This window comes from Pipra filicauda, unplaced genomic scaffold, assembly GCF_003945595.2.
Source record: "Pipra filicauda isolate LSUMZ 115617 unplaced genomic scaffold, ASM394559v2 scaffold3_size10097308_pilon, whole genome shotgun sequence".
Classification (NCBI taxonomy): domain Eukaryota; kingdom Metazoa; phylum Chordata; class Aves; order Passeriformes; family Pipridae; genus Pipra; species Pipra filicauda.
The window spans coordinates 4,871,238-4,982,629 of record NW_024104532.1 but is presented as its reverse complement, the minus strand read 5'-3'; the positions used below and the strand labels follow the sequence as shown (position 1 = coordinate 4,982,629).

Below are 111,392 nucleotides of genomic sequence, written 5' to 3'. Positions count from 1 at the left end.
AAATCCTTCGGTACTAATTTATGGTCTTGTTTGAGAAAGAATCCTTCTCCTACAACAATGGTATTTTTTTGAGAGGTTTGGTTTTCTCTGGTCAGTGCCTTCACATTTAAGTCTTTGTGACCTACATACAGACATGATCCAAATAAAAAATTAAAGAGAAAGAGAGCTCTATGTGACATTGCTTGGCTGAGCCAGCCCTGGAGCTGCTGTGGCCTCTGTATTATTTTCTCACACAGGGTCATCAAAGAGTTTTTACAAATTTTGTTTGGTTGTTTTGTTTTCTTCATTATCATATAAATGTTTAAATATCTATCTTCAAGAAAAAACATAGAGTTTACCCACTGAAGGTGGCAGTGATGGATTCACCCTTGCTAGTGCTGTTATCTTGATACTATAAAGAAAAAAAAGTCTGGAGTTATATCTCTTAATAAAACACAGGACTGAGCACAAAGTGAAGGTCCTGGGAGTTAACACGTTCCCACTGAGCCCCAGTGACTGAGACACAGCTTCCTGTGCCAACATAGAACAGGTGAGTTTAAATAATTTTCACCAAGACACTTCAATGAGGTTTGGATGGCACAAGAAATTACTCTGGGGATATGAAATCCAACCCCTGCTATAAGTTACATTTGAATCAAGTTTGGTGGGACCATGACTGCCTGGTGACTACTTGTAAAGCCTGGATAAGATAAATTTGGTATCAGTTCGACTCCCATGGCTGGAAACTTGCTGCAAACTGACTTCATAGCATATGTTCCATTTAGAATAATCCAGGCTCTGGGTCGATGTCTGCCTGCAAGTGAAGTTGTACCATTTGGACAAACAAAAAAAATAACTAAGGACTGAAGTGTCCTGAAGGTTCCTCTGCTTTGTGGCTTGTCCCTGCAGGTCAGGGCTCTGAAATACCTGCACAAAGAAGTGCAACTCCCACAGTCTGGCACCTTCCAGGAGCCCCACATTGCTCAGCAGTTTGAGAGAACAACAGGCATTTCAGCACAGAGAAGGAGAAGCAGCTGGTGAGGGGATGAAGGAAGAGAGAGAAGCAATTATACTCTTATGGGTATCAAACAAGCCCACATCACTCTTACTTGTGCTTGGGGGTGCAAGGCCAGCTTGTATCACCTTTGCTGCTGATTGTTTTTTTGACAGGAATTGCTCCCTGAACAGTCATGTTCAGTGATTATTTGTCTCCTTCCTGCTTCCTCTGATTACAGCCAGACTGGGATATCCCTGATCCGCATAAAAATGAATATTTTAAAAGCCAGTGCTGTCCTCCAAGGGGCTTGTGCACCATTAGGTCTCCAGATTTACAGCACTAACAAAGAGCAATGTAGTAATGAGGTAGATGCAAGAGGCCACGAATGAGGAGAAAAGAGCTAAAAGAAAAGGATTTTGTTTATGATACCTATCTGACTGTAAATTATCATTGAGGTCCTGCCTTTATATAGGGAATTTTCACCAAATTTTGTAACCCCACTCTGTATGATAACAGCTCCTCTTGACTCTTGACTCAGCACATGCACTGGGTTTTGCCTGTGATGATGAACAGCCAGGAGGCACCACCATCCAAAACTAAAGCGTATTTGAACATGACCTTTGATGTGTCACTGTGCTGTATCAAGTTCTCCTGTTTCCTGGGTCTCTGCATGAGAGGTTTTCCCACAGTGTAACAGCCGTTGGTGCTAAATAGCAGCTATTCCCTGTGGTCCATGACAGGAGCACAGATTTCCCCAGAACTACTGAGGAAGCACAGTTATTAATTGCAATATGTGCACCCAGGCTGATACAGCTGGTGACAGAAATGCTAATGAATGCAAGGAACTGTGTCCTCACTGTGTAAAACATGTCACAGGCTCATCTCCTGCCTTCACAGTTCTAACTCCTCTGCCTATTTCCATGTTGTTAATTTTCCTGGTTTCTCCTCAAAAGAAGGTACAAGTCCAAGCCATGGCTCAAATCTATTCCCTTCTGGGTATATTGCTTTGCATTAATCCCAAACCAGTTGTGTAACTGAAATATTGGTCCATTTTCCCTCCCCATCCATTGCTGTCATTCCTCTCCTCCAGCCATTCACCAGCTCTGCTGATACAAGGGCCCTGAAATCCAGAATATCCAGCCTTGGCTCACTGTGGGGGACCCTCTCTCCCACCATGTAAAGCTTTGTGGGTGCTTTATGCCTATGAAGACTGTCTCTATGTGCTTAACCCTCTGAATTGACTCATATTTTCCACCATTTGGGAATGATTCAAGAACTTCCTTTGGCCTGACCAGATCTGACTCATTCTGGGCAATTTCAGGAATTAGAATCAAATTGAGATTGGTGTAGAAAAAACACAATTATAGTCAAATTGTAACTACAGCCTCTCTGCTGATGTGACAAGGAATTCCTGGCCTCCAGTCTGTAGGCAGAGGCAGGATTTATCTGCTCTATCACTGGTCCAAGTCTGCACCAGCCAGCCAATTTGATTTTATTCTGAGGGAAAAACATCCTGAGTACCATGAATCCCTTTTATATTAAATTTATGCCATAGAGGAAAACCCTCTTACAATTACAAAAAATCCACTCATATATGAAAACATGATGAAAAACCAGAGAAATAATATCACATTTCCACAATTACAATGTATTAGAGAACAGTGTTTTGAACTCTAAAATACACTTTGTTTTGAGTGGTTTACACAAGCATTTAAGCCCTTCAAATTTCATACAGGAGGCAGCTGCAAAGTCTGTTCTGTGCCTGCAAGCACAGATGAGGTATAGAGGATGCTTTGTGATGACTGATTATATTACATTTATCAAATGTACTGACTTTTACATCTTTCATTCTTCATCTCAGAGAGGATAAGACATTTTCTCCTTTCTCCTTCTGTTCCTTCCCCTGCACTGGGGAGATGTTTGGCTGCTTCAGCTTTTATGCAGAATCCCAACTGCATTCTCATTAAGAGATAACATGATTGAATTCTGTTAATTCTTTTGGGACCCAGACCCTTACACTGTACGACTCACCATACTCATTTACTACAGAAATGTGTCACTTGACAGGCACATCATGAAATTCCAGATTTCAGAACATTTTTGTCATTCCAGTGGATGCCAAAACAGAACAAACTGACCACCCCCAGATATGTACTAGACCAAAGTACAGAACTGGTGATGGAACATTCAGTAAACATCCAACTGACACTGTAATCAATGACAAGGGGGTGAAAGCAATTCCAGGTGCCAGTGATGCTCTGACATGAATTATCCAAAGTGCAGACCTCAAAACCACAAGGAACAAATCCTGTATGATGGGCAGATTGCTTGGAAGCAGTTTTAAATAATTCTCAATCTTTTCCCCATAATAAATGCAATTACATGGTACAGTTCATTTGTTTTTCTAACAGTTTTCCGCCTCTTTTTACTCCAGAAGTTAGGTTGAGCCTAATAGAGGAACCCTATAATCTAGCAACAAAGCAGTCATTACTGGGTCCTTCCTTTTCAGCATGAAGTATCTCTGTTGTAGTTTAATTTCTGTATTTTTAAACTAGTATGAACTATTCCTGGAAAATGCATTTTTAAAGCATTTCTCGATTTTTTTTAGAAGCCTAAAAATGCCTACTACAAGCCCGAAGAGAAACAACCACACACTTCTAACCAATTGTTCCAGTGAACAGAAATATATTTAAACTGGCAAAGTTGTCTTTTCCCAGTAGAGTTTGTGCTGCTCAGCATGGTGGTTTCAGCTGCAGTGGGGAAAGAACTCCATCTGTTAAAAAATAAAGTGCTGCCCAGCTACATCAGCATATCCTTGGTGCTGCAGGCTTGGCCCTTGTTCTGTGATAAGCCCCATATGGGGAATTAGATTAGTAGAGCTATAGAGAAATGCAACGTAGGTACACCAACATATTTCCTCAAAAGGCTGGTGAAACAGTCGTGGAAGGCTGGCATTTTTCTTTTTATTATTTGCTGAGGGGTGAGTGGGGAGAGTTTCAGTTGGACAGTTCTAGAAAGAACAGAATTTGTGTTATGAAAGACACTGATACTGCATCGTCCTTCACATGCAATTCAAGATCAGACATTACTGCTGTTACACCAGTGAAATAACAGTGTTTAAACATTCTGAACTATTTTCATGCATTTTACCTTTTAAGAATCTGCAGTACCTGCTGAGCACCACTATTCAAGTTCCCTTCCCTGAGGCAGACATATTACTTTACTTCACAACCTATTCTCTAGTATTTAAATTAGTTGGTAGCAAAACAAATAAAGTGTGTGGTGACATTGAGCATTTGCCTAGAAAATACATTCTATATTTTAATAACAGCATTGAAACTCCTGGCCTACAGATAACACAAGATGCTTTGTAGAAAATACTGTACAGCCTCAGTAGGTTCAACAGTTTCGTAGAATCATAGAATATCCTGAGCTGGAAGGGACCAACAGGGATCATCCAGTCCAACTGCTGGCCCTGCACAGGACACCCCAACACTCCCACCAAGTCCCTGAGAGCGTTGTCCAAACGCTCCTTGAGCTCTGTCAGCCTTGGGGCCGTGACCACTGCCCTGGGGAGCCTGTTCAGTGCCCAACCACCCTCTGGGGGAATAACTTTTTCCTAATATCCAACCTAACCCTCCCCTGACACAGCTCCAGCTGTTCCCTGGGGTCCTGTCACTGGTCACACAGAGCAGAGATCAGAGCTGCCCCTCCACTGCCCCTCGGGAGGAAGCTGCAGATCCCCGTGAGGTCTGACCTCAGTCTCCTCCAACTCAACAAGCCAAGTGCCCTCAGCTGCTCCTCCTACAACTTCCCCTCCAGACCCTTCACCATCCCCATGTCACTCCTTTGGACACTCTCTAAGAGCTTTAGATCTTTCTTATATTGTGGCACCCAAAACTGATATAACTGTTGATACTAACCAGATAGAAAAAGTCAGGACCCTGGTATGTGACAAATCTGCGAGCATTCCTGCTAACCTCAGTAATATAAAAACTGGGCTTTTGCAGCTTCAGAAGTCACTTGACAAATGGAAGAATTGCAAAAATCTGAACCACCCCATTCCAGCTTTCTGACAGAGGCACATTCACAAAGTCCTGGGTTCAGCCAGACTCCACGGGCCGTGCAGTTGTGACGTGGGTAAAAACATTCTGTGAGACAGCACTGCCTTCCTGCTCAGGGCTTTGAACAGTCCACCCCTGTAACACAACAGTTCAAATTGCATTGAAATGCTCTAAACCCCTGCTCCATGTCTCAAAATCGCCTGTTAAAGCTCTTCATGGCTTCCTGGTAACAAAGCAACGCTCTGAATATAAACAAGCATCCAGTGCTCCACATTGTGCTGTGGCAAAACTTGCATGGACTTCAACTGGCAGGTGGGTCACAGCCAATGATCGTGACAAACAAAAAATGCAGGAGCAAAAAGGCAAGATCCAGCCACTCTGATCCCAGGGAATGCAGTTAAAAGGCACAATGTTTTTCAAATTATCAAGATTAGTTTTAATTACATTAGTCTCCTGCCTTTAGAGTCGCTAATAGACAGATATGCAGAAGTCACAGGCTGAGTGACACCGTGACAGAGCTGTTATTGTACCTTGGCACTTGTCACTTTATGGACTTGTCTGTGACAGGACCAAGGAAAAGGATTTCTTAGCATTCTGACTGCATCGCTCCAACTCTACACTCCCCAAAACTTTCGGACAAGCAACATTTACCAACTTTTTTCTCAGATCCCCACGTGTCCTCATCAAATGTCTCATGTCAATCATCTCTAATATGGTTTAGTGAACCAGCTGCTGCTGATCAACCCTTGCAAAACAAACAGAGGAGTTTATTGATTACAGTATCAGGGCCACAGCCTGTTTTGTTCTGGAGATGGTGGAATGTTTTTTACATGGCTGTAAGTCTTGAGTTAAAGAGTCTCTGAATGAAGGCCACACAATTTCCCAGCCACTGCCAATCAAGCACATACTTGAAAGGTACGAGAGCAAGTTTTTAACATGATGGATTATTTCTCTTAATGTGCAAACCCATTCCAAACAGTGTTTCCCCAGAGCCAGAAGTTACAAGATTATATGGTAAGAGTAATTAAGAAGTGATCTAACTCTGTCAAATGAATTGTATTGCAAAGGACCATGCTGGGTATTGCTGATGAGCTCTGACAGGAATATAAACCTGATGACTACATAAGTTGATCCTACCTGGAATTAGATTAGGTAAGGGTAAGAAAACATGCCTGACAGATATGCATAGAACACAGGGATACACTTTTCCTTGTTTTGAAATACACTTGGGACAGCAGGTTCCACAACTGAAAGTCCACAAGAAATCACAACATGAGACACCGAGAAGAACAAAAATCTATAAGAGGTGTGGTGGAAGGACCTTAAAGAGCTAAAAATTTGTACTGTCCTTTAAAGTAGGGACATAAGGAGACAACCACTCTTCCCTCTCCCACCCCCCTCTGCCCCGCCAAAAAAAAAAGGCTGATTGAGGGCAACCTCTGCAGTTTATTTCCTTATATATTCCTCCTCGACACCTGCGATCTTTTAAAATGAATAATAACTTTCCATTTTTATTACACATGAGGGTTCATTCGTTATTTTTATCAAGAATGGAAAAATACACAAAGCAGACAGGGACAGACGCAGTCCAAGATTTACTTTCAAAATCAGAAGAGCTGAAAATACTTGTCTGTGATGACAGCAGCTCTTGAGTTGGTAAACTGAGCACGTCAGATGTGGCCTGAGGAAGTAAGAGGGTGGATAAAAGGGAACCCTGTGGAAAGACAGAAAGAAAAATGAAACAGATAGACAAAGCAGGAATGGGAACCAATCATCCAGCAAAATGTTACCAAAAAAATGTCAGAGAAAGAAAAAAAGTCTGGCATTGAAAATTGCTAACTGCAAGTTTTTATTCTAATTTTGTCAGAGAACAGAGCATCTGATAAAGAGATGAAATGTGCTCATCAGGCACAGAGACATTAACATACACAAATGGGCCATGACCTCTCCAACTGTTGTTAGTGCCTTTGTGTGTGTGTGTTTGCAGCCATCAGGAGGGACAAATTAATCCTCAGTGTAATTGGATTAAAAAGTCAGAGGAATTACATCAGAAATTATTATTACCCCAAATATCTTTATATTGATGTGATTATATGGTGTGGGAAGTTACCAGCTCAGTGTGGCTTTCCTCCCACTGCTCACAGGAGAGTTGCAGAGCTCAGGGCAAGCTGGGATTTATTTTTGGGTTTGGTTAGGTTTGTTTTGTTTGTTTTTTTACTGAGAATTCAACTGCATGGCAAGGGTAAGCTTTCAATACCTTTGTTTGGCCTTTTCAAGCACGGAGAAAGGCTTGAAAAACTTGAATGCATTGTCATTTATGCCCCACCCCTCCCTTTTGAACATTTCAAAACTATCACAAGAGAGGCAGAAGGAATCACGTTAGTGTGGAATCCCAGGCTCCAAAGTGTCTCTATTTTATGACTTTCAAAACACTGGAGAGAGTGAACTCAAAGGAAGATCCAGTTACAAAACATACCAGCTATGAATGACGTGTGGAAATTCCTGCAAGGATGTGAGACGAGAGTTACTTGGTCTTATTCAGGTAAAGCAGGAAGGCAAGTTGGCTTCAGGAGGCACAGCCTTTGGAAATCTACCCAGAAAATCCCAGTATTTGTTCTATTTTGGTGACCACACTGCAGTGCCTAGCTCTGATTTGCAGCCAATCCATATATAATTGTTGCATGTAAGACAATGTCTAGATGGGAAACACATTTGTCTCCACCAGACACTTTACTGAAATACATCCAACTGGTTAAGTAAAACAATTAGCAAGAAAGATGAATGTATCAGTAACTCTTCATTGAAGGAGATAAATTAATTTGTAATTTATGGAATAACTAGATGCATCTGAAATACTAATGATCTGGTTGCTGTGTCAAGGATGACATTTAGCACTCACACAACACTTCATCCTCAAGTTGTTTTTAAACATTCACTATAATTAAACCACATTAGACTTCTGTGAGTGAAAAGTTATTGTTCATTTTTCACAGCCAGCAAAGCTGAGGCTACAAATAAGTGACAAAGAGAAGGACACAGTGTCACAGACACGCTGGCAGCTGCTTCAGCTCGGGAAGTACAATGGATCCAAATGATTACCAGTCAATTCTGTTTCCTCTATTGTCCCATCTCCTTGGGCTCTGTCAGCACAAAACCTAAATGAGAACAGACTATGTAGGATTCCCACTTCTGTAAGTAACTAAGGTCAGTATTTTACAGTCCCTCTTTTTCCTATTTGACATAAGATTTATCTGCAGGGACCACAGGTAAGGAAAAGCCACAGCTCCACAGTTGTACGTTCTCTTGATGTGAACAGAACTTGTCTGCAGATGTAGAATAACCCCAGAAACACTACAAAGAACAAAAAAGTTCCTTTGACATATTATTTATGGCTAGAGAGACTTCTGTAATTTGCTCAGAGGAGTTCTGTGAGAAATTGTGAATTAATCACCATGCTGCCTTACCTACAGTTGAGTTAGGTCCCCAATTTATTCTAGTTTCAGTGATAATGCCAAACCAAGTAATTCTTGAACAAAATAGCCAGGAATTTGAGATGAGTACTTTCACAGCAGGCAGGCAGGGATCAGGACAGGAACAACATAGCAGTTATAATATGGGCTGGGAATAAATGCAACACACTTCAATGGGATACAAATAGTCCTCGTGGTACTGCAGGAAAAGCTGCAGAGTTATTTATATTGGGGTGGCAGGTAAAAGTTACAGCCAGGGTTGGACCCAATTGTTTTGAGGTGGTGGTGGTGGGTGTTTTACCCAATTGTTTTGTGCTCTATACAAACACACAGAGACCTCCATGCAACTTGAAATCTACCTTTTGAAAGAACTTTAATCAGAAGAAAAACAAAAAAATAAAATAAATGATGACAACAACAAAAAAACCCAAACCACAAAAACTCCAACTTGGACAATGCACTGCCCAAAAAAGTATTTCCATCATGTAATTCCTACACAAGTACATAGAAAATACTGCAGAAAACACTTAGGAACAAGTTTACAGATAAAAGAAAGGCTGGAGCACACGTTTCTTCTCCTTCAGTCATTGGTGATATTAACCAGCACGCACCTAGAAATAATGGGATGAGGAAACAGGTCAGGAAAAAACCAAACAAAGTTGGGAAATAGTCAGAAACCCCAAAAGGCTCTTTTACTCCAAATTCCAGTCCTGCCTTAGGCATATTTTTTATCCTTTCAACTTTTGAATCACTACAGAAGTTACTTATAACGATGCTGCAGTAACCAGGATATTTCTTGACTTGAATCAATTAAGAAATAACTTTCCAAATTAAGTTTTTCAATGAAAGATATTTCATTATTTCAGTAAAAGACAGTTACATTGTATGTGTGGAAAACTAGATATAAGGTGATACTGTTTCAAAATATGAAACAGTAGCTGTATTAGGAATTTTGCATCTTCAAAGTTGTTTTATTTAATGGAAAAATCCATGGAGATACAATTGGATATCACCAGTACCTGAGGCTGCTCAGATTGCAGAAGAAAGCAGAAACCAGTCAGACTATGAGGTAAGACAGGAAGTAGCTTCAGATTCACATTTAAAATTATAGAGTCTGAAACATGTCAGCAATGAGCCAGTGCCAGCACTTCACCCCAAAGGCTCACTTAGAGCACCCCAGCTATGGAAATGCATTTAAATCAACTCTCCATATGGACATCGGGTAAAGCCCCAGTCTTTGACTTCATCTAGTGTTGGCAAGAAATTAAGCACATAATTAACTTTTCAAATTGCAGGGTAGACTTCTGGGTCATGTGAGATTTCACAAATCCTTTAACAGTCATTCATAAGCCCAACAGAGTGAGCTTTATGTCTACAGAAATCAGTTATCAAACATTACAGGAATGACTGATTTTTTTTTCACCCCATATGAATTTTCTGTAATAAGTCACTAACAAAGTTTCAAACCTGCTTAATTATACTTAACAATTCTTTTAAGAGCATTCTATAGAAGCAGCAAGTTTGCTGCATACAATCAAGACCTAGTCTTTGCTTTCAATTTATTTGCCTGTATTCCTCTGCATTGTTTACACACATTGCTTTCCTTGTTTTTAAGTAGGAAAGCCTTGAAAATTTCACAACAGCAGATCGTGCCTTGCAAACGCTGAATAATGGATTTATTAACACTGCATAAAACTGTGAACACTAAACTCGGTGGAGCTTTTTGTGAGAGCCTCAGGCCTTCCCCAGGGTCACAGGAAATTGCTGTCACTGTCACAGCCACAGGAAGCCATTGTCACTGTAATTCAGACTGAGCAGGGGAGCAAAGCACGATGCTTCCTGTGGCACAGTGTTTCTGTGTTTGCAAAGAGCCAGCAAAGACTGCAGCTACTGCACTTACATAAACCACAACCTCTTGAATGTGTGCAGTCCCAAAGTCTCAGCAAGGCTCTTGTTTGAAAACCTCCTCTCTAAAATTCTTACACCCCAACCTAGATATTAGGAGAGGTATCTCCTGTCCTACCTGCCATAAAGTCTCCCTACACATCCACACACACCTTTAGAGCTGTTGTGTGCTCACACTGAGATCAGCTGCAGCAAGAGCAGGCATAAGGAATTTATACATATCCAGCTACCTTGGATACCAGTAACACCACAGATTCCAGGGTGCAGCTCCTTCTGGAGACTAACACAGCTTTACTGCTGCGGCAACTAAATCAGCTCCAAGGAAGCTGAGGGAAGCCGCATTTTGGCTTCACTGTAACCCTGATTATTCTTCATTTATGAATATTGTTCCTTAAAACCTTGCATTTTGTGTTGGCTCTTTGCTGGCAGTGCACGTCCAGGGAATGTGATGTTCAGAGAATGATGGGCATCTGAATCTATGCAGCATCTTAAAACTACACCCATCCCACCTATTGCACTTAATTAACAGACATGCTGTGACTCTTCACAGACCTCCAGATCTCAGTTTCAAGACAGAACAAATCAATATCACTAATACTAAGCACACAGGTCTTTAAACTGTCAAGTTTAAAGATTTCTGTGTCCCAGATCCTCATCACATCCCATCTTGCCCACACAAACCATTCTTTCCCCGTGCAGAGAGATCCACTCAGACCTGCTGCTTACAGGCCTCATGCCTGTAACCACATCACATCCCTTCACTCTCTCCACCCAAAATTACACCTTCCTCAGCTTCCCATCCTGCCAATTTGCTGTAACACATCTTTGTAGAGCTTTACATTTTTCCTGCATTCATTTTGTTTTATTCCCTCCAATTGTCTCAGTTCCTCTCTCTAATTTATAGTTTCTTCTTTCCACTTCTGTCCTTCCTGCCACTTGCTGAACACAGATTTGTTTTAATTTACAGGGAGTGTGTTAGTGCAATCTGTTTCATTAATTTAATTCGTTGTATTTTGGCAGTTTCTAAAGGTTCCAGGATAGAAACAAGACTCCAGCTATGCCAATCACTATGCAGACCAGCCACTGTAAGACAAATCCCATCCTAAGGAGATTACAGGTTAGATTTAAAATAAATAGAAATCAAATGGTGGTCAAAGGAATTTGGGATGGGAAAAAAAATTATATAGTGACGGCTTTTTTGTTAAATTTACAAGTTTCACCCTGCATCCACATGACTACTGTTAGCATGCTTGGATTTAAGGGTTGCCTATGGTATCATATTTCTGTGGGCCATTAGACTGGTACATAAATGTCCTTATTCACCTCTTTTGAAAAGCACATATAGTACCTTCCAATATTCAAATGAGCTGTTTGTGTTGTATTTTAAGACCCCACAGTAGGGTCGAGCACATAATCTCCTCTGTTACTGCAATGGAGCAGCGTGAACAAGCCATACATCCACATTTGTTTCCTACGTGGAGCATGGGGGTTGCTGGGGACTCCAGTAGGTGTAAAAAGACATCAGTTTGCATTTTAATGGCCCGTGTCTGCCGCAAGCAACACCTGCTGAAAAGGTGGAATCCAGTAGGACTTGCAAGAGCAAATCTTCCATTTTATGCCCATCCTTTACATAAATCTGAGCTTAACATAACAAAGAGCCTGCTGGGCTGAGCTGTTGGATCTGAAAGTCCAATCAGCTCAAGGGCTGAGTAGTTTCTTTGTGTTAGTTGGTAATTTCTTGTAGGCTCAGGATTTATTGCCCCTGTTCTCTGGCGGGCTCAGCAGCCCCAGCTGTCTGCAGTTAAACGCCAAAGGTACAGAATATCCACAAGAGATAAAACCTTTGTGGTTTGTAGCAGGGACCGTGACCCTTCCGGCCTCCCCTGCCTCAAAGGTGTCTGGCAACTTTGTTTCTGCGAACTTCTGAGTGCGACTGTTTGCAATCTTTTGAAACAGAATCAGAGAGCAGCTGTGGCTGCTCCACCCCTGGAAGTGTCCAAGGCCAGGTTGGACGGGGCTTGGAGCAACCTGGGACAGTGGAAGGTGTCCCTGCCCATGGCAGGGGGTTGGAACGAAGTGGGCTTTAAGGTCCTTTCCCATCCAACCATTCCAAGACCTTAAGGGAAAACACTAACTCCTTTCCTCCCCTTTTCAAGACTGCATTTTCCACTTTACCCGATGTTCCTAAGTCATGCAGCACCTTAAAGTGCTGATTTATTATCCCTCGAAAGGCAGCAGACTGGATCCCCCTGAGGGGCGAGCTAACCCCTTTAAGCGGCGAACTGGACACCCCGAGGGGCGAGTTCACCCCCCTGAGGAGCGAAGTGACGCCCGTAAAGGGCGCTCGGACGCCCCTGAGGGGCGCGCTCCACCCCTCATGGCCGCCCGCCCTCCCGCCCTCGCCATCTTCCCCCGCGCGCTCCCCAGTTCCCGCCCCGCGACAGACACCTGGCGCCGCCAATCACCGCCCTCCCTCGGGAGCGGCGCCTCCCTCCGCCAATGAGATGTCGCAGCAGCCCCTCAAGCCCCGCCCCCTCACTCCGCGGCGGCCTATAAAGGGCTAAGCCACGCCCCCTCTTCCCCTTCCCGACTCGGCTCTGAATGAAGCCCCCGCTGGCCAACGGGAAGTTCCAGCGGGGTTTGACGGACCGCTGCGCCGTCCAGTAGAAGAGCAGCGTTGCGGCGCGCCCGCCAATCGGACGCCGCCTGCGGACGCGGGGGGCGGGCCCTCCCTCCCCGCGGGCCGTGGCCGTCGCTCCCGCGGCTGGAGGGAGGCGGCGGAGAAAATGGCGGCCATGGCTGCGGAGGCGGCGGCGACTGCGGCGGTGCCGGGCGACGGCGGTGCCGGCGAGGCTGAGCCCGAGATGGAGCCGATCCCGGGCAGCGAGGCCGGCGCGGACCCTCCGCCTGCCGTCAGCGAGGCCGTGGAGTCGGCGGTGCCGGATGGCGAGGAGGCCGACGGCGGCAAGGCCGAGGAGCCGCCGCCGGTGCAGCGCGCCCGGAGCCCCGGCGGGACGCGGGAGCCGGACGCGGGGAGGACGGAGGAGCCGCCGCCGTCGCCCCGCAGCCCCGCAGTGGAATCGCCGCGGTCCGAGCCCCGCGCGGCGCCCAGCCCGGGGTGCTCGGAGCCGCCGCAGCCCTGCCCGCCGCCCGAGCCCGCCCGGGAGCCGCCGCAGCCCTGCCCGCCGGCTGCCGGGGGCTCCGCGGGGCCCGGGGAGGAGCCGTCCCGGCCGGAGGAGGAGGAGCCGGATGCTGCCGCCGCCGTGGAGCCCGATCCGCCGGTGCCCGCGACCCCGGGCGCGGGGGAGGCGGAGGCGCCGGCGCTGCTGCCCGGCTCCGAGGTGCGGGTCACCCTGGACCACATCATCGAGGACGCCCTGGTGGTCTCGTTCCGGCTGGGAGAGAAGCTTTTTTCCGGGGTCCTCATGGACCTCTCGAAAAGGTGAGAGCTCGGGGGGGAGCCGGCGGAGCCCCCCACCCAGCGCCGGGGCCGGGAGCCCGCCCGGAGCCCCCCGGGGCGGGATGGGGCGCGGCCCCGGGACCCTCGGGGGCGCTGCCCGGGCAGGGGCGGAGGGGCACGGCGGCTGCAGCCCCCCCTGCACTGCACTCCCTTCCCCTCCCATCCCATTCCCTCCTTGGCCCCGGTCCGCCTGGGACCGAGTGGCTGCTATTCCCCGGGGAGCGGAGCATCAGCTCCCGAGCATCCTCCTCCTCCTCCTCGACCCTTCCAGCCGAGGGTGGGAAGGGCCCGGGGAATGGGAATGGGACGATGGGAGAGGCGCGAGCACATGGGCACAGCCTTTGGGCTTGGCTGGGTTTCCACGGCGCCTGCAGCATCATCCCTGTGTGCCTGGGAAAAGGACCCGAGGTACAGATGTACGAAACATACCCAGAGATCTCTTTTCCCTGTTCGTTCTGGCTTACATTGCCTCGGTAACCTTATTTTTCAGTACTTACTTTTTTCAGAATAATGGTTTTCAAGCCAGGCTGTTGCAGTTATCAGTGCAGTTATTAATTAGTACTAATTGCTCCTTGTATGCAAGGAATGAGTTGACGTTTATTGGTTCTTAAATATCCTTTTGGATGGGGGAGATTGTTATGTATCACCAAATAACTTATCAGACAGCCTTATCAGACTGTGAGCTTTAGGGTTTGCTTCTTTTCATTGCCTTCCTATAGCAAGGGATTCTTGGGAGACTAGAAATCGTTGTATCTTATAAACAATTTAACTACTGTTTACAGGTGAAAATACCTTTTCATCTTAGTGTTTGTTTTGTAGACTTATAAGGACTATACAAATACATGACAGAAGAGTGAAATTTGACCAAGGTTATTATTTAAAATAATCGGTATGCAAAACATGCAGTGCTTTTCTCCCCCAAATTTAAGCTGCATGTGTGGGCATATGTATTTTTACACTCCTTTTACATGTTTAATAACTTCCTATAATATCAAAATTGTCATTACTTCCTAGAAGGAAAGTGTTTGAGACCAGCAGTTTTGGCCTGGGCCTTGCTGTATGGTTGGGTCTTGTCACACAAGGCCTTTTCTGTAACCCGGGTTTTGGATAATACCATGGAATTAAGTTTTAAATTTGTCAGTTGTTGAGGTATAAAATGCTAAGCTACCAATTTGTCTTTTGAAGCCAAGTACTAAAATCTGGTCTGCTAACTGCACTCACTTGGAGCGTGAAATAGCGTGTCAAGGCGGGGCAGAAGGTGATGAAAATTAAGTCGTAATCCTGGGTAACATTGATTCTTTTTTAGGTTTGAAGTTGTAGCAGCAAAATGACATTGTTGCCTTGGTCAGGAGGGTGAGGCACTTGGTTCTGTGCTTCCAGGGGTGAAGGGAAATACCAGCTTCTCCCTTACTCCTGAGAGGGATTGGACCTTCCTAAACACACGTTGACCACAAACATCCTCTTGTTTTTCTGAGGTTCTTGTGCACTGAGGGTCCTTCTGTCATGCAGTAGATCTGCAACTCTTTGCAGCAAAAGTCAGTTTGCAGGGTGGCTGCTGCTCTTGTGCCTCGGTGAAAGCATCTCCATTCTCCTTGGTGCCAAACACAGCCCCGGGACAAACCTTTGCAGTGGGAACTGTGTAAAAGCCATGAGGAAAGGCTTGGGCTATTCTTCCCAGATTCTCTTTGCAGTGGAACCACTTATTCCTTCCTCTCCATTCATATGATCTTCCCATGTAACAGAGGTGCATGTTACATGGGAATTCAGGAGGTGAAACATAAACTCTAAAGGCCAAGCTCTGCAGAGGGACTGGACAAGAAGAACTGAGTTTTGAGACGTAAGGTCTGTAGTGTTAGGCTGGTGACAAGTAAATATTGGTAGATAACAGGAGTCTCTGTTCAGATGCCTCAGAGCAGGAAATGCAGTGGAAAACGAGCTCTGTTTCTACTGGACTGTTTCTATGGTCCAAGAACTTGCTGCCTGTAATAAGTTGAAACATTATGAAAAACAAAGGTGTACATGAATGGCCAAATTTCAGTCTTACCACGTCAGTGGTAACTAAAGGGTATTACTGTTTAGGTCAGCTTTTTGTTATATCTCTTTAGTTTTGTTTTGTGTATCAGCACCTGGACTTGTAGAACATGAACATATTCCAGGAATGTCCTTCTGTATCTGTGGCAGGTCCTGGAAGTCTTGTAACAAGTTTTTCCCCTGGACCAAAAACTAAAAAGAAGGCCAGAGTTAAATGAAAACCACCTAAATTCCAGCATGCATTTACCTGACAGCACTGGGAGTTCCAGCAGGGAAGATGGGTGGTTCCTGAAATCCATCTCATTCAAATGCTTGGGAATAATCTTACAAACTTTCCTAATATCAAAGAGATTGATATTTTAAGATCGACAGCTCTTATTAAGTAAAAGTGAAAATTTGTATTAGAATTTACTCATTCAGTAGCTTGAAAAAGTGGCTGATGTGTTCACTGCACATGCTAATAATGTTTGTATACTCAGAAGAAAATAATTCCTACTCCTTTTTGGATCTTACTTTCTCCTTCCCCTCCAGAGCAGTGAAGGTGCTACTTCCATACAGTACTAAGAAGAGCAAGTTTTAATGACTGTTTTATAAACCTGTTCACTGGACTCTTTTTAGTCTTTTCTGGTCATGTTCTGAATTACTTGAACTTCACAATGAAAGGAAAGCAAAATTATCCCCATATATTTCTGGTTTTAAAGTTTTTTGGCTGTTTGTGGGTTTTGTTGGTTTTTTTCTCCTTAATTCCTTTTCCATTGTTGAGATGATGCATTGACTTTGCATTTCATTCTTGTGGACTTTGATATGAAGTCAGTGATATTTGTATCAAAGGCCTGATTTTCCTCCTACCCCCTATAAATAGGATGTCCATTTAGGAGTTTATAACACAAGCACCTTGGTGTTCAGTGGACTTTATTCCTACATTTATTTGAATTAAGGAGGTATCTTCTCTGCCTGTACTAATGGCAGTCTTGTGAACCTGGTGCACAGGAAGTTTTGAAAATCAGCAGAAAGGAAGAGAAGGTTGAGTAGAGACCTCACAGCCCCTTCCAGTATCTGAAGGGGCTACAAGGAAGCTGGAGAGGGATCCTTCATCAGGAACTGGAGTGACAGGACAAGGGGGAATGGCTTCAAACTGAAAGAGTGGTTTTAGATGGGATACTGGGAGGAAATTCTTGGCTGTGAGGGTGGTGAGGCCCTGGCACAGGTTGCCCAGAGAAGCTGTGGCTGCCCCATCCCTGGAAGTGTTCAAGGCCAGGTTGGATGGGGCTGGGAGCAACCTGGTCTGCTGGAAGGTGTTCAAGTTGGAACAAGATGATCTTTAAGGTCCCTTCCAACCCAAATCATTCCATGTTTTTATGGGATTTAAAAGTCCTTGTAACCTGCCTGTATCTGGCATTTGCCTGACACTGTTTGCTTAGGGGACAGGAGATGTTCATCCCACCTGCTGGCTCGGAATTAGTGCAAATCCTGCTCTGCACCTGGAGGAAGTAGGTGGTATGAAAATACCTGATGAGCGTAGCATTTGTAAATCTTAAAATGTAGGATTTAGTTTTGGTTTTGTTTGTTTTTCTGGAGAGAAGATAATTGTTTCTGCATTTTTTTTTTCCCTTCCTAAAGATTAGGGGAGGAGGGGGATTAAATTTATATTCTGTTGCTTTGGCAACAGTCAGGATTTGGACTTTTTATTGCTTTATCATTTGACTAAAATATTCCTTCTAATTCTAAAGAGGTGATGGACAAGTTTCTTGCCTTTTTCTTTAAGCAAGTTCCCATCTGACTTTTGTGTGCTCATAATAGCTCTTGAGGGAGAAAGAAAGAGCAAAAAGTTGTTTTGTGACCTAAAAGTCTTAGATATCTAAAAGATGTCCAGTGTATTCCTAGTAGGCAGGTGTTTGAAATTATGTTTATTGGGGTTTGGTTGTGGAAGATAAGGAAAGATTTCCTGCAGCAAGGTGTGCATGAACTGTTTGATGAAAATAAACTTTTATAGGCAGCTTCCAATTCTTAAAGTCCTAGAAGCAGTTTTCAGTTACAGCATTCTTTCTTGATGACTCTTGAATCCTGTTTGCAAAGTGTTCCTACAACTCACCACCTGCTCTCTTTTGTAGCTTCTCAGAAGCCTAAAGGAGCTGGGTGAAATTCTGGCATTTAAGGAACATCCATAGCACTTCTTTGACATTTGTTTTCATTATCCCCAGGGCACCAGAAGCATAGGTGTGATGTGAGTGTGTGTGTGGGGGGTTAACAGAGTGATTTACATGTATTTTGCTTGTGACTGACAGAGGTTTTATTGAATGACAAAGGTAGCCTCACTTAGAGGATGGTGTTAGAGTGAATCATAGAATGGTTGGGGTTGGAAGAGATCTTAAAGGGATCTTTAAGCTCATCCAGTTCCAACCCCCTGCCATGGGCAAGGACACCTTCCACTCGACCACGTTGCTTCAAGCCCTGTCCAGCCTGGCCTTGAACACTTTCAGGGATGGGGCAGCCACAGCTTCTCTGGGCAATCTGTGCCAGTTCTCTACCACCCTCCCAGTAAAGAATTTCTTCCCAATATCCCATCTAAACCTCTCTGTCAGTTTGAAGCCATTTCCCCCTGTCCTGTCACTCCAGTTCCTGATGAACAGTCCCTCTCCAGCTTCCCTGTAGCCCCTTCAGACATTGGAAGGGGCTCTGAGGTCTCTACACAACCCTCTCCTCTCCAGCTGAACAGCCCCAACTTTCCCAGCCTGTCTCCATAGGGGAGGAGATCCAGCCCCTCAGCAACTTCATGGCTCCATGAAGTGTTGGATCAGAAGACTTTGTGACATGTCTTTCATCCTATCATTTTCTATGATTTTGTAGCTTTTCAGCTTCTCTATGAAAACAGTGTCTCTATCAACATCCAAAACTTAAAGTGTTATTTGTGGTGTCTTATCAAGTGCTTTTTGAAAGGCTTTCTCATTTTCAAGTTTCCTCTTGGGAAGTGGAAATAGCTGACAAAACTGGCCTAGCTTGTAGTATTTTGCTAATATAGTTATAAAGCACATTAATGCTGCAAACACTTGCCAATCTGATTCTGATTTTGAGCCAGTACAAGGAGTGTGACTTTTCCCTTTCTCAAACCAGGAAGCTCTTACTGGTAAATTGGGTGTCTGGATTGTGTCTCAGACTTCTTTCCTGAAGTATCATCTGTAGTCTACAGCTGTTCTTTGTTGGACTGGGATGTAATACAGTGTTCCTCTCTGTATTTCAGCAGCATGGCTTATCCTGGCTTTCTAAGGGTTCCTTGATTGACTTGGCTCAAAGTGTTGAGAGACAGGTCAGAGATGAAATTTTCAATCTGCTTTCATTTTTATTTTCTTTTGTGGGACTGATGAATCTTGGCACTGAATTGGCTTGAAGTTCATCCATTAGTCACTGGTGTCATTCTCTTCCATGTGTCTTGGATCTGACTGGTATGTGGATGAGGTGTGTATTCAAGGTGTATATTGAAGTATATATTCAAGGTATTTTCTCTCACTAATAATGTTTTGCAATTGTGTAACACTTTAAAATATATCAGCAAATTTCTCAGCAAAGTGTCTACTCTAAAGTGCAGTAGATGTTAAAAGATACTCTCAGTTTAAACAGACCTTCACCTTTATAGAGATGCCAGTAAAATTGCAGTAGTTAGTGGAAAGCCTAAACTCGAAGCATTTTATCTTCTGAAGTTTACTTTTACGTCCTTGATAGAACTCTGGGTTACAAGAAACTGAAGGAAGTTCTGTGAATGCACTCGTAAATCCTTTCTGATTTGTGTTTGTGTTGCCTCCCCACTCTGTGAGGATCACCTCTGTTATCTTCAGCCTTATCAACTCAGAGCTTCTGTCTCCACATTGGATAATTCTTCAGAGCCTGCATCAGCATCCTGACTCCGGGGGCTTCTGGGAGTCACTTCCTTGGAAGCTGAAGTCTTTCAAAGGGCTTCTAACTCCATGGAGAGGTGCACTGTGAGCTAATGCAGCTCTGAGGCTGTTTGCACATTGGTGGCCATTATTAGGTTTCTGCTTGGGCAGGGGTTGCAGCAGAGACCCAGGTTACAGCAATCAGGAGTAATTCAAGTCACCTGCTGCCTTAGCTACTTCTCACCAGCTTTCTTGGGATACTTCTCAAACTCAAGTTCTGTGCATGCCCTGCTCTTGTCTTTCCTTTGTCCTGAAAAGTGCCAGAAACAAGAGCTTGGATTTCAGGCCAGAGCACCTGCTTGAAAAACACCTGTTTTTCCATAGGTGAGCTTCCCACTGGTGTGTTTAGATGTGGATTGTCACACATCACGTAATTTGAACTGTCATATCTTTGACCAAATTTTCCTTGGTGCTGAGGCAACATCTTAATGTTTTGCTGTTTCTGAGAGTCCCTCATCCCTTTGCCGTGTTTTTAGAGCTCTAAGTGAAATATACATTTTCTAATCTATTTAATCCGGTGTTACAGTGCTCAGGAGGTGAGTAAAATGTGGGGTTGATTGTTTGGCTTGTGGGAGTGGTTTTTTTCAGGAAACTGCCACTTAAAGCAATGTGTTCCATTGTTGTGCTTCATCACACCAAGTAGATCCTTCGTTAAAAATTGTTGGATAATCTGTGGTTTGGATACAGATTACTTTGAGGAGTTCTGCAATACTCGGTGTTCAAAGAGCTATGATCTAACTGTATATTACATTGAATATTACAATTTAAACCCTCAGTTTAGATACCTGAAATATATATCCTTAGCTCTACGTTACTTCAGCATATTATTGTACTCCCACCATTCAGGGTCTTAGAACTTTGATCCATGCAATAAAAATGGCCTCGGTTGTTGCTTGTCTTGGCTTTTGCAGAACACTAAGGATGATACTGAGTACAAGAGCAATGCAGAAATAGGCAATAGGAGATTGCTGCAGTTCTGACTTAGTGGTGAAGATGAGTTTTGATCATAGTCATTTACAACAGACTTCATTTAGCACTTGAACACTGGAAGTTACTGTGCTTTGTTGGCCTTAATTCAGTGTGTCCACAGACAAATGGGAAATAGTTCTGAACTGGTTCAGTGGGTTCTCTCCTTTGGCTCTTCTTGGCAGAACAAGGTGCTTTTTCGTTTCTGTTTCTTTTAATAGAGAAGTAAAAGACATTGGAGGCTAAAGATGAGAACTTAAGACTTACACGTAGTAATGTAAAAACACTTTGCCCCAGGGTGTACTGTTTGGATGTTTATGTACATACAGATTTAGATGGAATTTGTTCCTTATGTCATGTTTATTTCTCAAAAAATACTGTTTAACTGTGCTGTTTTGCATACAAATTGAGTAATAATGTGTATTCATTGTAGTAATTTTGTAGGATTTAGATTTGAAAAAAGTAGTTTTACTTTCCTTGAAGTACTTAAGTTTTAATGCCTGTAACACAAAACTGTATGATTTCTAGTTTTGGTACCCGAACTGGCTTTTAGATGCCATGGCTACCTGTTAATTAACTTGCACTTGGTAAGCTGTGGAAATAAAGCCTCATTTTATTGTATTTCTGTCTCTGCACATCCCAATCAGTTGAAAGCTCTTTTCATTGTAAATATCTTAGAACTGCCAGAATGGATCTTGTCTACCCCATTAGTCTCTTACTTAAATATCGGTCCTGGTATTCCTGTTGCTATTTATGTCTTTAATGAATATGTATATTAAAGGGATATCTATAGCAGAAATATGATTAGATCCTACTGATTGCCCTGGTTACCTGAAAAACCTCTTAGAGATAAGTTTCTTTTACACCATCCTCTCTTAAGAGGTGCATTTTCAAAGCAAAAAAGAGCCAGGACCCTTGTACAGGAGAGGAACTGGCAACAGAGAAAACTGGTTCTGATTTTGCACAGGTACAAGGCAGCAGTGCACTGCTTTCCACAACTGCCTTGAATCAGGTTGAAATACCTATTTCTTAGTTTGTTTTTTCTTTTAACACTTCAGTTTTAGATCCCCTGTCAATGAATCCTTCCCTCAAGTGTGATGCTCTGAGGTAGAAGTGAGTTAGTCAGGAGTGGGGCTGTTCAGGGGGCAGCTGGAACCTGAGCACTGAGGGATTTTTTTTTTTTTTTTAAGCAAACAGTAATTAAGTATATGTTTCCAAGAGTAGCTTTTCTGGATGAAAATAGTATTATGGGAACAGATGAGACTTGGGATCAATATATTAAAAAAAATTAGTTTGTTTTAGAATAAAGACAAGGCAATTCTTTACAGTACTTAAACGTGCAACAGGTGACAAACAAAATATGTGGGTCATCTCAGTGATGTAATAACGGAAATGATTTCTCTTCAGAGGTGATCTACAGCCCAGTCATTGACTGATGTGAAGTTATGGCACAACTGAGTTGTGTGGCTTGGATTTTTTTTAACATTTTTTTTTTATACAGTAGCTTTTTAGTCATTTTTCATCTCTGTAGCAGATGAGCCAAATACTTTTGCAGTTTTGTGTCTAACCTGCCTACACGTGTCACTACTGACTATTTCAACCTTGTAGCTGGTGTAGCAAAATTTATTATTGTGGTTGTATGAGAAGCATTTGTCTTCAAGGTCTACGTACTAGACATGTGAAAATAGGACTTGAAATCCTAGTACATGCAATAAATACTTTTGCTTGCTGTTGGAGTAGTTAGGTGCTGTGTCATGCTTTGTCTTGAGTAGGTTTAAGATCATGTCTTCATTCTGCTGTTTCTCTTAAGAAAAACAAATTCTTCTTTTCTTGCCTTGTTCTTTGTCTTCATTCTCCCCTGTATCATTTACTGTTTCATTTGTAAGTTTTTCTGCCATTGTTTTCTCTTCTTAGTTTTCGTGTCATTCTTCCAAGTTGCATAACTGGAGAACTTGATTCTCCTAGAAGGAAACAGAGATAATCTAGAAACTGCATGTTTATAGATGCAGTCTGCTGTTGGATGAGGCAAAGAGAGGGCACCACACACTGAGCTGTTGGAAATAATACTCAGTCTCTTGGCTTTTGCCACATTTGTCTTGTACTGCAGGTGGACTGTCTTGACTAGTCATGTCTGTATGTACTGACACACCCTTTACAGGAATAGGGCTGTGTGCATAACTGGCACTAAACAAGATCCATTAATGGTCTCGAATTCCCCAATTCATTCATTTTTAGGTAGACAAAGGTGGGAGATTAGAGTTCATCTGTTAAAACAGTACCTTTTGTGAGGCAGACTCTGCCTTCAGAGATTCAGTCTGGATTGGTTTTGTGTCTGACTAAAGCAGCTTTGCATCTTAGGTAGAAATTCCACTTTGGCTGTCCTGTTCTTCAGCTTTGGCCTGTGTATTGTGCAGGTGCTTGAAGGAAAGGAGAGTCTACAGTGCAGTATTAATCTTTGACTTCATAGTATCAGTCATATGCTGAGCTTTCCATCAGGCTTTTTTATGCCTCTGGAGTGGTAATCGTGCTGACTTGGCTTGTGAGGCAGTAGAACAAAAACTTGGGAAAAGAGAGATGAAGTACTTAAATGGGATCCTTCTGGAGAACTTGCAGCCCTTGTCATCCACTTCTTCCTAGTCACTGCTAATAATGCTTAATTTCCTAAGTCAGAGTCAGCATAAATGTCCTCTGGGAGAAAGGCTTGTGCACTGGACTCTGGAAATGTCTTGTGAGGGCTTGGAAATGCAGTTCCTGAGGCAGTGACAAGAGTTGTAAGGGATGTTTCTCTGCGTGGGGTTTGCACATTTGATGTCCCACTCCTGTCTAGTTCTACTCTTGAGATGTTTGTCTGGGCACAGCAGAGGTCTTTCCCTACCTTGTTTTCAACTCTTATCATAGATTAACTTTTTCCCAAATCCTGTAATCTTTATCAGGTGATGAAAGATAGGATCTGGATCTGATCTTATTTCCTCTTGGAAGCTGAAGGTCTTGATGCAAGGAACACTGAAAATATTGCTAATCTAATTATTGTCAGCTGATAGTTTCTTTTAAATCCCTACTTGGAACTGAATAACTTGCTCACAATCCTTAGTGGAAGGAAAAGTGTTTGTGGAAAAGCAACTTCTTTACACTTGATGGACTTGTGGGACTTTAGGGAACTTAAAACTTAGTTATGAGTGAGTCCCTGGTGGTTTAATGCCAGACTTAAGGCTGGAAAAATGTCTGTATGAGCTGCTGAATGTTTATAAGTCACTGTAACCCTCACTACTGCAGTGGACTGTGTTTAGTTCTGCTGCTCCTTTCTGGGAGACGTGTGGAATTCAACTCAGAAATGAAGTGTTGAGGTAAAGAGCACTACTCAGCCCACAGGCCAGGACAGAGCTGCTCTATCTATCCCCTGGGCTCCTGCTTCTGTCTCCAGGGTTCAAAGGTGGGAATGTAACATGGAAAAGCATGGGCATGTAAATTGTCACGTGTTGAACCTTCTTTCTCTTGATGACAACTTTGTTTGGGTGTCCTTTGCTTAGGACTCTGCTATTTCTGTTCTCCTTCTGTAATGAAGTGCAAACTGGGTGGATAATTCAACCTTTGGTGAGTTGTTCGTTTCAGTTACAACTTTTTGATATAAAAAGAGGCTTAACAGTTAAGCAGAAGGACAAACAAGTGATGGCTTTGGTTAGGGACAGTGTAAATAACCTTCTAACACATATGATGACTTTTTTCAAAACCAGTTTTGAGGGAGGCAACTTGGACAGAAAAGATTTTAAATAAACTTCAACTCAATCAGTTGCAGTTGAGCAGCCACAGTGCAACACGAAGTAGTGTGAACCTGAGGACAGATCTTGGGGAATAACTTTATTCTCCTGTCACGTGGGGTGGGATAAACATTATGGTGTTTTAGTGATTTTTAAAATGGAAGATTTGGCATTTGAATTGCAATTCCTTGTCCACCATGTTACTGCACTAAGCTCAAAGTATTAAAATACCAACTAATAGGAGCCACACACCAGTGTGTGAGTGGGAGTAAGAGTCAGGCAGTGCTCGGAGCAGCCCAGGGACAGCTCTGTGTGAGGCTGGGACCTCACTGGAGGATGTGGAGTGGAACACAAGGGAGGTGAAATAACCTTTTATAATCCCCCCTGCCCGGTTCTGTGGATTGTAAGTTACAATGCTGCAAAAGGAATGTATTTTTGGTTTCCTCTCAGGAGAAGACCAGCATGATGCCAGGCAAATGGATGAAATGCATTGGCTTCCCCTGGAATTTCTCCCCTGGCACAGCCCTTTGCAGAAGGGTTGGCACCTGTTGGGCCATGTGCTGCCTTTGTCACTAGAGGAAAGTTTAACCAATGCCTAATTCCTGCTGGGATTTTTTATTCTCCTCAGATCAGGGTGGAGACAAGTTCTGTGTTAGTCAAATGAGGCAGGAGAGATCTGGATCAGGAGTGATTCTAGTCTGGAGAAAAACAGGGAAAGGTTTAAAATCTTGTTTGCTCACAGAACAGAGAGGAATGGTTTGTACTGAGTTGCAATAAGGATGCTTTTGCTGGGAAAAACTCAAAACTGGTAGGCTGGCGAGTTTTGAGCTGTTATGCATCAGATGATCAAGTGCTGAGCTTTTGTGGATGAAGAGTGATGGCACTCTGTTCAGTGCAAGGATTTATGCAGTGCAGATTTGTCTCAGTTAAATCTGAAACATTCATCCTTTTCTGATATGCTAAAAATGGAAGGATTTTGTAAAAGTCACTGAAGATGCCTTCACATAAAATTGACTTTGTATGGAAAATAATCTTGGGTAGATTTGGAGTTGATGGGATGAGTTTGTATGTTTGTAAGTGTTTTCCAAAGGTATAAAGTTAATTCTTTTACTACTGTCAAGGGGATATTTTTGTTACATTTTCAGGGCATCTCGTTGATGCAAGAGGAACTGATGATGAGTGAAGTTGTGTATTTCTAGTTCTCTACTGACTTTGCTTTGGTGTCCTGTTTTTTCAAAGCTTCCCATAAGGCTGGATATGAAGCTTTTAATTTTCCTGGGATTCATGTCTTTCAAATGCTGGCTTACCTAATGCAGACAGGTTTTCAAATACTTTGTAACAAATGCAGCCAAAGTTCCCTCAAAACATTCAATTTTATTTTTTTCCTCTCTTTAAGGTTTGGACCCCACGGAATCCCTGTGACCATATTTCCTAAAAGGGAATACAAGGATAAACCTGAAGCCATGCAGCTCCAAAGTAAACCATTCCAAGACGAGGCACAGGTGAAGTGTGAGTCTGACGCTGCAGTCCCTGATGACTCTCCCCTCACACAGCCATCAGAGCCCAGCATAGCTAAAAGCCTATGGACTTCTAAACCACCTCCTCTCTTTCACGAGGGAGCACCGTACCCTCCTCCTTTGTTTATCAGGGACACGTATAACCAGTCAATACCTCAACCTCCACCCCGGAAAATCAAGCGGCCCAAGCGTAAAATGTACAGGGAGGAACCCACTTCGATCATGAACGCGATCAAACTACGGCCCCGGCAGGTCTTGTGTGACAAGTGCAAAAACAGTGTTGTTGCAGAAAAAAAGGAAATCAAAAAAGGTGGCAATGCAAGTGACTCTTCAAAATACGAGGATAGTAAAAAGCGAAGAAATGAGAGTGTGACTACTGTGAATAAAAAACTTAAGACTGACCATAAGGTGGATGGAAAAAGCCAAAATGAAAGCCAGAAAAGGAACGCTGTGGTCAAGGTTTCAAATATTGCCCACGGCAGAAGCAGAGTAGTTAAAGTTTCCGCACAAGCAAATACTTCAAAAGCGCAGTTAAATACAAAAAAAGTTCTCCAGAGCAAAAACATGGATCATGCAAAAGCTCGGGAAGTCTTGAAAATGGCCAAAGAAAAGGCACAAAAGAAGCAGAGTGCAACCTCCTCTTCCAAAAATGCACATTCTAAGGTCCACTTCACACGGCGTCTCCAGAACACCAGCTCAGGTTCCCTCCCGCCCCGATTGCGTTTAAAGCCACAAAGGTATCGGAATGAAGAAAATGACTCTTCTCTCAAGACAGGACTTGAGAAAATACGGAGTGGCAAGATGGCAACTAAGCCCCAGTCTCGCTGCTCCTCCACCCGCTCAGCAGGTGAGGCCCCTTCAGAAAATCAGAGCCCCTCAGAAGGCCCCGAAGAGGCCAGCAGTGAGGTTCAGGACACGAGTGAAGTGCATGTAACTGTTGATCAGGATGAACACCAGACACTGGGCAAGAGAGGCAGCAAAAGCAATATAACGGTTTACATGACCCTTAATCAAAAGAAATCTGACTCTTCCAGTGCATCAGTTTGTAGTAGTGATAGCACAGATGATTTGAAATCCACCAACTCTGAGTGTAGCTCTACTGAAAGCTTTGATTTTCCTCCAGGCAGCATGCATGCACCTTCCTCCTCCTCCTCCTCTTCGAAGGAAGAGAAAAAGCTCAGTAATTCCTTGAAAACGGAAGTCTTTTCCAAAAACGTCTCTAAATGTGTCACACCAGATGGCAGGACCGTATGTGTAGGGGACATTGTTTGGGCCAAGATTTATGGCTTCCCTTGGTGGCCAGCCCGTATCCTTACCATAACTGTGAGCCGGAAAGATAACGGCCTTTTAGTTCGGCAGGAGGCTCGTATCTCGTGGTTCGGCTCCACTACAACATCTTTCCTTGCTCTTGCACAGCTCTCCCCCTTTTTAGAAAGCTTCCAGTTGCGCTTTAATAAGAAGAGAAAGGGTCTGTACCGCAAGGCCGTCACAGAGGCAGCCAAGGCTGCTAAGCAGCTCACCCCCGAGGTTCGGGCCCTGCTGACGCAGTTTGAAACGTGAACATGGAAAGTAAGGTAGGCAAGAAACCTGGAGGCTCCACAAAATCCATAGCCTAGTTAGAGAACTACCATGAAGGACTTGGCGAGTCAGAAGTTGCACTCGGTTGACTGTGCTCTTTTTATACTAAACTCGTTCCATTTGTAGCGGTTTCTTGACAGTTAAACAAATTGAACATGCAATCAAAATTAGCCTAAAGTGAGGACTTCAGTATTTTTCAAGTGAGAATTTTTTTTAAAGAATGAAAAAAAAAAAAACCCACCTCCTCAACCACCCGATGCATAGGAGCCATAGCCTCAGCTGAAAGGCAGCTGATTTGCAGGGAATTTTTTAGTAGTTTCTACCCAGTATATAACTAGTTGCTTTGTGGCAAAGGGTTGACACAAGGGATGAAAGTAGTAGCTGTGACTTTTTTGTTTTATTAGGTGGCCCATCAGGGAAGTGTAGAAATGTAAGCCTTGTCTAAATGGTCTTTAAAGATTATTTTAACTAGTCTCTAATGGATTTAGTCTGGCCACTCCAAAGGGGTTCAAAGCCTGCTTAAACATCCGGAGGCGTGTCCTGATCCGCACAGGCCGGGTTAAATGGCGTTAGAGATGTGCAGAAATTTTTAAGGAAGAAGAATTCATGTGACTTAAAGACCAGATTAAATGGGGTTTTATCGTAGTGACCACTTAAACACTCAACCTTTCTATGCACATGGGGGCACAACTATATCGCTTCAGGGTCTGAGAAGTCGAGGGATGCCTGTAGCTCTAAGACAAAGCTGAGGAGTCGCTCAGTGTTTGGGATCAAGGGCTGTTAATGCTGCATAGGTGTGAATCATACTGGTCTTTCTTCCTGAAGAAATCTTTCAGGCCATTTGCCTGGAGGTTTAGCTTAAGAGAGGCTTTGTTTTGAATGTGTAAATAATCAATTGCTGAAATTGGTCAGATTTTCTCCTGACTGGTTGTTCCTAAATTCTTAGGATACGTCCTAGTAAATTACACTTTGTGAATTGTCAGATGTGTAATTGTTGCATTTTGGATGTATCTAACTTCATTTTTTTTTTTTTTTTAATATTTCCGTTTAAGGTATCTGTTTGCAGGTCAGAAAATGAGAATATGTAATTGTGTAATGCTCTGAAATGTAAAAAAACAAACTGTAAATAAAATTGACTAAATCTCAATTATTTGTGTGTGTTTCTCAAAAAGCTTTGAAACAAATCCAGGATGTCAGAGTACTTTATCTGTATGCCGGATTTAGAGGACACTCTTAAAAAAGTAAATTGTCCTTTTTCATGCATTCTTAAAGATAACTGCTTGATGTAAATACTATTGGTATACTTCAGTCTTAATTTGGAGATTGAGCAATTATCTGTCCCTATTGTTTCAGAACCAGCTCTGTAGAGGGCTTTCTGTAAAGTTTATCAAATTTCTCCCTTAATTAGCTTTTGGTCCGTTTGTTTGGACAGAGACTTTGGATAAGGTCACTCATACAGTGGGGAAATGTTTTCAGTTTTCCATCTTTCCAGCCCAGTCAGACCCACTCTCCACGGCCATCTCAGCTTTTCTTGCATGTTTTTTGCTCGATATTGGGGCATTTTCATGCAACTGACTTGACTTTTTTTTTTCTTTGAGTTCTGGTCCTTATCTGACCATGTGAATTCCTGTCTCTCCTCCAACCCACTCCTGCCTCAGCCTCCTGAAGAATCTCCCACCCTTCATCCCAAAGCAGTTTTCATCCTGGTTTTTCCATAACTGCCCATGTAGGCAATCATGACAGATGTAAAAATTTAAGCTTAGGCTGAAATTAGATTTCAAATGGACATGAAAATGGGGGTAAGGATTTAATCATCAAACCCTTAAACATTTTTAATTTCATATGTTAATGATACTGTCTGGTCTTCCCAAATTATTCATTTTCTTTTTACCTTTTTTAATTATTCTTTTGTGCCCATAGAACTATTGGAAGTCTAAAGTGTTAAACTCATGACTGTTCAAATTTTCCTCAAGTTGACAGTCATTAGGTACTAATTAAGCTTCCAAATCTACCTTGGCATTCTAACAGTTCCCAAAAAACCCCACTGGTCAATGCTTTTTGAATGTGATAAACACACAATAAATTTCATAATGTCAAAAAAAAAATTGGAAAAAAAAAGATCTGTTTCACTTTTATGTATTCTCTCCTGCAAACAGAAACAGTTTATTTAAGTAAAGAAGCCGTATTTTGTTTTTAAAGCAAACTGCTTTTTGGATCAAGAGCCCATGCAAGGTGGGTCAGATGTCTACACCAGTTCCTTGAGGTTTAGAAGCTCAAGTGAACTGGTTATAATTTAGCTGTTCTGAGCCAAGTAGTGGTGAAATCAATATTGATATTGTTATTTTTTTCTTTAGAAGACCTGGAAGCTTTGTACTCTTACCTCTTAATTTATATAAAATTAGAATAGCGCTAAGAGCTTACGTAGGCAAAGTTTGCTCAGGTGTTCACTGGGGTAGCAATAGGCATGAGAGGGCTTTCTTTAGATTGTTTCGTGTTCAAAAGAACTGTTTATGAAAGGCATTTAAAGAGTCAGCTTTGATTTGTGCTTGATCAGTTTTAAGTAGTCTTTCTTAAGTTTTATAGGGAATGTACTGTGTCACTTCAGACTTAACAGGTATCAAAAAAAATAGATTTGTTTTGTTGAAAAAAATTACCTTTTTTTACGACATCATGTTACGTTAGGTTGAAAATATCCTCTTCATACTCATCCATGATTTTCCTCTCACTCCGAATTAGCAAATCCTGTGAGGTAACAGAGTTTCCAGGGGATGAGGTGTTGGGTTTAATGTAAAGCCTGGTTGCAGTTTGTGACTGTGGTTGTGGCAGGTGAGATGGAGCCTTGAAGGCTTAGACAAAACATGCTGGTTTAGCTACAAACTGTGGAAAAAACCCCCCTGCTTTTATGTGCCTGTGTGCTCAAAGCAGTGCCCAGTGTGGAATGCTGCTCCTGGAGCTGGGACACAGTTCTGAGTTGGAGTGATGCTTTAAGTGACTTAGCAATAATTTATCCATAATTCCTGCCAGGAGCTGCCCTGTGCTGGGATAGGGCATCTGTGTGAGGAAGCAAAGGGTACAAACAGCCTCAAGCTCTGCCAGGGGAGGTTCAGGCTGAACATCAGGAAGAATTTCCTCATGGAAAAGGTGGTCAGGCATTGGAAGGGGCTGCCCAGGAAGGTGGTGAAGTCCCCATCCCTGGAGGTGTTCAGGGAACAACTGGATGTGGCACTCAGTGCTCTGCTCTGGTTGACAAGGTGGGGATCAGTCACAGGTTGGACTTGATGATCTTGGAGATCTTTTCCAATCCAAATGATTCCATGATTCTGCCTTCAGAAGGCAAACAGCAGTAGAAAGGGCGACTGTTACTTTTCTAGCAGCTTAATAGAATAAATTGCACATGATGCCTTTTTGACTTAATGAATTCCTCAGTGGAGCTGTTGAATATGTATGGCCTTTGAATTTAGGGGGAAAATATGACAGGGGGTGATGAGTTCCTAGTACAAGAGTTCTGTTCTTCTGAAGATCTTTAGCTTCAGTTAAAATGCTTTGGGAGAGAGTAGTTATTTTGAAACTTAGACAGATTTCCTTTCCCAGGAGTGTTTGAAGGTGTGAGTGCTTCAGGAGTGAAGCTGGAAGCAATGGGAGATGTTTGTCTGTCTCTGGAGTCATACAGGAAATCGAACAAATATTTGTTATTTTTCTAATTGGAGTTGTAATTTTATGTCAACACTTCAGTGAGATAATCATCTCTGATGATGTTTAGTTTGAAACCTACAGAACCACCAACTCCCTCCCTGGGAGGGAGGTTTATTGGGGGTGATTTAGGTCTGTGCAAGGCTGAAAAGGCTTTTCTTTTTTTCAGAGTATGTTGTAAAATATTTTTTTCCAAGTAGTTTCTAAATGTGATTAGGATTAAGAACAGCACAACCGAGGAAGAGGTAAGGGTTGCTTTTTTGCATTGCTAGCCTTAGGCTTGGTTCTAGTTAACTCTCTTAAATCCTGCAACTGATTTCCATTCGTGTCCTCTAAGCTGTCAGAGCAGAATAAGAACATGAATTTTGGAAAATAAGTCTCAGTACCTGCTTCTCAATATTATCATCTGTCCTTATGCCTGTTCTGTGAAGTACTGTGAAAAAATAGAGCTGCCTCCTTGGCTGAGGACTTCTGGAAAGGGAGAGACTGATAATCAGAGAAAGGCTATTTCAGTCCATCTTTTTCATATAATTGTATTCCAATAAATGCCTACAGGAATGATCAAATTCAGTCAGTGCAGTGGGATCACTACACTGATCTGTAGGTACAGACTGAGCTGGAAGGTAAGTGGAGTGAGCTCATGGTTAAAGGGATGGCAGTGTGTTGTGTCATAATCCATTTGGTAAAATGGCTATGACCACTGAAAAAAGGAAAGTTTTACATAACTAACAAAGCTTCTGAAATGGCTGGAGTGGTCAGGGATCACAGGCCTTTAACATCAGGACAGGCCTGTAACACTGGGAACTTCTGTAGCTGCAAGTCACCTAAAGATCCATGAGATCCAGGCTTGTGAGATGGGAACATAATACCCACCTTCAAATTATTCTTAATCCCTAAAGGAAAGAACCTCTGTTATGATCCATGTCCTTAACAATTATGGTGGCAAATTCCTAGTGAATATTTAAACCCCCTCAGCTGCTGTTCCTTGTTACAGCTTTGTATTTTAGTTTAAATAGATCCCTCCCGCAGTGTCACCCTGTCAGTGCATTTATAGTGTGGCTGTTTAGATAAATAAGATCCCTCTGTAAAGTGGCTTTTCCCTGCTCATCCTCCTGGCATTTCTAGGCACTTGTTCTAGTCTGAACTCAGCTGTTTCTGACCTCAGTGGCAAGAACTGTTCATGGTATTGTAAATAAGTTTTACTAAACAGAAGCAATTCCTCCCTTAGTCAGAAATATCTCTAAATATTGGGTTTTAATTGTTAGATCCTGATAGCAGGTTATAGTTTCCTATGATGTACTCATACATTTCAGTCTCCTGTATTACCTGGGATGTGGATACCAATCCAGACTGTAATTTAAATTAATTTATGATTTTTTTTCCTTAAATTTAACTGTGACAAAACTGCCCCTGTGTGAACACAAGGCAAAATAGCAGTTCCCGGGCACGGCTGTGGTGACAGTGAATTGATGACTGGCTTGTTGTGCTTTTTCCCTGCACAGCTTTGTTGTTGCTCCCAGATTGGGCAGTTTGGGATAACTCCCTGGAGCAGCACTGGCACCTTAGTGTCAGGTACTAATTACTGAAGGGAACTCGGATCCACAGCTCCATGTCTTCCCCAAGAAAAAGCAATTGGTGTTCTTGGTTTGGGGTAGGAATAGCAGGAGCTGGAAAATGGATGTTTTTTGATAGCTCAGGGCTTTCATACTTAGAAGACCTGAGCACATCCAAGAGAGAGGAAATGGGAGCAAGAGACGGTCGTGAGTATGGAATAACCTACCCAGAGCTGGGAACTGACTTCTGTGCTTGTGCTGATGGGATGTGTCATCTTTGATCTTCACTTCCTGCCATGGCCCGAGGGGATAATGTTAACAGCAGTCTGCAGGTAGGAGTTGGCTCAGGGAACAAATCAGGATCCCCTGGAGCAAGTTTAAATTCGGGCTTTGCTCGTTCAGTGCGTGAAGACAAACGGATCCGTGGGATTTATTTGGGCTGTGTTTGACAAGTTATTTCCCAAATCAGGACCAAACATATTTTGAACAACTGTAACTCAATTTCTATACCAGTGATTTCATTTCTCAGTCCAGAGGAGGAAGAGGGGACGCTGGGAACTGAGAATATTCCAGGTGTGTAAATACCTGTGGGATCAGTGCAGAGGGAAAACACACTTCTGGTGAGTCGCAGCTGGAACGGGAAATATTACTAAAAATAAGACAGGGAGCTAAAATTAAGCACTGAATATTTATTGCATTTGTTGTAGTGAAACCCTGAGTGCTGTTTCTGTAATTCCAGATTTTCAAAAACAATGGATCAGGCTAAGCTCTGTCAGGAACAGGCTAAATGCAGCCAGCATCTCGGAATGGGAGAAAACAAACTATCTGTGTGACCATGTCATTTTGTTATTAGCAATCCTGGTTTTGGAAAACCAGAATCTTTGTAGAATTATGCCTGTAATGAAGGATTGTGCCCTGTCCTGATCACAGTCCTGCAGGAATCACACTTGGTGTAATGTAAATTGGAGTCTGAGCTTCCCCGTGCAGGGAACGTGCACTGCACCTCCTGCCAGGGGCCTCTGTGCAAACTCCTGCTTGGATGATGGAATTTACATAACAGAGCAACTTTAAATTAGGTTGTTTTTTTAAAGAAATAGATCTAAGTCAGTTTTCATATTTGTTTAGTGATGGTTTTGATGTCAAATATACAATATGAATAGGAAATATCCTCATACATGCCAGGCTTGTGCTGTGGATCTGTGATTTGGAAGGCAAACTAGTGCTCACGAGCTTGTTACCAGTACTAAGAGATTCTGTAATAAAGCACAGCACAATTCAGGTGACAGAATTGTCCTTGCCTTCTTTTAACATGTGCAAAAAAGGGAAAGAGGGTACTGGCTTTGTCAGCAAAGTGAGGAGATACAATTCTGAGCAAATATTTACTTAAGTGCTAATTTTGCATCATTTTTTATTTAGCAACATGTAGGAGGTTTGTTTGGCTTTAGGAAACACTCTTCTTTAATTGTACCTCTGCAGTGGTTCAGGACTTTAAAGCATGTGGTGCCAGTTTTGGTAATTAGTAGCTCTGGTGAAAAAGAACTAAATCCATGAAAACTGGATTTTTCAAAGAATTTTAGTTAGTTTAGTTAGAAGTTTAGTTAATGAAAAAAAACCCCAAATTTTTTTCCTTGAGATTTCTCTAGTGTTGAGGAATTTAGGGATAATCTCTTCTGATACATTTATATGAAAAAAACCCTGGGTTTGGCCACATTTTAGAAATTCTTGATGCTGTGTTATATATTTATATTTCAGGGAATTGGGCATGTACACAGAAGAATGTGTTGCTGCTCTTGGTTTTCCTTGTAGTTGAGGCTGTTGAAGGTTGTCTGGGGCTGTAAAAGAATGCAACAGTTCTGGTTGCTTTTAGTAGCTCATTATCTGAAAGAGAAGCCTGGTTTAACTCCTCTCCACTGGTTACAAATGGAATCTGTAGCACTGAAAAAGCAGTTGGTGCTTCTTCTGTTCCATAGTTTTGATGCAAACACAGCATTAGTCCCATAGAAAGATACATAGGTGTTACTGTAACTATTTAAATTGGGCTCATGGCTGTCAGCTCTGTTTTCCTCACAGGATGTGATGGGGTCGTGCTGCTATTTTTGCTTCCCTTGTCCCTCTGGGCTGTGCTTTCTCCCTCTTCAGGACTGCCTGTTGTCCTTCTGCTTTTCCTTTGGAGAGAAAAGCTAATACTTTCAAAGACAGTTCTTCTCTTTGGACAGCAGTAGATACACAGGATTGAGAAAATTTTCACATTAAAAAATCAGAATCCCAGTTCCAGTGCTGGCTCCCAGGGAGGTGGCTGTGAAATGAGTTCAGTGGGACATCGCCGGGGAAAGGCTGTAAGTCATGTCGGGGCTTGTCCTGACACACATATTTTTGCCTCTATTCCTGAAGGTTGTTCTTATGATGATTCCATAGGGAAGGGTCTGGAGAGTCAGTCCTATGAGGGAGCTGAGGGGGCTCAGCCTGGAGAAAAGGAGGCTCAGGAGGGGCATTCTCATTCTTTCCAACCCCCTGACAGGAGGGTGGAGCCAGATGAGGGTCGAGCTCTGCTCCCAGGGAACAAGGAACTGGACAAGAGGAAATGACCTCAAGCTGTGACAGGGCAGGTTCAGGTTGGACATCAGGAAGAATTTCTTCATGGAAAGGGTTGTCAGGCATTGGAAGTGGCTGCCCAGGGAGGTGGTGGAGTCTCCATCCCTGCAGGTGTTCAAGGAACGACTGGACATGGCACTCAGTGCTCTGATCTGGTTGAAAAGGTGGGGATCAGGCACAGGTTAGACTCTGATCTTGGAGGTCTTTTCCAACGTAAATGATTCTGTGATTCTGTCTCCAGCAATTGAATGACACTGCTTCAAACCAGGGTCCAGACTGCTGTGAGCTCATTGTACATCACAGCAGAGCTGTGCCCTCAGAGTCAGGCTTAGCTGTCACTGCCCTACAAACCCAGGATTACACGATGGAGAGTGAATGACCCCATGGATTGATTGATAAAACAATGTGCTGCATTCACAAGGGTCAGGGAATTTAGTGACACAGATCCTGAGCTGACACCAGCAGCTTTGCAAATGCAGCAGCACAGTCTGTGAGGACTCAGGGACTCTCCAGCTTTTGTGGCAATTCTGCTCTTTGTACCTATTGGTCTCTGGGTTGCCAGTCCCTGCTCCATGTGGTTCCCACCAGAAATATCTGCAGGGTAAGAAATGTCCCTCCACAATACCAGGAGAACAAGACACAAAACTGCACACGGGCAGCTTGGTTTTTAGTTATTATATCTGAGGAGTATAATCTTCATAAAATCAGAATGGTTTGGATTGGGAAGGACCTTAAAGCCCATCTTGCTCCACCCCCCTACCATGACCAGGGACACCTTCCACTATCCCAGGTTGCTCCAAGCCCCACCCAACCTGGCCTTGGACACTTCCAGGGATGGGGCAGCCACAGCTTCTCTGGGCAACCTGTGCCAGGGGCTCACCACTCTCCCAGTAAGAAGTGATGGCTGACTGGTGGTGGTCTCATGCAGTACATGATAATTGGACTGTTCCCATCTGCTTTGTCATCATTTATTCCAGTTCTGTGGAGTAAATGGGAAAACATAAGCAATCATGGAAAAGAAACACTGTTATCAGGTTTATACTTCAGTGTTCCCACACACACTTGGGTCTGGCAGGGCACTGCAGAGTCAGGTTTAGCTTTGTGTTGTGAACTAAACATCAATGTATAGATTTGGTGAATTAATCTCCTTCCCTCCTGAGCTGTCTTTAAATGTCTTTACAATTGGAATTCTCTCTGGATGCTGAAACGGGGTGAGATTTAACACAGATTGGTACGGTCGCTCCCCCCAAACTCCGGCCAACGGAGGAGTTTGTTCACTTGTGTATGTCTGGTGATAATGTAAATCTATTTTTTTGTCTTCTGCACACAATGCACAAAGCAGGTGAACCAGTAGCTTTTCTGGCCACCTCAGATTTTGCTTTACCTACTTTTGCAATATGTACTGGAAGACATTTAACCATTTTCCCTTTCTCTCCCCTTTTCAGCTCAGAGACACTAATCATCCGCTGTTTTTATGGAACCTCACTACACTGCCACGAAGAGCACCAGCTCATCAGGACTGAAAGAAATCTGAGACTGAGTTGTCCTATTTTTCCTCTGAAATCTTCACCAAGTAGTAAACATTTTTTGAAGGGGAAAGGGGGTAAAGATGTTAAAGCTCCCCCTCACACCCTGTTAGGGCACCTGTACCTAATGTACATTTTCCTTAAAGTTTAAAAAGATGTTAGGAAATATTTTATAAAACTTTTTTGCAATAAATGACGCATGAAATTATTAAAGACTATATGACACTTACATGCAAGGAACCACTTGAATTCTTAGTATGAAGACTCACTGCAGATAACTGGGTTTTTTGTAATGTGACAGTCACGTTTGTATGTTTTGAGAGGTGCCAGTGACGGAGCCAATTGCCTGGGAAGTTGACTGTAACTTTTGAACTTTTTTCTTTTAATTCTTGACTTTAGCATTGCAATTTTCCATTCTCTGAGGCTTAGTTAGTATTTAGTGCAGGTGTTAGCAGAGCTGTGATCTGTGATCAAAGCATGTCCAAACCCAGTTGTATTGTGAAATATGAACAGTCCTGCTATTTGAGACCAACATTTCCCATAGAGCTGATGGAAAGGACAGTGACCACAAACTCCATGGATCTCTGTTTTATGGGAAAGCTCCTTCTGTGTGAATATGGTTGCATTTTATTTATGCTATTTTAACACTTAGGGAATTGAGGATTGTGGAATAATGTTGAGAGGGGCTACGAGGCAGAGAGCAGCCTATAATCCTAAAACAGGATGGGAAAAATGAATGGAGAGTGATTAAATGGGATGGCATTTCTATTTCAGATCATGGGTTATTTTTTCCTTTTGACATAAATATTTTTCAGATAGGTAACTAGTAGAGAGCAAAGGTTTTATTAGTGTTTCTGATGGTTGTTGATCTGAGTTGCGTTGACTTCTTTGAAAAGCTGTAAATCAAAAAAAAGAAACCCAGTGGGTTTTATCCATTTTATTCCCCTCCCCCAAATGTCTTTGGTAAGGCTTACTTCAGTGGAGCTTGGGAATGCTGGACACGCTGCTGAAATCTTGAGTTATTAAATATTAATTTATTTGTCACTAATTATTTCCATTGTGTGCACACTGTCTCGGCAGAATCATTTCTTTAAAGTTCTTAGCAGGGGGTTTATTGTGTAACCTGGGAAAATATTTGTTTTGAAGAAATGAAAATGTGCACATAATCTACTAAAAGTCAAATTTTTGTTTCTATAGAGATGAAAAGACTTGTAGTAAACTCTTTTCCTCCTTACTAATATCCTGATTCAATTGGAGAAAATAAAGTGTCTTTGTCTTGATCGTTTGAAACCAGAGAGACCTTTTTGAGAGGCCTCTGGGTCAGCACAAAGACAGTTTCTTTGTGTCTGGAGCCTGAATTAATCACATGGAATTTGAAGTTAGGATAACTCTATCATTGGCAACAGGTTTATACTTGTTAAACAATCAGAGAGGGGGAAGTGAGAGGCTGGGACAGGCACCCAAATCCCCGGCAGGCCCAGCAGGGATCCACACACTGAGTGTGTGTCAGCTCTTGCCTCAAGCTGGTTCAGTTTCTGCTTTTCAGAGGTAAATTCTTTATTTACAAATCCAGAAATTGGGTACTCACTACCTACTTCTTAAAAACTGGCTACATAGTGCTGTACAGTAGGTTCAAAGTGTACCATTTTTCATAATAATTTCATCATAAACCATAAATTTGTTTTTTTAATTTGAGGTGAATGTTTCTCCTACAGTACTTTTCCTTTTTACCAGTTGAAGAGGATCAGGTTCTGTTCCTGTTCAAGGCCTGAGATTTGGCTACAGCCGAAAAAATAAGACATGTGACATGAGGAAACGGGAGATTTGGTGCCAGGTATGTGCCAGCCTTTCACCTCCAGAGACCCAACCCCGATTGGATTGACAAGGAAAGGGGGCCTTGGCCTAATCAAGTACATTTTTACCCACCCCCACAAAAACCAAACAGAAAAGAAGCCACCAAACATGGCACAAACCAGTTTCTGCTCAGGAAAAAGGCCCAGGACTGTCCCAGCAGGGGTATTGCACATTGGACGGAGAAGTGATTGGTGTTGTAAGTGGAAGCCAGTAGTGCCTGTCTGTGTGACACCTGATCTCACCAGGGCTCTCGTTTCCTCCCCTCCGGGAGCACTTGGGCACAGCAGCTGAAATAGAAGAAATTCACTTGAGAGAGATGCAGGTCTGCATTGGAGAATATGGGTATATAGAAATAGCATCAAATAGACAAGGTAGCTGATGTGTCTGCGTTGGTTTTCACAGCAAAAATCGCAGCCATTGCGTTTGAAACCAGATTTTCATTTGGAAATGAAATTGTCAGGGATATTCTAATGATAGAGAATTACAGTAATGTATTGCTTTTCACTTTTTTGCTTTAGTTGCTTAATATTTAAGCTTTGCTCCGTGCTACCTTCTTGTCTGTATATTGAATGGTCACTATGCCTCTTTCATTTTGTAGACTTGAATGAGGAAAATATGATTCACCCTTTAAGGTTTGCTGAGAAGTAAATGATAAAGAATGTTGTGTAACATTTATTCAAATAAAGCCTTGATTTTTTTCAGTGCTCTTTTAAAGGGAAATAATGTTTTGATGTTTTAACTTTCTTGCTTTATTAGTCATTGACCGTAAAGCCTTTGATTTATGTTAAAAGTGGTTTTTCTGGATTAAATGATGATTAAACTGAGGTTGCTGGTCCATGCTGAAAGTCCATCATGTGGACAAGTCTCCTTTGACCACAGTGGCTAAAAGATTCCAAGTCATGCTCAGCCAATTGGAAGATTCCCACAAGCCATAGAAAAAATTGTACTTAGCAAGAAAAGACGATTGTATGTGGTAAAGACAGATCCAAAGAAACCCTGCTGGCTGTGTTCCATGGCTGTGACCAAGGTGCACCCCAGGTCATGTCCCAGGTGGAGGAGGAGGGGGATGCCATGAGAAGGGGTTCCTGCCCTGGCACACGCGGTCCTTGGGCTGATTTTTATGGATTACTCTCAGTTTCAGACAAGTCTGGCCTTCTGAGGTAAGTGTAACAGGGTATTTCTCCATCCAGGGAGGAATTGCCTTGCCCTGAGCTGTGTTTCTCTGCCGTGCTGCCCTGGAGCAGGTGGTGCTGGAGCAGGTAATTCCTGTTCCAGAGCTCCATCTCGGCACTGCGGCCAAAGGAGGGACACACCGGCAAGTATTTCTTCAAAATATCTGATAGTGTTGGGTTGATGGTTGGACTTGATGATCCTAAAGGTCTTTTCCAGTTGTAGTGATTCCATGATTCTATTAAATGTCAGACTTTGTAGAATTCTACCCTCCCATTAAATAGAAGGCAGCATTTATACACATTTTTTCCACTTGCATTTTTGTTACTGTAAAGAAAGACAATATAATTTGAGTTGAGCTCCTGGGTTAAACAAAAAATACATTACTTGAGTAGACTTTGTTTTTAGGCTGTTCTTATTTCAAGGAAGCAATTTTTTCTGGCACAGCCTGCCAGGAGCTGTGGGTGACACAGAGCACTGACCCTGCTGGGAGGTGTTTTGTTACAGTGACCTGTTGTCAATAGTCAGAAGTTTTCCCCCCAAATCGAATTAACTTCTGGAGTGAAGTGCTGGTGTAGGAGGACAGTGCCTGTAGGGACTTGGCTTGGCTCTGGGCCTCTGGGATGCATTTGAAACCCACTGGTGCTTCCTGTCACTGTGAAAAACACCCACATCTGGCCGTAGCTCGGAGCAGAGCTCCAGCATATGTTTTTCTTTTCCTTCACAGGGTTGTTTCTTATTCTGTTGGGGTTACAGAAACTCCCATCCCTTTTCTCTCATTATTCATTCATCCTTGCAGCAGTTCCTCTTGAATTGGTGATCCTCATTAGGCTGTGGTGGAGGGGAAATCCTGCTGCAGTGTAATTGCTCACTAATGGCTTTTCCTTTGTGACTGGTGTTGGCAGCAGTGGAGGCTGCTGGGTTTGCTGGGGAGCCCAGGAGAGGTTGGCCAGGCAGATTTCAGAGCTCTGCAATTACTCCCTGGATTAATCTTCACTCCAGTGGTTCGGTGGCAAAAGGATAAAGGTGACCCAGCCTTCAGTGGTGAAGCCAAGCCCACACAATGCCCCGCTAATGGTGTTCGCTGCTGCCCTGGAGCATCAAAAGGGTGACACTTAATGAGGGCAAAAGTGCCTGGAGCAGCTCTGGCGTGGGAGGTTTGGAGAGATTCCCAGCTGAAGTGTGAGGGATGGGTATGGAGAGTTTAGATCTTTTGGGGGGAGACCAACAGGCCCATTTCTGAAGGAAATTGTGGGTCAGTGACAGAGATGTGAATTCAGGCACTGTCACACTTGTTATTCTGAGGCATTATGTGTGAGGCTGCTGGGCCTGAGGCCTCAGCTGTGGTTGAGGGAATCACAGAAGGGACTCCCCCATTCCCTCTGTGCTCCCTGGGATCATCTCCCGCCTCACGTGTCCTCCAGGACTGCCGAAAGTGTCAGGGGCTGCTGAGGTTTGCATGGAGAGGCCCTTCTCCTGCTTTAGCACTTAATGGAAAGCTGGGAATGCCCCTGCCTGGGATGGTTCTTCGATGTGTGAGCTGTGTTTGAGCCCTGTGAGGAGCACCCGTGTGCTCAGAGACCCTGTGGGCAGAAACAAACCCTGTGCATGTGGCCTTGGCATCAACCACCACTCGCTGCCATAATTTCTTTTCTCTTCCTCACTCGTCCTTGGTCCTTGCTCAGGTTGTTGCAGTGGATTTGTCGTTCTCCCTGTCGGTGCCGGGAACGCGGAGGCCACGTGTTCTGCAGGGAGTGCAGGGTGGCAGTAGGAAAAGGATCTTGTTGTTTGCTGGTTCATACAGTGGGTTTTATTCATATTCTGTACCTGGTTTTCATGGTTCTGCTTTTCTTCTGTGCTCTTCGTTCTTCCTGCCTCGTTGGGTTTGGAGCACAAGCTGTGGGTGCTCCATGCGGGGCAGATTGGACACCCCTGCAGATATTTTTGGCTTGTGCTGAATTTGGGGTAAATATTTCATGCCCCAGGAGGGGTAGTTCTAATTTTGAAATCCAGATTTTCAGCTGAGCTTAGGGAATGGAATTTGCAACTGTGGTTGTCTTGGTCATTAAATATTAAAGTGAGGCTGTGCCTGCTGGAGGGCTCAGCCAAACACTGAAGACTCTCAGCTGTCAGAGGAAGGGGCTGGGGGCTCCAGTGTGTACAGGGATGATACTGGACCATGCTAAGGATGAGATCCCAGAAATACTAGTACTACTCAGATTGATGTGGATAATCCTTCTGTGATATACTCACTTTGCTCTGTTTGCCTTTAAAAAGACAATACTAGAGGTGGGCTGTGAGAGTAGGACTGGGGTGGCCAGACCTCATCCACCTCTGCATTAACACTGCAAAATCAAATCAGGAGCCATCAGCTGCATCTTGGCTTAGAAAACCTGCTGCTGGCTGCAGGTTCCATGGCCCCAGCTGTATTCCAGCTTGGAGCAGGGACATGTGCTTTGGGCCACAGCAAGAACTGTCACTTCAAGCACAGGTCAGGGCTGAAGCCATAAGCAGTAAATCTGTGAGCTTCTAGCCTCCTCCTTTCCCAAAGTTCCCAAATACTGCAATGCTTCCTTCCTCAGACAGAGAACAGCCCCACGATGGAGGGTCACAGCCAAACGAGCTCATGGAAATACGACAAATGCAATTAGGTGAGCTGAGCTCCCAGCCCCCCCACCTCTCCAGGGACCTGCTGCATGGCTGGGCACTTGCCAGCAGCACTCAGGAATACATTTAGGAAGCTATTCCAGCAGCCACCGCTCAGACTAGATAACAACACTTCCCCCCTCTTCCTGACATCTGTCTTCCTGACCTCGCTCTTCCCTGATGTGTCTGCAGGGAGGGTGTTGTCCAGGAGCACCAGCCACTCTCGGGGCTCTGCCAGGAACAGGCTGCAGTTCACACACCAGAGGTAGAAACAGAAAATCCTGTGGCCAGTGTGTGCTTATCCCAGAGGAACAGGCACAGCTCATGCCTGGATCCTGCCAGGCTCCTGTGCTGTGACTGGGGGGGGGTCAGGTTCCTGGGCCCCTGTGGGGACTCCACTTGTGCTCCCAGAGACCAGCACCCACTCAATCACTGCCCAGAGCCAATGGATGCCAGGAAGGCAGTCCTGGGAGCCAGGACCAGAGCACTGCTCTCAGCCAGGCTGGGAAAGGCAAATCCATTTCTGCTGTGTCTGCTCAGGGAATGCTGGATTTGTAAATTGTCCTCTTCAGAACTGGCGGGTGAGAAACACACAGTTCTGGGGACTCCAGGCTGGAGCTGGAGCTGCAGATGGTTTCCACCTGGGAGATTCCTACTGAACATGCAGAATCAGGACAAAGGTGGTTTATTTTAGTTTTCAGATGATTTAGGACCTTTAGTCTTTGTCAGGGTAGGTGGTGATGACTCTGCCTTAATGCCACAACTCCCAGTGCCTCAGCAGCCAAGGGCTGCCCGGGGCCCCCTGACAGCAGGGACTCCCCAGCAGTTACAGCCTTGCACAGGTTTGAAAGAATGAAGTTGCTGAACAAGAAAATGCTGGGATTCTTCCAAACAGGGAAAGCTTGTGAAAGAGCAACGTATTAATGCTGCACATTAAATGTGCCCCGACGCATCTTTACCCCCTGTTAAAGAGAGGAGGCACTTGGATATAATTGGTTCTTGGCTGCAGCAGAGCTTGGCTGGTACAGTAATCCCTTGGGAATAACACAGCTAATTAAAGCCTAGGAACTGGTGACCAGCAGCTTCTCCTTTCTCCCCGGCTGTGTCTGTGCTAATCAGAGGTAGGGAGATCTCCTGGACATTTTGTGCTGAAATGTGCTAATCAAGGAGGGAAGGATTCAGCTTCAGAGCTTGGTGCTCTGTCAAATCCTAAATATCCCAATGGGATGAGCTGAGGGGGATTTTGGATCCTGGTGGGCGGGAGGGGATCAGCAGTGTCAGTCCCAGGCCTCTTCCCAAGTGCTGGATTGTGGTCTCCTGCTGCCTCACTTGGGGCTGGTGTTTTGGGAGACAGACTGTAAGATGTGAACTGGAGAGAGGCCTTTTTTTTAATTCTTTAAGAGATGTTAAATCCCCCAAATCTTTGGTGAGACTGGGGGAACTGCAGGTGTTCAGCTCCTCTGAGGGCCAGGTCTTGGGACTCTCAGAGAGTCCAGAATTAGCTGTTCTTGGCCAGGTTGAACAGGGCTTGGAGCAACCTGGTCTAGTGTCCCTGCCCATGGCAGGGCATGGGACTGGATGATCTCAATGTCCCTTCCAACCCAAATCATTCTGGGATTCTGTGAGGTCTAAACCCCAGCCCATCTGCAGCCAAAAGTGTTAAGCCAGTCTCTGAGGGTACAAACAGAGGAATAAGAACCTCTGCACAGGGCAGAAGGGAGACAAATCCCAGTGTCAGTTCTGCTGTCAAAAATGGAGGGTCTGAGCCACAAGTATTATGGAAATCCTGGAGAAAATTTTTTATAGGGAGAGACAACCCAGCCCTGTCTCTTCAGCTCATGGACAAGACCAACAGGTTTCTTTTTTTCTATGCAACCATGTTCAGGGGGAAGAGCCTGGGTACTAAAAGGTTTTGTATTTGGCAGGCAAAGGAAGAAGGAACAAAAGCGGGAGCTGAGCACGGACAACTCCAAGTGGAAAAGAGGCACATGCTGGTTACAATGAGGGTGAGTAACTATTGGAACAAATTAGCAAGGGACTTGTTGGTTTAAGAGCGCTTATATTTAAAAGATTACATTTTGTAAAACACTTTTTTCCTATTAGAGGTTATAAGTCCAACACGTGCGACTCACAACTCCCTGGCACTGCGCTGGAGTTGTGGCCAGTGGCACCAGGAGGAAGTACCAGTTACCTTACTGGAGGCAGCTGTGAGGACTAGCTTAGACATTAAAAAAACCCTTAAAAAGCAAAAGCAAAATACATGCACTTGTTCAGGATTTGGACAATGCAAGAGGACTTTCAGGCAATTAACTGGGATTTTACCTAGGGGAGAACTTGCTGTGGTGGTAGATAACATGTCAGAGGTTTCTGGTCCAGCTGGAGAGTGGCACTGAGCAGGGATGACCTGGAGGTTTGAGCCCTCAGTAACCATGTGCCCAGTTCCCAGTGAGTCTTTCACACAATCCAATTAACTACAAACACAAGTGTGGAAGCAAATTAGCTGCAATCCTGCTCCATTGCAAAACTACAGGGACATGTCAGGCAGGGAAGTTGCACTGATTGAGGCTGTGTTTGTATAGCAGGTAGGAATTTCAAAAGTTTTGTTGTGCTTTTATTTTCCAGAAGTTACCCAGCCTCCAGCCAAGAAGGGGTATTTGCAGCCCTCCAGCCCTTTAAAAAAGTGAAGCAGGAACAGGACGGAAGGAACAGAATCTGTCACTGAACTCGTTTGTAAGAGAAGCAGGAGGTTGCTAAAAGCCAGCTTGTAACTTGGCACAGCAGCCACACAGGGGTGAGTAACAGCTGCACACACAGTGTGGGTAAAGATAGAAATTCATTGGTCATAATGATATATAAAAAATTTGAAGCATCCAGAGTAGTTGCAAAGTGGTTCCATTTTTGTTTGTTCCAAAGGTGTGTACAGATGTTGTAGGGGATGAAACCCAGGGCCCAGACTTGCCCTGCTTATTCAGTGATGCAGGACTGGGGCTGGTACCTGGCAAAGCCCAGCTGACCCCTCTGCCCCCCTCCAGCCCTCTGGGCTGCTGGGCTCCAGGGACAGACTGAGCTGCTTCCAGGGCCAGCTGCTTTCCCACTGTGGGGAAAGCAGGAACAGACCCCCCTGCCCAGCCTTGCTGCACCAGGAGCTCGGGGGAAGCTCATTCACACATCCTTGAGTGCCTCAGTCTGGGCACAAGCCAAGCTTAGGAGTTTCAGCCCAGCCCAGCTCTGCCCAGGGCTCCGCTGCAGCAGCTTGGACACCTTTGCTCTGTGGTGTTCCAGGTTTTAGGGAAGATTATTAACATTTATACTGATCCCAAGCCTCTAAGCCTTTCCTGAAGCTGAAGAGCTCAGCTCAGGTTCCACAGCAGTGGTTCCACAGCTGATCAGCCCCCCAGTCCTGCACAGGCCTGGGCCAGGTCAGCCTCTGCCTGGCAACCCATTCTCCAGCAGCTCTGAGGGGCAAAATCTTTCTATACACCCTCCCATCCACACACCAAACCATTTGCCCCAACTTCACCACTGCAGGGAATTCAGCCTTGCACAGAAACTTTACTCCAGTAAAGTCTCAGTCTCAGTTGCAGCACAGGGAAATCCCAGAGGCTGGTGGTTGTTATTTACTTAAGTGACATTTTAATTATGCAGAAGATGTTGGAGGATGCACAGGCTGCAAATTAGGGCTTCTCTCCTCTTCTGACAATGATATTTTAATTCCCATAGACTTAATACTCACTGCAGACCTGAGACGGTTCACAAGCAGGTACTAAATTAAAAATGCAGCGGGACAGAGTTAAACGATGAAAAAAACCCTCCAGAGCTGCAGAGACAAAAATGAAAATAAAGCACCAAACCCAGTGTGGCTGGAAAGGCTTTTCCTTTCAGGCTTGTTAGTGAAAGGCTGGAGCTCCTTAATTTCAGACACATACAGAGACTTCCTGAAATGAATTCAAGATGACACCCAACAGCCAAGACAGCCACTGCTAATTATTTAATTACATCATGTATTGAAACCTGCATGGAGACAACTGAAGAATCTGTCTCCAGTGTAAACACTTCAGCATTGATAAAAACCAGAAAGCAGGAATTACAAAAGGCACCTTCTCCAAAATCTGAATGAACCACCTCAGCAGAACCCATTTATATATCACAGACTGGTTTGGGTTGGAGGGACCTCAAAGGGGACCTTGTTCTATAAATATTTCAAACTCTTCAAGGTCCAGGATACTGTAAAGACCTTTTGCAATCAGCTCATGTTTGCCACTGTGGATATCTGCAACATGAATGAATCTCACACAAGCAAATTTAATTTGGTGGTACCATGACAAAGTGTGTAGGTGTAAAGAGGCACAAAATTTCATTGTTGCCTTCAGAAAAATTAATAACGAGTACACAAACTGTGCTATGAGGGTGGCCTCAGGTTAAATTACTAATATTGCTCTAAGCAAGGCCAAAAAATCAAATGCTTCCAATTATTATTGTCTTGCAAGTGTGTTATTTGTGGGTGGCTGGAAGCACTTATAACAACAAAACCACCCTGAGAAGGACTCAAACAAGGCAAGAACCTCACAAACCAAACAACCACCAAGCCTTTATTACAAAGAACCAGGATTCCAGAGCTTGTGTCCATGGTGCTGCCAGTCACAACCACCTGCTGAGTGGATTCCCTAATTCCCAGGACACCACGAGCCTTTGTTCCTGGCCTCAGGTGGGTGAGTGTTTGGATTCACCTGAACTGCTTCCTAGAATTTTGTTGCCAGCACTGAGTGGGCTAAAACAAGGAACCTCCCTTTTGGATGAGCCAAACACCACATGGGAAGGGAAAAAATACTTTAAAAAATAATAAATCACACACTGGACACAGTTATCACTACGAGAAGTCAAATGACTTGCTTTACATCCACATTGCAAATAATTTCACAAGCAGGAAAATGAATATACTGAGTCTCATCCCCTGGGGAGGGTGAAGGGTGTTTGGGATCCTGTCGCTGGGACGTGCAAGAACATGGGCAGAGCCAGACTGAATCCATGTTATCTGTTGTTGTTTGGGTTTTGAACAAAATTGATGGAGTATGAGCCAGTTGATGAATCCTGTTTTATCTGGAAGTTTTCTGTTGACAGGCCAAAGGGGCGGAGAACTAAATTCCCAAGATCCTTCAGTTTGCCTGCAATGAAAATCCAAGAGAACACGGTGAGAACTGAGCAAAAAGAAAACTCCCATTGAATTATGCCCAACTACAGTCCAGCTCTACTGATTTATCCATTAATTTCAGGTAATGCTGTGGAAATTTCTGCATTTTGGTAATATTTAGGCTCTTAGCAGGAATTAGAAATCATTGTTAAATATTCACAGGGTATGACAGTTAATAAAATCTAAAGACTTCTGTCAATATATATGTATCATACAGGCTTTCTCACTCTAGAAAATTAATCTTGCTACACCTATAAGAGGAGAAGAACAACAAAAGGACATATTTTAAAAAAAATCATATATAGAAATGATAGAATAGATGAAATGAAAAAAAGAAGCAGAGGTAACAACTTCATTGTTGGCTGAACACAGGGTGACTGAGCCCCTGGCATGATAAGACAAAGGAAGAAGATGGTCAGTTTTCCAAGAAAAACATTCTTTTCCTCCTGGCTTCACTGATGAACTGTAGACTGATTTCCCAAAGAACAAACAAGAGAAGTCTGGACAAGTTGAAGCCTAACCTGGGTTTGCATCCCCAGACTATACACCACCTTCCCAAAGCCTTCCACCTGCACTGATCCCTCAGGGCAGTGAATGGATTTTGTTTTGCTGGGAGTTGAATGTGACAACAGCAATAGCTGACACAGAAAATCCACCTGAGCAGCTGCAGCAGCCACAGTCCTGTAAGAAAACATGCAAATGCCACACCTATTCCTACCTGAGGTGCTTCCAGTCATGGGAAACACCTGTCACTGTGGTCACTTCACCTGGGTTCTGTTTGCTGCTAGGCCAGACTGGAGCAGTAGAATCATGGAATAGTTTGGGTTGGAAGGGATCTTAAAGTTCATCTCGTTCCAGTCCCCCTGCCATGGGCAGGGACACCTTCCACTAGCCCAGGTTGCTCCAAGCCCCACTCAACCTGGCCTTGGACACTTCCAGGGCTGGGGCAGCCACAGCTTCTCTGGGTAACCTGTGCCAGGGCCTCACCACCCTCACAGGGAAGAATTTCTTCCTAATATCTAATCTAAACCTACTCCCTGTCAGTTTGAAGCCATTCCCTCTTGTCCTGTCACTGCAGTTCCTGATGAACAGTCCCTCTCCAGGTTCCTTGTAGCCCCTTCAGATACTGGAAGGGGCTCTGAGGTCTCCACACAACCTTCTCTTCTCTGGGCTGAACAGCCCCAACTCTCCTAGCCTGTCTCCAGGGGGGAGGTGCTCTATCCCCTTATCAACTTCATGGCCTCCTCTGAACTTCACAGCAGGGAGAAAGAAGTACAGAAACATGAGCAGGAAAGCCCCGTGTCAGTTCTTTACAGAAAGATCAAGATGTGTGCTTTGCCTGTGACCGTGCTCAAAACAGAACATATCCAAGCCTCAAAAAAAGCCAACCTTACCCCTGACCCTACCAAAGCAGCTGAGTGGTGAGACAATTTTTCTTCAATTTGATTGTTTTATAATGTGAGGATTAACAGGAGGCTGTTCAGGGATCTGGCCAAAGTCACTCCAGGGAGCAGCTCAGGTAGGATTAACTTCTTTGTACTGGTGGTGGGGTTTTTTTAAGATACACCCTGTTTAAGGTAAGTTAACTATTAACCTCATACCTTTATGCTGCACTCTAAAAGCATTTTGGTTATAAAACCATGAAGTTGTTTGGTAGCATCTCTGTGAGTGACAGGAATAGTTGCTATTGTACTTCTGGGCAAACATTTGGTCATTGCTGAGCTTCAGGTTTGGGGTGAGACGTGTCTTTGTGTGGTGGGAGAAGCCTGGCAGAGTCTGGCATGGCCGGAGTCCCCCAGGCCCTGCAGCTGGTTTGCCTGTGTCAGGAAACTGTGAAAGGTCTTTTCTAATTGCAGGGAGCACGATGCTCTTTTCCAGGCACTCCAGAGCCAATAAACATATCCCAGATGCCTCGGGATCCTGCAGCTGGGGCAGCTCTCTGGGAGAACCGAGACCATATGATAGATTTAGTACTTTATTCTTCATCTCACTGCGACTGAATAATTCAAACAACACAGTCACAGGTCACCTTCCTGTTCTATCACTTCATTCCACAGACAGCAATGGCTCTGGGGCAGCCACACTGAATATAAATTGTTAATGAGGCAGAAGAAAGCCTTGGCTTTTCCGGGAACTCCAGCCCAGAGCTGCTCCTGGCACACATAAACCCATCATTGTAGAGAAGCAGTGTTTCCTCCTCCCCCACCTCCTTTCATCCCTAAATTAGGATCTGTAGTTAAGAAAAGCTCTCTTAGCACAGAGCCTGTGCTTGGAGGAAGGAAAAGGCACGTGGGGCTGGAACTCAGCTGCAGAGAGTCCCCAGCCATCACACACTCCTTGTCCCCAGGCAGGGTCACACTCTCCTCTCTGAGACCTTATTTTCATAGATTTTGTTCTTTTTATTTTAGAGAAACCATGTCTACTTTTCATCTGCAACTCCAGCACATTAAGTTTCTTCAACAAAGCAATATTCAGGGGTTAAAGAGAAAACTCATTGGTAAAAATCAATTTAGGCCTCAGAAGTCTGTGATTCATCACTCACCTAAACTGCAATTCAACACCCTATTGAAAAAGGCAAATGTAGGAAAAGATTCCTCACAATTACAGCCAAAATTAATTGCTATTCAGTCTTTCTGGCAATAATTCTAGTTTTTTTGCTGGTATTAACATAGTGTTTGGAAGTTGAAAAGCTACATATTGTTTGTGTTAAGATTCTTTTTTGGATAAAAGACAGATTTCCTGATGAGGTCTCCTCTCTGTGTAAGTGTCTGTACTACCAACATTTTTAAAGCAATAAAAACAGCAAGGGCAAATCTTTCTCCTTTCCCCAAAATGCTGAGGACTGAACTGTAGGAAGCTGTATATTAGCTCTGGTTTAACTATTTAAAGTGACCTCCCTATATGCACTATTGGGATTTAGCAGCTTAGTTGCAAATACAACATAACCTTCAGTATCCAAAAAACCCCCAGAAAACATAATTCTCTGGGTATGAAGCCTTATAAATATTTTTGCTGATCTCAGGTAGCTGGAAAATCTCTTTTTGTCAGGAAGGCCCAGTGATGTGCTCTGAGAGCCTTCCCAGCAATACACTGATAATCCAGTACAGTTCCCTATTTTCTGCAAGGCACTCATTTATCCAGTTTTTAATTTGATTTGATGAACTCTGTGTGTGTAAGATGGGCTACACACATTGGCAAGTTCAATCCCAGGTTTTTGTATCCAATATCTTTGGCTCCCCTGTAGCTGTATTGTCACACCCCCCAAGCTCTTCTAACTATCCAAACTTCCCCTCTCCTCACACCCTCTCCTCAAAGGAGTGGTCCTAGTTATCACAATAATTATAGTATCTCTAAACAAGACTTGCTTGTTGCACAAGAGCTGGAAATCTTTGGCTTTGAGGTCAGAAGAGAAATACAAAAGAAGGGAGAAAATGGTCACTGTGTGTTCACATCCTTGGACAGACACTGAGGCAGAGGATACTCATTCTATGAAAGCACAAAGGGAAAGATCCAAATGGATTTCAAAGCTACTTCCCAAATGTGCTCTAAGGTAAGCTTTCTTTGATGTGGAACTCAGAGGTCACTTCAGCCTGAGCAAACTTCAGTGACAAAAGAATTGACCTGCAAAGGCTGAATGGAAAACATGAAAATAACTTACACATACAAACGTCAGCTTTGGAAAAGTAAGATCCTTGCAGAACACACAGCTCAAATGGACTTGGTTTGGCCACAAAATAGGATTTTTCTAGTGACATTGACTTCATCAGTCACATGCAGCACCACTTGCACACAAGAATTCCTCCTTAGGTAGTCAGGAAGGAAAAATCTAGCCAAGAATGTGTACTCTGACTTATTTACACACAATCACTTCAGAAGTGGTTTCAGCTTCTGATGAACTATGTGGTAATGAGCTGTAGCACTGGAAAACAGGAAACACACTTGGGGAGGGAGGAAGATGCACTCTATTTATTTTGGTTTGTTTATATACAGCTCCAGTTTTCAGGACACTGGGAGTTAGTTGGGTACCTCTGGATTTGTTTTAGTGAAAGAATAAAAGCTTAGCATTTATTTGGCTGATTCATTGACTAAGACAAGGACCAACTCAATATCCAAACTTCAAAGGAGCCAAAGCATGAACTGGGACATTCTTCCTAAAGATTTTGTTGGTAAGTTCAATTTAGTATCATTGCTCTTGGAGCAGGCCTAGCCTGGAACTATTAGGATGCATCTGACTCAGTCTCCTGGAACCAAAATATCTGGAGTACAACCCAGATACCTGAGCTGACCCTGTGAGAAGTCAAGAAGGCACCTGGCACTGTTGAACCCTCAGTCAGAGCATCCCCTGACAGATTGCCACAAGCCATTGTCTATCCTGACACAGAACTCCCTTGGGAAACAGCATTAACAAAGGTCTGGAAAAAGACAAGCGGAAACAGCTCAGAACAAATACACTGTACAACAAAAACAGTCCAAAGGAACCTCATAACCACCACGCTATATCAAGTCTGTCGTCTTCCAGAATTCCCATCTAACCCTCCTTCTTCATTGTAAGGGTTTTTCCCTGACCTCAGGCAGAATAGGAGCAGTTTGTAAACCTTAGGAAGTATTTCATTCCCAGGCCCCCACGGGTAGCTCCATGACCTCACACTGTCTCTTACCAACAAGATATAGGGAATCTTACAACACTTAAGAAAATTAGCTGCCCATATTCCTGACTTAATTTCAAGTGTTCTATTCAGAGAATAAATTATAGAAACCCCCTCAGTTTGTGTTACATTGGGGACCACAAGCAGTGCTAAGAATATATCACCTGTCTCACTGACACCATCTAATTTAACAACACATGTGACAATTTAGATGAATCCTGTCACACACAAAGGCTGTGGATGAACACAAGGTTATATGTTGTACTGTCCACTCTTAGTCTGGTTCTCCTGTCTGTTTGTAACTCCTTGTATGTTTGTAACATCATTGAGAAGGAATTTATTTCTCAAGAACCCAATTAAAATTTTTGAACTGGTTGCCAAACGACCAGTTCATTTCTGCAATGCTAACTGCACTTTTAAACTTTTACCCCTTCTAAAAAAGATCACATATAGTCTGAAATCTAGGTAAAAAAATAGCAGTATAGAACCAGGTTTGAATTTATTGTTTCATCCTTTGTGATTGGTGAGGCCCTTTAGAGTTCAAAAAAGATCAGGAATTTTCATATTATTTTGTGCTGAGACCCATCCCATCTCCTACAAATGGACCTCATCCTTCTGGAGATTTTCTACATTTCTCATTTATTTATAGCACTATCAACCTTCTTTATTTATGGCTTGTTCTAAGTACAATGGTGGAAACAGAATCTGATCCTTAAAGCCTTAGAAAACCTCACTGACACTTTGCCAGGTCAGAGCAGGTACAAAGCAAGAGCAAATCAGTGTCTGCAGATCAAGAAAAGAAATTACAGAAAAATATCAGCTTCAGCACAAGCCCTTGAAACAGTCTCTTCTTCCTAAATATATTAAGAATCAGTGTCAGAGTTAGACAGGCTGAGTTTATTTAACCTGATTCTCTGCAGAACAGCAAAACCCTGCCTTCCCCTTCCCATCACAAACCCTCCAAGCCTACTCATCTTGAAACAGCATTTCATCTCCTGCCTGTCACACCCAGAATGAGCAGAGAGCTCCTGAGAGCTGTTTCTGAAGCAGGGCAGGTACAGTCTCTCTTACACTGTCACTGGTCTTTGCTCTTTTGTGTGGCTTTTCTAAACAGTGCAAATGAAAAATCTATATTAAAAAAAACCCTCACTTGAAAAAGCACAAGGATGCCTGAACCTGTAAGAATTAACTAACCCTGTTAATGAGGAGACAACGTTGACAGCAGCCTTTTTTTGGCAAGAGGTTCCCTTCAAAAGTGTTAAGTTTAACCATATAATTGTTTTATTTATTTATTTCATTTATACTTAATGTTACACAGGAAAACCAACCTTGCTTGGGCACTCTAAGTATTTATCCTTTTCAAATACATCAACCCAGTTAAGATGTTATCCAAGCAATACCACACAACATGGTGAGGGGGGCACTGACATTCAGATGAGTTGTATTAATTAAATTATCTTTTCTACAAACAAGTCCTTTGTTGTAGAATTGTAAAGAATCAAGACACAATGAACTGTGCCATTAGGAAATGTAATCACACAAGGCCTGGGTAGGTCTAATTCAGTCTCCAAACAAACAGTAATGAAATACTGTATAAAACAAGGTAAACATGAAGACTTGGAGGTCTATAGGTTGGAAGTGCCACAGAAAGAATCAAATTTATTTCTTCAGACACAAGATCAAACACCCTCAGTTATTACAGCTGGGTGACTTGTTTTACATAAAGGTTTGGTGAAAGCCCTGGTTTATCCCTTCCACGGGAATGTTTGCTTTGAAGGTTTATTGCAGGGAAAGGGCAGAGCAGTTGGTCTGTTTCAAACCATTTTCCCCAGCTTTTACATACTTCAATATTAAATTGTTTTAGAAGGTCTTAAGTATCCTTTCTTTAAATGTAATTTTCTTTCTGGGAGAATTATTTTGGCCAGCACTTACTGTAGGTGACACCAAGAAACAGAGAACTACAAAGAAATCAGGAGTTTTGTTTAACGCAAATATTTCCTTTAAGATTTACCTTCTTAAATTTTACACATGAGATTCTATTCATGCTTTTTTATCTTTTTTTTTCCAGTAGTCTATGAAGGTTATTATGGAAGTTATATTTACATGCTACTTACCCAACATTTCTTTCTTTAACTTTTCATTCCTTTCTTCAATTTGTCTCGGTAATCGCTGTGGAGAGAGAGAAAAACTGGAATCAGACCCATGCTTTCAATAATGCTGTAGGGTAAGATGATGGGATTTTTATACACATATCCAGGATACATTTCTCACTCCAGAAATGTATTTGTATGTGCTTATGGACACCTGTTTGTCTGGTGCCTGTGATACTTATCTCAAAGTACAGCTTCTGGTAAAGCAGTTTATCTGCCCTGCCAATCCCTCAAAAACTGCGTGGAGGCTAAAAATTCACATAACATTTACACACCTGTTAAAAACAAAACCTAAACATCGACTCCATATAATTAAACCTTCAGGAAAGCAGCAATAGGGATTATTTGACCACGAAACATGATCATTTCAAACCGGTTAGTTTGGCATTGAAGGTTCAAAAGTAACTGAAGTGGTGACACCAGGGTTTAAATCAGAAAACCAGTCCTGCACTCCTGAAATATAAACAGAGCTGAAATACCAGAGCAGGTACCAAATCAGGAGTCAAAGCAAAGAACTACTGTGTATTTATTATTTTAAATCTGTCATTTAACAAGGTCATGACACTCCCTAAAGCAGGATATGAAATCATTTCTAGGTACAGAAAGGAGGAAGATTTGCTGTAACAGTGAGCGGGGCAAATTTGCAGATTCTCTTGCTGCATCATTTTCATTGCCAGCGAGGGGGAAAAACTGCTGTGATATTTCTGCAAAGCAGAGGCACTTTTACCTTCCAATAAAGCAAAGCTCCTACATGTCAGATACATTAACCACATATGTGGTGTCAACATTACAGCTGAAATTGGTTTATGGTGAAATTTAGAGATTTATGATGAATACTTTAAGAAGTATAAAACTGTCAGGATTTCCCTAATGATTTTTCAAGAGAGAAGTTTTAAGCTTCAGCCTCGATAGATTCATTCTCCCCTGAAACTTGACAAAGAGCAGGACCAACTCGGGGCAGAACATCCTAAATCCCACTGCAGTGTAAATTGAGGGCATTTTGTACAAAGTGTTCTGCACCACATGTGAGCCCAAAGCCTCTGCCTGGAAAAATGAGGTCAAGGAGCAGAAGGTACGTGTATCAGTCAACCTCTGCACTTCCAGCCACGAAAATTAAGAATAAATCACTGATTATTCTAAAATATTCCTGGAAGATGGCCAGGAGGAACAGCAGCACTTATGATTCACTGGGGACTGAGCAAGGGCTCTTTTGTGAGATTATTAAGAGGCACAGTCTCTGAGAGAAAACGATGGTTTTGCCTGAGGTATAAAGGGCAGTGTCTGTACTTTCAGGGGGTTCCAACCAGCCTAAACAGATCCAGCCATTCCCGAGGGTCAGACTGAGAATCACAGAGTATCCTGAGCTGGAAGGGATCCACAGGGATCAAGTCCAACTCCTGGCCTGGCACAGGACACCCCAGCAATCCCACCAGGAGCCTGAGAGCATTGTCCAAACACTCCTTGAGCTCTGGCAGCCTTGGGGCCGTGCCCACTGCCCTGGGGAGCCTGTCCAGCCTTGAGCTGGTCCCACCCTGGCACAAGGGAAGCCCCTGCACAGCCCTGCAGGCAGCAAAGGTTTGCAGGTCAGCTCAGCTGCTCTGTGGAATCACACCCTTACCCATAACAGGAGTTACACAGTTAAGCAGCATATTTTTCCACCATCAGTGCAACTGATCCAGTCCCAAAGGAAATCATTTCAGGCGGGATTTCTTGCCTAATATGCCATAAAGGCCGTTTCTAATCTGTCACTTACAACACCACAGTATGGGGAAAGGGTGAGGGAGAATCACTACTAATGATTTATTTTCCCAATTGGAGAGTTAAAACAATTAAGCCTTTCAAAAATATTTTTGTAACAACACATTCAAAGGGGTTTTAGAGTCAAATTTGCAGGTGATGCAAATAATTTTTTTCTTTTTGGGGTAGAATCCGTTGCAGGTTCACTGATGTGAAGCTGAACTAAAATAATGGTGCCCTTTGAAAATTTAACCAGCTATAAATAAAGTATTGGCACAGATTTGGGTGCCCAACTAAGAATTACATTTTCAAATTGCAGCCATTTATCTTTACTGGTTTTTTTTCTTTTTTTACATTTACATAAGTAAGGAATAGTTTGGTTGTTGTTTTCCCTGCTCAGCTCTTCCCAGGCTCTCTGGTGTCCACAAACCATTCCCCTGCCATGCCTTGCAGCTCCCACTTGGATAAAAAGTGGCAAACCCTGCATTTTTCAGAGTGGCTGCCTTTCATCAGCACATGTTCCTTCAAAACCACACCTGTCTGGCTGAACCTCTACCACATTTGTCCTTTCAAAAGAGCCTCCATAACCTCTTTCCAAAAACAAGAGCAGCAGCCTCTAAGAGGAGTTTGCAGAAAACAGACTTCCCTTCTTGCTACCTTTGTGAAAAGCCTCTCTGAATTTGTCAAATCCAGAGCTACTTCCACACTGAGCATTAACACACTAAATATCACCAGAAAAATCGCTTCCTGCTGGTGCTTTGCACAAAGAGTTACTCAAAGCTCAAATCAGCAGGTTGTGGCAGTGACTTCAAATCCCCACTGAGGAGGGATTATTTACATGTTAGGCTGGGCTTTCAGGAAGTGCTAGGGGTTGATCTTTTTTCATCCAAGCTGACACATCCTAAAAGCCAAGGAAGCTTTTAAAGCACTTCCTTACACGTACAAAGATATGGCCAAGATTTTGCAAGAAATGTTTCATTCTGAAGTATTTGTAATTTGATTGAAAGTGGTGAAAGTGGACACTGGAACACAGGACTGAGCTGAAGAATTACTAAGCTGCAGATTTTTTTTATATTAGAAGAAGGTAACTGAATCAGAAGAGGCTGTTTGCTAGTCACAAAGTGCCTTTCCCTGCAGGAAAAAGCTGAGGTTTTGAAGATAAATGGCAAACTTCAGTCACCATTAGTAAAATAACTCAAACTGCCCAATCCACACAGAAGGCACAGCAGAGAACAAGAAGGGAGAACAGCTAAATCGAGAAACAAAATATCAACATTTTAAAGTAGGTACAAACATATAGACTGAGAGAATCCTGTCTTTTTTCCATTCTCAAAATCATATAATCAAATCATCAAAAAAAAAAAGTTATGCAAATTAACCAGTCAGAAAAATAATTCTCCTGAAAGACAGACACTCAGTTATGAACCAGCCAGTAAGAGCTGCATTACAGGGTACTTCTACTCTGACCTCCAAATTGCAGATCTGTATTGAAATGATGGCACTAATATGCAGCAGGTTCAGGCAACCTCTTCTAGCACATGCAGAAATACAATCAACAGCCTTGATCAGAGAACTGGAAAGTGTGTGTGTGTGAGCTGTTCAACAGCTCAACAGGTCATTAGATGCTCAGAGCTCAGAACACACATTTACTTTCACTCATTTTACAAAGGTAAAAGGAGGATTCTGCTTTATGGACCAGAGACCTGTCATGGAATTTGTGGCAGATCATTCAATCTTCCTTATGTAAAACCAGGTGAGAAAACACTACTTGTTAAGACTTGAAAAAACAGTTATACCACTGCATAGGAAGCTGCTTAAACAAACAGCATTGAATATTTAGAATAGGAAAGGAAGTCAAAATTAGATGTAAAGTTAGGCCAAAGTACAAAAGGCTTACCATGCAAGCTTCTCTGGCTTGATGAACTGATGGGTCTTTTTCTAGGATTGCCTTATAATCTTCCAGAGCTTCATCTAGTTTTTCTGTTTTTTCATATAGTTCTGCTCTCCTCAGCAAAGCTCTAATATAGTGAGGGTCTAATTCCACAGCTGGAAAACAAAACCAAAGCACAGTATTTTACTTGAGACATTTCTACACCCCTTAAATGAATTCTTAAGTGTGTATTAAATTCTTAAGTTACCTTTATAATGTAACTTAGAATCAAGCAGAGCTTAAAAGCTAAGTCAGAATTCAGAAAGGCAAACAGCTGCCTGGGAAAGTCTCATGCAAATGATCATATTTCACTTAATGTCCATAATCTATCACAGATGGAAATGATTTATAATGTACAAACATTTAATTTTGCAATACTATATATGCAGAGATTCTAAGTGATGCTTCAGAAAGTTTAAGGACCTGTAAGATGTTTCAGCTTCTGTGTATTTAACAAGTGTATATTATTTGATCACAGATAAAGTTAAATATACCTGAAGATACACACAGCGGGGAAAATAAGCATTTCCATGCTTATCTCAGTTCAAGTTGAGACAAACTCCAGGAGAATTACTGGTGCTGTTCTGAATTTAGTATCAAACTGTCAAAACTGGGTTGGGAATCCACAAACAGTTATTTTAGCTTTACAAGTCAGCAGAGGGGCATCCTAACTGCATTTAAACTCTTCCTCTCCTCGTTCCCTTGGCAGCCATGACTGTTTTCAGTAGCAGTTCAGACTGAATGCTAAACTTAACAGGAACCTCCAAATGGTAATTCCTCAAGAACTCCTGAATCCATTTTCCATCACAAAAAAGAGGGCGTATGAAAGATTTTTCATCACAGAAAGAGGGAATATGAAAGGTCTGTCCATTTTGTGATTACTACCCATTAAAATGGTTCTAGGGACAATTAAATCCAGGATTATCTAACTAAACATTCTAGCTTATTTCCTCTGGAAGGACAAAGGCAATGCTACAGTCAGCAAGTGCAGGCTAGTGTGAATTGCTCTGCTGTGCTCCAAGTGTTGCACTGCAGTCTGTAAGTCCCTGGGGAGTGTCAGGCACTGGCAGTTTTAAGTCTCTCTGCTGCAGAGCAGATTGATTCCCCTTCAGCCACTACAAAATTAGAACTGTTTTTCAAACTGCACCACCACCAAAGCAAGTCAAACCCCCCAGTGACAGAGGCCAGCTGGGATTTGGTACCTTCAAGAGTACTTTTAGCATGTACAAACTCATATTTACTGTACAAGCAGTACTGGCACACAGCCACTGGATTAGTTTTCTGATTGGTAATTTGGGCTTTTTTTCCCCAGCTGTCATGGGGAGTTTAACAAATATTCGAGTGTGGATGAGTGGGTGGGAGCAATAAAGCAAAGCACAGCTGAAATGATTCCACCAGAAGGTGCAGAGAGAAAAGTATGCAGGGCAAGAATGGGAGAGCACAAGCCCTTGTGACAAAGCAAAAGCTGTGCAGAAAAGGGACTTGATTATGCTTTTAACTCTATAAGGCCTCACAGTTCTTTGGAATCTGGGATTAAACCAAGATTTGGCAGAGAATGGCAGGTGGAAGTGGGTTTAAAACAGTAGGTGTAAGGAAACAGTTTCCATAGTAAAAAGACTTTCCTCTTAAAAAGAAGTACAAAGAGCAGCATTATTGGTACAAGAGAATTATTCCAGACAAGAAAAATTTGATAGACATTTAAAAAAGAAATAATACAAATCAGGTGTGTTCCATCACAGCTTTCCATTAAATTCTTTAAACACCCTTGTGCCCAAAATTACAGCTCTGCAATAAGGCACTAACTGGCATAATTTATGCAGGAGAGATCTGGCAGAAGTGCAGCACACAGAGGAAAAAAAAAGTGGTACCTTTGGTGCAGTCACTCAGAGCAGCTTCTGTCTTGTCCTACAAAGAACACAACACAGTTTTGTTAGATTTAAGTCATATTTCTTCATGATGGTGATGGAGTCCCCATCCCTAGAGGTGTTCAAGGAATGACTGGATGTGGCACTCAGTGCTTTGGGCTGGTTGGCAACTTGGTGATGGGTCACAGGTTGGACTCATTGATCTTGGAGGTCTTTTCCAACCTCAGTGATTCTCTGATTCTTGGGAAACAGATTATTTACAACTGCAAATAAACAGGTTTGTGTGGCATTCCAAGGAACTGGGATATTTGTGTAATCGGGGATCCTGTTTTCATCTAAACTAAAAGGTTTTAAAGAAAATAAATCAGGCTGTTCTGAGCTTGTACTGTTGATCTGAGCAGTAGGAATCTTTCTACTCTCAATATTTTCTCCTCCATGACCAGAAGCTGTCTCAGGGAAGAATGCCTCACAAACTAAAATGGGAGCAGCAGGTATGGAAGAACAAATTTATGGGGAAGTTATTTAAAATATGAATCAGTTTTCAGAGTAAGGTGTTGGTCTGTTGGGTTCCACCAATCTATACTGGTGAGATACACTAGTCCTTGTATCATCTTGGGCTCCTTTGGGGACCACTGGATTAGCTTCCCATGGATATAAATAGTTAACATTTGGATCAGTTTTTCAGTTTACAGCTTTCATATTTGAAATATACACTCGCATCTTTTAATACAGATTCTATTCTATTTTTTTCTTGCCTGCTCAAACAGCTCAGTATCCCAACAGCAAATCAGATAATTCCAGCCAAACAGGAATACTCTATGCTGAGTAAGAATTTATTTATTTATGCCTAAGTATGGCTGCAAGGTACATTTTGAAACAGAGCTACACGTCTCAGTCCTGGAGGAACACTGCAAGAAAGCTGCTTTTCCAGGATGGTAAACTGAGAACAGGAGTTACTGTGCTATTTTTCTGTTTCAAGTGCAACTTCCAGGTTTGTATTCATCTGCAGTAAAAACAAGTGTACCAGGAATTCTACTGGGAGGAGGACAGACTGAGCAAAACCTGCAAACAGCTTTATCCTTTGCCCTCCTTTCTGCACCCCTAATCACTTCATTATTGCATTTGTCATAGAATCAATACACAGGGTTGCACAGAATAAAAAGAACACTCACCTGTTTCATTTTTGCAGCAGCTCTGTTTGAAAACAGAACAGCCCTGTCCTTCTGGAAGCAGGCTGGACAAATCTGCAGAGCCTTTGTGTAAGAGTCTTCTGCCTCTCCATAATCTGCAGATGCAATAGAAAAAAAAAACAAAACAACAAAACCCAAACCAAACCATTTATTTCAAATTCATGAACCACATGGCTGAGATTTCTTTGGAAACATTTCTCCATGTATGATGCAGTATTAAACCAGAATCAGCAGCAGCTCTCTAAGTACATTACTAAGTAGTACATAGATCAAACGCAATTATTTTGAAATTCACACCCTTATAAAAGCAGTAATATAGTCCTGAGCTCAGTATGACAAGTGCAGCATGATGTGTGTGTAATTCTCATCCCTGAAATTGTTTCCTTCTATTTGAGTACCAGCCTTACAGGCAGAATCTCCTTACATTAAGTGTATCCTTGATCCGAAGGGAAGCGTGTGCTGAAACATGTCACTGCACTGATACCTGTTCAAAGCAACTGCAGAGAGATTTTACTGCCACACAGGTGCTTCAAAGGCTGTGTGTTTGTGATGAGGAAGCACTTTGGCAGACACAGGCACACTGAAAAGATCTGCCAAAGAATTTATCAAGCAGAGGCTGTGGATGAGCCTTCACAGGATGACTCAGCCAACAGTCAGGCTTGTGGCCTTCATGGGCTGGGCAGTTTCCTCCTGCTGCTCTGATGCTTCCCAGAACTGGTAAATCATTCCCCAGGAATCCTTTTCTCTCAGCACACAATAAGAGACCTCCAGCAGGAAGGCCACTGTCTGGTTATCAGAGTACAACAGTTCCTTGGTTGTATCCCTGCTGACTGAGGAAAATAGGAATCTGCATTTCCTGGTTTCTTTGTGAATCCTCCACCCATGGAAGGCTGGTGTCAGAACCACTCCCCCCATTATGCTTTTTAATAAAAAGCAATGTACAAAGGTACAAGAGAGCAACAGACCCTCAAGTCCTGCATCATTTCCAAGCACGTGCATTAGCTGAACTCAGAGCCCAGGGGAAGCCTTTTCTGATTAGTGTAAGAAACCCCAGCACTTGGAAGGCAGTTCTGTACCACATTCCTGGATCAAACACTCAGCTTTCATGGGAATCCTCCTTTAGTAATCCAAGTCTTTGCGATTTAAACAACTCTAAAGGAGGTCTGGTATCTCTTACTTTTCTCTAGAGCTGGATGAAAAATGAATTATGTGATAAAAATGAACAAGGATAGGTGTAAAATCTTCCTATGGGTTTCCTGCAACATCACCATGATGGCTGACTATTAATCTAAGCTTCTCTAACATCCATGAGGTGTTAAAAGATTATCAACCCACCTCCTTTCTTGAACTGCTCATTTCCTTTCTCCTTCAGCATTGTGCTCTCCTTTCTTCTTCTCTACAAAAGAAAAGACAATGTCTCAAAGTATTTAATTGAAATGAACAAGTAGGTCAGCTGTAGTTCCAAATAAAGTATGAATGGAAATCAGAATAAAACATAACCTGAAGAATTTTAAGTACTACCAAGCTTGCCTGCTTGTAGCCACTGTTACATGATATACTTTATGTATCCATGAAACACTGGAGTGTAACAACAAGGCAATTAAAAAGCTCCAGTTCATGGGCACCAGTGTGCAGGAAGAACATCCACAGTGAATTACATGGTTTAAACCAATCTGTTAGCATTTTAGCTGACTGTTTGGTTCTCCTTTCCAACTGAATTTAATTCAGTCACTGCAGGTCAACTGTATAGAATATCTTTTAAATGTAAAGTTTTGCTTGAAATAATTCCACCTCAGCAATCCCCAGTTACTTTCAGGGATGTACAAAGCACGTTGAGCTGGCTGCATTAGAAAAGGTCCATGGTTGATACTGCCCTGAAAGATTTCTTAGGCAGAGAGTGACTGACCCATCAGAACCAGAGACAGGAGGACTGTTCTGTTGTACAGTGAGTATTGCACATGCTGAGCAGAGTTGTGTTTTCAACCATGAATATCTTGGCACAAGTGGAGTTGACATGGGGGCTCTTTGCCTTTGACACAGAAAACACAGGATGTCATCGAGCCACCCCTTCAACCTACTGACAGTGGAAGTGTTTCACGGGCAGACATTCCTCTCACCAGTGAAAACAAAGCAGTTCTTTTTAAGACTCAGGAACATCAAAAAGCGATGCTTGAGTCCGTGAGTCGTTTCTATGGTAGAAAACTGATCATTTAACCACTGATTTTCCTCCCAACACACAAAGGACTTAAATCAAGGTGTCTGTAAATTACAGATCACTGAGCAATTAAAAAGCCAGCACTAGGGAAAGGAGCAGTTTCCTTTCCTGCAGATTGTGTGAATCAAGGATTAATGCAATTATCAATATCGCACAGAACATCTCCTTGGAAACAGCTAAATATAGTCCTGTGTGTGGAGCACTGCACCACTCACAGCTATGCCAAGGAGCTGACAAACAATGCAAAAGCAGAGCTTCTCTCCTCCAGCTTTTATTGGTTTGGGGAATTAATTCACCTGACCATTGTCACCACCTTGGTAGTAACTGATCACAACGCTCTGCAAACCAGGCTCAGTGGAAGAGTACTCAGTTGTGATACACAAAATTAACAGCAAAATCTCATCTCACCCTTTCCATAGGTGCCCAGATCATAAAATTTGTTCCTGTTGCCCATTAAATGTTTTCTAATACTCATTGCTCCTTGCATTTAAAAAAACCCCAAAACCACAAAACAAAGAGCAGAAAAAAACATGCCCCACTATTTAGAAAATGCCTTTCCTTGGGGTGGGCCGACAAATCCACCCAAACCCTTCCACAATGCACCAATGTCCATGGGTTTTCTAAATATGAGCATACAAATTCAACACTTCAGGCTCAGGCTGCATTAAAATCCCCAATTCTTTGTATATATGCAGGACTCTGCTGTTCAGCAAAGGGAATATGGAACTGCTACATCTAAATTTTCAAAGAACAGACAGAAGAGCTCCAGCAAGGTCACTGTCACACACAGCTGGGCCTGCACAGAAAGGGGTTTTTAAAACATCTTCAGTGCACACAAAGTGAAAGTTGGCACAACATTTTCATACCAGTGAACAAAGCAGCCAGATCCCAGCACAGAACAGGTCTGGAGATGATGATCCTACTGGAAAGATCTCCATAGACAACCCTCATTCAAGAAAAGAAATGCCTGAAACACAAGCCCTACTGACTTCATTGCTCATGACCTATTTAGAAGTGGCCTTTCAGTGCCATTAGCTGATTCACTGCAGCACAGGGTTGAGTTACAGCTCTACAAGAACGAAAGAATTTTTTTTATAAACAGAACTACAGCGTGGTTACGCTATTCCTGAGGCAGAAAGCCTAAAACCAAGGAATACTGGATGAAAAGTTTTACCTGTATTATCATTATTTTGTTTCTTTTTATTAAAATTATTACAAAATTTTCACCCTAGTTACGTATTAAATGCTAATATAAACAGTGATTTGCAGCAAGAAAGGTTCAGAAGAATAAGCTTTATATTAAAAAAGAAGACTAAACGGAGCAACAACAAAGAAACAAAGCAGCATTTTTAAGAGCAACCTACTCAGCTCCCTGCAAAGCAGCAATGCAGTCCTAGCTCAAAACCTGTATTTCTGTTAGAGCCTGACCAACATTTTCAAGATATTCCTGTATTATGAGTTTCAGTTCCAAACTGTTTAAGTTTTCAAAGTATTCTTAAAAAAGGTGATGTCTGTAGGGTACCTCATGCACCACTCTGGGTTTGCATTTAAAGTATGACTGACCAATAAGCAACATATAAAAGCAAATTTCTCTGGCTTTTCCACAAAATGTAAAAGCATAAAAAAGATATCAGCCCCTCGCATCCTAAAGGCATTGCCCTCAAAGGCAGGCTGTGTGACTGTGAAACAAATACATTAATTATTCCTCCACATATACATTTCTTTTACAGAAAATCCTAACACAAAACAGTAGAAAGTCAATTATTCTGCTGAATTTACATTTAAGCTGAAAGGGCTGCTCAGGGGAGAACTTGTGTTCTATTTAAATTCAGGGTAAAAACCCCAAAAAACTAAACCACTGTGAGAAGACACAACTCTTCACTCAGGATGTTAAATTTCCAGCTTCCATGGACAACTGCAGAGTGACTGGTCATCAGTTTACTGTGATCACATCAGTCCAGAGGGAAAAAATTGCAAGTGACTTGTCCCTGGGACAAATTTTGCACAATGTCACTTCAGTGTCCCCACCCACTCGTTTTTCAGGAGAAGATTTCAGTAGCTGCAGGGCAGGCTGCCCTTTCCTCAGCAGGGAAGTAGGTCAGCCTGAACTCCTGGAATGCTCTGCCTAAGGAAAAGCCATCTCCCTACTCCATTCCCTGAGGCTGCTCATGTACAACATTGGGGTCAGGCACAACTTCCCCAATTTACGCTCCATTCTATGATTTTCTGCTATTAAAAATCAGTAAAATCTTAAGGTTTGGGTTTTTTTTCAAATTTTGTTAATGCAAAGATGACAAATTCCAAGTGGCAGTTAGTAAAAAGTAAAAAAAAATAATTTTTTGAAGTCCAGAAGGAATTAACTCCCTGTAACTAGTAAAATGATTTTTAAAGGATCTAATTAGAAATGTTTAGATTTGGATACTGAATTACAATCCCAGACTCAGAAGAAATCAGTTTTTTAACACAAACCTGCCTGGCAAGTCAGCAGTACTGAAGAAAGGTCTGATCTGAAGTCATGGCAAAGGACACCTTGGCCTAGTGACAATAAAGGGCAATTCCAAAGTAAGGCCATCACATACAGTCCCTGCACCTCAGCTACTCTGACAGGGTTAAAAACAAAAGCATTTAAAGCATTATTCTGCTATGAGAGAAGAGAGCAACCTACACATTTTCCCTGTTTGGATGGGAAATAACCAATAGAATAAAAGTGCTGGAAGTGAAATCCTTAATCAGAGCCAGTGGGAGCTGAAGGACAAACACCCTCAGGTTGTAACGATTCCAATTATCCTTCCTCTGGCTGTTCCTATGCATTTTGTTTGATCAATTGATTCACCTTTGCCAGGGAACCGTTCTTGGCTCCAAATCTGGCAGGAGCAGCAAACTGTGCTCTCTCTCCTCTATTTTCACAGTGACAATGCACACCTGCCCCTCACACTCCCCTCTGGAAGGTCGCCAAGAAGCAGTGAATTTAAATTACTGGAGTTCAAGCGGGGCACAGAAACAAGGAATTTAAGCAGATAAGGAATATACTTTTCAGCTTCAAATACCAATTCTAAGTCATTCATTAGCAGTCATCTGCTTCCCCCTGCAGTTTTGGGAAGCTACTGCTGTATCCTGCATTCAAGGATTTGAATTTCAATTTAAGGTTGGAGTCCCCCAAAAAACCCCATTTTTTCACATCTTGAAAAGAGCCAAACCTGCCCTGGACAGTTCAGAGGTCACAGAGCAACGAGCCCTGTCAAGACCTGGCCTATCCCTGCTCCCTGTAATCCGTGGGAAAGACACATCAGCCTTTCTACTGCCAAATCACCATCTTTTCCCAACATTGGAACCAGCCCTTCCAGACATAAGGAAGGAGGTCAGAGCCCTCTCTGACAGCTTAAGTTAACGTGCCAGACTAGCTGACTATTCCTGAGTGACAATATGTGCCGTTCACTCATCCTGCTCCAGAGGCAACGGCCTTGGGGAGAAAAAGTGGAGCTGACCACTGAATCCATCACCTCAAGTGGAAAAGGGCTCAATTTGACAGGAAAATGCAAAACTGAATACAGCATTTAAATCAGATAGCAGCACTCAAAGGAAGATAAGTATATAGTTCTTCACTCTTTGTATTAAATTGCCATCCAGCAAAAGACCTCTATGTTTGCTTAACAACGTAACTCAAAGAGTTATAAATCACACGGGGAGATTATAATTCCAGATTTTATTAAAATTGTTCTTAACAGCTCTTGGAATTAATTACTCTAGCAGATACAGATATACTTCTCAAATGTTCTTCTCCAAGCTTGGATTAACTCAGAAAATATAACAGGATGTTTTATTCTATTTTGCAAGCCATAAGACAAGGCAGGTTTAGTCCAGCAATCCATCTTTTCTTCCAATTTGACCAAAACAATAAATATTTAGTGTAGGTGCTGTACTGTCTACTGGATTCAGGTTATTAAAGCAGGTAATTTGAATAAGGGGATCACCTTTTATTATATTTCAGAAGATTGCACTGTGACACCTTCGAAACCTGTCTTGCAAGTTTTATTGCTATACAAAATAATTGTGAGTGCTGATGAGAATTGTTAACAAAATATATATTCCTTATTGGTATTTATCATTAACTTATGTAATAAATTTTACATAGTCACTTGGATTATTTTATGTATTAATAATCTGCTTTTTTTGTCCAGCCACATAATTCTTCCTGGAAAGAGCTCTGAGACCATCTCCAGGTGATCAACACCTAAAGACTGTTCCAAAATACAACTTGCAGTGCTTTGCTTGCAACCTTGGCTTTTATTTTGTAAATACTACAGAAAAAAACCAGCAACTCTAACACAATCAAACATATTATATTGGACAGATGAAACTAGGAAAACACCAAATGCTGAAATGAATGACTACACCTATATTGGAGAAGAAATCCCAGGGCACTTGTTCAACCCCTGGAAAAGCCAATTCTATAGATAAGCTTTTATTTATGGAGAACAATGGGATCAACCTGAAGGCACAGGGAAGAAAGGAAGGGTGAGGAGGGGGGCAGCTTAAAGGAAATTTCTTAAGACAATATTCTCTTATGTATCCTTGAGCTTCTGCACAAAACAGGGGAAAAAAAGAAAGAAATTCTACTGCTTAGCTCAGAAAAAATCTCAGGGTTAACTCAAAAATGCTACTTCTCAAAATCAGTTTCACTTAATTTGAACAGAGTGGCTGACAAGACACTAATGAAGAATCTCCTCTACCAGAGCTGTGTTCCTTGTCCTGCTGACACATTTCCCACTGTTAGAACAGACATGGACTGTGATTCCAGCCAGCTGTATGTCAATGGACATGGAACAGCCCAGAGAAGGGAACTGCTTTGGAGGAATATTAGATATTTATTGCAGTGTACTACATCCAAAAAAAAGAGCTTCCTAGGCCAGGTGCATAAGTCCTTGCCAGACAAGGCCCAAAGAACAAGACAACATCTGTCACGATGGAAGAGCACGAGGGATTTAGAATGAAGGATTCAGAATGAAGGATTCAGAATGTTGCACTGGATAAACTCCTAATTAATGGGTGTCCCTCCAGAAGAGGATGGGAAAGGCTGGAACAATTACCATGGAACAGCTGTTGGGTGTCCTTGGATTAATCCTGCAGACCAGACCAACGTCAAAGCCATCACTGTCAGTGACAACTAACCAGAAAAATCTGTTTATAATGCATCAAAAGCAATTTACTGCTCAGTGCCTCTGCTGAGGCAGCAATCAGAATGCTTTGGAAACAGCAACAAAACCTTATAAAAGTCAATTTTGGTTTTAATTCTTAAAAAGCTCAGAGTTGCAAGCCCAGCCAAATAACCAGGCTCAATGCTGCATCTGTTTTTCAGAATATTTCTTGCAGGTGTGTGTCTTAATATCGTTTCAAGCTCTTATTTTGCTTCATTGTGCAGAGAAGATTTCTTATGGTATGGGTACTGTTTTCCCTGGGAGGAATTCCCGGCGCTTAAAATTAGAAATCTCACTGTAAGGGGCTCCTGAAATATAACTGAAGAAAATACACAAACAATTGTTCCTTCACTCTGCAGCAGCTTCTGCACAAGTGAGTATTTCTACTCAGAGCTGCTGCTGTGGAAGTTTGCACACCAGGATACACATAAATACACAGAACAAGGACTAGAATCTGCCTTTGCACTTCCAGCATAAATTAGAGACTTTTTCTACAGCCTATTACTGGGGAACAACACTCGATAGAACTCATTTATTAAAGCTGCTGAAACACAGCATTGGTCTTAGTTTATAAAAAGCCCAACAATCTATTAAGGTGTAGCTCCATAAATTTGATCAGAGCAGGGCCAACATCCAGCTCTCCTTATGACCCGAGCCCACAGTTTATGGCTGGGGCTGCAACAACAGTTCATAGGGAGTTTTTCTTATTTAGACAAGCACTCTAATGGAATCCATCTCCCCCTGTGCCAACACGAGGCTGCTGTTTGATGTCTGCTTTTACCAGCACTGCCCTTGATCTAAAAATACAGCTTTATTTTTCATGTGAATCACTCCCCTGAGTGGTTCAGTGCACATTCACACAGAGGTGGGCCAGCACAACACAGGAGGCTGTGGAGGGATGAGAATAACCCATCAAGGACTGCCTGAGGAGCAAACACAGCACTGCTGAGTGTCTGCTCACAACCTCAGCAGCCAAATAAACACTCCTGAATATTTCTGCCTCATTTTCTGCAGCTGCAATTTAAAGAAAACAATCACGTTGCCCTTTTTCCCAAAAAAAAAAAAAAAAAATATCTTTTGAGTAACTTGGGAGTTTTAAAAGCTCTGAATAAAGGAATGTACAGCACTGTTTGCAGACTGTGACTGCAGTATTTTTTCTTAAAAGCTGCATCATTTAACAGATTCTTTTAATAATCAGAATGTTTCACTTTTAAAAATAAATTTGGAGCCATGAACACCAAGTACAGTGAGAAGAGTTGGAGCAGCAATTCAGGAATGGCCCATCCCCATGGTTTTACTACAGAGATGCAAGGTGGTGCAGGGCAAGATAGTTGTAACAGCTGTGTAAGCTTCTAGTTCTTCTCTGGATTCAGGATTTTTCAAGCTCTGCTTTTAAGAGACACCAACAATATTTTGTTGTAAAAAACAGCTACATTTGAAAGACTGTTCATATAATCAGAAAGCTCTTTATGGAACATAAACAAAGAATTGCCAATCTAATACTTATGGTGACAGTGAGAGACAGAATCCCTCTGTTTGGTCAGATATAATCACAAGCCAAGCTGAAGGGCAGAATTGCTCAATACCACTGGAAAAAAACCTACAGAAAGATGAGAGCTGCAGCTGCCTCAATACTTTCTCTAAAGAAATCTTTCCAGCTTTCATCAGTTACTATTTTGCACTCTCATAGCACCTTTAAGTGGAGTTCCACAAAGCTGAATGCAAAGATTTAAGTCCCAATTCTTTTGCTCATTTGACAGAAGGCAAAGATCAAGGTGTAAAATTAAATGATTATGCAACAATACAATGGAAACAAGAGCAACATGAAAATTAAGACACCCAATTTCCAGGCCTGCTGCTCTAGAATTTCTGGGGTTTAATTCTATGACATAATTTCCCTCTGTTTTTAGCATTTTTTCTTGAAACTCTCAAGTTGCCTTCAAGTTCCAGGCTACTGCAGCAGCCTCAGCATGACTCATGATGACAGTGCTCCTTGTGCAAGCAATAAATACAAGGAGAAAAAAGGGACTGTTCAGTCTAAACTGGAAAAGACACAAGGGCAAGGAGATATTTTTGTGTGATGAGCAGGTCAAAGACAGTGATTATTGCCCCCTGTTCAACACCTGAGAGCTGCATGTGGAGAGTGCCCTGCTTTGGTGTGTCCCCCCTGTGCAAAAAAAAATCCCCAAATTAAACAAACTCCCCCCTACAACAATAACAAGACACTGACTTCCCAGAGGGTCCCAAGATGGTCAGGACCCTGGAGTTGCAATAAAAGAAATTCTAATCAAATACAGGACAAATGTTTCCAGTATGAGTGTAGTTAAACACCAGGACAGGGAGCCAGAGAAGAGTTTTATGTTGGGAGTCAGGTTTTAATGCAGTATCTTTACTCTCCCAATATTTGCCAACTAAAGTTGAAAAAAAACCCAGAAAAAAATCCATAAATCAGTAGAAAGCCTTCCACTATCTGCCACAAAAATAACAACCAGCAGAAATTCACTGGATTACTCACATGAACAGTCTAATCCTGAAAGTGATTTAACAAGTTTTATCAAAGTCAAAACAAAAAAAGTTCTTTTTTCTAACTACTTGATGACCATAATATCTTAGAACCCTGAAAACCAACGGCTGTCAAGAGACACCACTGACTGAGAGTCAAAAGTTGGTTCACACAGACTCACAGGAGAGTAAACACCATTCCAAAGGCTGTTGGACTTCCCCTAAGACCCAATTCCTTACTCCCCACAACATATTACCCAAACATTTTGTCCAATGTAACTGCACTGAAAGTAAACAAACCCACACATTTTGTTTTGTTTGATTAAAGCTCAAGTAACCCATAGGGATACATTCAAATTTAATCCCAGTTAGCTGGATTATATAAACCAGCCTTCCAGGAAAACTATCCTCAAACCTGCTGTGAGTTTTGGAAAAGCACCTTGCAGCTGATCAGGGGAAACAATGGATGCACACACACTAAGTAACATGGAACAGGGAGATTTTTGTTTCTTGTAATCTCTGAGTCACAGTCACTTCTCTCACTACTCAATGCAGACAAAAATCTGCAATGGAATGTGATGATTAAGAGCAGCAAGGAAAGCTACAGAAATATTTGTTACCTAAAAGAGGAAATTAAGAACAGTAAAAGCAGACCCATGAGGGCTCTAAAGGTCCATTTTCGTGTCAGTCACAGACCATTCGAAAACTCTGCACTGAAAATCTCTCTGTTTACATTCAGCACTGGTGCTTTGGATTACCTGTTTCTCTTCCTCTGGCATATCTTTCTCTAGTTCTAGTAAGTATTCTTCATCTAGTTCTGTCTGCTTCCTCGAGCTACTCCCACCATTCTGTACATTCCCTTCATCATCCAGCACAGCTTCCTTTGCCTCAAAGGAGTCCTGACAGTCATGGAAACACTCATCTGTTGTGGGATCTTGGCCTGGGGATGGGGCACATCCACTCCCAGTGGTCTGGGGGTTCTGGGCATCTCTGGTGCCAGTCTCTGCAGATTTCTGGTCAGAAAGCTTTAAGTGACTGAGCAACTCTTCAGGTGGACTTGCATCTTTAAATTCTTCCATGCTGGACGCCTGGGAGGGGGTTTAGAAATGAGAAAGAAATAACTCTCAATAAGGATCACATAAAACACTTGTAAGCAAACAAATCACAGTGTGGGTCAGGTTGGAAGGGACCGCAGAGGCTCATCTGGTCCCACCTCCCTACTCAAGCAAGGTCATCTCAGAGCACATGGCAAGGGATTGCATCCAAAAGGTTCTGGAATATCTCCAGTGGGGGAGACCTCACACCCTCTCTGGGCAATGTGTTCCAGTGCTCGGTCACTGCACAGGAAAGCAGCTCTTCCTCATGTTCAGGTGGAACTTCCTGGGCACCAGTTCCTGCCCGTTGCCTCCTGTCCCATTGCTGGGCATCCCCGAGCAGAGCCTGGTCCATCCTGACACCTCCCCTTTAGATATTTATACACATATAAACTTATTATTTAACTCAATTATTTATTTTATACACGTTTATAAGCCTCTAAAGTACTTAAAAATACTTTTGGCATCCCCTGAGGGAAACTGTGACCCTTCAGGGAGGGAACAACTTATTCACGACTCTAAGCACTGCAGCGACACGCGTCCAGGACACTGCGGCCATGAGTAAGTAAATTCCCGAGCTCAGATTCCCAAGCCCGGCCCAGCACCGAGAGGCTGAGCCGACACACAGCCCCCAGCGCTCCTCGCCCACCCCAACCGCCCCACGGCCCCTCCGCCGCACCACCACCCCCCGGGGGGTGCCGTGCGCGGCTCCCAGGTGCACCGCAGCGGTGTCCCGGCGCTGGGGCACGGGGCGGACCCGCGGCCATCGCTCCAGACACCGCCAGACCCCACAAACACCCCCCGGTACCCCCGAGCCCCAGGCCCCGCACTCACCTGCGCCGGCCGCGCTTCCGGCTTCCGGCGTCCGCCCCGCCCCCTGCGCCCGCGGCCGCCGCTTCCGCCGGAACAACCAATGGGCGAGGAGGCGGCGCGCGGAGGCTGCCGGGAATTGTAGTCCAGCGGGGCGGGGCGCGCGCCTGCTTTAGGCGGAGGGCGGGAACGGGCTGAGGGGGCGTGAGGGGAGCGCAGGGGAGGGTGGCGGAAGTGATATAACTTGCCTGTATTTTTAATTAATAGCAACAGGTGGCTGAGTTTCCCTTGTCAGTTTGATCTTTAAGCCACCGAAGCTTTGAATTTCTCTGGACTGGTTCTGATGAGCTTCGGTAAACGAAACTTGAGGGAGATGAATGTTGGACAGCTGGGATCTTAAATGTACGGTCCTTCAAAGACATAACCAGAAGATGCAGAGGGGATTGACAGCCTAAAAGTTGGACACTCTCTGTCTAAGGAAGAATAATAAGAGAACCAAAGAATGGGGACCAGATTAACCAATAAAGAATGGAGCAATTAAATGAATTAGATGAATTATTAAATTATGAATTAAATTATGAGAATTGTGTAACTTAGAACCAGTCAACGTTAATTTCTTTGTTTCAAAACAGACCATGAAGGGAGGCTTAAATTTTGCCAGTAAATGGAATAAAACTCTTAGATTCAAACAGCCAGAGACTTAGGAGGTTATGCACTTGAGTTTTGCACTTTAGACGTTCTTAAATACTAAAATAATTAAATACTTAAATATTTATAGCAAAAAATTCATAAGGTAGAGCCAACATGAGGCCCAAGGACTGAGCTGTGTAACAATTTGTGTTGCTAAAACTCAGCGTTCTGGAAAATATCTTCTATTATTATTATTAAACTTGTGTTTTGCAGAAGAGGTGAATTATTTTAGAAATGAAGAGTAGGTGAAAGAGATTCTACTTAGAGAATACGTGTTGTATCTGAAAGCTCTCAGTCAAAGAAGGAGCTCTTTTTAACAAATTCTAGTCCTGAGTTGCCTGAACAGCATTTTCTCTCTTCTTTTTTTAAAAATAAAGCAGAACAAAACTTCAAGACACATGAATTTCAGTGGAAACCAAATTGCCACTTTAAGCATTTACAAGTTTATGGAGGGGATTTTTAAAGGCGGCAGCAGCAGAATACAGTTACTTAACCTGCTTTTCTGTAAACTTGCCAGTTGGCTCTATTGTAAAAAAACGATGTTTTGACAAAGCAAACGGAGCTTTAGGGACTCGTCACTTCTGGAAGAGACAGTAGAAATCCCAGGAGATCCAAGTTCTCTTGCTGCCTTAGGGAAAAGTCTTACTGCTTAAGAGGTTGGATTTGTGGTGTGTAAAATCCAGGGAACTCTTTGCTGGATTAGAGTATTTGTGACTCTCTCGCGCAATACAAATCCAATAGATGGCGATGTTGGATTTTCCAATTTCCCTGTAAAACGGATCCAGTTTAGTGAAATCAGGGCTGAATCTCCACTGTGTTACAGTACTGTCAGACTGGACTCTGAGCTGACCAGGAGAGGGATGAACTGTTGCACAATTACCTCAGGCTCCAGACCACATGTTAAATTTACTTCTTGGGACAGCTTTTTTGATCTTCGCAGTGCAGAAACCAAAGCTCAACAAATCAAGCACAGAAAAAATAATTACCATTTTCCAGAGGTCGTAGAAAGTTCAGGTTCTTCGCTAGAATTAAACATTTGCACACAAGTCTCAGTGGAATCAGATTATTGTGCTTCCCAAAGAACATTTGAAAGGAAGTTGTGAAATAGGCAATTAAAGGCTTTTTAATTGTAGCTATAAATTAAAGTTTTACTAAATCTGCCTTTTAGGCTGGCTTATTAAAGAAATTGTGAACGATTCTTATTAATTTCGAACATCCTTTCTCTTTCTCTCTAAGTCTTGGCTGGAGTCCTATAAAGATTGTGAGAATTACTAGATAGGGAGCATATTCTTCACTGGTCAAACTAAGATGTTTTGATATAAAAAATTTCCAGTAACAACTCCAGACTTCCTTTCCCTATCACCTTCCACTTGTCGGAACAACCATATCCCACTATTTTTGTCAAGCTTTCCATTATTTTCTCTGGTTTGACTCAACTTCACAGGGTATAAAATAAGGATCCAGCCTTATTTTATGAAGACAATTCTTTGCCTTTATCACTCTTTACATATTTTGCAGAGGCAAGATGCTCATTATTCAGCAGGTGTAAATGAATTTGCCTCATTTGAGCTCAAAACTGTGCCAATCACATCATTAGAGTTTCTAAAGCAGGATTTGCCATGGTGTTGTCACTGACTCATCTGGTGGGATTTTGTGCCCTACCTGTGGCTTTGATTTGGGCCTTGCTGCTTCTTATACCCTCAGTGGTGCTGATGGAAACGTGAAGTGACTAATGTTTGCAATCTCCTTGGAGGAATAAATAAAAAATGCAACTTTAATTTTAAACTAACTTTAGTTAATGAAATTTTGGCTATTCTAGGAAAAAACGAAGCCATAGATTATAACTGAGTAGAAATGGAACCTACCTTTCTGCTGTTTACAGCCCAGGCAGGAGAACAGAGGGGTGCAGGGGCATCTGTCCATGTTGTGGTGACATAAATTGACATAATAACCCTGCTTTTTCCTGCAGAGACACTTTGTTTTTCTCCTCATTTTAGTGACAGACCAACCAGATAAACACAATACAACAAGTTATCATGTCATTAAGATGAATAAACGCTGATTTATGGATTTACAACCTTTATCTTTCAGCGCTTCTCCCTTTCTCTTGGTGTTTTCAGCACTCTCATTTGTCTCCCGCATTATCCTCCCACATGTCCTGTTCCACATTGCCAAATCTTAGTAGGTAAACAAGCCCATGTGACTTGATTGGCCCTGGGCTGTGTGTGCTGACTCACCAGTCAGAATGTGCAAGTTAGAAGCCAGCAGGCTTTGAGATTGATCAAGGGACAGCTTTAGAAAGGTCTCCTGAGAAAAGGCTCTAACTGGGTTCTCTTCCCTCTATTTAGGGAAGTGAAACACAAAACCATTAAGGCAGAGGCAGGATTTTCCCAGGTTGGTGCCCTGACCTCTATGTCACCACTTCAAGTGTTTTCACTGCTCCTTGGAATCATGACTTAGCGTTTGCACAAGTAGCTAGGACCACTCCCAGTCCCAAAAAAATCGTAGTGGGTGGAAACATTTTTGGGTTCCTTTAAAGTGACATAAACCAGCACGGTGTGTGTCCTTATTCTGAAGTGTTTCTTTCTGAGCACTTCAGGGTAAAACTGGTGTTTGTGGGATGCACCATCCCCACAGGACCGTGTTCTGCCCTATGGAGTGATGAGCCAGAGCACTGCAGGGGGGTTGGGAAGGAGGTGAGCAAATCTGTTGTTGGATGTATCAAAGCAGAATCCAGTGTATTCTCGTGGGAATGAGCTGGTAAATTTGTGGGATAAGGAATAAGTGGATGCCAGTATACCAATAGTTCTGTGGATGATTATCTCCTGTGCTGTGCAATTTTATGCTCATTTCTGTGAGGGGAAAGTCAAGCACAGAAACTGAGAGCTCAGAGCTCATCTGTTGAATAAGAAGTTGCTGTTTTGACATTTTTTCAAACTAGAACTGTACTTTATAATATTAATGTCCCCTCTTCTCTCCCTGGCACATTTGGAAAGATAATAGAAAACTGCATTCCCAGAGAGCAAAGAATGTAGAATGCTTTACAGTTTCAGTCTCATTCAGCTGGATTGATTTTACCATAACACTTTTCAAAAATAAGCAGCACTTTTGTGATAGCTGAGTGCACTGAAGCCTAATGGGTTTAATTTGTGTGCAGCTGGGCTGTACCAAAGCTCCCTGAGCCATTACAGCTGTGGCTCTCCCCTGAATGGCTTTGGACAAGCCCCTAGGTAGGGATTAAACTCCACACAGTAGCTTAGCCTGGAGAAATTCACAGTGTTTTATGAACCCCTTCTGTGTTAAATGGCAAAAGCTCCTCTTAGGAGGCAAATCTATTTGGGGTTCATCAGAAGGCCTGTTAATAAGCATAAAAAATACCCATGATGGAGTGTAGTTGCATTGGACAGACCATCATCATGTGCCACTGCGCTGGATCCTGGATGTTCTGCTTGGCAAAATAATTTGGCTGTACTAAAATATGGGCTAATATGGGCTTGTCCCACAAGGGTTTATGATCATGCCCTGGTCCAAATAGTTTTTCCTTTAAAGGAAAACATTGCAACAAATGAAGGACTAACAAAAGGAAGAGGGTGATTTGTATGGCCTCATTTGGGCTAGCCTTGCCTGGTGGAGGTCGTAAAATATTCCAGTGGTAAAAATAAAGATATTTAGAATAGATTTGTTCAGGAGAAGTCAGGTGGTCCTGCGAAAGTTTCATATTTTAAGGTGGCATATGAGACTTTCTCCTCTGTAACCTTCATAGTCCCTCCTTCAGATCCATGTGGGTTTTTTTCCCATTTTATACAATCAATTTTATTGCCTGTACCTCCAGTGAAGCTGTGGCTGGAGGTGAAGCAGGTATTGTCGGCAACTTATGAGCAAATGTGATGGGACTTTTGAAATCTTCCATAGTTTATATATTTGTATGGATGGGACCCCACTGGTACAGTGTTGCTGTACCAAAAGGGGAATTCATGAGACAAAAAGTAAAGAGCTTCAAAGAAGAGAGAAGATATGTAGTATCACACATGGCTATAAAGAGCTTGGAGAAATGTATTTTAGAGAAATATTAGGAATCTTCCCATCTTATGTTGCTACACTTACAAGCTGTAGGCTCTCTAGTATTGAAATTTAATTTTAAGAACGAGACACAGTTTATTAAAATTCTATTTGAAGTATATATTAGGTATTGCAGGACATGTGTCTTTAGGTCTTTTGCTCTCTGATGATTTTGGTATCTGATTTGTGTGTTTTGAGGCACTGAATGTGTTGTTAATGCATGTCTTCTCCTGATCATTTACAAGGTTTACAAATGCTGGTTTTTCCAATACTACAATGGCTGAAATTCTCTTTTTATACATTTGAAAGAAGCAGTAAGGGAACTTTCCTTGTGGTTTTTGTAACATTACATGTAAAAATGCACAAAGATGATAAGTACTTAAAGTACTTCAGTATGGGATAAAAGCCTCTCTGATTTCATCTATATTAGAGAATTATAGCATTGTTTAAGGAGCTTAAATGATGATCGGAGATCACACAGCCTTTTTTAGGACTAGAAACTAATTAAAATAATTATCAGTCTCTCAGAGCTATGTAGTTAAAGGATTTAAAGTAATAGAATGCTGTTCATTCTCAGACCTTGCAGTATCACTTCTTTCTCAAATACAGATATTGAATTTACTTTACACTATACAAGTTGTGTGACTCAAAATTTACCTGAAGTGTGCTGTCAGGTGATAAGATTAAACAAATTCATTTCCAGTTCGCTGTAGTTTGGAAGAAGTTTTACAAAACCCGAAAGTGTTTGACAGACAATTGTATATTCCCTCCAAAAGTGTACCAGTGGGTCAGAAACACAGTTCTCTGCCTTTCAGAGCCACAAAGGGCACAGCTTCCTAGTGGTGTATCACAGCTGGGTGTGATATTCCTTATGGCAACATCAGTCTGTGAGCAACAAGAGTTTGTTAACTGTTTCATAATACTTTTAAATTTAATAAGCATTGTCCTTTTAAGAGGAAATTACTGCATTTTCCACAATCAAAATGAAATTATTAAAGTAGGAAATTTGCCATACTGCAACAAGATAGGACTTAAAATATACTTATGTGGTTCTTACTATAACATAGGACCATGGGAAGATGCTGGAACATGACTTTCCTATCACTGGGCTGGGGGATGTATCATCTAACCACACACCACATCCATCCCTGGCTATTTGATGAAAGAATACACATGAAAGGAAACAAAAACTAAGGAAATGGCTCTCCCTTGGGATGTAGCATTGTTAAATTGTCCCCAAGCGCTTTTAGTACATCAGTTTATGGTTTGTTCCCTGTTTCGAGTTTTAAAAAAGGTCACTACAATTCCTAGTAAGGAAAGGCTCGGTTGGAGAAAGGAGTAAATACTAATTGTCACAGTTTGTACCACTTCATGTGAAAAAATCAGTCAGTTCTGTGATTCACACTTAATTGCAAAGGATAAAAATAGCTTCCAAACATGACCTAAAAAGTCCCAGAAGATATGGTCACGAATTCTCTTAAAGAACTGTATTACTGAGCTGGAAAATATTAATGAAGTGATACTTACACTACTCCATTGTTTTGACTCTTCTTATCTGAGAGGTAAAGTAAAGCCTCTAAATGTCCAGTGCTGTTTTCAAAGCCTGCTAAAAGAACCAAGGGCTGAGCATATTTGTCCTGGAGCTCGTTTTGGGCCTCCAGCGGTCACTGCTCTTTTGTGCTGTGCCCACGACACTGTTTATGAGGTATTTGGAGTGATTTATGAGTGTTGCTTTTAGAAATCAGATCCTCTGGCAGCCTGTATGTTTAGAGGACGCTTACTGATGAGCTCAAATGTAGATTGTGAGCTCTCACCATTGCTGGTATTTTCAGACTTTTGAAGAAGAGCTTGGTAAAGGATAGAGGAGTTATAAATGCTGGTGATCAGGGAAGCAACTGCATCCTAGGAGTCACAATGGCAAACTTAAAGGCTATGAGTGTTTTATTTTGAAGTGAAAATGGTGATAAGGGAACTTGGCTGAATTCCAGTCCTACAGTAATAGGTGCAAGTGTTTAAATTGTTGAGAAATTCCTTTAATGGTTGACATTGTTTTCAGTTTCTAAAGTGCGAATGTACAGTGACGTACAGCAACGATACGGAACTACAGGCAAAGTCAGGGGCGACCTGGAGAGGAACAATCAGGACTGCACTGCTCACTGCCGCTTCCAGACATCCATCCACACAGCTGGCACACCTGGACACCCACCCACTCACACATGGCCCCTGCCCACCCCCCTGTTTATGGATTCTTTCTATGTACAGATGTGTTTCGCCGTTCCACAGCACTTCCACGACAGCTCGATAATTGGATGTGCACTTCCCTGGGTTTATGCAGCACTTTCCCTGCATTCTGTTCATGCTTCAGTAGCTTCTCTGGAAACTGCCTGGGAATATGGTTAGGCCCTGCACTTGGCCACTCCTGTGACTTAAATCTGCCTGTTCCTCCCTGGTGTCCTTCCCGTGCTATCCTGAGAAATCACGCACAGGTCCACGTCTTCACCTGGGCCTAACGTCAGACAGGTCGGTGTCCCAAGGGAACAGACTGGTTGGGATCTGTTCATTCCAATGTGGTGTTTGCTCTACAGGCAGCTTTGCAGTTCAGTGTGTCACAGGTGGCCTCACAGTCCCTGTTGCTGGAGCCTTGGCTGCCGGCAGGGACGTGTCCGTTCCGCTCCGAGAAGAGGCTGAAGGTGAAGAACTGGCACGGCTCCTTCTGTCCACTGCCATCCTGCAAAGGGCTCAGGAGGGAGCTGGAGTTTTTCCATTCCTGGAATGTGCACATCTCCAGCTGTGGGTGAGTGATTTTGCTCACGTACCCGGGGCTGGGAGATGCCGAGGATAATGTCCTCTGGCTGCCACTCAGGAAACTCGCGCTGTCCTCCAGAGAGTCTTTCCTGTGATGTTCAAAGGAGCACCGATTCCAGTTTCTGTAGCTGTAGGGCCACCACCCCAGCTGCTTTCGACGGTGGCACTGGCATTTCAGGATCTGTATAAAAGCCCTCTTGAACTCTTTGCTTGAGCAAGGGTAGATGATGGGATTCAAGCAGCTGTTAAAGTAGCCAAGCCAAAAAATCACCTTGAAAATTGTTTCGGGTGGCTTCAGAGCTGAAAACAGAGATCCTGTCCACAGGAAACAAGCAGAAACAATATCTGAGATAATTGGTTTATCTGCCTCTAGGAAGGGCAAATGTTACATCAGATTGCTGTTAGAACCTGTGTATTAAAATTCTTTCATGCATGTTGCTTTCAGTTTTGGTCTTTGGCTACTAAAATGTTACTTTTGTTATTTCTAAAGCTAATAATGAAATGCTCTTCATCATCTGAAAGTCAAAGGAGCACATAATTACTGTAGAATTAAAAACTAAAATGCAGTTTATGGGTACACATCTGCTGCACTAACATGTACTGATCCCAATGACAGATCAAACTCCACCGTCCAAGCTGTTGTACAAGACACACATGGAATAATTCTGCAAAGGACTTTCAAGGGTCATTTTTGAAGGAAAATATCTAAATGTTCCCAGGCTTGTTAGGAGGAGTGTGTCCAGACATACTTTATAACTTCTAATATACCCTCTGGCAGCCCTCAAACATCCCTCCATTTATCCAGATTATTGTCATAGTACAAACCTCTTGAAACCTGAAGTTAGTTGTGGAACTTCCCATATCTCAGGCGTTCATAAAAGTGGTGTAACCCCAAAAAAGAGATTGTTTTATGAGTTCTTCCTCTTCTATTCACAACCAAATAACTTCCCTAATGAGACTGCCCAAATGAAAAACCCCTACTGGGAAATCCATTTCCTGTACTTTTAGTGTTAAAAGGAGGGGCAATTGATCAGCTAGGTTTAGCAAATGGGGCTGTAGAAAAGAATGTGTGACATTTTTAAAGCAAAACAGGCATTCAGGAGTTATCCAGCTGGGTAAACACCTTTGTGTCTAGCTCAAGTATATCAAGGAATGGGGATTCAGGGGAGAATTCTTATGTCAAGAACTGGAGTTTGATTTGAAGATTTTTTTCAAATGGAAGTCAACACCCCAGCCTGGATGTCACATCCTGACCTTTTCCACTGGAGTGGTTTCAGATTCACTGGGCTGTGAAAGCAGCTGAGTCAGTTGTGGCTGTCAGATGCCTGAGTGGGGAGGGATGTGATTCTGGGCATATTTCCCATCTCACAGCAATGTGGAGGTCATGGCTTGGGCCTCAAAACTATGCAAAAGCACTTCCTATCCTCTTGGGTAAATAGCTCTTCCGTGCCATGGCACAGTGTGTCTGCATGGCAAAGCTGGGCTTGGAGCCTCCTCATTCCACAGGAATCCAGAGGGGAGTGTGTGCCATTCCTCATACATCCACTGCCCTCCCCAAGGTGCCAGCTGCTCCCTGAGGTGGCTCAGGAGAGAAAATAAGATGCTGAGCTGGCATCAGCTCTCCGGAAAGACTCTCCCTCATTACTAACAGTCAGGGAAGGTCCTGTGAATCCAGGACTATAGATTTTTCCCTGGCAGTGTTTGGGAATGGTGCCAGCTAGAACTGGGTCTACCCATTGCCTCGGAGCTAAGGAACACACTGGCCTTTAGGGTTAAAATGGAGGGTTTAAATCACAAGGTTCAGAGCAGTTCTTCATGACTCCTGCACTTTACTGACTTTTACTCATGGAGAGTAAATGGAGAAAAGGAAATATATCAGAAAATCAATTGACTTGATGAGTTTTGATTGATCAGTTTTTTGACCACACTCACCAGACTTCGTAGAGCTGTTCAGTTTGGAAATACACTGAGCAATAGCAAATATCATAAAGAGAAATTAAGAAGTATTTTATTTAGTAGAAGCTAATTGCATTTAGGGTCTGACTGGTTCTTTATAATGAATATTTTATTACAGAGAAAGTAAGTGAAGCATCCTAATGAAATTAGGGAACATTGTGGGAAGCAATTTGGCATATTAATTGTCCTCACATATTCTGCAGAATATCTGCCCAGAGCATCACTGAGACATTAAAATTCAGACTCCACTGGAGTCAGTGGAAGTCCTTGAAAGGCTCGTAAGGACTTCAGTGGACCTGGGAAGAGACCTATAATTACTCATAGAATCATCAGTTTTCTTCAGAATCAAGTATTTTATACTTAGGTTAGATAATAGTTGATCAGGAGTACTGTGAATTCTCCGGATTTAAGGAGGAAAAGTGGATATGGATGAGTTTGGGGCAGCCAGGTGCTGTTTTCTGCATGTTACAAAAGAGTCACATTTCAAAATTTTCTAAATCCAGTTTTTCTTAGACGAGAGCCAACCTGGGGGAGTGTGTGTTCTGTTTTCTGGAACAAACGCAACATCTGGTTTTATTGCAATACAATGGTCTGGAGTTGTTTGAGTGCTTTGCTGTGTGTCAGTGGATATGCCAGTGATGGTGACAAGAGAGCTCCACTGCACGGCTTTGTCTTTGTCTGAAGATTAAAGAAAAGCCACAAAGTTTGAAACTTCTTGTCCCTACTGATAACAGGTAGAAAATGAAATGTTTCCATACTTGAAGCACTGAGGGAGGGTATTCCCACTCTGGAGAAAATCACCCTCTTGTTTGAACACCATAAAATAGAAATAGTTTGAGAATTGGTAAGGAGTATTTGGAAGTTCAGTTACAGAGTCTAATCAGACTCAAATAGTTAAGGTAACCTTGGAAGGCAAACACATCCTCTTATTTCAGGGGAGATTTCATCCTGGTGCGGATTGGAGCCATTCTGACTGGAGTTAAATATGAGCTTTTCAGCGTTCTCCACAAGAAAAAATTCCAATGTTTTAAAAATTGCTGTAATGAGGAAAAGCATTGCAAAATACCAAGTGATAACAGATGAGTTCTGAAACATGAAAAACAGGAAGCTTCACCAATATCAAACCCTGTCTCAGTCTGTCCTCCAGAACACAGCTTGTGCAAAAATGAGTATTGCTTTGCAAGAAATCTGTTTTATGATGGAACTCGGCCTTCCTATGGAAAGTGACCTGATCAGATTTTTGCTGTGACCAACAAGAGACATTCCCAGTGCTTGGCTCTGGGTGGCTGCTGAGGGTCTGGCTGGGAACCTCCTCTTCTTCCTCGTGTTCCTGCTGTGATTCCTGCAGCAACCGGGACTGCTGGAAGCTGCTCATGGCTGAGTTACAGCCACCATGTGCACAGCTAGTAAAATTCTCCCTCTAGAAGTAATAATCTGCCTCTGCCCAGAGTTATTACGAGTTTAGAGAAAGGATGTGGTTGTCCTTTATTTAAGCTTTTGTGGTCCCTTTCACCACATGCTTCGCCAAGTCAGCGTGCCAAGGTTTTAAAGCTAATTGGATTTCTAGAGCTCCTGATTCCTTCCCTTCCAGCATTCAGTGTTTGTTTACATTCCCCTGGACTTATTTAATATAGGAAAAAACCCCCACAGTTTACAAACAGTAGAGGATGAAATAGAGAGTATGGTTATAAAATTACGAGTTGATCAAGCTGGGATGAAGTGCAGGCCTTCTGGAGAAGAGGATTAGGATAACAGTGAAAACAGTTAGAAAATAGAGAAAATAGATCTTGAGAAATAGGAAAGCATCCAAAATCAACAGAATAAAATTCAATAAAGAAGATGAAAGATGGTTAAATTATAACTAATACAAATAAATAACAATGGGTAGTGTTTGGTTGTGGTTATTTGGCATGTTGGTGTCTCTGTGGGATGCCTTGTGCTGCACATCCCAGCAGTGCCTGGGCTGCCAGGCTGGAGGACAGTCCCAGGAACCCAGCAGTCACCAACACACTACTCCTGTGCTTGTGGGTATCTTGTGTGTGTGTGTGCATGTGTAGCACTTTGCTTTTGAGGAAGGGGAAATATCAAATAAGGAATAACTGCTGTGGGCAGGGACACCTTCCACTGGGCAAGGTTGGTCATTGCTCCAAAGTGTCCTGGTTGTGAGGAATTTCTGTCCTAGAACTGACTACCTGCAGCAGTGTCCTCATATTGCAGATGAACAAATCACTTGTATCAGACCAGCAGGAACTTCATTCACAGTGGCTCACATCTGAGAGCTTTTTAAAGGCTCCAAAAAATAGAAACTTATCTAGAATGGCAAAAATAAAATCAGGACTTTACCTCCCTTCAAGGAGTACAGGGAGGGATCAGGTCTTTTTACTAAACCCCAGACTTGCTACACCTTCTTATATTACAAGCAATTGCAAGGCAGAGCAGCAGTATTTGCATTTCTACGGGGACAGTGCCTGTGTATTTAACCCCAAAACTAACATGGGCACCACCTCTCAGTCCAGAATAGCTGTGCTGACTTTCACCATTGAGAGAGCTCACTTGTGCTTAAATTGTGTTGCCCTCACAGAAATAGTGTGATTGGGATTGATCTTGATTGTGAAATCAAGATCAATTTTGATAAGAATCTTGTTTGGTACCTAGAACTGAGAGTAGTAAGGGACAGAAACATGGCACTAATGTTGTTATTATTTTGTCCAAAAGAATTAGAAACTTCTGCAGCTTCCAGACTAGATAGAACACGGGCCAAGCTTATTCTTGTTTTGCAAAAGATTAGATGATTGAGAGAGTCTAGAAAAGCTAATCTAAGTCTGCTGACATTTCATTTATTACACTTAAATATCTGCAATTACTAAACATGTTTTGGTGTTTTCTCCTCTTCTGACTTATAACAGAGACATCTCTCTTGGCCATTGTTAGTAGATAACAGCCTGTAGCATGGAATTGAATAACACAACTGCATAGGTACTGTAAGAACTTCCAGTGCATTTTTTCTCTTTTGTCACTCAGATATAGATGGTTATTGCGTTCTGGTTTCTAGGGATCACCCAAAAGCCTGTCAAAATATCTCAAAATCTTGCAGTGGTCAGTGGAAAAGCACTGTGAGATTTCCCTTTGTTCCCCTGACATGCAAATCAAAACCTTACAGAGGAAGTACACAGGAATTTGTGTGGTTTCACCTGCTTTGATAACAAACAACTTTGTTCTAAAATCCAGAAGTCTGTGAGTGACTGGTAATTGACACCCTTTGTAAAGCAAAAGGATTAAACCAGGGCTTAAGGGAGGCTTTTTCAGTAGGAAAATGAATCACCTTGAAATAATCTGGTCCTCCCCATGTGGCAAAACACACTGTACTGGTCAGTAAATGCCCTTATGATGTTTAATTGTACATTCCCTGCTGTCACCCATGCCATTGAACTTTGCACAAAGATTGACCTGCCAGTGGGCAGAGGGGCAGATTGCCACATATAGCAGTGATTTATATGAATTCTGTGTAACTATTAACTTCATCAAGTCTGGAGAGCTGGACCAGTTAGGCAGGGCAAAAGGAGAGAAGACTAAAACGAGGTGGAAGACAAACCAGGCCTAAAGCCTTTCAGAAAGCAGAACCCAGTAGCATTGACAGACCTAATCCCTGCAAGTGCTTCCCATGGGAAAGTAAGGAACCTAATTTGGTATTCTTGATACAGAGATGCAGAGGTTGGCCTCATGTAACATAAATCTACATTTTGTACTTCAATAACATTTTAAGAATAATTTTGTGTGGGCTGACCTGTAGCATGCAGATGTTTTTATGTTCTTTTTTATTATTTTATAAAAAGGTTTCAAAAGCTTAATACCTAAAAATGGTCAAACCAATTGTGTCTTCATCCTGGGGCTCCTGGGACCTTATCCCACTGCCAGTTAAGTTACAAGAATTTTGTTTCTAACTCCAGTGGATAAGACTCCAGGTTTTGTGGGAGCAGGAGGACTTAAGCTCTAAAATGGGAAGTGAATACTGCTCTGCTGATTTCCACTGGAGTTAAGCAGTATCTGGGGAAGTTAATGTGCTCTGATGAAAGTGGTGGAGATGGGAAGTTTTCCCTTTGTGTGGGTGGGATGTGTCTGAGAGAAGACTGACAAGCCCATATCTCGACAGGAATGAGACTAAACCTGTACTTAGTAGCCAGAGGGAAACATACGATCCTTCATTTTGGATAAATTTTTTTAATAAAGGTATTGTAATAAAATTGGATACTCCCTTGTTTAAAGGCCAGTGTTTTAATGAGTGTTAGCTTATTTCTGCAGGGCTTTAGTCATTAAAAGAATCTGTTTTGCTCAGTGTTTTTCAGCAATGCATGTTTAATGTAGTCCTGATGCCGAAGGAGGGGTTTGTATAAGGGGGATGAAAAGAAACGTTTATTTTAAAGAAGCAAGATATTTACTTTTCAAAGCTGAGTCACTGAATTTATGGCATAAGAAGTTCTCTCAGAGGCACGTATGTCTTTAGTTTATTTTTTTATGTTGTGTCACAAATAATTTTGAGTGGCAGGATAACTGTTTACAAAGCCATGGAGTGTTTATGAATGCGTGCGACAAGGATGTTCTGCAGCTCCACTGCTATCTGGAAAGAATATCCAGTAGCTACAGGAATAAAAACAAATTTCTCACATGGCTCTCTTTGATACCAGTTTTGCTGCATCATCAGTTGCTTAACACTGAAGATGGAATGGTTCAGTGCTACAAAACCAGACGGTGGTAATTCTTCGTGCTGATGGTTTAATGGTGCTCAGTCCATCATGGTGTCAGTGCTGTAATTCCTCCCTGCAGTGTGTACAGGGCTCTGCCAGATCTTTCCCTGAAAAACCTTTGGATTTTTGCTTGAAAAACACTCTGTAAGCGTTAATATTATTTCTTTTCATTTGTCACAGAGTATTTATTCAAGCAATGCAGCTGCTTTCAGCACCACATCTGTTCCCAGTGCATATCTGCCACCTGATGCAATAATCCTTTGTCTGGAATATCAAAATGGGCAGCTGTAGAATATATTGAAATGCCAGAATGGAAGAATAAAATTTTGTCTGCAAAGAAGAGCTGAGAACATTCTTAACATGAAGGAAACTCCACTGCATATAAGCAGATTTGGTAATACATGGGTCTGGGGTGCTGCAGAACTGACAGTCACCAACTTGTCAAATGTTTTGTGGTTGGATCCCCAGAAATCCAGAGCTGCTCTTTAACACCATTCTGCAGAGTCATGACATTACTGAGGGAAACAAGGGGCAGAAAAATAAATAGGAAAGATGCAGGTGTGAGAGTATGATTTGGGATAATGGTGTAAATATAAGGTGTGAGAAATGGAGGCTAAGAAAGGAGCTTATGCTTGCAGTGAGTGGAGGTGAGTATCTAGTCTGGACAGTCCTGGACACCTATGGAGACACCTTGGGACACCATCAGTGCCTTTTGATTTCTACAGTTCCCTATCACAGAAATTGATTTCATACCCTTGTGTGCTTTCTGAAAGAGTCTTTAATAGCATTTCATTTAATTGTGTGTCTTCAAGACATAAAGCAAAATGTTTCTGGTAAGAAGAGTGCAGCACACAGAGAGCTCTTTAAGGATTCTTTCTGCACTGCTTTACCCTCTCCTGCAGGTAAGGACAGCTGCATTATGCAAGTGAAGAAAAGGGCTTTTCCCTACCTGTTTTAGTGAGCAATGCTTTAGTCATGTCTAACATCATTAATTAACTCTGCACTGAGACACAGAGATAAAAAATACTGGATTCTGGAGTGTGCTGGGTAATAAATTAAAAAAAAAAAAAAAGAGATCAGGGACAAGGAACAAAACCATCCCTGTTCCTAGTCCGCAGAACAAAGGCGAAGCATCTCCTATTTAAATGCATTTTTATGCTGCATTGGATACTATGGATACTTTCCCCCTTTTTTTTAGACAGAGGATTTCTAGACAGGGGCCGGGAAAGGCAGCAGTCTGTATTGCAATGCTAAGATGTTGGGTTTTTTCACTCCTCTAAGTGACACACACTCCTCAGCTCCCTCTGCCCCCCAGCTCTGTGAGTGCCAAGTGCTCCCAGCACTGCCCTGGGGGTGTTGGGGTTGCAGCACTCGCTCTGGGTTGGGTCAGAGCCCCCAGCAGTGGCTTTAACCCCCAGCACACCCAGCCCTTCTGCCAGACACGCTCTGCTGTGCTGGAGGCTCCCAGCCTGGCACCCCACTGGGCACAATTTGTAAGGGAGATTAAACTGTATTCTGTCAAGCAATAAATTCTCCCCTCAGGTGTCTTAAACAATGACTCACTAAATCTGCCAGGGAAACCCAGGAGTTTTGGAAACTTCTCAAAGGGAAAACTGATGCTCTTTCAGAAAGAAACTTGTTTGTGTCTCACATTGCTTCTGCCCTGTGACCATAATGTTTCTAGTGGACAACTAGAAACAAACTGCATCTGTGTTGGGTGAGGAGTGTCAGGAGCTATACTGGCTCCTGATAGCTACAGACATGCTCTGCTGAGTTCACATTTGCTTTTTTATTTCTTCAAATATTCAAAATCAAGGAGGGAATCTACTTTATCGGATCACGACCTACTAGCTGCATATCTAGTGCTACCACTGGTACCATATGGTGGAAATATGTTTCTATCCACAGGTAAGTATTTTTGCAATAGTTGGAAACTTGCTCTGTGTTATAAACTTGCTTTAAGAGCCAGCACAAGGACTTAAACATCAGTAGCCAAAGAGAACTTTGCTCACAGTTTTCCTTCTTCAGAATTTTTCACATCCTTAACGTTACCTTTATGCAGATCTTGAATTGTAAAGATTTTAAAGTCTATAATACAATAAGCTAGAGATAACAAAGTTGTGCTGCAGTAGCTGAATTAGTTGTCCTGCAGTAAAGATTTTAGTCTAAATGATGTTACACGTTCACTGAAATTATCATTTTGTAACACTTCACCAGGAACACGTTGCTGAACTCAATTCAATTTTCTAAAAGAGTCTCTAAAAATATTCGCTTACCACTCAATCAGAAATGTTTTGGTAGGGTAACTAAGTAAACACAAATATAGAACATTAATAAAGGCTTTCTCTCCCTTTTCTTTTCCCAGCTCTTTCCATATTTAGGCTGTCAGACTGTCTCAGAGAAATGAATTTTGGACAGATATTTCTGAGAGCTTAGTAATTGAATGTCTTGAGATTCTCCACTTCAGGGGCAGTGTTAGCATTAAAAACAATGCAAGCAAATGCCACAAGGATTTGGGAACACAGAGCAATGTGTTAAGGCCACATCAAATACTTTAATAATATTTTGAAGTTGAAAGTGCATAAAGTAGCTGCCAAAAGCTTGCATGGCAATGTCCCAAAGTGCCTCAACTAAGACCTATAGAAACCAATGAGAACCTTCCTGTGAGTATCTGTGGGGATCTTCATGTCTTTGCTTTTGGGATTTGATCAGTAATGTTTGAACTGAGAACTAGAATTTTTCAGCTTCCCAAAGCTCAGGGGAGTTTTTCATCTCGTCATTAGATCAGGTTAATTTTCATTTAAGGCTCCTAATAACGCCAGAAGTCCCAGACACTGAGCAGTGAACTGAACCAAGAACATTTCAGTGCTGAAACTCTCTCTGTTCTTATGTAGGATTTTTGGCAAAGCATCCTATGATAATGTTTCTGAAACCTAATTCAAATGAAAAAAGGGGGATTTATCATATAAACTCTGTTGGTACTGTACCCCGATTTGACATCTGCCCATCACTGAGGACTCCAGGTGAGCAGCTTTCTGCACACTTCACAAAGCTTCAGCAGGACTCTGCAAAAGCCAACATCAGGAGTTCCCTTCCCTTCCTTTCATCTGTTCACCGAAGTTCCCACTATCTACTTCTCATTCATTTGATCTTTTTTCGATGATATTTCTGTAGTACCCAACTAACCCACTTTCCTCCCCCTCCCCTCACAACCCCCTGATTTCCAACTTACCTAGTGGCAGAACAATGAAGAAAGGTAGCCAGCACAGGATAAACATGCCAACCACAATTCCCAACGTCTTGGCTGCCTTCTTTTCTCTAGAGAATTTTAAAAGTTTGAAAGCTAAGGAGTTCCTGGGATTGTGACCCTTGGATTTGGTGTTGTTCAGGGTGTCCTCATGAACATTTTTGTAATGAATCCGTAAAGTCAGCTCTTTGGAGTTGGACATTTCTTTCATCACCCCGGCTTCCAGGTTTTTGGTAGTCCTTTTGGCCACTATGTAGACCCGACAGTACATCACGAGGATGACAATTAAAGGAATATAAAATGACCCCAAGGAAGAAAACAAAGCATAGAAGGGTTCCTCGGTGATGCGGCACTCCTTGTCGTCCTTGGGAGCTGGTTCTTTCCAGCCCAGAAGAGGCCCAATGGAAATCACCATGGAAAGGATCCAGACACCTAGGAGAGCTAAAATTGCCCTTCTTCTTGTTACCAGTGTGGGGTACTGCAGAGAATAACGTACCCCTATATATCTATCAATAGAAATTGCACATAAACTTAAAATGGAGGCAGTGCAGCACAGCACATCAACTGCTGCCCAGATATCACAAAATATCCTCCCCAAAACCCAGTAGCCGAGGACTTCCAGTGTAGCAGAGAACGGAAGGACTGTAAAACTCAGCAGCAAATCTGCTATTGCGAGGTTAATGATGAAATAGTTTGTAGGGATTCTTAAATGTCTATTGCAAGCAACAGAGAGAATTACCAAGATATTACCTATGATAGCAAAGAGGATAAAGGCACCGAGGATCAGCCCCACAATTATTGCCCTACTGGTAGCCAAGGCAGGTGAATCCAGGTTAGTTGCTGTCTCATTGGAGTTGTTGGCAGAAAAATTGCCATTATTTAGTGCAGACACTTTCAAATATCCAGGTATCGATGTATTGGATTTATCACCAAAGTAGGTATTCATCTTAAAAATCATCCTCCATAGCAAGTTATGATTGGGTCCCTCACTCAACACGCCGATGGTTTGAGTCAGTTCAAAGTCATCTCTCGACCCAAGAAGTTGCTGCAGAGCCCTGGCCTGTGTGAGGTGGAGAACTCATCTCCCCTGAGGGCTGTCAGCTCTGAGCACGTAAAAGTTGCCCAGCGTGGAGTCCTCGGGAGCCTGTCAGAAACAGCAGGCTGTTCAAACTTGCTTAATTTCTCATACGGACTCGTTGAAACCCAAATGAGCAGGCAGAAGTCTTGGCTGGAGCTGAAAGCAGCGCTTTCGATCACGGCGCCCCTGGAAGACAGGACAGGTTTAGAGTTTTCCCTGGAGCGTGTGTGTGTGGCTGTGTTGGAGGGATGTCCCTGTGAGGCTCCAGGAAGGTTTGTCAGCATTTCCAGCTCTGCGTGAGCTGGCTCCGATGTCACCGTGCCTGTGCAGTGACATCACTGCGGTGGGGCCGGCAGCGCTAGAGGGCAATGCAGGCCAGCCTACAGCTCCCACCAGTCACCGCCAAACAAACGGAATGTATCAGTCTTAATTAAAGCATTTGCCACACAGATCCGGAGTGGAAACCTTTAAAAAAAACCACTTGCGCTATCTGAGGGAAAACATACTTGGCAGGCTGTGGTGAAAGCAGCAATTTCAGTACTAAATTATCTGTTGCCCTTTTGTCCGCTAAGAAAATATATTTTAGTTTATTTTGTAATTGAAGTGAATCACGTGTCATTTTAGAGAACTAATCATCATTTTAGAGAACTAGTCATCTTATAAGGACAAATAGGTTGGTTCCAAAAATCTCTGGTTTATTTGTAAATTCAGTACTTAATGATTGCATAAAGTTTGTTTCTAACTGTAAAAATTCTGTTAATAAAAAATAGTAACAGATTAGCAAAATCTTTATGTTTGTTCTATACCCCTGTGTAACAGAAGAATCTGTGGCTTCCTCTCCTCTTTTCTCCCTCTGTAACTTTTCTAAGCATGGGTGCTTTATGAATCCCAGCCTGGAACAGAGCTGAGCACCCCAACCCACAGCCCAAGGGAAGGCAGAGATAAATATTTAGTACCTTTTCCAGGTACTCTTTATGCTTAACCATATTCCTATATCTTTAGTAAGAGCTGTGAGGTCACTGAGACTGCTGTTAACTCATTGTAACTCTGAGAAGAGTTATCCTATTACAGTAGCCTATAAAAAATAATATGAAACAGCTTATTTATTTTTTAGGTAATAGCCTTTAATGTCGAAAGCAGTGGTTCCTTGATTTCTTAATTTTGTGTTACCTGGGTTACTCTACTGATTTGCCTTTTACAAGATGTACTGTGTTTAAAGTAAAAAGTTCATTTTTAATAAGGCAGCTGTGGCTGAAAGTTGCAGCGGACTGCTGGTTTTAAGGACAAACCAAGTAAACACAAGCTCTGGTTGGATTTTCCTCGAGGAGATGTTTGTGCAGCCCTCCCCACACAGGACTATGGCACAGCACTGTTGTTCAGAAACTTTACTTTGAAACATTTACAAGAATGACACCATAACATGTCACGGAGTCACTGAAGGGAAGAGGAACAAACACTCAGTTTATGAACTTAACCTCAGCTTTTCTGCCTCTGCTCTCTCCAAGGCAGAGTTTCCACTGCTAATAAAAGCAGTTACCAGCCTGTGACTTCAGGTATTTACCCTTCACACTCACCATTCCTGCTGGACTCCACGGAACCACTCAGTTCTGTTTGTGTTTTCTGATTTTGTTTCTCTGCCTTGTCTGTTTTAGCTGTGAATTCCTCAGGCTGGGAGCTCTGTCCTGCTGTGAAGGTGCTGACCCAGCTGCCAGGGGTGTGATAAAACTGTGCCTGGCCAAGGCAATGACTTGAGACTCCTCTCAGTGGAACTGGGGTATCACAGAGGGCACAGAGAGTTGCTGCATCTTCCCCTCTTGGTGTTTGAGCTACATTCATTAAAGCTCATTTTAATTAGACCATTAGGTCTAGACATAATGATGTTTGAGCCTTTGGCACATAAGAAAATATGATCACTTCAAAATGGGGAGAGCTTGGATAAGAAACGGTCAGTGAGGGTGTAATCTACTCTGCTTTGATTTTGCAGCTGGCATCATGTGGGACATGCCCAGTTTGCAAAGAGTAACAGAGTGGCCTGGAAATACTCCCTGGCTTTGGCCACACTACAAGAAGGCTTTGTAGAGCCAAGGAACCAGATCTTTCAATAGTCTTTCAACAGCCACTTCCAGGAGTCAGCTGGTTTCAGCTCTCTGGCAAGGTCTGGGACACTGTGCCAAAAGCAGTGACAGGAAAGCAGAAGGGAAGGGAACACAGATTCTAACTGCTAGTGGTTGGACTAAAACATATTTATTTGCTCAGTACTGGGACCAGTCTGCATCCCTTACTAGTGTTGCTATCTGTGCCCATTTGGATGAAACCACAGACAGAAAAATCCTATTCCAGGGGTCAAAGGAAGACAAAGCTACTGCTCATCTCTCACAGCCCTACTGAGAATTCTGATGTGTTTTCACATCCCTGTTTACCAGTCTGTGTAATGACATACTGGCTGAATAGTCATGAGACTCAGCTGAATAATGTTCACAAATTGCTTTGAGATCTTCAGCAGCAGGTGCCGTAATAAAGTCAAGTATATTGAAACCTGGCCATGAACATTAACTATTCACCTGCCTTGGGATGAGTGATTGAATAGGTACTGTGAGAAATAGGCTCCCCTTTCTGCCAAGTTCAAGGTAGCAGTTCAAGGTAGTGCAATTACACGCCCTTGCTCAGAGCACAAGCCCTGAACCTCAGGAAAGGGAATTTCCATGATGAGGGGAGAAAAATGCATTTAAAATGCAAATTTTCAGTTGTCCAATAATGATATTTAAAGCCTCGTGGGTTTATTTTCAGAGTAAGAAAAATATCTCATGGGTTTGTATTAACAGCTTAGGTTATTAGCTTGAACTTGCCAAAACAAGATTGCAAACACTTGCAATCTTGAATAATCTTTTTTTTCTGTGGTGATTCAGTGCTTGTTGTTTCTATGTAAATAGAATTTGAAGAGCATTTTCTAGTAAAATGTAGTTAATTAAATAAAATACTATTGTTTTTGTGTTGTCACTGGCTCTTAAATCCTTTTTCATATTTAGGTTTTGTGGGCCCATTGCCCACATTAAACCATGTTTTTTCTCACACTCCTTTATCCGTGCATTTCTGCTAAAGCTGTGCTAGAGACCCCCAAAATGAGCAGTTACTGATACAGGCCCTACCTCAGGAACATGAGGATGATGCCAGCTCATTATTTTGCACAGAGGATAATGGACTATGTATTTAGGTGGGGTAGAAAAATCAGTATTTGGAAATCTGGGAAAAGTCTGTCCCTGCCTTAAGGAGAAAGGAAACAGCACAGCCCCCCTCAGCAAGAGGAGAGCAGGTCTCCAGGTGGAGTTTTCAGCTTGGAAAGTGTTGGTTGTCCTGGCTGGGCTCCGTCCCCTCCACACGGATAACCTGGACAGGAGCTGTCCAAAGGAACTGTAACACCCTTGTAATGCTGTGCTAAACTGCACTGAGGAAAGAGGATTTCTTCCTGATCCCACATGGAGATGAGTCCTAAGCCTGGGTGAAATCTTTGACTGTACAATCTTTCAGAATTCAAATCCAAATAGGGGACTTTTAAGGGAACCAGATAAAGTAAAACAGTGGAATTGTGGGTGGTGAGGCAGGAGGAGGATACCAGGCTCTCCTGAAAAGATCCTTTCCTTCCCTATGCATTTAAACTATCTCATAACATGACTCTTTTAGAATAGATTTACAAAGGAATGAACTTGAGGTTTTAATTTGTATATTATGGTCTGTTCTAGATCACAGAAATTCAAATTAATACAGATAGCACTGTCTGTTTTAAAAAAGGCACACGGTTGGATATATTTATTTACATTAAATAAGTTCCTCTTGATTGAAAATATTTATTGTGACATTAAAAGGACAGTAATTAACTGCTGAAAAAAGAAAAACATTTTAAACAGCACATAACTCATGTTACTCACTGTCATAAAATAACATTGTCCCAAGGGCTGTGCAAGATTAGAAGTAGATTAGAGGTTTATGTGGCTAATGAAACAATCACTGATAAACTGGCTGAGGTGACCACAGTGTTATAAATCTCCACGCCTCAAGAAATAAACTTGAAGGTAAATTCAGGCTGGATAGAAGCTCCTCATACTGGCAGATGATGTCATAAGTAATTAGTTTCATTTCTGTGCCACCTTCTGAATCATTCCTTCACTCTAAGAATTAGGGATTGAGCCTACAGCAATGTTTTTAACAGAACAGAAATGTGGCTGGGAAAGGGATTTTTCAAAGATATCTGGGCTGGCTCAGAGCTGTAGTTGCACTTATTGGGAATTTTGCTGTCTTGATATTTTTGACCTTCATCTTTAGGCACCAAATACCTTATTGGCCCTTGGAAACTTCTGCAAACCCCCCTCTGATCTGTCCACTAGAGCCAGGATTATTTCTGTACCTAATGACAGCCCTTCCTTTATTTTAAGTATCTGGATGGTTTATTCTCCCTCTAGCAGTCACAGCAATTTCCGCCCCAAAGTAATGGGACATTTAAACTGAAACTTTAATTTTCCAGGTTGGACATTTTTGTGAAAGACCAGTATTTTCTCTAAAAAAGTTAATATAAACTTATTTTTCGCCTCTCTCCATGTAACTAAGTTCTGATCATGGTGTGCACAGCACTTAATTTCATCTTTATGACATTTAGAATTTGCAATTGCAGCATAGATATCTTATTGCCAGTAAATGGATGGGGACTCACTGCTGATAAACACTGAAAGGCATCTTGCTGGGGTGATATACAAAACCATTCTGATGTTTTTGCCTTGATGAAAATGCCTGGGAGAGGCAATGACTGAGTTTTATACATGCAAAAATACAGGCCTTAAAATATGGGCCTAGATCTTCTTTCAAAGAGATTGATGTCAATCTATCACCTAATTTGATTTGTTCCTTTTCATAAATCTGTATTTAAATATATTTCAGGATATATTTCAGGATATCTTTATTGGAATCAAGCAATTTTCTAATCTTGAAGTGTTTTTGATATCTGGTTTTGATAAAGTGTGGGTATCTGAGAAAAGGAAGCAAGTCTAGACTTCCTGTCTTACTGCTTCCCTGCTCCTGGAGAAGCTGGAAACTTGTACTTCTCCTCCATATCTCAGTCATTATCCAGTCATTCCTTTGCTAAATTGTAGTAAAAATAAGAATAATGTTAAAGGGCAGAATTCCTTGGAGAAGGTTTGCAATTGCATAGGAAGCTGCTTTTTGTGCACGGTTGAAAACATCAAGATAATAAAAAAGCAGAGGACCAAGAGGAGCTCTTTGCTGTACAAGAAAGGAATGAAAGAAAGAGAACTTCTTGAAAAACACAGCAAAAAGAACCGAAACAGTGACTTCTGTCATATCTCCAAATGTGCCTGTTCTAATGGTCTGTTAATCAAAACAGGAGGGAAAAAATTTGGCACGATCCTGAAGTCTGGAACTTGATGGGAGGAACTGTCCCTTTTGTGTCTTTTCTTCTAAGGACAGCTTGAGCCTCCTGTTTAAGGAGGGAACCAAGATATTCCCTCTTCCATAGGACTTTATTAGGACTTAGCTTGTGAGCCAGGTATTTAGGAGTTACTGATCCTTCTCCTCCACAGCAGTGTTTGGAATGCATGTAAACATCTCATAATACTTTAAATTATGCACTAGTGCTTTCACACTACCCAGAGTAAATTAAAGAGGCTCATGCTACTCTGTCTTTTAGAGACAAGTGTAAGAGAAAAAATACATTTTTTTTATTTTTAATTCAAAATTGAATTTAATTTTTCAATATTAACCAGTGCATCAGCCAGAACACATTCCTACAGGTGGAATTGTGAGAACATCAAAGAAAAGAATTGGAGTTCCATTTGTATTTTCTGTTAAAATGAACACTGAATTCTTCTTTGAATAATGTTAAATATCCATGAATCTGTTATTATTTCCATATTTTTTTTCTTGTGAGAAGCCATAAAAATCTACAACCAGTCTTTATTTCTCCAGGGAAAAATTAGGTGAAAGGAAACATCTGTTTCTGTCTTTTTCCTGTCAAGATTTGGAATAATTATATCAACTATTAAAGCTGGAAAAGACCTAATTCTATTTAATTCTAGTTATGTGCATTAGATATGAAAGTGAATTGCATTGTGTATTGCCTGAGAGCTGATGGCAGTGTGAGAGAACAATGAGAACAGCCTTATTTTGTAGAACTAAAATGATCTCTGCTGCTTTCCATGTTCCTGTGGTTCAACAGAGGGACATGTGAGATGTGTCTGCTGGTTTTTCATGTGTCCTATGGCAGTGCAAAGCAGGAGAGTGCAGGTGGTTGTGGAATCACTGCATAAAAGGGTTCAAGCCAGGGAAATCACCTGATCCCTGCATATTGCAAAAGACAGAAAGCAGAAAACCTGCAAACCACCTCTGCAGGTCCCACTTCGATTATTTAACTGCTCTGACAGGTGCCTAAGCAGTCTGAATGTTCATTATGGATTTTGGTGGTAGCTTCAGAGTGTGCAGCAAGACAGGGGAGGGAAGCTGATGGAATTCAAGCTATTAGGAACTTTATAGTCTGTAACCAGCACCTTGGCTCTGACCTGGAGGTTTGCTGGCAGCAGAGTAAGGAGGGATTGCGCAGTCTGGGAGCACTCCAGGACAGAGCTATCAGGGATTTATCAAACACAGCTATTGATTGGTCATTTTCTTACACAAACAATTGAGCTGTAGCTCCAGGCATACAAGATAAGGGCCTTTTCCTGAAAAAGCCTGTAACCCCATGAGTGTCCACCCTTGGAGTCCTTGGCCAAAAGCAAAGCACAGTGGTGCTGTGGAATGGAGCTGCTCCAAGCCTTGGCTCAACTGAGAAAGCGAATGGGATTTTGATGGAATTCACATTTTTTACACACTCATTGCAAGAGATATTCTTAAAAGTGTCAGAAGTCACCATGAGTCAGAAACAAAAGTGAGCTAAAGGCAGCAGTTTTGGCCCATCAGGAATAGTTTCTCTTTCAGAGAGGTTTTGCAAGATCATTTAACAAGCTGTTCCCCACCAGCACCAGGCAGTGCATGATCCACGGCCAGTCATAAGCACCTGTCCTGGAGAAAATCTTCTCTCTTGCTTGTCTGTGGCATAAAGGACTAAATGACTAAGGATACTGTGAGTAACTGTGTCCAGGGGAAGAGCAGAGAAATACCTGAGAGCTCCATGAGTGCAATTGTGCATAGATCTGTCGGAATCACAGGGAGGGACAATCCTTTGGAAAAGCTGAATACACCAATGGGTGTGGTGCATTGCAGTGTATAAGGAAGGACGAGGCACCCTCAGAAATTAATGTTTTGAGATATTGCAAATGATTTGTGGTCCCTGAGTTTTTTAATTACACAAAACACATGTTTCAAACAAATAGGAAATGATCCTTTAGAAAGAACCTGTTGATGAGCTGATATATGGGGTGTCGTCTGGATAATTTGTGACCCCGCCAGGCAGTGCTTCTGCAGACTTTGTCCATTCCAAGTCCATTACTGATGGTAATTTGTTGTAATTAAGAACGACATTTGTGACTCCGGCACCACACACATCCATCAGAAAAAACAACTCAGGAAGGCAGCACTGGCTCACAAGTAAGTGATGCCAAATGAAGTCATTAGACTTGTCAGTCAGTCTGGCACCAGTCTTCTGGTTAGAAACTTTCCTTTTCTGGGCAGGAATCACCCAACATCTCTGTGGCTTAAGGGGATTTGGTTGAAATGAGAAACTACTCCAACAGTAGCTGGTTAAAAAATAACTCACCTTTAAGGGCATCTAAGGAAAGAGCATCCTGACCTACTTCTGACAAGAAGCCAGTCACAGCTTCATTCCTTCTGACCCTTTGGAATGAGCAGGAACATTCACCCGTGATGAAGATAATGGAAGAAAATATGTATGAGAATGAGTCACTGAAATTTTTGTTCAGAAGGCAAGATCCAGGATCTCAAGAGACCTTTATTTATAGCCTAAACAAACTCAACAGAGTTGCAGGAGGACAAATGAAACTGTAGAAGAAGCTGAAGTAATGGATAATGATAACTCGAACGTGCCATTTCCATCACAAGTTAAGTGAGCACATTATGGTAGCAAATCTGCAAAAGAGCTCAGACAGTTTTGATTCTGGGGAGCACTGAAAGACTTTTTGGAATATCTGTTGCAGAAAAGTTTAATTTCATGTGTTTTCTTTATCCCCATCTAAACAATGCAGTGGGTTTTGTCTAGGACAAAAACTGCTACAAATCTGGAGAATATTCAAAATAATACTATGGTCTGCATCTCACCTTTGTGTCTGAAGTGCTCCCACTCCAAGGTGTGATATTGCCATAAATGAAATATATTCATATATGAAATATATTCAGGGACAAAAAGTATTTACAATTGCAAGGATAAAATCAGACTGACTTAATGTAGTGTCTGTCACTCTCATCTGAACTGTAATCTTAAGTAACTGCAGAAAATAGGCACCGGACTTCTCCAGAGCTGATGGCAAAGGGAAAAGTTCCTGTCATGCATATTATTTAATGAAAACAGAGACTCACATGGTTTATGTGAGTGATTTGTCTGTGTCTACATGTAACAGAAAGGCACTGTCAAGGTAAGACCAGTACAGTGTACATGGAGAATATCCCAAATGCCACCACATTGCTCAGCCCTTGGGCTGTGATCTCCTGTGCTCAGATTAATTCCCTGCTCACCTCAGGTCCAGTGTGAGCTGCAGTGCTGGCACTGGGCAGGGCACTGTCCTGAGCCTGGGGAGATGGGAATTGGAATCTGAGCTCCTCTAATGGGCTGCTGAGTGAATTTAGGCAAATCATGCACTCTCCCAGTGCCTGAGTTTCTCTACCTTTCAATGAAATGATGATGCCTGTCCTTTAAATAAAACACCTTCAGACATTTAGCTGAAAAGCAATGTATCAGAAAAATATTATTACTAGCTGTGAGACAAATATAATATTGTGAACAGCCAAGCTTTCCCCCTTCCCACATGCATACATATATATTGATATATTCAGAGCCACTTCAGTACAAGTGTGATTTTCTTCTGTTCATACTTACAATCATGATTCCTGTGTCTGTGCTCCTGCTGGAGTGAATTTTTCACAGAGCCTCTGTAGCCTCTTACGCATACTAACAGGGTGAGCTCGGCTGGGGTGTGACTGAGGCTGTTACAGAGAGAAGAAACAGCAATGCTTACAAATAAACGAGCCACTGAGAACTTCAGTGATGTACCTGGTGCTGTGATGTCCTTCAGCCCTGGAAAAACGGAGCGGTGGGAATTACAAGTTGGGTGTTCTTGGTGGTGGCCGAACGGCTGCAGCGCGTGCTCTGCTGGCTGTGACAGGAGTATTTTTGGAAAGGATCATTTGGAAGGGGTGATTCTCCTGCCTTGCCTTGCCTTGCACGTCACTGTGATCTCAGTGCTGCTGAATATGTGATGCATCTCCAACTGCAAGCCTGGCTTGCAGCAGCTGCATGGTGAATGTAAAGTGCCATAGAAGGAATGAAGGTACCTCCCAAGTAGGCTCTAATAATGATTTTTTCACTGTTTATTGCTGGATTGTACCATAAGAGGCTTCCAAATGCCTGAAATTAAACTGTGTCTCAGTAAGCAAATATTTTAGAGATGTGGATCAAAATTTTCTGGTAAAAGAGATTTTCATTGATTTCTCTGAAATCTTTACAAATGCGTTTAAATTTTTGATTTAAATGAATTTGTACAGAATTTTGTAATCCAGACTTTCCATGGGACCTTGAAGATTTTTCCGTAGTCTCTCTTACTGTTATGTGGCAGGATGGAAGTTGTTATTAATATCAGGGAAGTAAAGGCCCATAATGAGACAGCTCCATGACAAAGTTATTCGTCTGAATTCTGGGTCACAACCATTCTGATTCCTCTTTTACCTGTCTCAAGATGGGACACCCAACTACTCACCCATATGACTCATATTTCACTCCTTTCCCATAGTTGTCAAGAGATTTTTCCATCCATCAGTTTTCTCTTTTCCCTGCCTTTTCTTGGCTGGCTTTGTTCTTTGAATAGTTTCAGCCAAGTGCCTGGGTGGTAGATGCACCTTCCAACAGAAGCCTGAGATAAGTGTTGGAGTCACAAGTTGATACGGGTTAGTTCAACATTTAGGGGTGAAAAGTAGGGTTTTGTTTTCCTTTTAGACTGAAGAAACTGTATTATTTGCAGATCTATGTCAGAACTTACATTAAATAACAGTAACATAAAAGATAATTAAATATTGAACATTGACTTAGAGATTTTTGTAAGTGGTAATTAGGAACCTCATTAAGTTTTCATGACTTAAAGCATATTCCATTTTCTGAAGCTTTGCATCTCCCAAGTTCTTATTTGCCATTATTAATGAAGAGTTGAACACTACTTTGCAAACATTAATAAGAATATATTCACAAAATATTATCTTTAATACATATTTTTGAGAGAGGGTTTTTTTAGTTCACACAAGTGAAAATAGCTAAACTAAGCATATTGTGAATACACAGGACTGCATTAGCCTGAAGTTAATACAGGCTTAGAAAGGAAATAATACTCTGGGACACAGACAAGAATAGAGGCTCATAGGAGAGAATTGTGAACTTGTTATGATTGGCTTGCTATTTATTCTGTTCAGGTGAAAGTAAAAGTAACAATACTTTGGTAAAACTCTCCGTGTTGGCAGATATTCAGAATTGGACTGATTTAACTGCTAAGATGATGCTGGAGTTGTCAGTCCAGTTAAAAATTACTGCTCTTCCCTGTTTGGTGAGTGAAGGTTTAGCTCAAAGGTTGCTGCTGTTTGTTTATTAGCTGGATAAGTCATGTGGACACGGCAGTCCAGAGTTGTGGCAGTGATGCTTTAGAGAAGTCTGGCCCAAAATGATTTTCCAAAAATGTGTATTCAGTTCCTCACATTCCCACAGATACCAGGACAATTCCACAGTGTTAGTTTTGCTTTGAGATGTAGAGTTGTATTTAGAGAATTTATGTCAGAGCCTGTATATTCCTTAATCTCATGGCTATCCATAAGCCAGCCTAAAATATATTCTTTGTCTTTCCTAGGACTTTTCAAACTACAGAGTCTAACTCCAGTTTTACTTGTAAAATATTGGCCCTGTAAGTACATGGAAATCTAGTGGAATTAATGTATTAAATTATTGAACAAAAATAACTAAAAGGGTCAGAAATAAGTGAACCCTTTAGCTCTTCACTGCAGAATGTTTTATCAGCTATTCTGTTGTTCCTGCAATGCTCATTACACTCATTTCAGTGCTAACATACTGTGTCACCTGTGGCCATGCTGTTGATCTCACTTGGTTTGACAGAAAGAGAAATTATGGATTGGATATCTCCAAAATGGTTCATTTCATTTGTGTTCAAAGGATATGATGCAGGCTGCTCTGGGCTTGTTTGGTCTATGGGCCACCTCACATGTCAAGGGTTTTGCTAACCTGGGGATTTCAGCTGATTGACCCCTAGAACTGCAGAGGAAGGCAGCCAAAAATGAGAGTTATTTTCCAGAGCTTTGCCAATGCTGCTGGGAGAGGTGCCCTGCAAAGGCACTCGTATTTCTGGTTCACAGGGTTGTAAGATATTAATGTAGCACTTCTGACACAGAACATTGGGCTGGAGAAGAGCTTGGCATCTGCACAGGTCAGTGCCCTGAAGGATGTGATCCTCGGAAAATGCCACCCATGTCTCCTCCTAAGTTGTGCTCATTCCCATGACCTGCCTCTGTACGTGTAGGCCAGACCATGGTGTGCCAAACCCCACAGCTCCTGAGGAAAACGCCGGAGCCCTGGGCCCCTCTGTGCATCTGTGATCACACTGGTGGTGTGGCAGCTGACAAAATCAGATGTACTCTGGATGAAACCATCAAAGACACTCAGCAGGTCCTAGAACCAGCAGAGCTGGGAGTGCTGGTGTTGGAGTGAGCAGTTGTGAGGCCATGAAAGGTTGGCACAAACGGAGGTTATTTAAGAACTGGTGCCAGAAAAACACCACAACAGTGTAATTTCAGCCCTCTGTTCTTGTAACTCATAAACTGCCTCTTGCTTCCTTTCCTAAAACTTCAAACTCTAATGAAATTAGTTCAAGTTTATTATCCCCCTGAGGTTGAACTTCTCCAGACATTGTTTCATTTGTGTGTTTTACCCACTCTGTGCTCTAATGACTCCTGTTTTCTTTCCTATGACTTCAGTCAAGTCGTGGCTGCATCAAGCTGGTTTAACACAGCAGTGATTTACGTTTGATGAGGAGACTGCTGCTGCAACTCACAGCTAGAGCACTGCTATTTCTGCACACTTCTGGTTCTGAGTCATCATTCTCCTCCACTTTTTATCCAGACGTTTATGGATTGAGTAATGGGCACGATGGGTTTTTACTTAGATGAGTTTTCAGCAGACTTATGACATGTATTTTGACAGAGGTATGGATGTTCTGGGTTATATCCAACAGCAATTTAATGAACATTTCATTAAAATGAACTTAGCTAATGTTTTGTGGCTGTGTGGAGCAGTAACTGTCTACAGAGTTGTGGTCAGGATATCTTAAAGTTCATTGCAAATTTCCTTTTCCTAGAAAAGGATTTTCTTTCTCAGCACCATGACATAAGGCCAGCAGGACACATATGTAGTTGAATGTTTGTTCTACAAGTGAGAATATAGTGCACAATTTTAGCCAATTGTGAGGAATAACATTTGGTATCTACTGTTGATCAGTTGAGAATGATAAATTAAATTTCAGCACACTGAAGTCTTGTGCTGATGCCAAGACAGTGTCTGAGACGAGTGGAAAAGATTCCAGGATTTTGAGACTTCAAGAAAATGACCCAAGTACAATTCAGTGTTACAGGGAGACAGTTTATTGGGGATGCAGGACTGCAGTTTGGGAGAGAGGGTGTATTTTGCTCTCTCTGAAGAGAAGTGCCTGGGTTATAACCAAACTTTTTCCCCTGTCCAAGCTGGACTGGATCTCCCAAAGAAACTGATCCAAGTGGCAGCTACACTGCCCCTCATTGTGGGGACTCTCACAGTGCTGATTAGAGAAATTTTCTTACAAATTGGTTTCTTTTTAAAAGCTTTTCTTACATCTCCATTGTTTGCAGATGATGTTTGACATTGAACGGGGTGGAGAGCCCTTGCATCTTTCCACCTTTCAGGCAGTTCTGTGTTACTAACAGTAAAAAAGCCCACAAATTCCCTTCTGACACTTAAAATTTCCAGGACAATATTGGCAGGCTGATCACTGCAAACAAAAAGTAGGGGTTCCTAGGAAGAACAAATTAAGGAGAGTGAGGTGGGATGATTTTTCTCTTTAATTTATCTCCACATGAAGTTCCTGCAGTCCTAGTGGAAGTTATCATGTGTATCATAATTCTGTGGCAGCAACTACATTTTCTTTTAGCATATACCCTCGTCTACTTCAGTTTTCAAGTGTATCTATGATAAGCTGAGGAAAAGCAGACTGACAATTGCTGTGACGGACTTGAGTCAGGTTTGGGATCAAATCTGTAGCCCAAACTAAAAAGCTGTTTGCAGCTGTGAGGAAAGTCCTCACATTTCTCCCTACTTCAGTTTAGTAGATATTGAGCTTTTCACAGAACAGCATCTGTGTCAAAGGACGTGAAGTGAAGCTCTCGGGGTGTGAGAACCTCCTCGTGTTTTGCACTGACTCCACTGGCAACCAAGATAAAGGGCCAAGAGTGACAAGAAGAAATGGGATTCTCTTCTAGATGTAACAAGAAACTGAGGAGAGGGCTGAGAGCAGACACACACTGTTGTTCCCACATGCAGTTTTCACATCTTCAAAACGCATGACAGCAGCATGGATGAGATTTTAGCCAATGTTTACACATGGAGTATAATGAAAATAGGAAATGAGAAAGTGGTAGTAAACACTGGAAAGAAAAAGCAGAAATTTAGAATGCTACAACACCACTTCCCCCCTCCCCTTCCCAGCTCATCACAACCGAAGTGAGGATTATGAAAGATTTTCCTCATATTCATTCCACCTGAGGAGTCAGTTGAAAGTCTGGCAATGTTTTCCTCACATTCACTTCACCTGAGGAGTCAATGAAAGTCTGGCAATATTTTCCTCACATTCACTTCACCTGGGGAGTCAGTTGAAAGCCTGGTACCTGAGGTTGTTGTCCAGATTTGGGGCTGTGTGTGTGCCTTCTCTTATGGGGAAGGGTAAGTCTTGTCTCCTTTTGATTTGAGTGCCTGGCATGTATTCAAAGTATTTTACATGTTCCTGCTGTAGGTTTTGCAAGGCTGACCTTGTTTTCTGTATGAGCTGTGTGCAGAAGGACTGGGATACCCCTGGAATAATAGATGCTGGAGAAGGTGATTAGGGGCTCCTGTAATGTTTCCTGCAGGCAGCAGAGAGACTTATTGGCTTGGGGGGCCTGCGCTGACCTGGGCAGGACAAACTTGCTGCAGTTTGTTAGAGTTACCAAAGAATATATTTCTGAACAAGGAATACAAAAAGGGTGACTTTTTTTGACTCATTTGTTGCTACTTTGCCAGCACCTTTTATGTGTGTCTGCTTTTCCTCTGTATGTTTGCCATGAGACCCAAAAACCTCTGCCTAAAATGACAAAATGCCAGGGTCCAGCCATGCCTCGGTTTTTAAGAGAAATCTAAGTGGAAGAAAGGAACACTCCTAAGTCTGCTCCTGTTTGTGGCTAAGAGTTACTGGATGTTTCTTCCTTATCCAGCAGAGCTGTCTGCCTTCAGTCTGGCTTTATTTGAATGAATTAAATCCCTAGAGATTAAAATACTATAAAAATTCTGTCTAAAATTGGGAGGCTTTGTGGGAGAAAGGATACAACTAGAGGTGGATTAACAGTACAAGTAAATAGCTGCAGGGAGCACATGTCAGTCATTTCCTTTGAGATTTCCTCAACCCTCACTTAATTGCAAGAGAAGCAGGTCTTGGCCTGTAAACCCACAGATATCTCATGACCTTTGTGGGAGTTCATTGCCTAAATGCTGTTTCTTGGGCCCAGTGGCATCTCCCTTCAGGGAGAGGGCTCACTGCTTATGGTAGGGAACATAATAACATTTTATTTTTCACGTTGTTGTGTGTCTGATGGAGGATCCATCCATATTATTTTATTTCAGAGCAGTTTTACATTCTAGCGACTGGAGTTTAATTACTATCTCCTTTTAAAATTAATTTTAATAACTTATAATTTTCTTCAGTGGTCAATGCTTTGGATGCTTCATATAATTACAAGGAATTGCTATGGGATTTTGTGTTAATGAATATTCACTGATTATAGGAATCTCAATATCTTTTATTATTAAAAAGCTCCAACCAGAAAAAAATTCAATGATAGCTTAAACATAGGGTGCAGAGCCACATTTTTTCAGGTGATTGAATAAATGAGGAGATCATATTGTTTTTCAGCTTCATATCTGTTTCAGGAGGAGATGGACAGCTCAGCAGCCTGTTTTGCTCAGTGAAATGGAAAACATGAAAACAGCAAACCAGAAATTAATTAGAAATGGGCTGAGACACAAGAATGAGACTTGAATTTTAAACATGTCAAATTTTAGGGAACGAAGAGTTTTTATTCATCTTCTGGATTCAGATAAAGAGGGGGAGGAAAAAGGGCAGTGGGGAATTCAATTTTGAGTGTGGAGCAGCGGCACTTGGCAGTATGAGCTTGGCTCAGCCCCACTGTGTTTATTTCTGAATAGAAGAAATAACTGATGTTTCTCCAGTTGCACAACTGCTCTGCATCCCTGTTGTGTGGAATTAGGGCAGCAGAGAAAAGCAATTCTACAGGTACATAAGAACTTTTGGGATAATTCTTGCGGTACCTTTGTTGTTGCTTTTCCTTTTGGTGCTATGCAGTGACTTAAAAATATATTTAGAATGAGCTCTGAAATGGCAAAGTAAGGCTCTGTGAAAGTCTCTGAAAGTTGCAGGGGTTTGTTTTAGTTTGTATGTAGGTTTTTCTGTTTGTTTTGTTTAATGTATGGGAGGTCAGGAATGTTATATTGGTTAGACTTGCTTATCTTAATCACTAGTCTCAGTTGTATCTCCTGGGTATTGCACTCTGCGTGGGTGAAATCTTGTTTGCTTAAAATCCATAAATAAGTAAAAAAAGGCTAAATTTGTCAAACTGTAAAAAGAAGAAGCAACAACACTGGGAAGAGCAGTGAAAACTGAGCTTCTCAGAGATTCCTACTTAGGATTTGGCCTTGGGAGTGCTGAAAAAGGTGCTCTTCATACTGACCTACAAAACTCAGGGTTGGATAAGCACAGCAGCAGTTTTCTGTTTGGAAATGATCAGCGAGGTTTAATCCTCCTCTCTGCCAATGCACATCATCTTTTAATGGTGGTTTCATGAACAAATAGTTGTTCTGGTTGGTATAAATTGTGGTTGGTGTAAATTATGACTACAGATAGACCTGTTCTAAGTTACAGACATGGCTATACCTGATTTTGTAAAAACTGAAGGTCTGCACTGTGAGAAAATGTTTATAAATTTGAAGTTGATTCCCTGTCTAACCAGTGAAGACTTTCTAATAACAGTAAATGTTTGCTGTGTGGGTATGAAGATTTCACCCATGGTTGTTTTTCAGAGGCTTGGAAGCTCAGCTGACTTTGTAACAGATCCTACAAAAAACTTGTTGGCATCATGAGCATCTTGTGCTCAATTTTATGGCTCCCCCATGTCATTCAGGAACTAGTTTTTCCAAGTTGTAGTGGAACACCAGCAAAACTAAATATGTCAGAAACAAAGTTTGGCACATACTATGAAATGGTGTGAGAACAGTTATGTTTTCATGAGAACAAGTGTTCTGTTATGAATTGAAGATAAATAATGAGGACAAACATTGCATTAAGAAAAAAAAGAAGAATTTAATGAGCTGGAATTGTGGTCAGTCACAGGGAAAGCTTTTCCCCCCCCCCATTTTTTTTTATATATTTTATTAATTGCTAGTAAGTGACTATTTGAAAGCATTACCCAAATTTATATCTGATTTCTTGCAACCACGTATCAAATCAACATTTGTTGAGTCACATAGTGCACTTTGCTTAAAATAGATTTCAGGTTTGTGTGGAAATTTACAGCTAATTTCCAGCCAGAATGGTTGTTCTTTTTCATAAAACATCATGATTATAATTACAGACATGTATTTATAAAGTCACGATCCACATTCTTTCTGATGAGCAAGGAGGTTAACATTCCATTAATGGAAACTCAGTTATATCAACTTTTTCTCATTCCATTCTCAAGTGTACACCAGTTTGGTCACAAGAGATTTCAGGAAAATCTTCCTGGTTGGACCCCATTCTCTGGGACAGGGAGTATTGGACCTTCATGAAGGCAGCTTTTTTTGTGATGGTTCTGGGTCTGTGGGAGCCCAGGAGGATCTGCCCCTCAGGGTGAACTGCTGAAGTATGTTGTAATTTAGCTTTTATGAACACCAAGCGCTGCTCTTATGCTCTGATTTAAAACAAAAATGGGGAAAATTAGAGTCCAGTTCTGATATCTCTGAAATGCAAGGGAGGTTTGTTGTGGAGAAGTTGGCTCTGGGCTCTGCTGCACCTCGGAAGGTGTTTGGGATGCAACTTAAAGGTTTCCTTTTGTTCCTTCTGTTTGATCTCTTCAGAACGATATGAGGAGAGCCCTGTACAGCCCCTTTCAAACAGCAGTTGTTTTATAGAACCATGGAATATCCTGAGCTGGAAGGAACCCACAGGGATCATAGAGTCAAATTCCTGACCCTGCACAGACACCCCAACAATCCCACCAGAACATTGTCCAAACACTCCTTGAGCTCTGTCAGCCCTGGGGCCGTGACCACTGCCCTGGGGAGCCTGTTCAGTGCCCAACCACCCTCTGGGGGAAGAACCTTTTCCTGAGATCCAACCTAACCCTCCCCTGACACAGCTCCATCTGTTCACTTGGGTCCTGTCACTGGTCTCAGAGAGCAGAGATCAGTTACCCCTCATGTGTAAGTTGTTCACTCTCTCTCTTGGTAAACATTTAGTGTTTCATGGAGTTGTGGCTTTAACGGGCAGATGAACAACTAGATCTTTGCAGTCTCCGGTGTAGCACTGGCTGCAGAAATGCATCTGGTGTCAGAACATCAGTCCCCTAAACAATAAAATGCTTGTTTTATGACTTGGAGAAGGAAACAAAACATGCTTTGGGTTAGTAAAAGCATCTGTGTGACTGGTTTATTTGTGAGGCAGGTTTATGGAGCTTATTCACACTTCCTGTCATCTCCCAGACGCCATCCACCTTGTAGCTCATGGAGAGGCATAAATTTGGCACAAATCATCCTGGTCCACTGAAAAACCACCACTTTGGGCAGGAAGCTCTCTTTTATCTCAGATGGTGAGAGCGGGTTTAACACCCAGCTCTCCCTGCAGGAGGATATGAACAGTTCACAAGCTGAAGCATCAGAAAATGTGAGCACAAGGCCTGGAGATTTAACATGAGAAGAGATATTTGAAGCTGTTAGGGAAGAAAATCTGCTTCAGCTGAACTGAAATCCTCTAGTGAGCTAACAGTTTGCTACAAACTGGAGCCCTGGCACAGGGGGGAGTGCAGTATACTTCATACTGCTAGTCAGTGAAAGACTGTCTCAGCATTGAAGCAAGCTGATAATTTCCTTTTTCAGATAAATATAGGTATTTCAGCCAAATTAAGACTTTTACTCATCATTCATGAATTTACAGTATTTTAGCAAAGGGACAGAATGTACTTCAGTGTCATAAATAACCCTCTTAACACATGAAGAAGAGAATATTTTCACTTTTAGGCAGAGTTTGGGGGTGCAGAAAATTTATTTACTAGTTTCAGTTTTAAGGCAACCAGCTCTTTTATTTTACCTCTCAACAATGGGCAGAATATTTCTGTTGGCTTCTCTGGTCTTTCCCTCTTCCAAGCCAGCATTCCACAATGACTGACATTTGACTAGAGGCGAAAGTTTCCAAAAACATGTAGTATTTAAGTTCAGCAAGACAGATATTTCATTGATAGTGTAATGTGATTATATTGATACTGTAATGAAACAGGGAATATACCATGAGCTGTAATTACAATTTACAGTTACTCAGTATTTTTGTGCCATAAATCTCAATACACATGCAGAAATCTACCATGGATGAAGTAGAGTAAGAGTGTTCTTTAGCACAGGAACAGTAGTTTTTTCTGTTAAAAAAATTAAAATGTAAGAGGCACAGAGGCAAAAGAAAGATTTGAAGTTGAAGGCCTGGAGTGAACTGTCAAAAAGCCTGTAGTGAAGGCACTGCAGAGAGCTCAAGATATTGTTCTGTTTGTGTTGTTGTGCTCTTCTGACTTCACCATCCCTCATGACCGTCTCCAGTGACACTTTGAAATTCTATTTCCCAGTCTTTGATTGGATTTTTTGATCATTTGAGGGGATTGTTTGGATTTTTTGGTTTTTTTGCATGTGTTGTGTTTGCTGCTCTGCTGGGTTTATCTATTGTTTGCTTTTTTGGCTGTTAAAACACTTGTTTTCTCTTCAGCTATTTTTACAATGTCTGTTGCAGTCTGCTTCAAAAGAAATAATCTGTGTCTCTGTATTAGGATTTTTCTCAGCTCCTTTTAGTGACAGAACAGTGC

General features: G+C 42.3%; 3 protein-coding genes across 9 annotated transcripts; 1 reads left to right on the top strand and 2 right to left on the bottom strand.

Annotated features, from left to right (window-relative positions):
• Window positions 1-13,168: 13,168 nt before the first annotated feature.
• PWWP2A (PWWP domain containing 2A) lies at window positions 13,169-45,499 on the top strand. 4 transcript variants are annotated; one of them, XM_027718495.2, is made up of 4 exons: window positions 13,171-13,857; window positions 25,953-26,920; window positions 44,608-44,688; window positions 45,305-45,499. In XM_027718495.2, the coding sequence occupies exons 1-3, from the start codon at window positions 13,202-13,204 to the stop codon at window positions 44,637-44,639; spliced, it is 1,656 nt and encodes a 551-aa protein (XP_027574296.2). In that variant the 5' UTR covers window positions 13,171-13,201; the 3' UTR covers window positions 44,640-44,688; window positions 45,305-45,499. The 4 variants fall into 4 exon arrangements, with proteins under 4 accessions (XP_027574294.1, XP_027574293.1, XP_027574296.2 ...); XM_027718493.2 differs by lacking the exons at window positions 44,608-44,688; window positions 45,305-45,499 and adding an exon at window positions 36,932-39,580 and having other exon boundaries at window positions 13,169-13,857; window positions 25,953-27,647; XM_027718496.2 differs by lacking the exons at window positions 44,608-44,688; window positions 45,305-45,499 and adding an exon at window positions 36,932-39,580 and having other exon boundaries at window positions 13,173-13,857.
• A 1,147-nt stretch (window positions 45,500-46,646) lies between these two features.
• TTC1 (tetratricopeptide repeat domain 1) lies at window positions 46,647-73,250 on the bottom strand. Its single transcript, XM_027718497.2, has 8 exons — window positions 73,229-73,250; window positions 72,059-72,388; window positions 62,724-62,784; window positions 61,371-61,483; window positions 60,202-60,238; window positions 58,301-58,449; window positions 54,631-54,685; window positions 46,647-47,844 (listed from the first exon to the last, which is right to left on the bottom strand). Exons 2-8 carry the CDS (start codon window positions 72,377-72,379, stop codon window positions 47,711-47,713), a joined length of 870 nt encoding a protein of 289 aa, XP_027574298.1. The 5' UTR covers window positions 72,380-72,388; window positions 73,229-73,250; the 3' UTR covers window positions 46,647-47,710.
• A 6,714-nt stretch (window positions 73,251-79,964) lies between these two features.
• Window positions 79,965-101,084, bottom strand: ADRA1B (adrenoceptor alpha 1B). 4 transcript variants are annotated; one of them, XM_039385283.1, is made up of 3 exons: window positions 101,002-101,084; window positions 90,689-91,967; window positions 79,965-81,073 (listed from the first exon to the last, which is right to left on the bottom strand). In XM_039385283.1, exons 2-3 carry the CDS (start codon window positions 91,659-91,661, stop codon window positions 80,511-80,513), a joined length of 1,536 nt encoding a protein of 511 aa, XP_039241217.1. In that variant the 5' UTR covers window positions 91,662-91,967; window positions 101,002-101,084; the 3' UTR covers window positions 79,965-80,510. The 4 variants fall into 4 exon arrangements, with proteins under 4 accessions (XP_039241217.1, XP_039241218.1, XP_039241219.1 ...); XM_039385284.1 differs by lacking the exon at window positions 101,002-101,084 and adding an exon at window positions 100,828-100,985; XM_039385285.1 differs by lacking the exon at window positions 101,002-101,084 and adding an exon at window positions 100,467-100,496.
• Window positions 101,085-111,392: the final 10,308 nt, after the last annotated feature.

Coding starts and splice junctions, on each gene's coding strand:
- PWWP2A (XM_027718493.2), top strand. CDS start 13,202: ATGGCGGCCATGGCTGCGGAGGCGGCGGCGACTGCGGCGGTGCCGGGC. Junction 13,858..25,952: donor CTCATGGACCTCTCGAAAAG/GTGAGAGCTCGG, acceptor CCTCTCTTTAAG/GTTTGGACCCCACGGAATCC.
- TTC1 (XM_027718497.2), bottom strand. CDS start 72,379: ATGGAAGAATTTAAAGATGCAAGTCCACCTGAAGAGTTGCTCAGTCAC. Junction 60,239..61,370: donor CTGCTGCAAAAATGAAACAG/GTGAGTGTTCTT, acceptor TGTTCTTTGTAG/GACAAGACAGAAGCTGCTCT. Junction 58,450..60,201: donor TCTGAGTGACTGCACCAAAG/GTACCACTTTTT, acceptor TTTGTTTTCCAG/CTGTGGAATTAGACCCTCAC.
- ADRA1B (XM_039385283.1), bottom strand. CDS start 91,661: ATGATTTTTAAGATGAATACCTACTTTGGTGATAAATCCAATACATCG. Junction 81,074..90,688: donor CTTCATTGTTCTGCCACTAG/GTAAGTTGGAAA, acceptor TCCTGTGGACAG/GATCTCTGTTTTCAGCTCTG.